This window comes from Antedon mediterranea, chromosome 8 (genome assembly GCF_964355755.1).
Source record: "Antedon mediterranea chromosome 8, ecAntMedi1.1, whole genome shotgun sequence".
Taxonomy (NCBI): Eukaryota; Metazoa; Echinodermata; class Crinoidea; order Comatulida; family Antedonidae; genus Antedon; species Antedon mediterranea.
Genome location: NC_092677.1, coordinates 11113009 through 11227298, shown reverse-complemented (window position 1 = coordinate 11227298; position 114290 = coordinate 11113009). Strand labels below are relative to the sequence as shown.

Genomic DNA, 114290 nt, shown 5'->3' with positions numbered 1-114290 from the left:
ATATGGAAGTCCTAGCCAAATGGTACTACCTCTGGCCAGTATATTAAGCAGTGCAGATTTTCTCTTCCAGTCAGTGTTTTACATGTAGTTTTTCTACATTATTGGATTACATGGTGTGTTTTCAGAGATTCCAACATGTAAATTTCTTCTTAAAAAGGCGTATTAACTTGAACAACGCAGCATGATGTAAAAGAGATTTACTTACGCGTTGCTGCTTGACGTCTTTTGGTGAAATTTTCGTTAGGACCATTTAATGATGACCATACATCGGTTCTAGAGAATATTAATTATAGAGAAAATTACTGTTTTATCACAGTGTCTTTCAGTGGGTCAAACCTCAGCATGTTATGTGTAGCCTACACATCACATATTAGTATAGTTAGTATAAGTAAGGCAATCTAAAAACAGGACACTGAGCTCGCCTTGCCAAGATAGGGACTCGTAACAGTCGTTTGATCTTATGTCTGGCTGCGACAAATACCAACAGTACTGCTATGCACATCCTCCGCGGCTCGCGGTTTCTGATCGTGGAACGGATTGTCGCAGCCACAGATAAATCCTCCGGAGCTGAGAATCCTGTTGTTAGATTGTCTGTTTTACGCGTATCACGCACATTTTAACTTATGAACAACACATATTTAGCAAATGTTTGACCTTATTCTGGGCATCTGAATTCTTTAAAAAAAAACCATGAAGGACCAAGAAACTATACATCAAAGTTATGATATCAAAGAGTTGAGTACAACGACAATGGATGTATATCCTCAAAAGGAGACTTATTATATAAAATATAGTTTCAGACCATAGGCCTACCCATGGTAACTGCCTCTTCCTCTTGTGGTTCGAGTATGTTTAAAATTTTCTCTCCCTCTTCTATTTCGTGTAGGCCTATACGGTCTTCTAAAGTCTTTTCGGTGTTTGAGCCAACGTTGTCGAGAATCATCTTGCGTCCTATGTATTCTTCGGGATATGTTGTAGGGGACAGAATGTCGTCGTGGATCTTTAGGACGAGCACCACTCATTATATATCAATCTGTAATATACAAACTTAGCATAACATGTAATGGAAATAGACAAATCATAAAATAACCTAGTGATAAAAAAAATAATAAGAAAAAAAACCCCGCCCTTCAAGATCGGAATAAACTACAGTAACACAGTGATTTTGAATGGCAGGCCTTCGTATGCCTATAATATTATATAATACTGAAGGCTATGTGTATAATAAAATATCAAGTCCATTATACATATCCTATATTAATCTAATATTATTATTTGGTTTTATCATTTAATCACAATACAATCATAACTATATACTATATGCCTAGTATATGTACGACATATAGGCCTACAATAGCTCGTCGATTCATTACTTACGCCCACACGTCACACACATACACACATCGCCATATGGCATTATTCTTTGTAGGCATTCATTACTGTAGGTGTCCTAGTAGTATAGGCTTATATCTCTGTAAATGTACCTTGAAAGACAATACTTACCATGTGAAATACTGTAAAATTACATTTTATTTTTTTATTCAGTATTGTCTGGGCCTAGTTATCGTCTAATGGCGTTTTTGTGAATTCTACTACTTTGGGAATTTCCGAGGATCACGTGACTTTGTCATATTATGAACATTACGTCTCATGTACACGTCTTTTGATTGGATGGATTCCAGGAAGGAATATCATGAAATATTGAAAATAATGTTTAATTTAATGGAGGATCGATAATTGACTATAGAGTTCTGCGGTGCTGACGTCACGACGGTAGGTGGCGCTGCGTGGACGGTAGCGTTGAACGCATTTTTTGGTTGGCCCAACCACGCAGCCGCTGCTTATTTATGCGAGTCGGCTATGGTATTAACACTAAGCGTATCGTATTCCGTTTTTGTTCTTGATGTTTTCTTCTTTTTCATCCAGCAGCAAAACAGTGCAGATTAGGAAAATATATTAGTCAAAACAGTGTGTTATAAACAATTAAAAAAGAACAAGAAGTCACTTTTTAAAATCACTACTTCGACTATTTTATTACAGTAATTTTTCGGAATATATTTATAAACAATCATAGGCTTAAGCCTACAGTCATGACATGAAACAGATTATGATAGTCAATTCTGAGATAATTCATACTAGGCCTACTGTATTATGTACCCATCATTCGCCATGACATTCATTTATTATTATAATTTATTTAAAACCTGAGATAACAATTAGTTATTTTATAGTAGTCTCAGTTTAAAATTAACTCAATAACTATTGTGAAATGATGCACGGGCCACCGAGAGGAAATATAAAAAATGTAGAAACATTGAAATAAAATCATCATATTTACAATTATTCATCATACCAGACCGTCGTAATGATCATCATTTCTAGCCGATAATGCACAGACCGGGGGGCGCGTACAGACCTCCTACAACTTTACCATACCTCCCTCCACTTTTTCTCTTTTAATTCATTGTTTGTTAACCATACAAACTTTGGCGCGAATACTCAATCCCTAAAGAATACTGCGATCGTCACGCAAAAGTTCGTTACTTGTTTAAACGAGGGGGCGCACTATAATTTGACGCTTCTAAAGTGTAAACGCGGGTAGTGTCACATCTTTAGTATATAAGATCTTTGCACTACAGTATATACTTCAGGGGTGGCGCCAGGATCTTTCCGACGCGGGGGCTACATTCCCCGACGAGGGGGCTATGCGAGCGAAGCGAGCATCACTAGGCTGGGGGCCAGGGGCCCGCCAAGGGCCCCCGGTGAATGGCCCGGAAGCAACGCGTTCTAGCGTCATTTGAGGTCATTTTAATCAGATTTAGGGTAGCCATTTTTTCCATTTTTTATAATGCATAAATAAAATACTGCGTGCAAAAAAATTTTAAAAATAAAAGTTCAAAGAAAATTTGGAAAAATAGAGTTGGAGGTCCCGGAAATTGGACTTATTATACTTCAAAACATGAAACAAAATATATAAGTCCCTATCATGGTTGTGACTGAGCTAAGAAATGTTTGAAAAATAGAGATGTTAGGTCCCGGAAAATGCACTTCTTGTACTTCGAAATATGACCAGCTTTATTGTTGGGGCTGAGCTAAGAAAATGTTTAAAACTAGACCTGCAGGTCTTCAAAAAATTGCATTTATACTTTGGAAACATCAGGCCTAGAGGCTTAAAAAACGCAAGCGTAGACCTTTTTCAGTCGGGGAAATAAGTTTATTCCTCCCAAGTGTATGCGTGCGTACCATCTGGACTTCCGAGTGGTGAGAAATTCATGACATACAGGACATTGAAAATGTAATAACTTAGCTATAATAAGATGTTGGCTAAGCGAAAATGGCATGTTTTTTTGTTTAGTAATGGTTGAAAAATGTATTACCCCACGGTACAGAAGGTTACTTGTAAATTAAAAAATTGGTGAACATACGAACAATTAACATAATTCGTTTTTGCTGTAGTGTAGCGTACGTCGACGCAGTACACGACGTAACCGTCAGTAAACTTCGCCTGGAAAATAACTACAGTACACATTTTGGTCCCTGGATGGAACATGATATCACGCATCTCGACCCAACGTTGAACGATTCGTACAAAGGGATACCGCCAGACAAGTGCGAACCTAGCTATTGTTTAGAAGTAAGTTAGATCGCTGGCAATAATGAATGCATATAAAGTACATAATATCACTCTGACGTACTCTCACGGTCAATGGAACGTCGCGGTTTTCTAGGCGCTGAAGCTAGCTACGAAGTGAACGCGAACGCTTTTTACTGTATATTATATTCCCCGACAAAAATTACCCGTGTTCCCTTCGGTAACCGTCGGTAAACTTCGCCTGGAAAATAACTACATTACACATTTTGGTCCCTGGATGGAACTTGATATCACGCGTCTCGACCCAATGTTGAACGATTCGTACAAAGGGATACCGTCAGACAAGTGCGTACCAAGCTAATGTTTAGTAGTAAGTTAGATCGCTGGCAATAAATGAATGCATAACACTTTTATGCATTCATTTATTGCCAGCGATAAAAGTGCATAATAGCCCTCTGACGTACTCTCACGGTCAATGGAACGTCGTGGTTTTCAAGGCGCTGAAGCTATATGAAGTGAACGCGAACGTTTTTTACTGTATATTATATTCCCCGACAAAAAGTACCCGTGTTCCCCGACGGGGGGGGGGGGGCGGCTAGGCTCCCCGACGAGGGGGGCTAGAGCCCCCGTAGCCCCCTCCCCCCGCTGGCGCCACCACTGATATTCTTGCACTACAGTATATACTTGCCCCGATACTTGCACTACAGTATATACTTGCACTATAGTTAAGTAATTTTCTTTGAAGTACTATTGTACATAATATAAGTCATTATTTTATTTACATTATTAAAATCCGAGCAGGTGCTGTGCCAAGATTGAGATACCTCCATTACTGAATATCCTGTGCCAACTTTCCACAGTTGTACAACCAGTTTGCTTTAACTCCGTCCATCCATCTTGTCTTATCGTGCGCTGCTCCTATTAAAATGTCTTGTTCGATGTCTAGCGATATGTCCGAAATATTGTTAATTTGTTTTTTTTAAAGAATTCCAAAAGCCTCCAGTTTGTCATACCATCGGGAGATGAAGACGATTTACATCTTTTAGGTTTACAGTGACAGACTGCAATCTGTGAACAAATTCGTGTAATGTGTGCCCACATGTTAGTGAATCTTCAACATGTTAGAAATTTAATTTCTGGCTTCCTTCTTAACAGTCAAGTCCTTCCTCAATCAGTCTGTATTACGTGTTACTCTTTCACAATATACATAATAACATGGAAAATCTTTATCACTGCCACAAATTAGTGTCTTTTAAACCTTTTTAGTAATAATAATAATAATAATAATATAATAATTTTTCGCAACACTTTCGTTGACACTGATGTTTACAAGTTAATGTTTTTTGACATGGTGCTATACAAATCACATGTTTGCCATCTCCATGATGGTGGTTGAAACCGTTTTTGCAGTTATAGTTTTCGCAGAGATCACCGCAAACATTTGGACATTCATGACCACATGATAACGCTTTTTCACAAGGTGACTGGCAGGAATTTATATAGCATTGAACATTGAGACTGTGACCACACGGGAAAAACTCTCTTTTGGTAATTTCTAAACATTTTGATGTACATTTTTCAAAGCATAGGTTCTTGCATTTATGGCCACACTTCAATGACCTCTGACACGGCTTTTTACAATCCACCTGGCTTCCAGGTGTACCACACTGTATCTTAGCCTTATGTTGACATTCTAGTGTCTTCCTAATCATGACTTCACACGGTGGACAATCTTCAAAACACTTTAGGGGACATGCATGTCCGCGTTTACATACTTTAAGACAATCTTCCCTACATTTATATCTTTTCAAATCTCTTTGATCCAGCCATAGAGAGATATGTCCACAATCTAGACTAGCTCTTGACTCATTACCTCCTCTTAACGTAGACCTACGTTCCTTATTGTTTTTAGTAGTAGTCACTTTACATTTGACTTTCGGATGGGTATTGGTATAATCTCTACCTCTTTTGTTTTCAACAGACGAATAAACGACCGTTCTTTGTCGTTTAGCAGGAGGGTCTGGTTGCGTCAAATTTAGGGTCCATTTTCTTTTTTCTGATTGCCGTTGTTTCTCCCTACTGAAACCCTGCCGTTGGTAACATTTTCCATGGGCTTCCTTTTCCAGAGCCGCACATTTTTTACATTCCTCAATTATTTCGTTAACTTGAAGTACATGACCATAACGACACGTCGACCAGCGTTCGTGGGAGAAGCTTAAGCACTGGTCAACAGTTCGTTTTGCTATCTTTACTAGTGATTCTTCTGAATTCATTTTTAGTCGATTACTCTTTTCAAGTAGACTGAGTTTCTCTTCCATAACTGATATTAACTGATCACATATGGTTAACCGCTGTAGTTCTGAGGATATATCAACAACAACTTGTTCAGAAGCAATGTTTTTCGATTTCCAAATTTGTTCCTGAATGTTTTGATTAACAATAATACTGTACGTTGTGGCATTATCACTCTGGTTTAAATCACGAATCATGTTCACTCTTCTTAGCATTACAATCATAATGTCTAACACAAGCAGTCGTTCATATTTAACTCCATAGCGTGAATCCATTTCTTGATGAATCCGTCTTTGGTCTTCTTTGTCAAGATATGGTAATTGCGAAAGAATCTTCTGCCTCATATCCTGCACTCGATCTACTGATCTTTCAATATGCATCTTTTGCTTAATTTCAGCTATTCTTGTGTTTATGGTTTTAAGAACATTCCCATATCTTGGGCTGAATCGTATGGTCTTACGACATTTAAGACATTGTTTTAATCGAATTCCTTCATCCTGATCCATATATTCATCCATTTCAGTCATTTCGAGTGAATGATCACAATCATACAAAAACACATAAATAATTCCAGTTTCTTCAGCTGGGAAATATGTAGCCTCATGATACGAAGCTGGATCACATACTAAACATTCACTTTGACACGGTTCACCACACAGGCCATAACATCTATGTCCACAGTCAAGAATCTCTCGGCACGGTTGGTTGCACCTCTTACGATTACAAAATTCACTGCACAAATTCGTACATTTTAAGTGAATGCATTGCCATTTACATGGAGCTTCACATGGTTCGCAAATATCGGAACAGTAACGCTGACAACGTTTGTGCCAACAAGCAGATTTACAATGCTTTTTGCAGGGTTGACAAGGAATAATTGAACATGATTGTTGACAATTATGACCACAGATAAGTTTCTTGTTACAACACTTTGTACATTCCTTATGTAAGTTGTCTTTACAATCTATACATTTTCCTTGGCATACGTGTCCACAAATTAAAGTTGTTTTGCATTGTTGTTGACAACTATCATTGCAACATTTTGCTGCACAAATGTTTGTGCACGAATGGCCACATGTTAGTGTTCTTAAACATCGCTTTGTACAATATTTTGTATGTATACGTTCTACTACCCGACCAAAAAATATCGGTTTAAATGCAAATGCTGCCTCCCCACTAGTTACTATCTCTGACACATCTAAAGAGCATGGAACAGACTTTATATGTCCACACTTCAGTTTCTTTTCTACTCCCACATTACACTGTTCCGTACATGGCTGGGAACAAAGTTCTTTACAATAATGTCCGCATGGCAAAAATCTTGAGCACTTTGTGTTGCAAAATTTGCTCTCTGAACAAATTCGTCTGATTTTGTGTCCACATTCTAATGTTTCCTCAACATTTTCAGGACAGTCAGTTTTATAGAGCCCCGAAGATTTCCAACAATGTATTGTTTGTTCATGTCCACATTGAAAAAATTTAGTAACTTCCACATTGCATCTTAGATCAAACTCCAAATACGTAATGTATTTAGGATCTACATAACATGGTAGCTCTTTCTGATGTCCACATTGAAGAGTTTTAGTAACATTCTCATCACACTTTCGAAACATTTGTTCAGGATCTTCATAACAAAGTAGCTCTTTCTCATGTCCACATCTAAGTTTCTTTATTACTACTTGCGTGCAATTATCTTTGGAACACATCTCGTAACATTTTTGTTTACACTTGTGGCCACAATGCAACAATTTTGAACATTTCTCTTTACAAATAATATGTTTTCCATCATCATGATGGTGGTTGGATGTTTTTTTGCATTTTACTTTTAAATTAGTTTGTTTCGACCAGGGGCCAAATGCAGGTGGTACGTCTCTCTGTAGGTACTTACGTCTTATTGATTTTAGCGCCATCTGGTAAATACTTTTTTCGCATAAATCACCGCAAACTTTGGGACACGTATGACCACATGCTGTCCTTCGTGCGCATGGCAATGGACAGGTCGGTGTAAAACAGGGAACTCTGACTATATGTCCACAATCAAATTCTTTTTCTATACACTCAGTGCAATTTAATGTACAGGCATCACTACATCTTTCTTTACATTCATGCCCACAGGCCAGCATTTTTTCACAAGGTAAACGGCAGAAATCCATGTAGCACTGAACTTTAGTTTTGTGACCACATGGAGAAAATTCTTTTCTGACAACTTCAAAACATGTTGATGTACATTTTTCAATGCACATGTTTTTACATTTATGGCCACACTTTAGAAACAGTTTACATGGTTTATTACAATCTATCGGAAATGTTACCGCAAATTCATACAGGAAACACCTGGTCTGAACCTCATGTTCACATTCTAGTATGTGATTAACCATGACTTCACAAAAAAGACATTGTTGAAAACACTTTCGATGGCAAGCATGACCATTTGCACATAATCTTGCACAATTCTCTTTACATTCATATCTCTCATGAGTTGAATCTGGATGACACAGCCACTGGCAGACATGACCACATTCTAAACGAGTTTCACACTTGCGTTTGCATCCACCCATTGGACATTGTTTAAAATCTTCAGCGGAAGATGCTTTAACCTTTGTATCACGATGGTTATGGCAGTACAACTCCAGATATTCTCCTATACAATTTAATGACTGTATGTCTTGAACTATCTTCATCCAGAGATCACTCTTTTCAGCTAGAAGTTTAAAGTTTCCAATACAGAACAAACCCTTTTTTGCTCTTGATAATGCCACACACATTCTGTTTGAAACTTTTAAAAACCCAATATTCCCAGCCTCATTGCTTCGTACTAATGACAGCAATATTATTTCGTTTTCTTCACCTTGATAATTATCTATGGAACTTACATAAATATCACGAAGACAATACGATTCCCATATGAGTAGTCGTTTGAGGTCGAGTACCTGACCAGTGTACGTCGTCAAAATGGTGATACTAGATGCATCGTAACCTTGATGAAATAAATACTTAGCAAGTGCCACACAATACTCAGCTTCGTGAATATTTGACTTGCTTAATATATCTTCCATAGACTCCTCTTGGATATCATGGTTGATGAAGAACATATTATGAGACACACCTCGAATGTTATCAAAATGTTTAACTGACTCGTCGTCGAGCAGATGACTGTAGAAGTGTTTCCTCATGATTTGTGATATTTCTGGTCGCATTCGGTGTTGTGACGACAGTTTCTTACAGGGAACACCATTAGTAAGCATTCGTTCAAACAGCGATATGTCAAGGTTGAATTGGGTGGCAAGTTTGTATACTGTAGGATTTGGCTTTAATTGCTGATGGTCTCCAATTAGAATAAGCTGTTCGCATTGTTTCGTTAAGCTTGTCACAACATGTGCTTCTAAAATTTCCGCAGCCTCTTCAACAACAACTATTCTTGGTCGTATTTCATTTAGTAACTCTTTATTCCTAGCAGCACCAGTTGTTGTTATTCCTATTACATTCATACGTTGCAGAATGTTAAGTTTACTTTCATTTTTTTGCATAACACTACTGCGCAACATCTCATCATATGAGTGCTGTTGGTCAAACAAGTTTTGTCGTAATTGGCATTTATATTTTCCTATCCAATATCGGTATAGACGCCATCTGTCATGTACGGATAACTTGCGAATATTTACTCTGCTTGCTTCATGTTCTGACATTTCGTCATCAACAATAGACAATTGTTTTCGTACTGTCGCTCGATGCGTTTCTAAAGGAGAGTCTTTACATTGCATTTTTGGATCATATGCAAGCTTTGTACACGAAAGTTCATCAATTATCTTATTTTTTTTAGATTTGTAATCTTCTTTTGTTTTGACGTCATCATACATCTTGATATTAGCATTACCCCTGTGGTTTTCATCATCATTCCTTTTGTCGTCATCAATAATTACATCATCTTTGACGTAATTTTCAGATACAGAAAGCAAACCTAACCACATAGGCAAAGCCGAGCGATTTCCATCCACTCCATATTCCTCTCTAGAATCTCTCAAACATTCCAGATGTCGAACATCTATGGTATCTTCTAAAGTAAATTCACTCACAATGTATTTGTCGCAAAGTTTAATCATTTCTTCATCTTTTATCATCTGTCTGCTAACAAAATCTGCAAGTTCGTTTATTCTTCGGAAGTTTCTTCTAGTCTTTTTGATCCCGGTCTTTACTAATTCCTTCAAATTAAATTGTTCAAGTTTTTTGCTTTTCGACCTTCCGCCAATTCTCACTAAACTATCACAAAATGGCAGTATACCTTCAAGAAACTGGTCTAATGCATGATTTGTATAACATATCACCATTATAGAATTAGTACCACTACCACTGTCTTTGGCCAGCCCATTCATGGCCCATTTGTTTTTGTTAATAAGCAAAGTTTCAACAACCTTCAAACCAATATAGGTTTTCCCAGTTCCTGGTGGTCCTTGAATAACTGCTAGTTCGTCCGTTAAGGCAGATTTTACAGCACTAATCTGTGATTCATCAAGTACAAGTTTGTCAATTCCTGGCCAAGCATTTTCATCTAGAATATCAATCGAGTTTTTCTGAACGTCAGCCTTTACCAAAGGACTAATGTCGTACTTCATTGTTGTTTTATTAAGAAGATACTTCGGTCGTCTTATGTCATGCGATGCTTGTATGATATACCTATCCATTGGTATACAGTTGACGTCATCAAACTGTTGGAGAACTTGCAAGACAGCTCTATAATTCTCAAAAAATGCTGTAGACTCTACCATAGTATAGATGCGTGCTATCTCCATATTAGGCAGTGCATAGAATTTAATGTCAACACGACCTTTGTAACAATCTTCTCTAGTGCAAACGGTACCAAATAAAAGCGTTTGGAAATTGTCATGAGATAAACAGACAAGTGAACCAAAAATCAACCGTTTTGTGTTTTCCCAACTTACGTTTTTTAGATTATTAAGACTAAAGTGTACGCGATGAAGAACTCCTTCCTCTCTCTGAGAAAACACTGGATTGATAATCTTAACATTATAGTATAAGCGAACATCCGTGTTTCTCTTCCTTTGGTTGCGTGGAAGTGGATTTGCTAGATTATCGAGATGTGTTTGAATTCCTTCACGCAATGGACAAATGAAGTCTTCACGTAACAATCGGAATTGTACATCAAGATAATGGTACTGGCTTGCGTAGCTTCCTTTGCTTATGTTTGGACGAAGGAATGGAGGCTCTGTAGAATGAACATCATATGTGGTTGGCAATATCGGAATATCCCGATAGTCATTAGGCGGTGGGCAATCAGATATTCCTTCTCGTTTAGCAGATTCGCGTTGCCTATTTTTCTTCTTTGCTTCCTTAACATCCGATATGTATTTGTCTGCTTCTTTTTTAAAACGCGCTACATCAATGAGAGCATTTTGAGTCAACTTCTGTTTCTCAAACAATTCTTTACTTTGGATGTCAAGTATGGTTGTAATTAGTGCTAAATCATTTATGTCTTCATATCCAGAATGCATCATCCCTTGTAGGAAACTCCATACAAGTTTAATACACATTTCATTTTCCTTTGGATTACTTTTCTCAAATATATCTCCTATATTTGTGGCATATGAAATTAGAACTTTCTTTGAGAAATTACTAGATTTTATGATATCTATCATTTTCTTTCGGCTGTCAGATAATCCACACTGGAATATTTTAACGTAAATTTGAACCAAGACCTCAACAACATCATCACCCAGTTTCTTTGCGTTTACCAAGTCTGTGATGTCTTCAGCAGCATGGGGGGACTCGGATAAAATCATCACAATATCATTGTTTGATTTCACTTCTAATATACTTGTCAGATACTCCTCTATAAAAAGAATTACAATATTTTAATCAATGTATACTATCATCTAATTTCACATTAACTAATATAATACCCGTAGTCGGATTTGAACAATTATTCAGTTGGATTTGACCATGATGGAAGTCCTTGAATGGTAGGGCCTTGTATATCAAGCAGAGCAGATTTTCTCATCCAGTCACTGTTTTACCAGGGAAGGTAATTTCACTCTTCCCTGGTTTTACATGTACTTTTTCAGCATTATTGTGGGGACTATTACTATAAGTGTGTTGTCAGAGATTCCAACATTCTATTGGATTTGAGCAACGCAGCTTGCTTTAAAAGAGGTTTACTTACGTGCTGCTGCTTGACTTCTTTTGGTGATGACTTTTTTATTAAAACCATTTGACCATACATGAGTCCTATAATATAAGACGTAACACGCACGTGTTAAATTAAACACTATTTTGTTTGGAATGTTGTAGTGACGTCACACCACCATCTTTAATTGCCGTGGAAAAATAAGGAAAGTGTGATATCCCCTCCCCAACAATCGGCTCTCAGCAACGTGTCAGAAAAAAATTTAATTATTTTGTCAAAATTCTTAACTGAATAAAAGACGTAATATTTATTATTAAATTAGGCCTAGATAATTTCATGTCGGCAACTCAAATATCAATGTATGGTACAGTACGGAAATGGGCCCAAACACACAGAACAAACACCGAATGTGCGGGTCTCTAAATTATTTTAACTAATTAACCTACATTAAGGTATGGCATTTTCACTGAAAGTGAGAGTATGCCTATCGCCAACGAAGTAGACCTAGTTAGTATAATGCATAGGCCTATATCCCGCGACGAGGTGAATATAATTATAAGATTTGACATCCCCGAGCAGGCCCGTATGCAGCATTTATAATGGGGGGGTGCGAGCGAAGCGAGCAACAATGGCTGGGGGCCAGGGGGCCGCCAAGGGCCCCCGGCCAGGGTCCAGAGGCCGAAGGCCCTGAAAAAATTTGCGTTATTTGACGTTCTAAAGACTGATGTAAGACTCTCTGTTGTGGCTTGGGCTAGTTGAACGATGGACACCAGAACTTAACGCTTTCATGATGAGGCCAACTCAGCAGGGGTGGCGCCAGGATCTTCCCGACGCGGGGGCTACATTCCCCGACGAGGGGGCTATGCGAGCGAAGCGAGCATCACTAGGCTGAGGGCCAGGGGCCGCCAAGGGCCCCCGGTGGGCGGCGAAGCCCCCGGAAGCAACGCGTTCTAGCGTCATTTGAGGCCTTTTTAATCAGATTTAGGGTAGCCATTTTTTCCATTTTTTATAATGCACAAATAAAATACTGCGTGCAAAAAAACGATGCGCGATGACTGTTTCAATCCATATTTTTCAATTTAAAAAATAAAAGTTCAAAGAAAATTTTGAAAAATAGAGTTGGAGGTCCCGGAAATTGGACTTATTATACTTCAAAACATGAAAAAAAATATATAAGTCCCTATCATGGGTTGTGACTGAGCTAAGAAATGTTTGAAAAATAGAGATGTTAGGTCCCGGAAAATGTACTTCTTGTTCTTCGAAATATGACCAGCTTTATTGTTGGGGCTGAGCTAAGCAAATGTTTAAAACTAGAGCTGCAGGTCTTCAAAAAATTGCATTTTATACTTTGGAAACATCAGGCCTAGAGGCTTAAAAAACGCAAGCGTAGACCTTTTTCAGTCGGTGAAAAAAGTTTATTCCTCCCAGGTGTATGCATGCGTACCATCTGGACTTCCGAGTGGTGAGAAATTCATGACATACAGGATATTGAAAATGTAATAACTATAGCTATAATGTTGGCTAAGCGAAAATGGCATGTTTTTTTGTTTAGTAATGGATGAAAAATTTATTTTAGGTGCCCCACGGTACAGAAGGTTACTTGTAAATTAAAAAATTGGTGAACAAACGAACAATTAACATAATTCGTTTTTGCTGTAGTGTAGCGTACGTCGACGCAGTACACGACGTAACCGTCGGTAAACTTCGCCTGGAAAATAACACATTACACATTTTGGTCCCTGGATGAAACTTGATATCACGCGTCTCGACCCAACGTTGAACGATTCGTACAAAGGGATACCGCCAGACAAGTGCGTACCTAGCTATTGTTTAGTAGTAAGTTAGATCGCTGGCAATAATGAATGCATATAAAGTGCATAATTATCACTCTGACGTACTCTCACGGTCAATGAAACGTCGCGGTTTTCTAGGCGCTGAAGCTAGCTACGAAGTGAACGCGAACGCTTTTTACTGTAGGCCTATATTATGTTCCCCGACAAAAAGTACACGTGTTCCCTGACGTTAAGTTGTATTTCTCCAGCAAACACTTTACCGCGTACCGCGTACATGAAGCGCTAAGCTATTGCTTGTCGTCACATGATCGACTGTGCATGTTTTACATCGAGTTTGTAGTCAGTTCAGATTCCGTAATTTAATTACCGGTATTTTTTCATTTTATATTAGCATATTTTTGTTTGTATACCATTGATAATGTAAATTTTGTATATATATAATGATATTGTCTTTAGTTAAACAAGACAAGAAAAAATACCAACCGAGGAAATAGTGGACCTTTTGGGACTTGGGGGGGGGGGGTGCGTCTGCACCCAACGCACCCCCCCTGGATACGGGCCTGCCGAGGGAATGATATTTTGCCCGAGGGAATACAGTTTACCAGAATCGCAAATATTTCACCGATATTTATAACTTTTTAAAGTGGACGACAACCAGCATTTCACGCATCAGCGCGCACTGGTAATCTGTCGTCGTCCCTCTCCGTCGTGTTTCGTAAACTCTCTATTGCCAGCTGGGTCGGCTAGGCCTACCTAGCTAGCATACTGGCCTACCCATGGCGTGTAGGATTGATATGTAAATAAGACTGCCTAGGCGAAGAATTCAGGCAAATCATTACTAAATAATGATTCCTTTGCAATAAAATTCACTTAGGCTAGGCCTTGTACATTAACAGAAGAATAATTCGATACTTTATATTAATAAATATATTAATAATAGGCCTACTCCGTCTTCTTCTTCTAGTCAGGTACTGGCTTAGCGACTAAAACGTTACACGACGGTGGACAAAAGCGGGTGTCACGAAACCTAAGACCACGAAAGCGAAGACCCCCTAAGACCTAAGATCACGAAAGCTAAGACCCAAGACCTAAGATTACAAATATTTATCTTTCGCACCTGCCTTGTATTTTAACTCCCAACATTTATTCTGAATACCACACCTTAGAATTGGCACTTTCATGAAAAAGAATCACATAAAAAGTAACAAATACATTTTTAAATTGATGATTTTACAGACGTTTTTCTCGCACACAAAATGACTACCTACAGTACAGTAGGCCTACCCCAATGGGCCATGTTCAATGTTTTTGTTTCTATGGAACGTCAAAGGAGCAAAAATTATATAGAGGGCTGAAAACTCTGTGGAGTCCATCTACAGTGTGGATGGAACAATGTAAAATTAAAATTGTAATGATAATAGTATAATCATGCAAGTACGAAGAAATAAATACTGGCAAATAAATTTTAATTTAAAAATCATGATAAGTTTTTTTGTTTCGTTTTCTTTCTGTTTTTATACTTGTACTATTATTGTTGCTCTTTTGGCGCTCCATAGAAACAAAAACATTGAGCATGGGGAGCTCGAGGAGTTACATTACAGTATACAAAGAAACACATCTGTAAAATCATCAATTTAAAGGATTTATTTATTTGTTATTATGTGTTTCTCCTTCTGAAAGTACTTATAAGTCCTAATTTTAAAGTGTGGTGTTCAGGATAAAGTTAGTCAACAAATTTGGAGTCAAAATACAAGAAAGGCAGGTGCGTAAGAAAAACATCCTCTGAACCAACACAATGGAGTAAATATATACCAACAAACAACCCGTCAAGTTTGTTTGTTGTAAAGAAAAAATATACATTTACTCAACGGGCGAAAATAATGTGAGTTTATCTATGTTTTGCGGTAGTATTAAATTATATTTATGGTAATAAATGAAACCTACTGTGTTTAAAATTATGTATGGATAAACAAGTATTGTTTTTAAGCTGTAGTACATCTTAGTATTTGTAATCTTAGGTGTTGGGTCTTAGCTTTCGTGATCTTAGGTCTTAGGGGGTCTGAGCTTTCGTGGTCTTAGGTTTCGTGACACCCGGAGCTGCAGATTTGGCATGAGGCTTCTTTTAGACGTACTAATTGATTTTTGCCATATCATATATCTCTGGCTGTACAAGTTACAAATAGACAAATAATGTACTGAATCAAGAATTTCTGAGGTCAGTAAAACCGATTCAGGAAATATTATATAAAGTGAGTTCCAAAATGGCGCCCAAAAATAAAAATGGTAGCCATTGATATTGAAATACATGTAATCGTATACAAAGTCACAAATAGTCCATTCCTAATGTAATTTAGTCTGCAAATCAGAAGGAAAGTGCAAGCATTGCATTTTATGAATTGTTTAACCATGCTAGAATATAAAAACCCATGTTATCAAATTTCTAAAGTTTTTCCTTGACCTTTGACCTCAATTTGAATATTTTAATCCAATTGAAAACAAAATAACCATATCTCCGCAAAGCTTACATTAAATTAAATAATTTTAGTGTCAAATTCTTTGGAAGATGCATATTAATATTCGTCCTAATGGAAACATTTGTCAACAAATGGCCGGAAGTATGATTTTTGGTATTTTTGACCTTTGACCTACATGTCATATAACTTGGTAACTAAAAGTTGGACAAACTTTAAATAGGTCTCAAATTAATCAGAAGATGGATGTTTCTATTCAGTCTAATACAAACTTTTCCAAGAAAATGACCCAGATTCTTGTTATTGACCTTTGACCTGTACTGGTAGTACACATTTCAATATCTCGAAAACTAGTGGTCGTAAAAGTTTTTTTATGAGAAATTGTTAGAAAAATATATATTTATATGTTTTATAATAAAACAGTTTCTATAAAAATGTAAAAGAATCCTAATTATGATAACTAAATTTGTAATTTCTTAATATCCAATAGTATTTGTTATGTATTAAAATGTGTTATATTTGCTGATTTTAGGCACTTAACGTAAATTTATCTGAACTATGGATATTTAATGTAAATTTTTTTTTTTTTAATATAAAGAAAATGTAATTATGTATCAAATAAGACCATTTAAAAAATATTCTGACAAAAACTTAGTTAGTTACAGGTAAAAAAGTGTACTTTTACTTATGTGAACAGCGCCCTCAATCTTTATTTTCCAAAAATACCACATTTTATGTGGTTTCAGAAACTGAACTGGTTATAACTTTTTTTTATCGATTTTTTTTACAGTTACTTGTAATTTACATAGCACCTCTACCATTAACTACAGTTACTTCATTTACATTTACTTCTGCCGTCCACAGATACTGTATGTGATTTCCTAGTTTACTGGCAGCCATTTTGGATTTTTCCCACCATCTTTGCAACGAGTGACCTATATTATGTACCATGTCTAAAATATGTTTCAATGACCATGATTAGGCCTACTCCATGTTTTCCAACTTCGTTTGATACCTATATGCGATTTCTGCAACCTGAATGATATTCCAGTTTAGGCTACTGGCAGCCATGTTGGATTTTGGCCACTATCTTAACAACGAATGACCCATGTCATGCAAAATGTCTAAAATATGTTTCAATGACCATGAATACTTATGTTTTGATAGTTCATTTGCCTATATGCGACTTCTGCAACAAATGAAATGTGATTTTCCAATTTATTGGCGGCCATTTTGAATTTTGGCCGCCATCTTGAAAAATAAATTACGACCAGAGTGGCTCCTAGGCAAAAATCAATTGGTAGGTCCCAACGAAGCTCCATGCCAAATTTGGCGCTTTTGTCCACTGTGTAACGATTTCCTCATCTTTTGTTGTTAAGCCGCCTGCTGACTATTCGAGCCGAATCACCAACCGGATGTTCAGCGCGCCGCGCGTACCAGCGAACTACATGACAGTGTATTATGAGCTGAGCATTGACCAATCACAAGCGGTCTTTTGTCACATATATTATAGAGGGTGAATAACACAATGAGGGCGCTATCTATGCATAGTTTACAGCGCCTGATATGGGCTCCGATATTACGTAGCGCGCGGCGTGTAAAACGTTGTCACGTGATGATGTGGGTTAGATCTTGAGTAGATGACTTTTATTTATTTGACGGTAGACGCGAGTTCTCACTCGAAAATTACACAGTCAATATCAAACTCCTCCGTATTTGCTGGATTTTATATGTTTAATGACAGGGACACAAAAATCACGCGAAATAAACACATCAATAATACGGATTACGATCCCCGGAGCGCCGAGTCATGTGATCCAGTTTCAACCAATCACGTTCACGTATTTAATTTAAGCTATGTAATATAGAATATAGTCAGATCATACCCATGCATATGTTTCAAATTTCCTCTGCCTCTTCCTCTTATGTTTCGAGTATGTTTCAAATTTCCTTTTCTTCTCCTATATTCATCCCGGTGGTTGGGTCTTTCTATTTGTTGACCGACATTCAAATACGGTAATTGTTGAGTATCATCTTTAGATGTGTCATATCTTCCAAAGCAATGATCCTGGCGCCTATGTGTATGTAGGCCTATTCGTCGAGTTCTGGCACTGTTGTAGTGAAGAGGATGTCTTCCTGGATCTTTAGGACGGGCACCACTCATTATAATATATTAATCTGCAATTAAATAACTTAACGTATAATTTGAATAAACAGAAATAGAGAAACACTTCAAGCACCCGTGATAATGTTGAAAAATATACCGTAATAATATTATTAATAACAAGGCCATATAGATGGCTGCAGTCGTGTGATCAAGTTAGTGTTTACCGACCGACCAACCGACCGACCGACAACCGACCAGCATAGTGAGCTGTAGAGTCGCGTTGCACGCGACTAAAAAGAAACAGTAGGCCAAAGATGAGACGATGTTTGAGACTGTAAACGCGTATGGAGTAGTCCTATAGTTTTGAAAAAAAAAGTTTCTTGTCTATACAAGATTTTTGTTTCACAAGGAAGGCGCAGGGAAGAGAGTTATATTGCAATTGTAATTTAACTCTTCCCTGTGGAAGGCGGGATTTAACAATTGCCTTGGAATCGGAATCCTTAGATAACATTCTGTTGCACATGCTACTTTCTTGCTGAGTTGTGCTTATAGCCGGCCTAAGTCTAGAGGCCTTCATTTATTCATTTATTCCTTTTCCTTTATTACGGATAGTACATCTTCTACATACAAAACATACAAAGCAAAAAGAAAACAAAATTTCACCACAAAAACAAGTTAATTCAAATTATTAAATAATGTTTTCGCGCCGCGCATTTAGGCAATTATATTCAAGAGGACGGAAGCATTAGGAAACCGTATCACGCGAAAGCTTACAGTGTACTACGGCTGAAAAAAAAAAGAGTATTTAGAAACTCGGACTGGGCATGCGCAATCCCCAAAGCACGTATGGGAGAAGAGAGTCTATGATGTACAGTATGCAGACAGTCGTAAGACCTCTTCAATAAACAATGTTTTCGTGTTGGCTGTAAATTTATCTTTGTCAAAACAAACAAAAGGTCTAGTGGCGTTTTTTTAAGGAAATATTTTTTTTATTATAATTATAATATAAATTATGTTCTAATGTAAAATATGATAAACACACCGGAATTGTATATATACCCACAGGTATATGCCACATTCTCATTAAAATATCTTATATCAATAGTTGTATTGTCTCTTCGATACCCGGTCGCATGTAGGCTGAATAGACCATTAACACTATTCACGGAATTTTGTAGTCTATTTCATCATCATATTTTTTCGTAGAGCTATACTTTTTTCCTATCAATTAAAATCATACTATACTATGCGATATTATTATTATTATTATCATATTCATTTTGTGTGGAAAATCAATAAAAACAAATATGCTATAATAGTTAATAGGCCTAAAAGTAGACAATTCAATTATCTTACGCACTGTTGGAAAAAAGCAAAGCCATATTCTTTTTAAGGCCTAGGCCTACTTCATCAGTGGCCTGTAGTTATTGAAAGATATTCCTTAAAAAATGATTTTTTTCTTTTGTGGGTTCCACTTTCATTCATTATTTCGAATTTGTTGCGGACGTCCTTAATTGTGCTTAGCTCTTCTTTAATTGCGCGTTTCTTCTTTATTTGTGCATTTCGTTTTATATTTTCATGCTTTCTTTTGTTTATATGCGATTTCTTCTTTAATTGTGTGATTTCTTCTTTAATTGTGTGATTCCTTCTTTATTTGTGTGAATATGATTTATATAGTGTGCGTGACAGTTGTGGGCCACCGTAAATTTTAGTATAGGCCTATTGTTTTATATCTTTATCTCGGTTTTTTTTTTGTACCTTTTGTAAACTCATAAGATTTTCAACTTTTGTTGCATTTTGAGTGTTATACCTAATAAATAAAAAAAAAATAAAAAAAAAAAAAAAAATAAAAATAAAAATAAAAATAATAAACAGGAATTTATACAGTATTTAAAAGTAAGTTGCATTGTCATAGAAACATGTCCACATACAAAATATTATATATAGGCACAGAACAAAGTCTAATTTACCTCCGCCAAGGGTTTGTTAGCAGGATTACTCAAAAAGTAATTACAGATAGATATTGGTCAAGGACCATTCCATTAAATTTTGGGACCATTTCGGACCACGGTCCCAATTCTTGACCACTTTTTAGTATACTTTTCAGACCTGCTAGTGTTAAAAAGATAGAACAGAATTTTTCAAAAGCCGGCGAGCAGTCTTAAAGTAACAAGTAAACTCAAATTGAATTTTCTCGAGAACTACTTGTCCAAAAAACTTCATTTTTGTACAAGAGGCAAGAGTTATAATTTGTGATTTGTAATTTTAAAACATAATTTGATTTAATGTGCACGTTTTTTGATGCGAGTAGTTTACAAAACCTATTTCTTTTCAAATTCACTCGTTTGATTTTCGCGTTGCTGTTCTATTGTTAGTCAACTGAAGCTATTGTTAATTGAAAGGCTTGTTACATAACCATTACACCAAACTCGCATACACATGCTTGTAGTGAAATTAGCATAAATCACAAACAGCATTAAGACACACACACATATATATATATTTTTTTTACCGGAGAAATCTTATGTAGGAGAATTCTACAGTAGGCGGAGGTATGCACTCTCGGAGTGGCTTTCTATAGTTATATGAGTATCACAAACATAGGTATAGACACCATTTTTAACTTGCTATGTCAGATCACATAAAAGTCAAGTTATAAGCCAAAATACGTTTAAAATGGCGGCCATCTTGGATTTCAACATGGCGGCTGAAATAGAATATTTACAACTTTAATAACAATTTATTTGGAATCTTCAGTATCACAAACATAGGTATAGATACCATTTTTAACTTGTTATGTCATTTTAAACAAGTTATAAGCCAAAATAAGTTTGAAATGGCGGCCAATTTGTTGTTCACATTTTAAGGGTGAAGATCTAAAAATTGGGCCGGGTAAACAGCAGATTTGAATTCAGCACCCCAAATTACCCTAAACACATGTTTATTCGCTTTTAACACAAAATGCCTACAGCATTTCATTCTCAAATCTGGACTAGTCTACACACACACAATCTAGCATGATCATTAAAAAGTAAAAATGTTGCATGATGTTGAGTAATTAGAGCTGAGTAATTGAGTTTACATAATGTACAAATAAAATACAGGTGTATACAAACACACACGAAATATAAGTATCGACATACATACATAGACATACTTTTTTGGCAGTTTTTCTGTGTTCTTTTGAGGACAAGCCACAAATATACATAATGTAAAGTAAAAAAGTTATACGACATTTTAACATTTTTATATTCATAAAAAATTGAGGAAACAAAAAATCTAACAGTTTTTTTGTTATTAGTGAAGCATAACCATTCTTTATGAAATTAGGAAGTTCTATTTTGTAAAGTTTCTATATTGTTTTGGGTACATTTTCTTTTTTAGTCGTGTGGACGCGACTCTATAGTTCACTATGTCGGTCGGTCGGTCGGTCGGTCTGTCTGTCGGTCCGGTATCACTATGCGTTTTATCGCTTTCTGACCTTATCTTGATATCAGTTTAATCTAGCTAAGTCAATTTTTCACAGTATATTCCTTATGGCCAGGAATCGATGTGGTTATGTTTTCACGGTGCACAATAAAAAATTACGCGGTCTACGCACGATTTAACGAAATCACGTTTGTAATCATGTAACGCATGCGTACGCGCGCTTAAAATTGTCAATATTTATTTTCGATGAAATAAGAGTACGTTTCAGGCAATTTTAAGCGTTTCCAAAATTGCCATGAGTGCGCAGATTGTTGCGCGCGCACTGCGCGTTAAATGTTATTGCGCACTCTTTTTGCCCGATTTCTGTTTTCTTGACTTACTTTTCAACTCGAAATTACGTTATACGAGCACGTCAAAAATATAAATGTTTTTAAACATTTCAACATTTTTAAACATGTTCAGTAGTTTCGGTCAGTTGGTAGGTTGGTCGGTCGGTCGATAAACACTAATGAGCACGCGACTGCAGCCATCTATATGGCCTTGTTTAACAATATTTTATATGAAAAAAGAATTAGCTCATTTATTAGTTTGCTATAATTTTTATTTCCTGTTACAATATTGCTCTAACTTAAAATATGTTTATTAGCAGAAAAACACAATCATTCAGTTAAATTGTTTCCATGCAGGTTCTATTTCAACATTACATAGTTTAAGTCTTGTTCTATATGCTAAAATTTGATGAAGTAATTTAAAATTGAATTGGGAAACTGCTTACACCATTATTGCTCCGTATTTCGTGCCAATTCAATTCTATTCCTAATTCTGTTTCCTATTTTGTTTGTTAAATTGGGATAGAGGCTTTATAGTGAATAAGATGCCTATAAAATATACAGAAAAATAGTAGTATACTTACCATATGAAATACAATAAAATGACTTTATTTAACATTCTGAACTAGTCATGGGCTAATATAGATGTATGGTGTTCTTGTGAATTCTACTACTATAGGTGGGGAATTTCCAACAATCACGTGATTTAGTAATAAGAAAATAACATTTCTGTAGACGTCTTTTGATTGGATGTCATATAATCATGAATATTTAAGTACTGTGTTGTTTTTAAAAATTGACGTTTCAACGGAAACTGCAAGAATATTAGAGACAGCAGGGAAGAGCTAACTCTTCCCTGGAGACAGGAAATGAGATAGAAATGAGATCACGTGTCAGTACACTTTTATAATAGCACACTTAACTTGGATATAATAAAATGATACATGCAGCATGCAGGTATCAACTTGTACTAAATTACAAAATGTAAATTTACAGAGGCCTTATATGGTCGTATTAGCCTACAATTAGGTTACGAAAACCACAAATAACTATATAAAATACAGTTAAATGAACATAGGCTATATATGATGATAAACTGAGACGAAATACATATGCTTTTACCAAGAAATAAGTTTTAAACTTAATGTCAGAAATTATATATTTTTTTTACACATTACAGTATATAATTTGCTAGATTTGTTGGATTCGACCAGGCGGCATATCGACCGCCATCCATTTCACCAGCAAATGTGTTGAATGCAGTGGTTTTTGCCTCCAATATTGGATCCGCATTCAGGACATTTTGCTTCCTCTATAGCACCACCGCACTCACCAATTGCATATATTGCACGTGTCCGTTTGGGCACTTAAACCAAGATCCCCTTTTTAGATCCATTGCCTTACAATGTTCACCCGATTTTCTTCGGATATTCCAGGAATACTGCCACACTTATCTCGTATTTTTTCCAAGAAAGATTGTATGGTATTTATTTAATTTCATCTTCTTTCAAAACGCCTACTTTGGTGAAAATTGTGTCAACCGTACTAATAGATTCCGTTACAGACTCTTTCTTAATTTCAAACGTTTGCCATTTACATTTAAGCACGTTTAGTTCCATAAAAAAACCGTTTAGTTCAGACAATATATCTTCTAAATGTTGCTCACTAAACCTACTTTGAGGTTTGAGGATACATTTTGAGGTTTGAGGTCTTCTTTTATCTTTCTTGTTATTGTCTCGTATTGAGTATTGCTTGGCAAATAAGTTCTAATCTCATAAGACATTGTATTCTGTTCTTCATATTACCAACCTGCTCTAGTGTCTTTAACTTTTGAAGTTCAGTGATTTCTGTGTCTAAATATCAGAAAAACCTTCAATTCTTATTCTTTAAAAAATGTTTTATTGCTCTTTTTATTTCTCCATGTTAAACGATATTGTCTAATATATAATTTTCCATATTCGCTTGTTCTGACCAGGAAGCATATTGAGCGTCATCCATTTCACTGGCAAGTTTATTATCATCTCGAAGGTGATGCTTTTTCCCTCCAATTTTAGATTTGCATTCTGGACATACACTTTCTACCGTAGCACCACCACATTCACCAATCGCGTATATGTGTCCTTTTGGGCATTTAAACCAATGACCTTTCGATAATCCTATAGCCTTTACAATTTGTAGCCGTTCTTCTTCTGATATTCCAGGAACTCTGCCGCAATTATCTCGTATATTTTTCAAGCATGCCTGTATTTTGTTTATATCATCTTCTTTTAAAGGGCCTACATCAGTGAAACATTTTTCGACTGTAGTAAAGGAATCTGTTAAATTGTTCTTGCTAATTTGCGATGCTTGCAGTTTACTTTTATGCACATGCAATTCCACTAAGAATGAAATACGTTGAAGCTCAGACAAAATATCTTCTAAAAGTTGCTCACTAAATCGACTTCTTGGTTTGAGAATGTAGTTTTTTAAGGTTTCTATGTCTGTCTTAATCTTTCTTTCAATTGTCTTGTATTGAATATTGTCGATATCAGAACACGCTCCTCTAATTTTTTCTAATTTCTCCAGAAACTGTATTTTGTTATGCATATCAGCAACATGCTTCGGCGTCTTTATTAGTTTGTGTTCATGGCGTAGAGACTTGCGTATCTCTCTGTCAGATAAATCTTCAATTTCACTTCTCAATTTTTTTTTATCGTCAAAGCTAATTTGTCCATTTACTTTGTCTTTAACACGTTCTATGTCTATTTGAATTTGTTTAATGATGTTTCCGTACCGCAGATTCCTTCTGATGGGAGTTTTGCACACTGGGCAAGCTTTTGATTGCACACTTTTGTCTTCTAGATCTATCCATCTATCTAGTCCTTTTGATTCTATAACATGTCCACAGTCTTCTAACTCAATAAATCTGGCATCAGGTTCATCTTCGTTACCAAACAGTATAGTAGTTAACTCTTCTTTATCACAAATCAGACACTTGTTGGGACAAGGCTCGCCGCAAAGGCCAGCACAAACATGACCACATCGTTTAAGGGACTTCTTACATGGTTTATTGCATCTTTTTCGGTTGCAGAGTTCTCCACATTGCTTAGTACATTCATGATGTTTGCATTGCCATTCACACCGCATTCGACAAGGTGTACACTTTTCTCCACATTTTTTGGGACACTTGCTATGAACACATCGATTCTGACATGGTTTCCTACAAGGTGGACAATTACGAGTGCATGGTTCTATACATTCATGACCACATACCAATTTCCTGCCACATTTAGAACCACACAGTTTATGCAGACGGCCATTTTTACAACCTCCACAAGTTCCTTCACAGAGATGACCGCATTTCAAGGAGAATGCACATCGCGAAGAGCAGTCTAATGGATCAGTCACGTAACATTTGTATTCGCCATTATGTCCACAAGGTAATGATTTATTTACAACCTTACAACACACAGCTGTGCATGGTTGGCTACATTTTTCTTTACATGCATGGTGGCATCGCAAAATCTTTTGACAATCAGACACACATACGACTGTACCCTTATTTTTAAAGCATGGTAGTGTTAGTTTATGTTCACATGGTAAATGTCTCTCTATTTGAACATCACAGTTGTCTTTACATTTCTGATAACAATAAAGTGTACATGGATGTCCGAAAGTACATGTCATTCTGGAACAAGGCTCTAAACACTTGATATTCTTATGTTCGGGATCGTATGAGTGACATAGCTTCTTACAGACGTGTCCGCATTGCATTTTGTAACTACAAGGCTTTTTACAACCTCCCTCTGGACAATTATCAAAATCTTTAGGTTCACATATGTCGAGGCTTGCTTCTGGGTGGTTTTGGCAACACAATCGAATGGTATCTCCAATCAGTTTCTTTTGTTTAAGGCCTTTGACAATCTTGCCCCAATTTTTGTCTTTGGCTGCTAGAAGCTTCATATTACCAATGCAGAAAAAACCTTTCTTCGCTCTCGATAAAGCAACACACATCCTATTTTTCTCTTTAAGAAATCCAATTTTACCTTCTTCATTGCTTCGAACAAGTGAAAGGAGAACGATTTCATTTTCTTCACCTTGATAATTATCAACAGTACAAACATGAATACCGTTGAACAACTTAGACGTCATTAGTTTCTTAAACTGAAATAGCTGACCTGTATAGGTTGTGAGGATTGTAATCTCTGTTGGTTTGTAGCCTTGCTGAATCAAGTACTTAGAAAGGTTTACCAAGAACTCCGCTTCATAGATGTTTGATTGGCTAAAAGTATCACTGAGAGCTGTTTCCTGATGATTATGTTCAATGAAAAACATGTTGTTTGATATTCCTTTAACATTTTCATACAACTTTACATTTTTGGCATCTTGAAGTCCATTGTAAAAATAGTTCTTCATAAGTGAAGATATCTCTGGTCGCATTCTATGTTGAATATCCAACCTGTGACAACTCATGCCGTTTTTTACCATCCTCTCAAAAAGAGAAATCTCCAAATTAAACTTTTTGGCAAGATCATATACTGTTGGATTTGGTCTGAGTTGTTGGTGATCTCCTATAAGTATCAGATGTTCACACCCTTGAGTTACACTTGATACTATGTGAGCTTCTAGTACCTCAGCAGCTTCTTCTACAATAACAATCTTGGGTTGGATTCTTTGAATCATATTTCGGCATTTTGCAGCTCCAGTGGTCGTCATACCAATCACCTTAGCATCTTTCATCAGAAAAAGATTTTCCTCTAATGTGATTTCTTGAAGTTGTTTTCCTAACTCATTGTATTTATAATTATTCGCAAATAGTGTCTGACGTTCCTGGTTACAGTACTTTGATATCCATAATCGATATAGACGCCAACGATCATCCAGTCCAAGATTCCATATGTTATCCACTTTGGCAGCTTCGATATCTGTCATTTTGTCATAACTTTGTAATTGCCTTTTAAGATATCGAGCTTCCTTCTTATTTTCAGTCAACTGGAAACCATACACAAATGTCTGTCTTAAAGTATCGATTTCTTTTAAATTGAGAGTTTCATCATTAGCAACATCAGTATCAATTAATCTCTGTTCTATTAGTAAATCTTCTTCTTCAGCAAAATCCATTTCTCTGTCGTCGTCGTCGTCGTCTTCTTCTTTTACAGGCTCTTCATTAAGTTTGTTTGCAATATTTTGACAAGAATCAACAACTGTGTCGGTAACTATAGTCTCACCCAATCCTAACCAAGTCACCACTATGTTTTCATTGTTTATTCTATTCTGTGTCAATGATTTGTAATGATCACATGACATCCATGTTTCTATGTACATTTCACAAAGAACACCTCTTGTTGTTAATTTGATTCTTTCCTCTGCTAGATCCATAACACCTCGTAATTCACGCATTTCATATTCAATGTCCCTTTTTCTATCAAATATATATCTGGGTACTTCTTTTACCTCCCTTAACTTTTTTCGAAGCTGAGAGAGATTGTAGCTGTTTAAAATTTCACTTTTACTTCTGCCGCCAACTCGTACAATACCTGTTTGTACAAATGAGTGTATGCCTTCAAGAAATTGATCAAGCGCATGATTTGTGAAGCAGACTACAAATATAGGGCTATGTTTTACCCTATGATGAACAGCGTCAATTGTCCAGCATTCACTGTTGTAAAGTAGTGCTTGTACAATCTTCAACCCTATGTAGGTTTTGCCAGTTCCAGGTGGTCCTTGGATGACTACAAACTCTTTCGTCAACGCATTTCTGAAGGCAGTAAATTGCGATTCATCGAGTTGAAGAGATTTAGCAGTTGGCCATGAATTACCGGCTAACCTTACAAGACATTTGGTAGTGTCATTTACCAATGGTGTAAGGTCATACGTCATAGTCATGTTGTGACGAAGGTATGATGGAGCTTCAACTTTGTGGTGGCCTTTGATGATGTAGCTTTTCATTGGCATGCTCGTTTCTGTAATTTCCTGCAAACTCTTCAGGACGTGCCGGTAAGCCTCAAAGAAGGACGATGTTTCAACCATGGTATAGCGACATTCGTTTAATTTCTCAAACTCTTCTTCGTTTTCTAATTTTAAATCTACAAAACCATTCTCAAGATCCTTTACATCTCTATTTGCAACAGTAGCAAAGTAAACTGATTTGAAATCGTCCGGAGACAGGCAGACAAGTGACCCATAGATCAGGCGTTTTGTGGATTGCCAGCGAACTCCCTTCAATCGCGACACATCAAAGTGTACTCGGTATAATACACAATCATGGGAACATACTGGATACTCGATGGTTACATCGTAATATATACGTATGCTAGTTATGCGCTTATTTGAGTCATCTTTGGTATGCAGATACTCCTTAATGCCTTCTCGAAGTGGTCTCACCAAGTCCTCACGAATTAAACGGAAGTGGACATCTAGATAATGGTCTACGTCATCATAACTACCACCAAGTCTATTCTTCCGTAAGTAAGGTTTGTAGTCTGCAGTAAGATCGTTTATTGTAGGAAATATTGATATCTCCCGAAAGTTGTCTGGTGGTGGAGTTTCTCCATCGACATTGAACTTCTTTTTCCGTACAGCACCTTGAGTATTCTTAGACAGCTTTTTGAGTTCTTTGAAACTTTCCATGACATACTCATTAATTAACCCTTCTGCAAGTAAATCGTCAGTAGTCGCAGTAAGAAGCAGTATAGATGGTTTAACATCATCTATAGTGTCTGGGAGCCGGTGGATCATTGTCCGAATTACAGTAATGATATCTTGTATTTCGACTTCATATTGTATCTTGTCATTTCCATCATCTTTTAATGACATTATATGATGCTGCACATGATAGAAAAACTCGGAATTCTGAAGTTTGCCTAAAAATGAATTCAACGAAGCTTGGGCAGTAGTACACTCGCACGCACAAACAATGGCGCGTAAAATTAAGGCGCGAAGATCTCTACGAATTTCTTCTTTTTGATTTAGAAGTTCCTGAAAACCAAAATTAGTTGATGAAAGCTGAATAAGTATTTCTTCTTTTTCTTTACTCAGAAGTTCTTGTAGACGTTTATAGCCTAAATGGAAACAAGAATGAATTGGTTAGTTTATCAATAAATAAAAAACAAATAATATGAAATATAAAAATTACATTAAATATTGGAAATAGTTCTGTAGCTTGATGATTAACATGCTTGCCTGACTATTTTTTCCATTTTCTAAGCCTTATAGACAATTAGTTTATAAGTATGATCATGATAGTATATCCATTCTGTAATTGGCGAGTTACTTGCTGATATGTGCTGACATTTTTTATTAAAAAATATAGTTAATGCCCATGTCAACAGTGCTTCCATGGTTAAATATTTTTTTACTGACATCCATATTATAAAAAAAAAATTTAGATACTGTACTTCAAATGGATAAGTTCCCAAAATAACTAAAACAAATAACAATTTGTAAAAATGAGGAAATCTACCAAGTAATCAATGACGTCTCAAATGACGACAAAAATTAACTTGGCAACTAACTCATCTTGATTTTAATTTATAAAGAATACAGTATAATGCACCTGTTGGTCTAAGTTCTTTTTTAGGCCAATGACCTCTCTTTTTCGGAGGTTGTCCCTCTTTGAGATTATTTCCCTCTTGACTATGTGGTCTTTTCAGACTACCACTGCAACTGGAGCTTCGTCTAGGGTCTATCTGGTTACCAATATCTCTATTACGGTCGTCATTTCTTCTCTCTGCATCACAATGTTTGCTAAAAAAAATAATGAGCAAATACAGTACTACTGAAATTCATTATTATAACCATACTAAATAATTAAGCATTATTTATGTTAACATTTACAAACATTTTTTTTGTATTTGTAGCCTATTATCACAGCACTGTGAAGCTAAAGCAGACTAGCTTTGACAAAAAAAGTTTGATCTACCCAAATATGGTACTGACATAACACATTTTTTTTTGTCATATAAAGTTTGATAGTGTAGACAGGGCTTAAGACATATTGCAATTTTATTCAGTAGGTAAATGACTGAAAGTTTACCTTTCTGTTGATCTGTAGCTAGATTGTCTATCACTCTGTAACGAACTTCTGTGTTCACTTCGGCCACTGCGGTGCCAATTGTTGCTGTGAGGAATTGCATGTCGGTCTACAACAACGTGTCTATAAAAACATGGTGCATCAAATAGATAGTTCTTATTTTTAAATTAAAACTGATATATGCAATGTGGATCATTGGTGGGTCTATCAAAGATTGGTTTACTAATGTAACCTCTCAAAAAATTCTGAATGTAGTAGCTTATCATAAACATAGAACTTTAGGTGTTTCATGTGTTCCATTTCTCGACCCCATGTCAATTATTGGCTACACTGGCTGAATCTCTAGAAGCTAAATATACTACATTTTTTTCTCAGTAGATTTTCTTATTTAATATATTTACCTTTCTGTTGTTGGTCTATATGCATTGCACCTTGGTCTTTCCTGTGACGTGGTTCTATGTCCACCACGGTCATCGTTACGTTGGACACTGCGGTGTCGATGGTGGTAGCGTCTTTTACTTTCAGACATTTGGTAGATTCGAACACATGCCTGTGTAAAAACATAATTGAGGATTATCAAAATTGATTACAATCATTATGTGAAATAGGCCTACTATCCAGTAAGTGAGTGCATGAACAAAATAGTTTGCCATTTTGTCTAGGATGAGTGTTGAGTTGACAAAAAAAGTTACAATAAAATATATAAAAATGGTGACTTAATTAAATGAATTCTATTTATTTCCTTCATCTGGATTTCACGTTATAGCTCTCGGCCCTGACTACATACACAAAAAAGATAGGTCTGCTTACCTACTATACTGTGTTGTTTTTTAGGCCTCTATCTGACTATCTATATAATTATAGGCTACTCACTACATCAGTACAATACCAGACACTGTACTCATGTTTCTAGCCTTTTAACAAGAAATACATAACCCGATCCTTTTTTAGATTAATTATCTAGACATTAAAGTGTGCCCGATATTAAATGTACTGTACCTGATATATTTTACGTTTAAAACAGTTTCCGTTTCATAGAAATGGAAATTCCCAAATAATCACGCATGCGTAAACATAATAATTGATACGGTTCAGTGAAAACAAGACCTCTGACGCAGTTATTACGTCATATATTATGGGGCGCCATAAGCAGCAAATGTGTATGTGTGTCAAACACAAGTTTTTGGCTGTAAAATGAATGAGAAATGTGTACATTTAAAATTAAATATTGTAAATATACACATACATTTTATAGCCACGCATATACATTTTCTGCTTATGGCGCCCCATAACAGAGACTGAGATCATATTATATAATCCTAACGGCATCGTATCATACACATCATTCTCAGATGGTTGATTTTAATGGTGTGCAAGCTAAAATAGATCATTTCAAGTTGTTTAAAAAATCACAAGAAACTGCTAAAGCCTTGTTTTATTTTGTTTTATTAAGAGTGTGAAAAACTAAATTAACTTAATCATATACTGTGCAGAGACTAGAGTATTCCCCAATTAGGAATTATATAAAATAAATACAGACATTAAGTTACAATTACAGAATGTATTGCAAAAGTACTTCAAGAACAAACAGTTCCAAAAAGCATCTAAAATAATAGTGGAATGTAAAGCTCTGTCTACATTATCACACTTTATGTGAAAAAAAGGAATGTGATGTGCCCATATATGGACATACTGTCAAAGCACTACATATTATATTTAGGCATATCACTACCATATTTGGGCAAATCACAATTAATTCTTAATGTTTATAAAAAACATACATGAAATTAGCATGTATTATTTCCTTGTGTGTTTGCCTTTATAAATATTACCTGGTTGAGTACATTTCAATTATGGTGCATCATCATTACATATAATATAACAAAAATATATAAATTCATTTTTTAATTGTTGAAAGTGTTAAAACATACAGCAATTCATAACTTATCTTAACATAATGGAGTACTTATGTGATGAAAATTGCAGCTCTGCTATTAAAATAATAATTATAATTATTAATAGATTGATTAAACTGAACAAATCTGTATATTGTGTTAATATTTATGGATATTGCATCACAACTTAAACATTTTATTAATTGTTTAATCAATTATTAAAATATAGACAAATTAAGCTCATCACATTCAGGATCAAAAACAGTATGGTGAAATTTACCTATGCACCACTCACACTGGTAGTATGGGCCAAATGGCATTATAATGCACCCCTGCTATTAGACACAGATACATTATAACTCATGCACCCCTTCCAATGGTAGTATGGGCCAATGGCATTATAATGCACCCCTGCTATCAGACACAGATACATTATAACCCATGCACCCCTTCCAATGGTAGTATGGGCCAATGGCATTATAATGCACCCCTGCTATTAGACACAGATACATTATAACTCATGCACCCCTTCCAATGGTAGTATGGGCCAATGGCATTATAATGCACCCCTGCTATCAGACACAGATACATTATAACCCATGCACCCCTTCCAATGGTAGTATGGGCCAATGGCATTATAATGCACCCCTGCTATTAGACACAGATACATTATAACTCATGCACCCCTTCCAATGGTAGTATGGGCCAATGGCATTATAATGCACCCCTGCTATCCGACACAGATACATTATAACCCATGCACCCCTTCCAATGGTAGTATGGCCCAAATAGTATTAATATACATTAAAAATGATATTATACATATGTTTCTTAAACAATATTATCTAAACTACTATTTTAAAAGCAAACTAACTTACATTACATTGCTGTTATGACTAAACTATGTGTTAAACACATTCTACATAAAAAAAAACTGACATATTACATACATTGTGCTTTTTAGCCTTCCCATCCCGACAGCACCCAATATAATGTTACTTAAAACTTACAAAAACTATTAATTTGTCTGAAAGTAAAACAACTTGCATTGCTACAATAACATTGCCTATTAAGCTTGTTTAACACTAAGATGCAAAGCAAGTATGTAATCACAGTGCAAATAAATTGACCAATTACAAGCAATGTGTTATTCGAACTATCGCTTATGATTGGTCAACTCGCTTACATAGTGGGTACCATGCTTTAACACAACTAAAGTATGTGTTAAACACTCTACGAAAAACTAAAAAATAAATAAAGCACACCAATTAAAAAGTGCATTTTCAGGTAGACATATTTCATAAATTTATGGAGCAGCAGAGGCTTGATTGTCTTGTTTAAAGTCTAAAAGTAATACATACTTTAAACAATAAAATACATGTCAATATTTTAATTTATACTGGGTGGTCGCTTCACTCAGAGGGCCCAGTACAACATTAAGTATTATGACATTAATTAGTCATCATATCTTTCAGGAATCACAAGTACTTTCAAAGTATTGAATTCTGGCATGACGATGTGTATTTCATTGTTTGGAGTACATATTATACTTTTCTACTAAAGTCAATGGACGTGTTTGTATTTAATCTACAATTTCATTAAAAAGATAAAAGTGAAAAATGTCCTTAAATTATTATATACCCACAAAAATTGTTCATTAATTAATCCTTTTGAATAAATTCATACATCAACAATATTTGTTTTTATCATCATTAAAAATTATCACAAAAATATAACAACTCTCTTTATTTATCGATCACTACATATTTACAATGATTAAGAAAGTCTAGTCAAGGCAACATTTCATTTTTAAAGCATTTCTTATTATTTAAAACTACAAAGAACAAGTTTTCAAGTAATGTAATTACAATTAGATTATATAACAGAATGGGGAAAACAAGATCCATCTGAGATAGGAGTGAATTATTTTGTAAAATCTGATAATTGTTTTTTAATGGTCTTCAATTAATTTGTCTTTGTTGGTCAATTTGTTCTATTCATTTCAACCTAATACTTGCCTAGCCGTAAATGGTTGTAGCATAACAACCGAGACATAGGAACATACCCAACTTGATTTTACTTCCTATTTTGTACTATGATGTATCTAAAGATCTGTCTACACTATCAAACTTAATATGACAAAAAAATTAATATGATGTGCGAGAGGTTAAAAACAAACAAGGCAAAGTATACACAATTTGACGGTCTGTGCTTGGAAATGGGGTGGGTGATAAAAATTCAAAATCTCATTCTGGCTTCGGCCCTGGACACAATGACATCAAATCACTACCATATTTGGGCACCTAACACATTTTTTTTTGCCAAACTAGTTTGATAGTACAGAGAGATTGAGTTTATACAGTACTAGAAAATAATTTCATTTAAAAAAAAACTTTTGAGTTGTAAAATGTTCTTCCCGAAAAAAAGAGAGAGAATATATGGAAGCCATAAAAAGGAACACAGAATGAAGGCAAGTTATTATTACAACTACTTTACAAATTGTATTTAAAATTGTTCTGTTAAAAAAATACTGTAATTTATTTCTAGTATTAAAAAAAGTTACAATTATGATTAAAATATGTCTAGACATAAATCTAAACTTAATAAATTAATTGAGTCAGTTGCAATACTATTAATGCAGCTTATTTAGAACTAAATTAATAAATGTCAACAAGAGAGGAAAGTTATCTTAAACTTTAAGATAAGTATGTTTACAGTACTTGACTGTATTTTTAAATTGTTTTTTAAATGTGAACTAGCTAAAGATTTTTCTTTGTACATACTAAGAACATTATTCTATGAATAAACAATTTTTATAGCAAATTTCAATATATGCAGAAATTGGATAAATCTGAAATTAAGTTCACAATTGCAATCCGACATTTGTTTATAAGTAGCACATTTCATTTCTATAATAAAAATTTGATAAACAATTATAACAATTTTCTACGACAACAAGGAAACAATAGCTACAATAAGTGAGAGTGGCTTAAGGCTTTTTCTAAAGTGATGCAATATTAAGCATCATGGCATGTATAAAAACGTTTGAATGAATGCAGTGTTGTAGCCATGAGAATTAGTGAGTGGTCGATAAAAGAGGGAACAATCCCCAGTCCAGGACACAGAGTTGTCAAATGATTCAGTTAGAAAGTGGTCATGTTGAACCCTTACCAAATGGCCCTGGAATACATAAGCTCTGTCTACACTATCAAACTTTATGTGACAATAAAAATATGATGTGACACATATCACTACCATATTTGGTCATATCACTACCATTTTTGGGAACATCAAATTTTGGTCAAACTAGTTTGATAGTGTAGACAGAGCTTTATGCATGCTCACATGGGTAATGGTACTATATTGCATTAATAAATGGGGGCTTATCTATTAACCAGTCATAGACTTTTATATTGCTATGTAGAACTAAATGCGTTCATTCTACAATCTCTTACGCAACACAATTAAGAATGTTCACCACAAGAACTGGAATGTATTCATCTTCCTATTCCAACATTTTGCATTTATAACTGTTGCATCTCAACGCCTCAATATTTAGTACTGCTACCGGCTATCATCATTTGTGCCCAGTAATATCTACTAGTTTGCTTCATGCAGTAATTGCGTCATGTCTGTACTGCAGAAATCACATCAACACTATCAAACTTTATTTGACAAAAAAATGTGATGTGCCAATATATAGACATGATGATGTCACATCACTACCATATTTAAACACATCACTACCATATTTGGGCACACCACACTTTTTTCAAACTAGTTCGATAGTAGTAGACAGAGCCGTAATAAGACCGTCAACACAGCTTTTCACATTTCTTCTCATGCTCTATAGATTCTGATGCATTTTTAAATTGTTTATGCATAGAGGAATTGTTTGAGCTATAAACAGGAATTTCGTTTGGTTTTGTTTGGCATTCTTTGTTGTTGAACTCTATTACTTTGTCCCAGCTCCCATCACTTTCTATACTTGGTGTTTTTGGTCCACTAAAATTATATTTAAAAACACAAACAAGAAAACATTTACTTAAACAGTAGTATATACATATATATATATACAGTTCTACATATTTATGTCAATCAAAAGATATCTTTTTAAAGAACAGACCATTATTAAAAAAATAAAAATCCATGCAAACTTTTAACAACTCTAAATAGCAGTTATTGTTGATGGAAGCAGTGATATAAATAAAAAGAAAAAATTACTAATGGCAAGTATTGGCAAAGAAAAAAATCATGCATCACCACGATGTTTACCACATTCAGTCAACTGTACCAATCTCATGAATCTTTTTACCTCATTATGTCTGGTTTTGCAGACAGTCAGGTCTTTCATTCATGCATTTTATAAAATATTAGAATTTAAGAATTTAGGATAATTATGACTTTGATGAAGCATAAAAATTGGAATAATTTTTTATTTTTAAGGAGTCTGGTTTTGTTTCTCATCATGCAACCATTTTCATTTTATCCAAAACGTTCATGCATTAAAATTGTTTCTGTGACCAATATTAGCAATAGAGAAAAACTCCACCTTTGACATTCCTATTAAAGGGACACTTTCTTGTTATATGAACGAGGTGCAATACATTTTTACGGACAACCTCTATTCCGGGGACACCACTATTATGAGAATAATTATTAATATAGGTTTTACTTTAAATTTATACAAGTCAATTAAAGTAGCTAACAATTTACAAACATAAGCACCACCTCATACTAATAGGTTTGACGTTTACCTTGGGTCTGTGGAAATAGATGCTACAGTTTTCTCATTTTTTTCATTAGCATCATGTGTCGTTTCAGGGTCAGAGGTTGGCTCATGTGAACTTTGACCATTTGGGTAATGCTCACATTCATCAGGTTCATTCTCAGTTAGTGAGCAATGACCTTGTGAATTTTCAACTAATGATGAATGATCTTGAACTGAACTTTGACCCAATGAACTCTGATCCGCCTCGACACATGAGTGATAGTCGCCCTCTACCAAGCTCTCTTCGCTCGTCTGTGAAGAAGAGCGAGACGCGGATGCGTGCACACCACCATTCCTACACCAATGAAATTAGCCGTTAATAATACATGCATATTATTGGTTAGATGATTGGCAACAGAAAAATAAAATGTATTGAAATGAAGTGTACAATAACAACAATGATCTAAAAATTGTGTTGAATAAAATTTTAAATTTAATTAATTATCCTGGATTTATATAGCGCCTAATGTTGTGAAACCTCTAAGCGCTGAACATTATTACCCCAGTCATTTTTTGTAACAAACACCTATGGAAACATACTCCCATAATGCAGCTATTAATCAGCGCAAATTTGTGTCTTGATCTAACCGGGTTCCCATTTATGCACCTGGGAGGAGAGAGGCAAACGTAAGTAAAGTATCTTGCCTAAGGATACAAGCATTGCAGCAAGAGTTGGATTCGAACGTCCAACACACTGCACGACAAGTCCTTACTTAAATGGTATCAATTACTACTGCAAACCCATCAAAATTAGTTTTTTAATAAAAAAATAATAATAATTTTATATTAAATCCAAATTGTATGGTCTTTGTTAGGCTCAAATGTATTAGTCATCTTTTGCTCTAAACTAACCAATCAATAAACCCAAATGAAAAAAAAAAACCTGCAGTAGCACTAATGGCTTAGTCAATAATACAGGTACAAGTATATTAATAATGTCTGTATCATCAATGCAAAGTGCCAATCTATTTTAAATAATTAAATGTTAAGAAATGTTAACAGAAAACCCGTCAGAATACATACAACAACTGCGTTGAGAGTTCTTCCTCCCTAGTCTTGCTTTTGCGCAGTTCTTGTTTCAGTTTTATAACTTCTTTCTCCTTCTGTACTAGGTCTTGTCGTAGGTTATATATAGTGTCTTCAAGGGAGTCACAAAGTGCCTAGAAAATTAAAAACATCAATTGTATAAATCTCTAAACATCAATAGTGATGTTGTATAGTGATGTTGTACACTGAACTCTGCAAAAATCTGTTCATTCTAGTACTGTATATTTGGTCATACTGTAATGAATAATCCATTGCATGAATCTATTCTAAATTCAAGGTGGGCTTATCCCTCAGGAGATGGGCTTATAACCAAATCACTAAGATGTTTCTTACCCTGCTTTCTTCTAAACTATCATGTGCTCCAGGTTGGTCATCTAAGCAGAAAAATTCTCTTGTAAATTTGCTGGAAAAAAAATTTGGTTAATGAGATTAGATTAATGTGTTATAAGATCTTCTTTGCTATTTGTGCTATTATCCCATTTTGTGGTTAATTCTGAAGGACATTGAACTTTAACCCCTGCTATTTTACCTTCCTGTAAAAGTGGATTTTAATCCTTTTGAACTTCAGACAGTGTGAAGCTGTTATAGAGATTATTGATGAAGTTTAAAACGGTTTAATATCCTTAAGTCCTTTAATCATTTATTCTTCTGTTAGGGATCATATAAGGTACAATTGTCCATGTCTATGTGTGTAGAATTACCATATGGTTGCTCTTTCTTTGCATCTTCAACAATTGTAAACATAGCCAAGAATAAAATAAGTTAGGTAGTTATGCTCAAGCATGAATATACATATGAAACTCCAAGTGTGTCAAAATATCTTTAAATTTAATAGTTTATCCAATATAATATTACAAGTGAATTGTTGTCTAGAACCTAGTTGTGTTGTAGGTGGATATGCCCAGTTTATTTGTCAATAAAGTAGTCTGAAATTGTGTGTGAAATATGACCAAATTATGATACCAAATTTTGATAATTTTCAGTCAGTAATTTAAATTTCTATATCAGCACAATATAAAAACAATGACCATATTTTTAAGTTTTTATAATATTCATTTACAGTATGGTGTCAAATTTCTTGTATTTTTTTAAACAAAACTTTGATTCAATTTAATATTTTTTTTTTCTATTGCCATTGTAAAACTAAATAAAAATCGTAATGTAATATTATTATTATAATAATAAAGTTTGCAGTATGTTAGACACAATGAGTTTGCAGCTGGACTTTGAATATTACCCTGAAAATGTGGGTCTGTGACAATGCAAGAACAAATCACATTATCACTCACATGATGCCTTAAGTTTACTTTTCCAAAAAGTAAACAATTAGACAGGATAATGACAATATTATTTTATTTAACAAAGCTTTTTACAATAAGCATTGGAGTAACGCAAAATAAAATCAGCAGATTGTATGATGCAACAATCCTTACGTGAATGTATTGTTGGGGGGGGGGGCGGTCAGTGGGAAGGTGGATAACCTGTGATTTTGTGCACAGGTGTGGATGGCACAAACATACTGTACAAATGCACATTGTTTTAAAAAATATAACAATCGATCATTATGATATAAAATAATACAAAAAACAAACCATTGAAGGATATCTTTATGACTGGTAACATTGTTAATAAATGCTTGTAGGCCTAGCTGTCGGTCCTCAAGAAAATTAGCATCGTAATTGTCACCGAACCACCTCTTGGGAGGTAACGCCAACCGGAAGGTTGGAAAAAACCTCTTCAACTGAAAATAAAAAAACATAATTCTTAAATATTATTTTTATTTATTTATGTATTGTTGCACATGTGGCCAAGGATTACCAATGGTTAAATAAATCACTGTCCTATTTTGAGAACCAGTTCACCAAGGTAACTCGTCTCGAATAATGAACTGGGTTCTTTAAAGTGCACACTGACTTGACTAACTGTGTACATAGAGAAGTACTGTAGGGGTGGATGTCAAGAAGATACTGTAAGGACTACACTGTACTTAAACAAAACACCAACATACAGTACTCAGGCCTTGTCTTTTGAAAATGATAGGTGTGCTACAAATTGCACTCCTCATTACATTCAGGGATGCTGTACTGTATGTGTGCTGTTTGTAGAAGTTTACCAAATTTAAGCATGTTGTAAATCGCACTCCTCAAGGGCAGTTTAGGAGTGTGTTAGGTGAGTGATCGCACTCGCTCACCTTAAAAGACAAGGCCTGAGTACTGTAACATCATGAGTTCATCATATGCTACAATAAACTCACTCACTACCAATGTAATACTGTAACTGAACTTTACCCTTTGAGAAAACCAAATAGCCATCTTACCAGACAGAAAGCTATTAATGAATACAGTATTAATGATTTATCTAAGATACAGCATCAATATGTCAATATGCAAATTTCTACTATAGAGATAATTATTTTTAGTTTATATCAGAAAATGTCACCATGTGTTAGTGCCATACAGTGTTCAGACTGTGTTGTTCTATCAGAATATTCAGTATTTTGACCAAGTACAGTATTTTATATACCATAGACCAGGCTATACAATTCCGTAAGGTTAAATACCATGGTATAAAGCAATTGTGTTAGATTAGATACAAAATTAATTTTACAATTCTAACCTAAAAATCATACAATTTTATTTAATTTAATCAATTTGAATATCATAAATTTAAAATAAAATTTACTGTACCTTTGTGTTTAATCGCACAAAATCTGTGTATCTTCGGAAGACAAACCAATTTTCAGTTGGAGATTTTCTTACATGGATTTTAAATACCTGAAAATATGAAAATTCATAAATATACAGTTAGTAATAGTAGTAAAATTAAGAAATAATAGTACAGTTGATGAATTATATTATATGATGACTACTACTGTATTGTACAGTACTGTCATTTGGCCCACGCACACCCTCTTATTTTTTTTGTCAAATAAAGTTGTGATTGTGTAGACAGAGCTTAAAGGTAAAGAATAGCAAGAAAGACAAAATGACAGACAAAGTCATCCAACCATGGACCTATAGGTCCATGATCCAACCATCAAAAAGTTACAATATAATTCATTTGGTTTAGTACGAATTTTAAATTAATTTTTTCTCAATTCTATTTATTTTAATTTAATTTTTAATTTTTGTCCCTGGTTACACTGTATTTTCATATGCTTATACTGTATGTATAAGAATGAACTATTATTACTTTCTTGTATTGTATTTGCCCTGAGTGTCCCTAATGATCAGCTTCGGCTGGGTGGACTCACCCTAGTTAAATATCATTGAAGTGAAATAAAATTCCATTTCAGCTATAGTAAGATTCTATATAATTTGAGTCACATACATTTTGCACTTACTAGCATTCCATGATTTGTGCTGTGAAATTGGTAATTTACGCAACTCACTTTAAACTATCACTACACATTCTTTTCTATTTTTACTAAACGATGTATTGTTGTACCATAACCTCACTATCAACCTCCTACCTATTCAAATATGCCTTGAACTTGAACACAAAATAACATTTTCTAAACAAAATGTAAGTTACTCAAGACTGTCAATTGGGCCAAGGTTACTAATAGATAATGGTTATTGTGATGACATGGAATCCTGCTTTAACGTCACAAAAGAGAGATTATTGATGAAGTACCAACTTTACTAATTCCCTTCAATAAATAATGAAAGTCTGTTGTCAAGCTGTTTATTTCAAGCCTGTACAAAATCAATACAGTATGTACAGTACAGTAATAATACTAACAGTAATACAGTTTTTTTATCCCAATAAATTTAGCCCATAAATTTATAATTACTAGATACAGTGTACAGTAATTAACAATATTATTATTATCAATATTTTCATGAATCTTACCATTTACAGTATTACTATAATGAGCACTACAGTATGGTTTTTTTATCCTCAAAGAAGGATACTTTTATAGAGCTGAAGGAAGGTTGAGTATGTTTTATAAATTAAATATAATTATTATGTTTATAAAAGAGGTACTTTTAGGGCTGAAGGTGGGGTTGTACTTTATGATGAAATTCTAAATTGGTTGCGATTTGTATCATGTTGACAAATCTAATCAAAGTCTCAAAGCCACTGAGTAAATGGTATGTCATCAATAAATACTATTTGTTATTGTCAATTGAATGGGACACTCGTTTAATTAATTAGTTTTTGAACAAGTAACCACAAACAAAGTACCTGCAACAAAATGAGTTCCGGTCAACAATGTTTACAGAATCTCAGAATATAAAAGAATGGTTTATTCAAAAATACAAAGTGCAGGTACTATATTTTATCTACACATTATTGGTATTACTATAAAACATTCTATTAAGTCAATTACCCACGTTTCTTATAAAATGTTCTTTGTATTTCTGCCCAAGGAAATACTATGTAAAGTAGTACTGTATGAATGACAAACACTGTATTATTATTACTTACTTGTATTTCAGTATTAAGTTCTGTCTAGTTTGACAAAAAAAGTATGATGCGCCCAAATATGGTAGTGATATACCCAAATGTGGTAGTGATATGACATCATCATGTCCATACAGTACGTATGGGCACATAACATTTTTGTCACATAAGCTTTGATAGTGTAGACAGAGCTTTATAGAAACCATGGAATTGTTACTGTACATAAACAGTTAAAGCAAGTTTTTGAAATTCTATGAAAACTTACATTACCGCATCTTAGTTATACATAGCCAATGTTGTTTATGACATTTATAAATTAAGGAAGTTAATAATATCAAATTCAAGAGGAAATTTACTAATATTACAGCTTTGAGAAAGCCATACAACTAAAGAAGGAAGTTTAAATTCTAAACATTAGCTTACCGTAGACCAGGGAGTTGCTTATTTTACAACTCCCTGCTTAGACTGTAATTATGTGGCTTAACATTTTACTATAGTAACTACTGAAGTAATTTAAATAATTTCTCTACTCTAACGGGTAAATACAGTGATTGCCCTCTAAAGCTCTGTCTACACTATCAAACTAGTGTAGTGATGTGCCCAAATATGGTAGAGATATGCCCAAATATGGTAATGATATGACATCATCATGTCCATATATGGGCACATCACATAACGTTTGATAGTGTAGACAGAGCTTTATAAGTTGAAAAACTTGTGAATCAATGAATCACATGTAGAGTAGGTAATACAAAAGGCAATTAAGCATGGCATCATATTCATTGACCTGTGAGATGTCTGTGACTTTGAGAAATGGAGTACTAAAAAGTTCTTGTACTTTAAGAAACAATACTTCGATCAAACTTTAATAATTCCAATGTTCAAAATAACAAAAAAATGTGTTTAATCCCATTAACTTCAAAATGTGATAGTTCTATAGAATAGAACTATAGTATTGAAAGCAATTCAGTAAGGAGGACACTGAACTGTATAGTTTGAACAAACACAATAAACTTGTTTGAGTCCAAGTACAGTATTTGTTTACAACTTGTTGATTATTAACCTTCAGTAGTTCATAAAATTACACCTGGGTTACTTTCAAACAACATTATATGTGTTTACTCAACCATTTTAAAACATTTTTCCGTCTTTTAAACAAAGTTAAAAGTGTTTATTCAACCATGTTTCTATCTTTTATAACGTACTACTGTATGTACAGCATAAACTGTACAAATTTCAAATCTATTTGAAATTCTATTTTATTGATTCTGAAAAGGAATTCGTCATGGTTGAATGCTTACCGTGAATCTTGCTCTTTGCTCCATCACTTCATACCCCACGATGGGTACATAAAGATCTTCGATTGAAAGTGATGACACATCTGTTTGTGAACCACATGAATTTGCACGCTCTCTTTCAATTTTGATATCATCATCTGACAAGGTATCTTCCTCACCATTGAGCAAGGAGCTGCTTCGCACCGGCTCCGTGTAAAACTCCTCCGAGTAAGACTCCTTATCTAAATCTATATCCATGAGAGAAGCGGGCGACATCGAGCGCGGTACTAAATGCGATGAATCGAAACTACCCACCACAGTGTCTACAACCGATTCCATTGTCTTCTGATAATTGCTTCTTACTTCATTTAAATATCTGAACAGGAAGAAATTGATGAAATTTATGTTGAAATATACAAAGTTAGACAATAGGTACTTTCTGAATTTATTTTATTTCAACAATATTTTACGAGTGTGGTCCATCCAGCCGTCATTAGGGACCCTTACAAAAATACAACATGACGAGACATGCAACAATTAAAAATTAAATAAATAGAATTAACAAAAGATTAACAAAACCTATACAGTAAAAGTTTATAACCATATTAAATCAATAAAACACATTACTACTGCTATTACAATTATTTATGGGTACTCACAGTTCAAATGTACAAGCAAACTCAGCCATTTTAAGGTATCGACAGTGGAATAATGAGTTCAGTTATAAACCGTTACATTAAATTGTAGATATTTATAGTATTTGTATTGGACCAGGATTGGATGGATTTAAAACAAAAACATCTGAATGCCCTAATGATTTTTAACACTTGTTCATTATGGGTCACTTGCTTATGATTGTTTTTTGTTTGATCCACCTTGACCTTAGAGTCTGTACACACAGTCCAGTTTAAAATAAACCATGGATTAATAAACATACAAAACTGTAAACAAGATTTTTTATTTATTAAATGGCTTTCTTTGTGTGTATAAATAAATGCTTTTTTTTAGCTTTCTTTGATTAATGTCAACAAGATGACAAAAAAGAGTAGACAAAGCGAAAACCTTTTATAGATAGATTGAAAATGTCTATGTACGACATTCTTTTTAACCAAGCCTGGCCCTTGATAGGCCCTGGCCGCCTAACTAATATTAATAATTACCTAGGCTAGGCCTAGTTACTACTTTAGTAGGCTACAGAGCCGGCTAGCATAAGACTAAGCCTAGCGACGACTGGTGCTAGTACGGATATTATAATGCTATATAGGCCTAGGCCTAGTACTAGTCTACCTGGTTAGTAAATTCTCGGCCCGAGGATGAGTCGAGTGAGGCCTACTTAATAATTATTAATTGTTCAAGAAGAAGGCCTAGACTAACCTAGGCCTAGCATACTACTACTAATTCATAGTAACAATCATAATAAACTTTTATATAAAAGCGATCGTCTTACTTATAGTGTGTCCTTTTAGTTGTTTAGAGTTAATAGGCCTCTTGCTATCATATTTAGGCTAGTTCTTTTGAAAAAAACGTAACATACGAACGAAGCATACAGTCAGTCTTTTGTTTATGTTGCCGCAACAAAAAATTCCGCGTGAGAGAAAAAATCATTAATGTTTTTGGCGATCTATAGATGGCGGTATGATTAATTTGTATAAGTAATTGATTAATAAACTAAATGTTTTTAAACAATTGATAATGTATTAGAAATATGAATTTGAACAAAAAACTTTATACTCTATACTGAAATATACGTATTGAATTTAAAGTTTTTAAAGAATTCGTATTTAAATACAGTATACAAACAATAAAACAATTTTCAATTAGTACCATTTAAATTTTTTTTTTATTATAACTGTTGTAATCAATATAATATTCATTAATTTAAAAAAACTATAAATGTCGATTTTGCATGCAAACAGTGGTATTACATTAAATTTATTAGACTATAAAATTCTAGGAGAAAAATAGATCATGAATGAGTATGATCAGGGAAGGGAATACTCTTTCCTGGGCATGATCAATCTTTTTTCAGTGGTCCTTTTCGGTCTCTCCTTCTGACAAGATAACGAAGATACCAACCAGCGCAATATTCAAGATGAGCCCCTGATTACTTGCTTGGGCCTGAAAGACTTTTATCCATGAAACGTCTCTTAATAAAGCACAACCACCATTTGCTAGGCTTGTCTGTTGCAGGATCTATCACTTTCTCGACGAGGCGAAGACCAGTCTCTTGACGGATTTGTGTCAAATACTGTCGCAGTGTATCTATAATAAAAATTAAAAACACAAAATAAACTTTATATATACATATATATTATGTATATATATGGACAAAAAATAACCGTATATATATATATATATATATATATATATATATATTTTCTAACAACCCTACCTTGATCACTTCTAGCCGGTTTTTGATAAAGGGCATTCAGCGGAAATCTAGCATCTCCAGGTAAGTCAAAATTCTCAATTGCAAGTGTCTGCATTTCTTTTAATGCATTGTTTTTTGAAGAAATCTAAAAATAAAACGCAAATTATATAAAAAAATATGCGGACATTCACAAATATATAGGCCATTGTTGTGTTTTGTTTAATTAATAAACCAGTTACCGAAAGTTGTAGCGAGAGGTTAAAAACAGACGAGAGGCAAAGATGCTTTAAATATAATTATTAATATAAAATATGGCGATCTCGTCTGCCTCGTCACTGGCTACGGCCCTGATCTGATCACCAGTAAAGCGTGGTTCCCACTCTAGAACACAACGCAGCGACATATCGACGCAAAGTGATGTATTGCGTAATCACAAGTGGGAACCGACAACGCAACAGTGCTGCAAAAATCGCAGGTTTGATTTCACGCAGGCGGGGGCAAACACAATTATTGGAAGGGCATTTTCTTACGTTGCGTAGGTTGCGTTACGTTGGGTCGCTAGTGGGAACCAAGCTTAAGCGTTTATAGTGAGTTACATCGTGTTGGCTTAAGGTGACCCTTCCATCTAATTCGAAAAGTACACTGCAAAATAATATAATTATGATACAACTTGCAAACCCTATTTCAAATTGATGGATGGATGGACTACTGTACCATTCATAGGATATAGCAGCTTGTCTAGGAGGAGACTTATTTCTATCAAAATGATCAACTTGAAATCGTTGAGATTGTAATTACTCACTCTTTGTAATCTTTTCAAACACTCAGTAATGTACAGCGTGATGTAGATGAGGACTCTGTCTGCTGAACTCTGTGAAGAAAACAATAAACGGTTCGGTAACACAATCACTGTGCAAAGACACTTTGACTGTACATAATAGTTCAAATAACTGACAAAATATAGAAGCCCCTCCTTTAACACATGAATATAATCTAGCGGCGCAATGTGTAACAAAACAACAGCCCTCCCTCTTTTTAAGGGCATGAAGGTGAGGTGTTCCCTACCATTTTAGGCAAAAATTAAAGTAAAACAAGTATTTGTATTTGCATTGCACCATAATATACCGATCAAGACATGAGCTATGCGATTGTTAAAATGTATTGTCTCATGAAAATGATAGGTTGATAAAATTAGACTCTGAATAGTCCATTTCGCAGTTTTAAGTAAATAACTATTATGTGACAATAAAATGGCATATTCGACAAAAACATTTAAAAAACCATTGTTTTAGGGGGTCAATCTTTAATATAACTGTGGGGAAAAACACCGATGCCAAATAAAGAAAGGTTATTTTACTTGCCTTAATTTCATATTGCTTAAAGAAAACATTCGACTTAAAATATTGCAAAGTTTCGTCTATGATATCGAGTGATCCATCTATATAAAAAAAAGAGTTCATCATATAAAAATATCATGTCATTCCAAATTTGTATAAATACCTATGCATTATTCAAGAGGAAACATAAGTTAAAGCTCTGTCTACACTATTAAAATAGTTTGCCAAAAAAAGTGGGATGTGCCCAAAGATGGTAGTGATGATGACATCATCATGTCCATATATCGGTACATCACATCATTTTTTTTTCACATAAAGTTTGATAGTGCAGACAGAGCTTAGTGTTGCAAAATTGTCAACTTACCGCCTGGTGGAGCCGGACCTTTGAATTTAGTGTTTAATGGCAGCAGAGCCATTTTGGCAATGTCCCTTTGAGACGTTAACGACGAATGATAAGCCTGTAAGTTAGATCGTTTTAAAAAGCCTTTAAATTGGTTATTTGAAGGGTTACCAAAATTATCTTCTATCGTGAGGTTTAAAACTAACGCTCTGTCTAAACTATCGTATATTGACACGGTAAAGAAGCTGTGTCTACACTATCAAACTTTATTATGTGACCAAAACATGTAATGTGAACAACCATGGAAAACGATGATGTCATATCACTACCATATTTGGGCACATTATACTTTTTTTTGGTCAAACTAGTTTGATAGTGTAGACAGAGCTTAAGAACAAGAACAATATTTTTTTGTGAATTAGCAACCGAAACCGAAACTGCCATGAACAAAGATATATATCATAACTGCCATGAACAAAGATATATATCATAACTGTAAATTAAAATTTATTAATATTTTTCAAAATAAATTACTACTATACCCTATTAGTAGAAATGTTTATAATAAGATAATTTGAAACTCCAAAATGTTGAGCATGTTTGTAGGCCTACTGTATATCAAAACTGTTATTTGAGCGCCCTCTCACTGCTGCCAGTTCTGAGTTGACTTTAAAGATTTCCGATTTGGCGTATGAACACGGAAGAACGAGATCAAAACAAAATTGTAGTTTCAATTTGATTTAGCAATATTTAAAGTTAAACCATATAAATATTATCATTCAAAATGATGATGTAGAGACCATTAAATGTGGTATTGAAGGTCCGAGCGAAATGAGGCATAAATGGGAATACAGGTGGTGATAATAATGCAAATTTGTAGGGGCTAATGTCAGTCTACTATAATTATAAAGCCACCTGGGAATATGTATGTCGCTATTTGAATGGTGATGTTTAGTAGTAGGAAAATATCCATTCATGTAGTATACAAAATAATAATAATACGTTATTATTTGTTATTATGGTTTCCTACCAAGGCCTTTTACTATAGGCCATAGCTATAATACATAGGCCTATATAAGAAATAATCTGAAAAAACAGGGCTTTAGTTAAAAGAACTTTCCTAATAATAGTAATAAACTTACCGGCATTGTAACTAGGTCTTTTATAAACGTCAAAAACGACGAATATTATAAAAGCAAAAACAGCAAAACTCATACACCGTGACTTCCGCAATCTGCAAAACAGCTTCCAACAACTGCGCATGACTAGGAAATACTGTACATCCTTATATGCTAATAATTTGAATGACATTGTTCTTTTACTTATTATTTGTTTAGTTTAGGGCCTGCTGGTGTAGCTGCTGTAATAAATAATACCGATATTCCTTCGTTTTCTTTGAGTGTTTCCTATTAGTATTATAAATTCGTTCCCTTGTTTCTTGTTTTGGCTATTTCAGCCCAATTGTTTTTATAATGGATTTATTCTTATTTTATTATCTTTATAAAAGGCAAACGCAAAAAGTTTGTCCTCTATGCACGCCGCGGTACAACCTCTGATTGGTATGAAGTTTGCACTGAACATCAATCTTGCAACGGGATAATCATTGTCTATATAAAAAGTTCGTAAACCAAATATTTATTTGCGCAAAAAAAAAAAAAAAAAAATCCGGAGAATTGGAACCGTACCTCAAGGAGAGCCGAGAGTACTCCTATCTATCCTACGTGCCTATTATGACGTAATTAATCGTTACCTCATAAATAGGCATATTCATAACCGACATCTTGAGAGAACAAAACTAGTATTCATTTTACCTGGTTATAAATCAGAGGACCGGATAGCTCAGTCGGTAGAGCGTCGTGGAACACGATTATCGTGGGTTCAAACCCCATGCCGGTCTCGATGGAATAGAGTTAAAGCGAGCTTCTGTGTTTGGGGTTCACAGATTTAAACGTCCCCCTTTCCACCACAGATCATGAGGAGGTAACATGAGAGGGCCCTACCGTGCTAGGGGCAAGGGAGCACACCACTTTTCTTTTTCTGGCTTACGCGACCTTTTATGATCTCGTAAATTTTATGTCTAGTGCCCTTAATTTAAGAAAATCCGTTTTATAATGTCAGAAAATTACGAACAATACACTAATCTATCTATATATTTATATAAAAAGCAAACACACAATGTTCGTTCTCTATGCATGCACGCATGATATAAGACAGAATCCAAAGGTTTTATTTTGTATTTATTTTGTATTATTTAATAATCTGCCTAGTGTTATGGAAATGTACGATAATCGAATGGAACAGAAACGAATTGCAATTATGAATGATGATACTCATCCATCCTTCGTGTAGACTAAGACTATGTACCATCAAGGTTACGGACAGCACGGTACCGACTGTCGTTTGTCCTACAATGCATATTTAAATATAATGATTGTCGACAAAAACACAAATAATAATAATAAACTGGGAACACCTAATCGCATTTATCCCCTTAATGTTATTAATTGTTATATTTTGTAAATCCTGTATAATTATGCCTTTTAATCTGTATATTTTACTGTACTGTGTATTTTACTTTGTGTTCTAAACATTTTACTGATTTTATTCTATTTTTATATTAAGTTTCCATGAGAAAAACCAATTTCAAATCTTTCGTTGGATTAATTGACAATAAAGTTATCTTGTACTGTATAGAGAAAACCCAAAAGTTTAAAAACCGAGACAACAAGAGGGGGTAAACAATGATGACGTAATAGGAGATAAAAAAAAAGAATAATGGTGGCCGCCGCCTCGCCTAGCTAGGCCTAGCTAGCTTTTAAAAGAAAATACTTTTATACCTCTTCAAGTAATTTTAGTGGTCAAAGGACAAAATCAGGAAAAAGTAAATATTAATGCACTAATTTATTTATTTTTTCTCATTTGTCATTTTTTCCTACTGATTCGGTGGTTAGAGCTAGGCTTACCTGAAAACACTCAACAGGTACTAAGTATAATATCATTTTAGGGCCCAGCGTTCCGGTAAGCATTGTGGCTCGGTCGTTTCGACCCAGTTACTAAAATAAACGGATAACTTGCGGCATTGATTTATCGCCTATCTATTGTTTTTAATGCCTACTATCTTCACTCTATCCTATTTATAATAAGACATTTAATATGATGATCAAATAATAGTTAATACTGTAATAATCAATTAATATTAGTTTAGATAGGCATATGTGACATGTCATCATTGATGCTGCACATCAGAGCCTGACCTGCATGCAACGACAACCTAGGAAGGTGTTTGTACGAGTCGCATACAGATAGAGATACATTGAATACATAACATACAACTTATATAATTCCAGTGCAGTTTGAGTAACTTCTTTCTTTTAAATTTTTCAGGGACATATGTGAATAATTCAACATGTCTGTACTGTGCGAAGATACAGAAGGGTCAGACTCCACAGTTAAATTGGAATTTCCAGAAGAAGTCGCTAAGCTTGAGAAGGCACATCAGTGTGCAGAGTGCGATAGAAAGTTCACGAGGCGAAGTCACATGATTAGACATCAGTTAGTACACACTGGTCGAAAACCATTCAAATGTGGTCATTGTGGGAAAGGGTTTACGCGACGAGAACACATGACACGCCACACGGAGAAGAATCATGAAGGAATTTCCTTATACGAGTGTGATGAGTGCAACTTGAAATTCAGCACCGAACAAGAAATGAAAGGACATGCAAAATCATCACATGCTGGTGATGAAGTGTACCATCATCACTGTGGACAATGTAGTGAAAAGTTTAAGGAGATGAGCGATTTAAAAGTACACACACAGGTTCACGCTGCAGATAAGCCTTTTAAATGCGGAGAATGCGGTAAAGGCTTTAAGCGGCGTAGCCATATGCTACGTCATGAATTTGGTCACTCTGGTTTAAAATCAGCGTTTTGTGAACAATGCGGAAAAGGGTTCAGTCGACAAGAACATCTTATTCGACACGAGAAAACACACAGTGGTGGAAGTTTCCTGAAATGTGAACAATGTGATAAGAGCTTCCCTGGTCCTGGAAGTCTCAAAGCTCATGTCAAAGTTCATACTGGTGAGCGATCGCATGTTTGTGGAGAATGTGGAATGGGTTTTCTCGGTCGAAGCCATCTTGTTCGTCATGAAAGGATACACACAGGACAAAAACCATACCAATGTGAATTATGCGGCCAGAAATTTAGTCGAAAAGACAAATTGAAGCTACATCAAAAGAAACATAAAGGAGAAATGGCTGCAGTCACTGATGATGTTGGTAAAGTGGGTGTGATATCTGCTGATGAAGGGGGTGTGATATCCGTTGAAAAGATTGTGTCAGATGTCAAACAAGAATCTGATTTAACCACAAACTCTGAATCGGTGTCCGATGAAAAACCCCAACAACTTGAGTTGAGCACCAACTCTGAATGTGTGTTAGATGGTAATTTCGAATCTGAGTTACCCACCAGCTCGGAATTTGTGTCAGATAAGAAAATCCAACCTGATTTGGCCTCCTCTGAATCTGTACCACTACCAGATAGTAGTAACTACCAGTCTGTTTAATGTCAGTTCCCATTATACTGCGCTAAGTAGTCATTCTCAATGTTTGTGAAAGCCTGAAGCTGTGTCTACACTATCAAACTTTATTATGTGACCAAAACATGTGATGTAAACAACCATGGAAAACGATGATGTCATATCACTACCACATTTGGGCACATTTTTTTAGTTCAGTTCAGTTCAGTTTTATTCGGTTCACTCAAAAATACAAGACAAACATAAAATAGAAAAAGCACAAGATAACAATATTAATAGAATGAACCCAGGAATAACCCAAGAAAGTTTAAAAGAAAACTTATTTCCATTGGGGTCCTCAGACATAAAAATAACACTGATTATCGCCCTATGACTACTAAAAGGTTAACAAATTGTACAGAAAACATAATATGTAAGATTACACAGGTATTTTGATAAAATGTGATTTTACATTATTTAAAATTTAGTTAAAATATTGCAATGTTTAAACGTGTAGACAGAGCTTAAGCCAGATATATTTCTCTCTTAAATATTCTTGTTCTCAGAATGTTATGTTGAACATTGACTCTACTTAGAGTATAATTGTTCAAGTGCAAAAATTGTGAAAATAAAAATCTATAAATGACGTATGATTTTTATTCTTAACAATTTTGAATCTATGATTTTATCTTTACAAAAGAAAAGATACTGTATAATATAATAACAACGTTTTAATAAATTGTATACGTATATTTTTAGGTAAAATTATAATAAAAATAAACTAATTGATTTTTTTTTATTGTAAATCCAAAAAAGTATTTTAATCTAAAATGGATTATACTTGTCTGGTGGCTATGGTATCTAGGCTATAGAACTCCACACACCACCAAGGGGTAACTTGTACATTTTTATATTCGTGATCATTTTAATGCCGCTTGACTACTGAGAGAAAATTCAGAATTTTATGAGCATTCGTGGGCGTTCAGTCCATCATGAAAGCAGGTCTTGTTAACCCACACAACAAACTATGTGGTTAAAGTATGAAGCACCCAATTTCCATAGGACTATTGTGTACATTTTATTACCGTATTACTATACCCTGAATAGAAACTTATATTACTGTACTAAAACAATGTATTCATGTACACAGTTTAGATAGAACTATTTCATTCGCTAGTTGTACAGTAACTCACAAAAAGTTTGAAACTGAATAAAAGTTTAGAAAAAGATAAGGTGCTGTGGATATGTTTTTAGAAAATCTTTTTTTTTTAAAACATTTTCAATAATATCTGTGGAATGATATATAATAATATAACAAGTCAGTATTATAAGATGTAGATTTGGTGTTAAAATCAATAAACAAAAGTCAATCAATGAAATCTTACTTTAGATTATTTAACTTTTTTTATGACAATAGGAATTACGTTGGCCTATAATATAGTGTAATAAATTTGAATTTATTAAAATTAAATTGAACAAAAAAGATGTACAGTTATTATGTATTTATTAGAAGTACATTCAGAGCGTCATTCTGATGATGGAGCATTCTCTACCATTTATGCCTTTATTTACTTCCGAAATAGAAATAGTAACGGGTCCAGTGGACCAAATTTGGCACCGGTGGAGCACAGTGATATAAAATAGAAATAAAGTCACTAAATTGTGATATCTTTTCATATGTTACTGTGCTCAAGTGGACCCAATTTGGTGCCAGTGGAGCACAGTGATACTAAAATAGAAATAAGTCACTGAATTAGTTTTTCTTAGTTTACAAAAGTAATCTCTAACTCTAAAAGAACTCCAAGTGGAAAAGAAGCCCACCCAAGAGTACTAAAAATGAAGGAGCACATGGGCTTCTTTTCAAGGTTTTATGGCAGTTTATTCAATGGAAAATAATGCCATGCAACTTTGTTTCCTATTTAAAAAAAAAAGTCCACTTGTTTAGGCCTGACATTTACAACCCTCAAAATATCTCTCTTTCAAAATAAAAGAAAAAAAATCATTATTTTCCATTTAAAAAAACATATCCGTAGAGGTTCGAACCCAATCTACTAGAGCTGAGAGTACCCAAACCTGAGCATTAACCGTTACGCCACTAAGTAGTACATGACGGCACAGCTGATATAAGTCTATTTATACATGTATTACGTAATGCATCATAATACGTCATGGAAAATAATGCCATGCAAATTTGTTTTTCTGATTTAAAAAAAAATCCACTTCTTTAGGCCTGACATTCTCTCTTTCAAAATAAAAGAAAAAAAAATCATTATTTTCCATTAGAAAAAAAACATATCCGTAGAGGTTCGAACCCAAACTACTAGAACTGAGAGTACCCAAACCTGTGCATTAACCGTTACGCCATAAAGTAGTACATGACTGAACAGCTGATAATAGTCTATTTATACGTGTATTACATAATTCATCATTACGTCATAAATATCCAATTAACCTTGTTAAAACCAAAATGATCAGTTAGCTCAGTCCCCTGAGCGTCGTGTTGACAACACGAATGTCGTGGGTTCGATTCCCACGCTGGTCGGTGGAATAGAGTTAAGGCTATGCGAGCCACTGTGTTTGGGGTTCACAGATCATACGTCCCCCTTTCCACCACACATCATGAGGCGACAACATCAATGCATCTGGTGATGTGCTGGAAACGACCCCAAAAGGCTGTGGCAGGCCTTAGTGCTGAGGCAGGGAGAGCACATTTAACATCTTTTTTTTAATTTAATTTTTTTTTTCAACCTGTATTCGATCTCGTAAATTATGCTTGCCGCCCTCAATTTAAAAGAAATTAAATTTATTATTTTAATCGCAGGTGTACGAAACAGTTTGGTATGCCGTGCGTTGTTATGCAATAGTTGTGCAGATGTGTAGAAGTGGGGAAGACGGCATTGTTAGTCATTCGCGGTCAACACGCCATACTGTTTTGTTAATCAATGTTGCTACATTGGTAGCGAAATGTCCGATTCATGCAAGATATTGTATTGTAATGTTATGAATACACGTTTATGGTAGTTGATGTGTATGGCCGCACCGTCCCAGAATAAAAATGTTTTAAACAGATAGTTTGTCTCCGATGGTTTTTGTATGGGCTTTTAATGGAGAATGAAATACGATAAAATATACAACATTTGCAAAGATGCCGATTTCTAGACTAATTCCGCCGCCGGCTTATAGCCTTAGGCATATACGAAGTCAAGTTTTAAGTAGAAAATCCCCACCTAAAATTTTGAACTCGCGTCTGGATAGTTGAAATTTTAACATTATCATACTATTATTATCATAGGTGATTATGTATAGTATTAAGTATATGTGCAATTCTGGGCTCTATTTTCATTATTAGCTTTGTCCCAACCGCGGTGGGCTAGTTTTGGAGACTTCATAATATTTAATTTCATATTTCAATGAATAGGTGCACTTTCCGGAGACAAGCTCTATTATCCTGGTGTGAGTCTTGTATAGTTTGTTTCATATAATTTCAAATCATGCAGTGCAATTTTTTTTTCGGGCGGAAACCTATCCAGCTCTATTTTTCAAAATTGTCTTTGCTCAGCCCCAACCATGGTGGGGTACTGAACATTTTTATATCATGTTGTTTGAAAAAAAAAATAGATGTCATTTCCGGGGACCTTGCAGCTCTATTTTAAACATTTTGGTATGCCAATGAGTTTGTGCAGGTGTACGTATATTGAGAAAATTGGTATGCGGTATGTTATGCAACTTTTGTTTTTTCACGCTGCTGCTCTAGCCCGCTACGTCACACGAGATGACTCATTTATTAGACGAAATCAAGCAGCAGTTATAGTACTACACTTTGACATTTTTGCTAAAATGGAAACTCGACTATAATTTATAGGTACCAGCTGCATTTCTGGTATTTATGAGTCCCATGACAATACTGTATTTCACTGTCAGATAATCATTGAATTATTATCAAAACAGTCCATGAAAGTTTTTGTTTGTAATATGATACTTCACACTTGAAGTATCTAAGGTGTGATGAAGTGACCTCCAGACTTGACCTTAGCAATAAAATAAACTAAATTGAGTCTGTTTCCTATCAAAGTTATTCACTTTTGTAACAAAATTCACATTATAAAAAGAGAAAAGAAACGTTTAATTATTATAACTCAAAAACCACATTGTCTGACAGACAATTGAAGTATTTTTTGCTTTTAATACATTTTTCAGGTAAAATAACTATTATGTGACAATAAAATGACACATTCAAAAACAAATTTGAAATAAAAAATATTTTTCAGAGGGACAATATATCTTTAAAACTGTTACGTCATTAAGCGAGCAGCGTTTTTTGTAAGAAATATTTCTTGTTTTATATGGGCCGCATGGGGGCGCCAAAGCATGACATGACACGCCGCCGGATAAAAAAAAACAGACGATCGTCGACGAAAAGAAAACAAATGATTCGTAAAGTATAAAATCTACTTTTTTGTGTGTGGAAACATGACAGAAATAGATAAATGTCACATCGATCTACAGGTATGTTGGATCATAAGATTGTAATCCAAGTATAATGAGTTTAGTCGTACAAAACTAGAAGAATATTAATAAGCTAGCCTACTAGTAGGGCCATCCGCCTAGGCTACCTAGGCGGATTCCCACCTAGGCTAGTAGGTCCTATTTAGGCCTAGGCCTAGGCCCTAGCTAGCCTAGCTAAAAAGTAGGCCTAGCTAGGCCTAGTAGGCCCTACCTAGGCCTAGTACTAGTACTAGTAGTAGGCTAGAGCCTAGGCCCAGGCTATAATAGTATAGGCTATAGGCCCTAGCCTTAAAGTAGAGAGGCTAGGCCTAGCTAGCCTTCTGGCTGGGTGGTGTAACACTGTCTGTGAAAGAGCATGCAATAGAGGCTAGTATATAGATAGGCTAGGCCTAGGCCATTTACGAATAGAGAATAATAATAATAATAATAATAACAGGATTTTTATAGCGCACATACCACTCAAGAGTGCTCAAGGCGCATTCAAAAAAATAAAAACAAATCATACAAATGCCTGACAAATAAAATGCAATTTCTTTGGAGGGTCCGCATCCGTTCTCGTTCTGTCGCGGTCCTGGACCCCTACCTAGGTGACCAAACAAAACAGGCCCTACTAAGGTTGGCCTAGCCTAGCCCTAGGGCTACCCAGGCAGGCTAGTAAGTACATTTTCTCACTGTTGCATATAATTAATGCAAGTTTGATTTTCTTCTTTTTTTTGCGTTTGTGGCTAATTTAACCGCCTACTAGGCCTAGGCCTACTTATAATTTATAATTACATTTTATTATGTCCTACACACTGACTTTTTATTTCACTTGAAGGCCTCTGCCATGGGTCTTGATTGCACTGGCAAGCTTGCCGTTTTAGCAGGGTAAGTATCATTTTATTTTTTGGTAAGATTTATGCTCTTGGTTGTCAATTGTAAATTAATAATTAATAAATAAATTTGACCTAAAATTTGTTTTAATACTTTCCATAAACTGTAATTTAACAAAGGAAAAAGGATTTTACAACTGTTTAATTTCGTCTGTTTTATAAAGTGAATTTTTTTTTTCTGTTAAAGGTGAATTAAAAACTACAAAATAATGAACCTATTTAAAATTGTTCATGCTTTGGAGTGCAATATATCTTTAATATTTATCAATACATACACAGACATACTTACAATTGAAATTGTTTTTTTCTCCTTCAGTCGGAGGTTCATGCGTATTATTGACTTGGACCAGAAGTCTGTGGTTAATTTAAAACGCGAGAGTAACTTCAAATGGGATGTGAGCGTTGTACAATGGAATAATCACTTACCAAACCAATTTGCAATTGCTGTAAGTGAGAGTAAAGTTGGAGACTAGACTTAATCAATTTTATTCAAATGGTGGCAGTCGTAATATAATATTATACTTGTAATTTACTAATTCCAATTCATAATTTCTCTTGATTTTTATTTATGCATAAAACATCGAGGCTGTTGTGTTGCAACAGCAACAGTATAAATATTAGTTTTGAGCACTATAATTTGTGTTTGACAGATGCAGGCAAAACATTTCTATTTATCATACATTTCTAATATTTATCGATATATAATTTCGCTTATGTTTCATAACTTTTGTGATTCTTGATTGTGCCACACAACTTATCAGTTGGGGAATAGTTCAAAATACACAGTAAAATCCTTATTCTTTTTTGTATACCCACCAACTTTTTTCACTTTCTAAGAAGTCACCGTTTACGGTATTACATTGGTTAAACTACCTCTGAAACATCTGCCTGGCTTTTATAGCAGAATTTTGCCAAATTTGAAAGGAAATTCATGTTTTTTGTCATAATTTTTGTTACACATATTTGATTTATGTACTTTAACCAGATATTATATTAAAATCCATGCCTGTACCTGAGCTTTAAATAGAACTGTAGGACTACTTTGACAATGATTTATAATTTCCTCAGGCAAATGAAACTGGTGATATATATACGATACAAGAAGGAGATTGGAGACTAAGCAGTTCTTTAAGGGGTCATAACAGAGCAATAAGGTAAGAAAATAAATTCCCAAAACACTGTCCTAAATTTGATTTTAACAAGTGTGATATTAAACGAAATATTTTATATATATATAAATATTGTTCAGAAATTCCGAACATCATTCTAGATACATATGTTGTGGTACCTACAAATATTTATAAATTAACTATAAAAACACTTCATCTTATACCCTTTCACAACCTCTAACAAGCTGTAAACAGGTTTGCATAGTGTGAAGATACTTTTGTGGAAAATCTCTGGAGAAAAACACACAGCAGGCCTGTTTTTTTGTTCCAAGATGTTACTGCACATGCATGTATTGCCCTGGTATTAAAGTGACCAATCATAGGAATCAATTAGTGAGCAATTACTGTGTTTTCTCCCAAGATTTCTCATGGTTTGCGTATACATGTATGAAAACGTGTAATAAATCGGGAGATCAAATCTGGTTACAACTTGTAAACATTTTTATACAAATGTGAAAAGGGTACTATTATTAAACTCAAAATTAAAATTGAAGTCAGTTCAAAATCACAAAAATCTGGGGATCAATTTATAGTTGTATTTACAATGACTGTCCAGAGGCGTATCCAATAATTATATTATATGTCAAAATTATTATCAAAAAGTAGTTCATAAATTAATTTTAGCTGTCAAAATGAGGGAGCACGTTTCTCCTGCTCTCTTATTAAGGATGCTCTCCTACAATGAATAAAATCAAACCATTTACTAAATAAATATTTTGGCTTTTGATAAGAATTGAAAATAATTTGTCCTACTTTGATTGAAAAGATACCATAACTGATGACCTCTATGATGTACTAAGGGCAATAGTTCAAGTACGGTTATCTGGAAATAAATAATTTCTAAAACATAGTGGGCTTCAGCAACGATAAGGCTGTGTGTTCAATATACTTCAGTTGCTTATGTTTGAAACTAGTAGCCTACAATTTGTTAAAGCCTATGACAGAAATATGATGAATGAGGTATTACATGAGAAAGCTTACATGGCCATTAAATATTCATTTAGAGTTCTAAAAGTGGTTTTTAATAGCTATGTTGTTTTCTATGAAACTTTGTATGTTGTTTGTTCAGTGTGCTGTGTAGTTGAGTTATCTCATTATCAAGTTTGTAGTACTACTGTAGGCATGTTCAAATTTACTTAAAAATGCGTTATCAGTTTAATGGTCATCGTTTGGCCACCGTACAAGATATCATATGCATTCCAGCCTTGCCAGTTAGGGGGCATAATGTGAATTTGTAAGGTGGTTGCTGTTTTTTAGCTAAATGTCAATTTCAACATCTTCATATAAAATGTCTGCATCCTGGAAAGATACTTTCATCTAGTTGAAGTTATTTTTGAACATTTTTCCGAATTAATCCATGTTAGATTGCAGGTACTTTGTATTGACCAATGACGATCTTCGATCATAAACTTCGGTAACTATTTATTGGTTTTGACTATTGTTTTAACCAATTTTATAATAGTCTCTGAGTATTTATGATCTATCCAGCAGGAAACTGGAGTTAGAACTTTAGAAGTTTTTTGTAGAACGAAAATTTCAACAACATGTTTCACGATACTTCGAATCTGCGTCATTTGAACGATAAGGAATCTAAACTACTTGAAATGAAACTCAAAGCTCTAAAGCAGCAAGAAAGTCGAAAATTGCACGAATGTAATAGAAAGATCAAGAGTTTAAAACAGGAAACTGAGCGTGTGGAATCACCACATTTAAAAAATGCAGAGGCTAAAAAATCACAGTTTAAAAACCATCAAAGGTCAGTGAAAGAATTCTACTTAAAATGCACTGATTGGTTAGATGATCTTCAAAAGGATTTGGAAATGACCAATGAAAAAAAGCAGGGTGACCGTACAAGAATGTTGAAAATGAATCCAACTTGTTTTGGAAGAGATTGGAAAGTAGTTTCTGATTTGGAGGAGTTCACATCAGCAGATCATCAATCCACATCAGAGAATTCCAAGGATATATCTGGTGATAATAAGGTTGGCTCGTATTATGCTGTCAGCACTAGTTTTATCTGGCTGTGCCGTTTGAAGAAAGAATCTGACAGAAGGAATCAGAAACAGAAAGAAGAAAGCAAGAGGAAGATCAAACTTCTTGACAAAAGAAGTCTTTCAGATAATTTTAACTCGCTGGTGCCATTCTCTGGAGCCAGAAAGAAACCAAATTTACAATTTAAAAGCCATGCTTTGATGATGTCAGTTGAAGAACGAAATAAGGGTCTGGACAGGGATACAACAATTGAAAATCCACCACATGATCTTTCAACTTCAGATATTAACCCAGAAAATGTGTTGTATACCACCAGTATTAATTCTTTATCGGACAAAGGACAATATATTGATGTTAAACCAGCTCTGACTTCTTACACCAGTGATAGAAACTCTGACAATGATGCATCACTACCTCTTTCCTCTCATAAACGTAGACTACCACATTTACTGAAGGCGGATGTACACCAATCAAACACTTTACCATCTATTGTATCTAAGGTTGATTCACTAAGACTTGGTGAGCAGGACACTGAAGACATTCTTCTTAATAATATGCAAAGAACAAATACAAAGGAGAAGACTGATGAAGAACCATTGGACAGTCGTGATTCCAGTACTGCTTTTGAAGATATTCCACCACAGAATATTCGTTCCACTGATAGTGATGTCAAAAGTGATATTGGAAATGAGGGTAAAGAGGTTGAAGTTGGTTATGACGTCGACAGGCATAGTTCCACTTATGGTGAAAGTGATCCTGATGAACGGCCTTTTTCAAGGAATGGCAGCAAAAAGCCACAAAGTATTCCATACCAGTTGAAAGCCTACAGCAGGGATCTAGATAGAAGGATGGGAGCAAGCTTTTATTCACTTAAACATGGCTCAGATAAAGGAAATGCTAATAGTCAGAAGAATGTCATACATCAATTTACATATGGACGCCATTTTAAAAAAAGAATGTCTTTGGCTAAATAAATATTTTACAGATTCTATGGATATTGAGCCTAACACAATTGATCTAGCAAAAGTGTTCAACACAACAGTAGAACAGACTAAAAATAAAACAAAGAGACTGGTTAGGTGTCCAAATGAACCATTTTAAAGTACCAATGGATGGTTTCGTGAAGGTAATGATAATGAACAATAGTACATTTTTTTATTTGTTTATAATAATTAATATTAGTGTTTTTAAATAAATTGTAAAAAACAAATCTGACAATAGATTTTTGCATAATAAATAATCATTGAAGTATTGGTTCAAGAAAATTATTGATGTCATAAAATTTGGCTACTACTACTATCATTATAATTGAATTGATCATTAGACTGTTTTTGAATACTGCCCTCTATAATTCATTTGTTTAGTTTTTTTAAGGAGCTGTTGACAAGGCGCTTAAGCACAGCGAAATTCACATTTAGAAGTGTTATCTTTCAAACTTAACATTCAAATGTGTATGTCAATCAATTGACAGTTGAATCTACACAATAGTATGTTTACTCGGAACATGCATTGTAATAGTGTTTTGATAAACTAAAGATTTGGATAGTTCCTATAATACACACAACACATAATAAATGTCACACGTTCCGTACATTGTGTATATACACAGAGTAAAATTAAATACACTTGAAATGTTAACATAACCGTGACTTGAAATGAAAAAAAAAGATGTAACAGACTATATTTTCAATCAGTTTGAGCACCGACTGTAGATGTTAGTGAAGTCGTTCTTTGTAGTATGATGTTTTGTTTTTTTATTTAGTGTCACATGCTAGCAATAGCATTGCTAAGGTACATCTTTGAATGGTTTGTGTCATTTATTCATTCCCCGATTCATTTATTCAATTTTGTTGCTCAAAATAATTGTCAAAAATATGTATACAAGACAACAAGAAAAGATAACAAGCCATACACATAGAATGGACTTAATATGGTATAAAACAACGAAAAAAAAACAGAAATGCATGAGTCCACACCTTGTGACACTGTATAAATAAAAGCCAGTAACAATATTAATAATCTGTCTCAGTTGGTCCGGAGAGGGCGTTGTACATCCTGGCATCAAACTGATTAGATTTTCAATATAATTAATACCGAAAATTTATTTAATATTCGTAATCCACAACGTGTTACTCGTAGCTCTTCTTCTGTTGGTACTCTTTTTGATATTCGTCGCTGCAGAACTGAATCTTCTTTTCAATCATACATCCCACGTGTTACCAGAATTTGAAATAACTTACCCAGTGAAATCCGCAACTTAAATATTTCTGTTAGTTCTTTTAAAACCAAATTACTTAATTATCTCAATATTTATTTTTTAAATAATTTTGATATTGAAAATGTGTGTAGTTGGTCGCTTTCTTGTCTATGCTTTTATTGTAGAACGTAATTTATTTATTTTTCTCTGTTCTGGGTTGACCAACTAGCATAGGTGTTTAGCACCTGTTTGGTCTTTCTGTGCCTCCTTTTATAATTGTTTTGTCTTCTTTGTTATGTATATGGCAGAAATTGAATAAATAAAAAAAAATTTAAAAAAAATTAGTACACTACAGTACAGTACTTTGACGCAGATTCTGAATTTAGTTTAATCAACCTTTAAAGGACACTGCACACTGTAATTGTAACACATTTTATATTTGATCTTTTATATAACTAAATTTATAGTACACCACACCATACCATACCTCTCTAATAGCTGTTTATTCACCCCAATTATAAGTCGTAAATCTCACATTATGCAGTGATTTAGTTTGTTTATTCTGTGCCCATTGCCCTATATTAATCCAAAGTTGAAATATTTAGCAGTATGTAGCATTCTAGAAAATAATAAAGGATAAAGACTCTAGTTATAAATATTTCCATTCTAAGAACTATATTTTTATACATCTCTACAAGAGCAGTCGTAGTTTAATTAAACTTTGCTAAAAATGTATCAATACTGTCCAGTAGTAGTAGCTATTTTAACTAAAGCTCTGTCTACACTATCAAACTTTATATGACAAAAAAAATGTGCCCATATATGGACATAATGATGTCATATCACTAGCATATTTAAGAATCACTACCATATTTGCACATCTAATTTTTTATTTGTCAAACTATAGTTTGAAAGTGTAGATAGAGCTTTAGACTAATTCATTTTAAATGAAGAAGTTGTTAATCAATGGTTATAATTACAAGAAACAAAACACGATTTTAACTCTGAACAGAAAACTCCTAAACAACTTACTAATAGGAAGATTTCAGAATACTACTCCAAAATTATCAGCAGAACAAAAAAAACGAATATTAAAAGCTTTATTGTAAAAACTTCAAATCTAAGCAAAATCTTATCAAAATACAATATTGATTGTATACAGTGATTATTCATTGTTGACATAGTATATCTTAGGTCTTGGTGAATAATACTATGTAAACACTATCAATAAAAGTAAACACTATCAAATGGTTTACCATACTAGACTCAGGAGAGCGGTTTCAGTTTCTCTGTTTGTACAGTCCTAACACTGTAGATCTCCAAGTTAGAAAACTTCTACGAGATACTTTTACATACTTCCACTTGAATTTGGAGATTGCTGATTATTAGTAGAATTGGTTTGAAATATTATTTATTTATATAAACTGTTTACTTGCTGGAAATATAAAAAGTTGAAACTAATTTCATGGAGAATTTGCCAGTATCTTATTTAACAGTACACACAAGTATTTTAATTTGGAGATTACTGATTTAGTAGAATTTGTTTGAATAATTTATTCAATTTGTTTCTAAAAATTGGAAGAAGATTTGTTTACTTGTTGGATATGTTGCTGCTGATTTTATGGAGAATTAATCTGCATTTTTGTGTTTTCTTTCTAAGAATTTGAAGGAGATTGTTTTATTGGTTGTTTGATGATTAATGTTAACTTCTGAGAGGTCGTTTTCTTGGGGGGAAAAACTCATTATGGTTACTCTTTTGGAATGCCTTTCTTGATTATTAGTTAACAAGATATGAATGCTTAGGACAAGATATGATTCAAACTTAAAAGCCATCCTTGCTGACAATGGTATTTATTCAAATTAGTTGCAGGAGCATTAGAAAAATTATTTTCATATGGAGCTAGGAGCAAGTCCTGTGAACATTTTGGAATTAGTTCCTACATTGACAAATGACAGATTCTTATAATAAAACTGATGTTTAATGAGTACCTTTGTTGCAAATGATTTTACCTTAGAGATTTCTTCAAGCACACCACAACGCCAAGACATTTATGACATTTTAATATGTCTGAAATGGTATGAAAGGCCAACTATGTATTGCTAAGTTGTTGAACAAAAATGTTATATCAGTTATAATTGGAATGTGTTGTGTTCTGATATCAACTATATATAGAAACAAACATGAGGATTTATTACACAATCGTAACACTTAAACTTGACTGCAGCCAATTTTTCTCACTAGATATTGTATAAAGTTCACAAGTTTCAAATCTGCACCCAAAAAAAATAACACTTGATTGATTCAACAGTATTACATTTGTTTTTGAAAATATTCCATTTATAAAATTGTAATATTCTGGAAAAAAAAGACGTAATCATTTTAAAGGAAGTATGGATTATTGTTTTTCATTGTATGTTTTCCTCGGCAGATGGCTCATATATTTCGCGTCAATATGAAAAATAGTTAAATTGCAATCAGAATTATTGATGATAGACTAAGATGATTTCAATGAAATATTGCAGAACAAATTTCTGGTAGGATGTGAGTTGCTTTACTGCTCAAGTAAATAAAGGGAAATGTGATGAATATTGTTTTCGTGAAGATTATAGTCATCACCTGTAGTTGCTGAAAATGCGTTTGACAAGTTATCTACTAATTAATCACATGTGTATTATTTAAGAATTATTTTTTGTCTGTAGCTGTCTTATGTTGATTTTGATCAAGAATTTTAAATAGAATTTTTACAAAACGCACTGTATTACTTTGATTTTTATTGGATGTTGACTGTTAATTTTATACACAAGCTACAAACAGTTGCATTGAGTTGTTACAATTTTTCTCTCGGACTTGATGAACAACTGTACTTACATTTGAAATAATGTTTTGATATTTCCCAGCTTATTTTTATACTAAAAAAAAAGAAGTAATAATGGTGCTACTTTTTATTCAACTATAATATTCTGTATGCATTGAGTGTCGTAATCAAGATTATTACTTTAAACAAATTCAAGGCTTTTGTTTCTATATACAAAGTTCACAGAAGTGGTTCTTGACAAAATTTCCCATTAGCAGTGTAAAGGTAAAGAAGCAGATTGATAGACTGAGTGAGGACTTTCGTAAAAGGAATCCATTTCAAATTAGCATTATATAAGCCACAAGCTCAATATTTGTTCTATATTAATCAGCACTACTCAACAGATATAACAAGATATCTTGGTCATATGTTGTACTGAATCAAACATCATTAATCTGCAATTGATAGAATAATTGAAGTTTGAGGACTGGTTCTGTAGATCTATCATCAGAATAATTATCTTGCCAGCACAGTCTGTTTTGATGTCACCACTGGATAATCCAAGCCAATTTACAGCATTTTTATGATGTCAAAAAAGGGTGCCTTTAAATCGCAACGTCTCCAAAAAGCATCACGCATAAATTTTATTGAAGGAAATCGGTTAGATGCGCAAATGAAACTATTTGGTCGAGCTGAGCGTCACATGATCCACGTTGCCAACAACGAGCTTCGATTGCTGGGTGAAGAAATTAGTCGTATTAAGCTATCAAGTGGAAATATATCATCAGAATTGCAGAACTGTGAAAATACCAAAATGCCATGCTTTCTCTATGGTGAAAGGGTAAGCAGTAGAAAATACGCAAGAAATATTACAATGTTGGATAAACAGTCTGATTTTGGACAACATAAAGTAAACGCTACGTCTGAACAATCAAAATCTATTGACATTAAAGACAATTTTGATAATTTATTCTCAAATGATGTTGATGATCATGATTCATCTTCTTCATCTGTTGATGGAACGACTTCTTCTGACAACTCTGTATTTTCCCAAACTTCTTTCTTGCCGTCATCTAGATTCCGTAGTCTCTCAGATCCAGGATTGACTAAACCGCGATCTTTCAGATCTACTGTGCTAAATCTACCCCAGCAAGGTGATCGCTTCCGTAAGCCAAAAAAATCGTACACTGAGCGATTACATTTAACTAATGGAGCAAAAAACAAATCATTAGTTAATAAAGGTACTGAATTGTTTGCACACAGAGCAAAAACTCCATGGGAGATGAGTCTGTCAAAATTTGATAGTCGTTTCAGTTCAAAACATATTGTGCAAAGGCCGAAGACCGCAATCGATTTCGCAAATACACCAAAACAATCGGTAGATTCATTTGTAAGTACAAATAACACAAGATTTATTCGCTCAAGAAGCTGTGAGGAAAGTGCTGGTAAAGTAACTACACCAAGTTTAAAATGGACTAGGCCATCAGTTTATGCACAAACAATAGCCAGCAGGCGGCGAACTATGAATTCACTTATAGTTAGAGGCAATAATAAAAAGACATTTGTTACTTCTGTAAAGTGACTGTCATTGTAACTAATATATATACAAGCGTACAGTTTTGTGTTGCATTTCAAAATTTTTCAACTCTGGACATTTTGTAATTGAACTAATGGTTATGTCAATGAAATTGATAGACTTTTGCTATTGCATATCTAAAGCTTGGTTCCCACTAGAACGTAACGCAAGGACGTAAACACAACGCAAGCGTTTTTAACCAATGACAAGCGAAGTTATAGATAGTTAGCAATCACAAGCGAATAAGCCATCGCTTGTGATTGGTCAATTCACTTGCGTTGCGTTACGTCCTTGTGTTGCGTCGCTAGTGGGAACCACGCTTTAAAGACAATATTGTTTAACTGAAACTACTTTATTAATATTCGTAGAACTATGAAAAAAGTTACGATATTTTTATGTGATAAGTGAGCAAATGCAATTTCCAGTTTATTTGGACAATAAAAGTTATCTGTATCTGTATCTGTTTAAATAAAAACTAAAGCTCTATCTACACTATCAAACTTTACGTGACAAAAAATGTGATGTGCATGATGATGTCATATCACTACCGTATTTGAGCATATCACATTTGAACTAGTTTGATAGAGTATAGACAGAGCTTAACTTTAGAGTTGTGTGGCACACCTACAAACACAGACAAAATGCTTTGCCTCTTTTGCCACTCCTTGGCACAATAAAGCTATTTGTTATTTTTTTGGCCAAATTGATAAATAAAATGTAATTATGCACTTGATAATTAAGATTGTGTAATATTGTAAATATATGAAGAATATATAAAATATATAATAATAATATTATAAATTATATTAATAAAAAATATATTATCATAACAAAAGTATTTGTTTTTAATGTGTTGCATGGCATATTTTAATTATTTTCTTCCTGATAAAGGTACTTTAAAGCTCTGTCTATTATCAATTTTGCCCAGCTGCTTAGCATACAGTAGGTACAGCAGTGAGAGGGCTATTATGAAACCACAAGACATGTATCTGAAATGCAGTTAACGTCTGAAAAATTGTTTTTCTATACCTATTTACATGTATACAAATGTCTGCCTTGTTTCAGTGATCTGGATTGGTCTCACTTTGAAAGTAACCTGTTAGCAACATGCTCGGTTGATACCTACATTTTTCTCTGGGATACAAGGTAAAGATATTTTCATTATAATATACAGTATTTATTTTTGCTTTATAATCCCATAATATATAGGATTATTATGACTCTGCAAAATAAAATGAAAAGGTTTCCCATTGAGACAGGAATGTTATAATTTTCTCAGAGTCTCTGAACTGTTGGTACATCATGTCAGAGTTCAAGTGCTCAGACCCGCCACATCAACAAATTGTTCATCATTATATTTAAATTAATGTTAATCTTCGTTTGATTGCCTTTAGGGAAGACACAAGAAAGCCGTGCGGTTCATTCTCAACTGTTTGTAAGTAGGACACTCGATTACTGATGTCATTGAACATCAATATACTGTACTTATCCTGTAGGCTGTGGATATTGAGTTTCCTTTGAGCTCTGTCTACACTATCAAACTAGTTTGACCAAAAAAAAGGTGTGATGTGCCCAAATATGGTAGTGATATGCCCAAATTCATTCATTCAATCAAGCCTTGTTTATTTGAAAATAATAATAAATAAAAAAACACAATATGTTGAAGTTAACAAAAAAATAGCATATAATTATTCTAAACATTTTTGTCGTTAAAATATTAAGAGGTTGGTAGCCATTTATTTTTAATTTATTTTTATCTCCCTCATTTGTGTTAAATGTTTAGGCCTAACATTTCCTTTTCCATTGCAGTTGGTGCCGCACAAGTGAAATGGAACAAGTTAAACTCTAATTTACTAGCTACAGTTCATGAGGGAAATCTTAGACTGTGGGATAAACGGGTAGGTAGCTAGCTGACAAATCAGAAATCAATAAACCAAGAACAGAAACTTTAAAGTAACACATTTTGACGAGGCTTTTTTTAAATATGACCTATATTTCTTTACAGAATACAAGTCAAGCAGCAGTACAATATATAACAGCTCACACACAAAAGATACATGGGCTAGATTGGAACCCAACAGATGAATTCAGCCTGGCAACTTCTAGTCAAGATGGACTTGTTAAAGTAATATTTTTTTTTTTTTGAAAAAAAAACATTACTATTGTCTATACTATAAAACTTTATGTGACACAAAAATGTGGTGTGGCCATATATGGACATGATGATATATCACTACCATATTTGAGCATATCACTTCCATATTTGGGCACATCACACTTTTGTTGTCAAACTAGTTTGATAGTGAAGACAGAGCTTAAAAATAAATAGTAATAAACAAAAGACTTTTTTTCTGAAGTTTGCACATGTCTAGATTATTTTTTAAACTTTTAACTGTCTCTTTTGTTTTTAGTTTTGGGATGTGAGAGATAATCACAAAGCAGACAAGGAATTGCGTACCAAAGGTCCTGCCTGGAGAGCTTGTTATGCGGTAAGGAAACTCAAATCTTAAGCCTTGTCTACACTATCAAACTTTGTGTGACAAAAAAGTGTGATGAGCTTAAATATGGTAGTGATATGTCATCATTGTGTCCACATATGATCACGTTACATTTTTTTGTCAGATAAAGTTTGATAGTGTAGACATGCATAACAGACTGATTGTCTGCCTGTATTCTTAGTTATTAAAATGTGTCCATGTTCACGTCGAACAATTCGCTTTATGCAGTTATTCTGTTGGTCTGGTTGAAGAACATACACTCTTCATCAATTTAATAGAGTCTCTCATGCTGTAGTCTACTAGGCTTTTAGTGTGCAATGCCAAATAATTTTACCTATTTTTCTATCCTGATATAGCCCTTTGGCGATGGTATAATAACAGCAACTGTACCTCAGCTTCGAGATGAGAATACTGTAGTACTCTGGAGTCGTAGCACACCACACCAACCAGTGCATGTCTTCCAAGGCCATAGGGATGTTGTTCTTGATTTTCAATGGCGACATAAACAAGATGGTTAGTTTGTATTCATGCACCCTTCTCTTCATGAGTAGTGGTTTTATTTTTTCTTCTACATCTGCGACCTAACTCATATTCACTTACTCACTCGTAGTGAATAATACCTTGTTGTACGAATCTATTCACCCTCATTAACCCATAGTTTTACATTTTGACATTATTAGATTTAGTGACATATGTCTTGTAGTGGACCTTTCTTTCCAATCCCAAGGTCCAGGGTTCAATCTGCACCTAGTTCCAGGGTTTTAACTCACGACTCAACTTGACTCCCTAAGCCCCAAATGAGACTTATATATGATATTTATAAGAATGATAAATAAAAAAATAGTTTATCCATCCTTTAATTGCCGAGTTACTCACTGTTAGATGAAATAAAAAAAAATAAATAAATAAATTTTCATTAATAGATTCATCTGACCATCAGCTTGTTACTTGGTCACGTGATCAACACCTGATTATCTGGAAGATCGACACAAATATACAGAGGGTATGTAATAATTGTACTGATTTTTTTATGTTGCTGTGTTGGAAATGCCATCATAACCCATATTAACATTAATGTCTTTATACACCTACTGTAATCATATTTGTTTTGTGCCTAAAACAAACATGGTCCATTTCACAGAGCATTTTCTGCTGCGGCACCTTTCCTTGGAATCCAATACCTCATTGTATACGTAATTCTTCTACATTGAAACAGTTAAAATCTGTTCTTAAAACCCATCTTCAAGAACTTTTGATAAAGAGCGCCTCAATATATTCATATTATTACAGTATTAACATATTTTTTATTTCAAACATACAACAAAAAAGTAGACACAAATTGGTTAAAACAGAAATATATTTTTTATAAATACAGTATGATTACTAAAATATTTTTTGATTTCAAATATACAAAAATAAATTATATATAATTGGTAAAAAAAGAAATATATTTTGTATAAATATTTTGAATTGAACGTGAATGTTTTATTTAGTACTGCGGTGTTGATGTTGACACTCTGGTTCATAACACCCTATCAGAATCCGTGCCACTTTCAACCAATGGCACAGAGGAAGACACAAGTGTGCATGGCACTCCAACAAGATCAGACGAGACACCATCAGAGCATAGTTCATCTATCGACACTGAGATCTCCACACATTCCATGTCGCTGCAACAGGAATTCATTAAAATAACAAATTCACAGATATCGAGTAACACTAAGATGCCACATGTGGAGAAAGTAAGTGAGATAATTTTGGTCATAAATTTAAATTGTATTTACTGAAAATCAGGACGAAAAGGCCCCCATGTTTAGAACTCTTAAGGGGGCTGTACAAGGCTGAGTAGTTGCATTGAGGCTACTCATGGACTGGGGCCCATTTCAGCTCTCAGGTTTAGCCAGTGAGCAATCATATCCATTACGCCACTGCTGATACTGATGCTTCTTTTAGGCATTGTCATGTGTTTGTTTTCATGGAAATACAGTGGAGAGAGATTGTTGATTGATTGAAATCTCTGACTATTTAAAGTTAATCTTCCCATGCCCAGTGTCATTGAAAGTGTCTTTAGCCGTGCTTGCCAAAGAAAAATATCAATCAAAAAAGTTGGACATTTTATAAAACTTTTCTTTCAGATGGATATAGGAAACCGAAGTTGTACACTTGTTTCGCACAATGCAGCTGTAAAAATATTGGTTACATTCCCGTCCATGTATCCCAATAATACACCTCCTATCTTTGTGTATCATGAATCATCGGTAGTTGATTTAGAGCAAAAGACTAGAATCTTAAAGGTAAGACCATTCCTCCATGGTAAGACATACAGAACACTATATACAGTCCACTCTTCCAATACTGGAAACTCTCTCAAAACCAGACTTTTCTCAAGTTCCAAAATGTCCCAAATTAATTTTTACCATTTTAATTTTAAAGCCAGATTTTCTGGAAACCAGCCCAAAGGTGTACAGTACTGGGAGAGTTGACTAGTGGGGGATACCCCTTTGTGCTGGTAAAGTATATCTTTTTCCGGTCAAATGATGACTAAAGGAGCAACGAACTCTGATCAATTGCAGCCAACAAGAAGACTATGAGATTATGATACAATATAAATTATGTTTAAGTGTTTAATATCAATATTTAATTACTAATGTTTGCAGACACTGAAGGATACTTGTCGCCAGTGTGTCCAGCAATCTCGTCCATGTCTGGAAGCTTGTTTACAACAGTTATCAATTCCATTACAGAGCATGCAAAGTCCAGTAAGTTGTTTTTTTATATTTCATACGCATCCAACAGCGAGCAACTCGCCAATTATGAATAAACTATTTTATAATTTATCGTGCTTTATGTCTCATTTGAGGCTTAGAAAAAGAGTTGTGAGTTACAACCGTGGCACTGGTCAGGATTAAACCCTAGGATTGGAAGGCGTGTTAACCACCAAACTACAGCTCCACTAAAGTAGTTGTTTTATGTAGAAAATATTATGCCCTAAAATCTATTAATTCCCCTTGTGATTGTGATATGATTAGTAACGTTAATTATATAAAAATAAATTTTTAATGATTGCATTCTTATTTTTGTTCATTCATTCATTTATTTATTATTATACTATATATATACATGCATCAACAAATATAATTTATTCATAATGATGTCATTTTGATAAATTATTTAATTTATCCTTGTAGTCTAACTCACAAACCATTGTAGGAAGCCCAAGTATGTATAGACACCAGTACAGTCCAACACAGGCTAATTACAAGTACAACAGCTTTTCAGATAAATGCATTCCGTTTCCAAGAACATGTGGTGCCAGATTCTGTGGAGTAGGTTAGTACTGTATTAATTAAAGACTTAATTAAAGCTCTGTCTACACTATCAATCTAGATTGTGCCTGAATATGGTTGTGATATATTCCCAAATATGGTAGTGATATGACATCATCATGTCCATATTATGGGCACATCTCATTTTTTTGTAACATAAAGTTTGATAGTGTAGTCAGAGCTGTAGTTCTTTGTTAGTTATTCGCAAAGCCTCTTGTTTATATGGCACTGTGTTAAGAATTAAGCTAAGTATTAAAATCTTGTTCTGATTTCAGATAAACTTGTTGTTTTTCATCGACCTGGTACGTTTAGAAAAAACAGCAGTCAACAAGTACCAACTCCAAAGTAAGCATTATGTTATTGAGTAATTTAGAGACACATTCCCCTGAAACAAACAAATGGAAATATATGTTAAGGGTTCTACTTTAGAAGCTAGAAAGCACTGATGACACATTTAAAGATGTATTGTCCCTTTGACTAATTCAACCGAAATACAGACGTTTTTTTGTTAAAAAAATAACTTTGACTTCCAGTCAAAGTTTTCGATCAAAACATATCTCATAATGCAACGCGCTTGTTTGGCTACTCTGTATGCATAATCATAAAACTTCTTCGCGATCTGTGTGAAAACACCTTCCCAACCGCGACGAGTTGCAAACAATCCTAATTAGCATCATGCATAATGCATACTAATGGTTTGAAATCTTTGTTTACTTTTGCTTGTGACGATTTTCCAGACGAAATGTAATCAAATTAATTTACCTGTTAATTACATAAACTTGTTGTTTTTGCCTCGAATTTTCGAATTAAAGTGAATAACTTTAATATTACTTTGATATGGCCAATTTATATTTAGAATATTTTTTTTTTATTTTTTGTGTTTCAAGGGACAATACATCTTTAATCATTCTTGTGACAAAAAAAACAGTATAATTAATACTTTTTATTAAAACATTTTTAATCACAATATAATTAATAATATAATGTGTACACTTCTTAATTTAATTCTCGCTACTATATCTAAAATGTCTACAGTATCATAGGCAAATTCTAGGATACAGTGTTACATCACATCACACATCATGTGATGCCTGTATTAGCAAAGCTCTAACAATAATTGCTTTAGGATGTATAGTATTATTTCATCAACAGAGCATTATCAGCATTGGGCTCACTTCCATTGAAGAAGAAACCTGTTAATCAAGACAGTGTATCATTGAGTAGCTATTACAATCTCAGAGAAAATGTAAGGACACCGTATTTTACTACGATATACATATTGATTTACTACTGCTACTTTAAAGCTCTGTCTACACTATCAAACTTTATTTGACAAAAAGTGTGATGTGCCCAAATATGGTAGTGATATGACAGCATCATGTCTATATATGGGCATCACATTTTTTGTCACATAAAGTTTGATAGTGTAGACAAGGCTTTACATTGCAAAACATTGGTATCTACCATACTTATATATATAAGGGCTAGTGTTGCCCGAAAGCTCTGCTAACTTTTCTGGCTGTTTACTTTATCGTTTTGATTTAGCTTTTCGCTTTTTATTTTTGTATCTCCATTGAGATCCAGCCACTGATACCCACAGCATTGTCATTTTTTTCAGTAATTTGCCTTTAGATATATATATATATATATATATATATATATGATATAAATCAAAGAGCTGCATAGGCAGGATATAGAAAAAAATCAAGATCAAATAAGTTAAAACTGCCTCAATATAGATTTATTTTAACGACATGTTTCGGGCATAGCCCATCATCAGGTGAAAAGAATTGTAACAAAGGATAACATATATAAGTCACAAAATTACATAATAAAACAAATCAACCAATCAAAGATGTTAACAAACAAAAGGCATAGTTATAAAGGCATTTTTTTTTATATATATGATATATGTAATTAAGCCAATTATTATTTTTTTCAGAAACGACCGAAAGGTTTCAAATCCAAAAGAAAAGGCTCAGATTCAAGTTCCAAGCAATTCCGACACGGATCTGTTGTTTTACACAATGTGTCTGGGCTTCTTCCTATTCATCGCAAATTAGCTGAAACATATATGTAAGTGTTAACACTGTTACTACTCAATTTATTAGGTATTCAATCTATGATACTTGCTTTGGGGAAGACATCAATCAATTCAATTCAATTCAAAATTCTTTACTCATCCCACATGGGGCAATTCAAATAAAAAGGTCTGGATTAAAATGATCTTACAAAATATACAAAATATCACAATACACAGTACAATATAACAAGAGTCAAAGTTCAAGAATTTAAGAGTCGGATGGCCACTTGCCAAAAACAAATTTCTTTTTCGGTTTGTTCTACATGCCGGGCATCGAAAGCGACGCCTATGAGACTTATATATCGCCGGTATCCATAAAAATAATGTTCGAAGGCACTTTACAAAGTTAAACAGGAAATGCTTCTGTGTACAAGGTGTTCTGCGGTGGTGGAATGGGTGTGAACAGCAGGCTAATGTTCAGGAGGTATTTTTTTTTTTTTTTTTTTTTTTTTTTTTTACCATATTTAATGAGGGTGATCCATCCAGCTATTGCTGATCATTAGGGACCCTCAGAGGTTCACAAGACAAACACTATATACAAGATGCTTTACATAAACAAAGTCTTATTACAAGTCTTTGGGAGTGGAGTTGTAATTTAGTCCTTTGAAAAAATCCTGACGGGATTTGAACCCAGGACCCTTGGAGTGGTAGCCAAGCATCATAACCACCAAGCCACAACTCCACTCTACAATAGTTAATACAATAGTTAATATACTGGGTTGTATTTGCAGTGGTTCTAGCGCACCAATATACGTTTTTATTACCTTCATGTTTGATAAATATTTTATTTTAGACTACAGACCATCGACATTCCACGAATGTGCAGTATGAACGCCCAAGCTGCAAAGGAAGTAGGAAGAGATGATCTAGTACAGGTAGATATTGTTTTACATTATTGCTTGCAAAATATAGTAATACTCTCATTATACCAACTTGCTACTAGGTCTGGTATAAGGACTATAAACCGTAGGTCCAGTGTACACAGTTCACCCGTGTTCACTTTAAATAACCCAGTTCATCATTCAAGATGAGTAGGGTGTTACCCTGGTCAAATGCTTTACAAAATAGCCCCTGTACCATGTGGGTTAGGGCAGTGATTCATTTACTGTTGGTAATCCTTGGCCACATGTGCCTAAAGACATCAAATAAAAATAAGTTATGTGTGTCTGTTTGTTATTTATTTTTGTTAATTATTTATTTATACTGGATGACCTCTTCAGTCAAAGACTGGTCTTCCAGAGGGCCCAGTTATTATCAGTGGCTGTGATGTACTAGTACACCGGGGTGATCTCCTACTTGATGTACTAGGTTTTTTAAAGTGCACATGAGCTAGATGTGTACACTGGACCTACGCTTTATAGTCCTTATCCAAGAAGACTTGTTCTACAACAAGAACCATGGAGCGCTTGCACCTCGAACCCTTGCCGATGTTATGGCCATTCACTGTATATGTGAGCATATCACTTAGTTGGCAAGAAAGTTGATCTGTGTTGAATGTATTCACATGTTTTAATTCATCTTTCAGGTTTGGTCTTTGGCATCATTATCAACAGATTCCACGCTGATACCTGATGAAAACGTTGATGTTGGAATACCATGGGGAGCTCATCCCTTTGGCCGTAAATTGCTTTCTTCTTTGTGAGTAAAATGTATTTGTAATTCATCAATCGATTCTTAATCTAAGCATAAAATAAATCTTACAAATTTGAATATATCTGTTGTCTGACTTATATCTCTGTTTTGATCATTCAGGATTGAATATTATAGTTCAATACATGATGTACAAACATTAGCTATGATTTGCTGTACATTTGGGTCAAGAGCTACTCCGACCAATCAGGTGGCGCAACACAGAAATAAAAGGCGTGACTTTAAAAGGTCAACATCAAGTGATGACTTCATCTTATTGGTAATTAAGCACACATATGTAAAGCTTTTGTCTACACTATCAAACTTTATGTGACAAAAAAATGTGATGTGTCCATATATGGACATGATGATGTCATATCACTACCATATTTGGAAACATTTTTTCTCAAACTAGTTTGATAGTGTAGACAGAGCTGTAGAAGTGTCCAAAAATTCTCAACTTCACTCTACATCCTTTTTGGAAACATATTGTGTACCACAAACCCTGAGGTCAATCCTAACCTCAAACTAGTTTAAAAAAGGTGTGATGTTCCCAAATATGGTAGTGATATGACATAATCATGTTCACATAATAATGGGCACATAAAGTTGATGGTGTAGTTTTACTTTACTTCATTATTTTTATGATCAGTTTGAAATGTATTTCTCTTCTTTTTAGTCAGCTGGCAAGTACATGGTGCAAAGTAGCTATGATCCAATCTTCACTTCTGATTGGCAACCAGATGGCGACTACGGCTCAGGTTGGCTCCCTGAGTCACCAGACGACTACAAATTCAATTATAAGAACTTTTATGAGATTGAGACAAGGGAACATAATGAAAAATCAAAGTAATTAACTGTATAATCAATTTTATTTAATTAAATAAAAAAAATAAAAAATACAAATAAAATAGGAAATAAATCAAAATTCAAAACCAACTGTGAAAGACTGCTAAGACACTGACTACTGTACTTATGTGATAATCAACATGATGATTGTGAGAACTTATAACAATGAAGATATTAAAATCACAGAAAGGATAATTTTTAAGTACTGAAAATACTGTAATATATTTACAAGAAATATTCTTAAGCTCTGTCTACACTATCAAAAAGTGTTATGTGGCCAAATATGGTAGTGATATCCCCAAATATAGTAGTGATATGACATCATCATATCCATATATAGGTACATCACATTTTGTTGTCAAAGTGTATACAGAGCTAAAGATAAAACTATGTGTGTATTTTACGTAGGTTATTAGATGAGAACAAGCTGCGGCAATATGATGAGTTCAAGAGTGTTTATGCTGAGATTCTTTACCGATGGAACATAATGGAAGCTAGAGCTGATGTATTGAACTACCTCACACATCCTCCACCCGCATCCTCAGGACTAGGTAAGCATTTTAAGAGCTAGATACATCCTCAAAATTAGATCAGCACCCCAGGGCTAAATAAGCAACCCCAGGTCGAGATCAGCATCCCCTGGCCTAGATAAGCATCCCCAGGGCGAGATCAGCATCCCCTGGCCTAGATAAGCATCCCCAGGGCGAGATCAGCATCTCCGGGGCGAGATAAGCATCTTCAGGGCTAGATCAGCATCCTATGGGCTAGATCAACATCTTCAGAGCCAGATAAGCATTCCCATGGCCAGATAAGCATCCCTAGGGCGAGATCAGCATCCCCAGGGCTATAAGCATCCTATGGGCTAGATCAGCATCCCCTTATAGCCAGATAAAATAATCGCACCTAATCCAATATGTTGCCGCATTTAAATTAATTGTACTTGTATATACAGAGTTTGTGAATTTTGGTATTACTTGCCAGCATTGTCAGAAAAGAGTGTTTTCTATACAGTGTGATGACTGTCGCTGGTTTTCATTTAGTTGTGCAATATGCCATGTGGCTGTCAAAGGTAAGTACCCATACTTTAATCCAGAAACATACTTGTACAGTAAAAAACCCTCTTTTGGGACTCTCCTCAGTGGACATCCATATTCAGAGGACACGTCTATTAAGGGAATTCTTTCCTGAGAAGTGAACAAGGGGTAATAATGTACGTTTAACAATACGGCAAACTGCTATTCAAGGAATACCCCTAACAGGTGTTAATTATTATATACAAAATGCCATTGTCAACAAGTAAACTGAAATTTGTATTTTTTATATAATATTATACAAAACCTTACCAAGTAGAACTCTTGGGTTGTGATCTACTTGTTGACAACATTCATCTATAGCGAGCGATTAAAGTAAAAGACACTGTTTTTTAAATCTATTGGTACATACTTTGCATAGACAGTTTTACTCTTCACAAATGTTCAGTCTGTGACAAAATATACCCGATTAATTTTAGCAATATTAAAATCATAGTACTTTAATTTATCAATGGCATGTTCAGGATAAGATTAACTCTTCTAATCTAATTCTGGCTCTTATAAAGCAACTTATCTATCTATTCTCAGTCTCAGTAGCCAATTCTAATGTTGTTTGTATTTTCATTTTCTGTTGTAATTAGGTTCTTCCAATTTTTGCCTTACTTGTGGGCATGGTGGTCACACCTCACACATGCTGGAGTGGTTTAAAGAGGAGGCTGTATGTCCTACAGGGTGTGGTTGCAAATGTGCTTATCAGAACTGCTAATTGTTAAAACTTGTTGCCACAAATGGTCTTGCTAACTGGTTTGGTTGTCTGTCTTATCAAACTAGAGGTGCCTGCTACCATGGCCTTCAATAGACCTTTTGGTTGCTGGATTAGTACTTCAAACAGAGGCTGTCCTGCCATCAGTGGTCTTGCTAAAGTTTCGGTTGTCATTCTGCTTATCGGTATCAAACAAGATGTGTCCGCTACCTTCAACAGACCTTTTGGGGTGCTGGAGTGTTTTAAAGATAAGGATGTCTGTCAAACCGCTGATAGTGTCTGCTACCATCACTTAACAGATCTTTTCTGGTGTGGATCAAAAATGAGGATATCTGCCAATATCTGTAATCGTTGCTGCCATCGTTGGTCTTGCATCTGTGGCTGAAATTTTGGTTATTGATATCAAACAAAAAGTGTGTGCTCAGCGGCCCTCAACAGATCTTTTGTGGTGTGGATCAAAGATGAGGATGTCTCAATCTCTGTGATTGGTGCTGCCGTCCTTTTTCTTGCTATTGGATGTGGTATTCTGCTTTATCAAGAAATGTCTGCTACCAGGCTTTATTCTTTGATTGTTGTTAAAGTATTTGTTTGCCATACTGTTTGTCAGAGCTGATCATTGTGCCTATTAATACACACTATCTTCTTGAACTATGTGTAACATGTTGGCAAATACGAACCAATGAGGCTGTGGCGGTGGCCAGAGCTCTTGTTCTTCGCCGGAAACAAGAGAGGATGTCATTACTTTACTTCTGGCCAATAAAAGGGTAGTTTAAAGAGAGGTTCAATCAGGGTGATCAACCATTAAACCAGAACAAGCTGTATTTCTAATTGTACCATGTATCATAAATCCAGAACCATAATGCAAATAAATTCCAAAGATGTCAAAGTCAATGCAAATCATCATGTTTATCAATCTTCAGTAACTACCAAAGTTATTTTGAATAAAAGTAATATTTGAAAATAATGCTTTATAAGGTCTTATAGTATTTTATTCCATTTTAAGTCCATATTCATGTATGCATGCATATCCAAAAACCGCATATGTTATACAATTAAATGCTAAATGATAAAACATTGAAAAACTAATTACATGTTGAATATAAATTGTTTTAACATTTCAAGAGGTTCACCTTTAATGTCAAAGTTCACCTCTAATGTCAAAGTTTACATACATTACATATGTGTACAAAACAACAAATCTATTTTTTGTCAACAATTTCATATAGCATAATAACAATGAATTGAATACTAGAAAAAAATATATACATAATTATGTTTTAGAAAAAGTGTTTAATAAGTTTCTCTGGCTTTGGCCATAAATGCTTCAATTTCATTTATTGTTCTTGGCACACATGTTAGTAGCTCCATTCCATCTGAGGTTACGACAATATCATCTTCAATTCGGACCTATAACAAAGAAGTTTGTATTTGTGAAAGCCTCTGTGGCACAAAAAAACAGTACCTTATGGTACAAGTTTTGTCAATATGCTTTTATATGTTACACAAGAATATTATCTAAAATAACCCCAAAATTTGGTCCACATTTATAAACTCCTCCATGACACCTCACTCCTCCATGACACCTCACTCCCCCTTCCTTTCCCACACTTACACTTACCCCTCCAAAGTTCATGAATCTCCTGATTTGTTCTTGACACAAGAATGGAGCCTGGATCTCATTGCTAAATGCCTTTTGCAAAACCTGTAACAAAATTTATAATATTATCAGCTCTGCAAAAATATGTTTCACTACAATTTTTGAGTACCTTATCATTTCTGATTTTGTGAGAATTTCTGGTTTAAAAAAAGTTACATACCTCCTGAATAAAGTAGCAGCCAGGTTCAATTGTGAATACCATGCCTGCCTGTAGAGGGCGTACCGTGCGCAAACTCTTAAGACCTGGTTTCTTCATTCGTTCGGTACCCTGTAATGATACAACTAGTTGATAAACTAATACAATATATTAGAATATAATAGAAATAGGGCACAGATTTCAGAATATTATTTATTCTTTATACTGGGTAGCCTCTTGTATCAAAGACTGTTCTCCCATGGGGCCCAGTGTATATATGTATATGATGAGTTTGTGACAGTGGCTGTGTGTGAACTAGTACACCGTGATAACTCCCTACTCATCTCGAAAGATGTACTAGGTTCTTTAAAGTGCACATGAGCCGGATGTGTACACTAGACCTATGGTTTATAGTCCTTATCCAAGAAGAATTGTTCTACAACAAGAACCATGGAGCGAGTGAGCCTCGAACCCATGCCGATGTTGCGGCTACATATTACGGTTCCACTGTTTAACCGCTCGGCTACTCACTCAGATTGCCTATATTTTATCTTACCTCAGGGTAGCCACCAACGTCGTGCACATCTAAGCCCATGAAGTGTCCAAGACCGTGAGGCATGAATAAGGCACCTATGTTGGCCTCTACCATGCCATCTATGTCTCCCTGTACTAGACCGTGTTGTTTTAGTGCCTCTAGAATTGTGTGCTCAGCTAGACGATGCATATCTACCCAGCATACTCCTAAAATTGTAATTATGTACAAGAAGTTGACATAATTTGTTTAAAGAAATAAAGAGAGGGGGGCACTCTGAGGACCTCAAACATTTCAGTTATGTGAACAGTTTATGTACAGTAGGCGTACTTCCTGATAATCGCACAAGTTTTTTGTTTATCTCCTGCCAAAGGTGCTATTTCTACTGATTGTTTAGAATATACCAAAAAACATCCCTATAGTGCATAACAATTTAGGCTCTACTACTAGGCTCTGTGAAAAATAGCACCTTCTATGTTTTGGTGTAATTTAAAAAGCAACTATAGCACCCCCTATGGTTTGGTCTCCTGATATTAAATTTGTAATTTACTCTTTGTTCTGTAAATTTTAGAATACATTATTCTGAATCTGAATTCATCCATATTCCTACTGTATTCATTGATTTTCCATCCATTCGTCTTAAGATAATTATAATTATATATTATAGTACTGTAGTTTTTTTTAATTAGCTGACCTGGTTTGACCTCTTTCATGACAGCTCTGCTAGCATCATATACTGCTTGGTAAATAATCTTTTGATCATCAGTAAACTTGCCATTGACAGGGAATGAGCATGTGATGTCGGATGCATAGCAGTAATATTCACCACCAAGATCAAATAAGCTAATAAAAAAAACCATCTGTTAAGCTCTGTCTCCACTATCAAACTAGTTTGACAAAAAAAGTGTTATGTGCCCAAATGTGGTAGTGGTATGACACTATCATATCTATATATGAGCACATTATATTTTTTGTCACATAACGTTTGGTAGCGTGGACAGAACTTAAAAGTTTGTCTGCCCACTTGATTCTCTGTACCGTATCTCCACCCATATGATACTACTGTACATCATCTCAGTATCCTATATGTAGTACAAAAGGGTTTGAGGGCTTTGGCTGATTTCAATTTGATTGTAAAATAAATGTTTATTACCACATATCTCCGTCATTGATAACTTTGTCATTCGGTGCCCCTGCATGACCATAGTGAAGAACAGCACCATTTTTTCCACTAAAAAACAGACATAATTTATGGTAATATTTCAAATATTAATTCAAAATATATATGTAAAATACATAACAAAATAATGACATCGAAACATACAACTCAAAAACAAATAAAAATTTACATCATAAATAAGTAATTAAAATTACAGTAAATAACCCTTGAAAATACAGTTCATTTCATAATTATATAATACTGTACCTATTTGTTACATATAGATGCAGATGTCATTAAAGGTTTGTGAAATATAATATTACTATATTTTTATTAAAATATTTGATTTCCACTGACAATCATAAGTTATCAAGTAAGTATACATACATTCCTAATGATTTTGACAATAGTGTACAATTACATATATAAAAACAGTGTAGACCAACAATGGCTGTATTTCCTCGTTTCCTTGGATATGTTTTAACATCAAAATCAATAGCATTGATTAAACCATCAAGACTCATTATGCGGCAATCTATTCAATTTAGTTTTACCTTCCGCAAATACAGGTGTACGATGTGTGTCTACAACCTCCTTTGCTGTAACAATAATGCTGGAACAAACTGAGAAAAAAAAACAGAATTTGTTAGCTGTTCCACAAGATACAAATATCTAATGGTTGATTTGTTTTGGTTGAACTTAATTTGATTTGAATTTATTAGGAAAATCATCATAAAAATACATACAAAGTACTGTATACATAAATTACTGACATTACAAATAAATACATTTATAAAAGATTTTCCAGGATAACCCAAAAAGATTATTAGCTAATATTTCCATTGGGATCCTTTTATAATCTAAAATAAATAATCTAAAAACTACAATTAAAGTATTGCATTAAACACATAAATATAAGAAAAAATATTTATATAAACAATTTAATTTAAAAAGACTAGGATTGACTATTCTAGTACACACAGTACATTCCTAATTGAGAGACACTCTATTAAAGCTTTGTCTAGACTATCAACTTTAGGTAAAACAAAAGGCGTGACTTTAAAAGGTCAACATCAAGTGATGACTTCATCTTACTGGTAAGTAAGCACACATATGTAAAGCTCTGTCTACACTATCAAACTTTATGTGATGTGCCCATATGGTCACGATGATCTCATATCACTACTGTTTTTGGGCACATCACACTTGTTTGTCTCACATATAGTGTAGACAGAGCATAAAACTACAATATTCTATTCTTTTCTACATTTTAACTGCTGTACGTACCTTTCCATCTCGTATTCCTTCATGCCTGGACGGATCTTTCTCATTATTTCCTTGTGTGCTTCACTGCTAACTTGGTTTGTATATCTTAATACTTCCAGTTCCTGTGGTGTTTTAATAACTCGACTAAAAATAATGAAATCACATTTGGTTTACTCATTTTTAATGTTTTTGAAAAAATGTGTATTGAAAATAAGAATATACAAACTTACCATTCCATTATTTCTGGGTGCAGTAAAATATTGTTGACTTTAAACCTAAAATATTAAGAAATAAATCAATTATATCCTTAAGGTATCATCTATCTTACTATGGTAAAAAAGTGTCCCGTTAAATAGGGATGTCCTCAAAATAGGGTGTCTGTCTCCTGATTCGAGTGTCTGTCTCCTGAATAGGATGTCTGTCTCCTGAATAGGGGTGTCTGTCTCCTGAATAGGGGTGTTTGTCTCCTGAATAGCGGTGTCCCCTGAATAGCAGTGTCCCCTGAATAGCAGTGTCTCCTGACTAGGGGTGTCTCCTGACTAGGGGTGTCTTTTTTCTGAATAGGGGTGTCCCCTGAATAGGAGCGTCAGTGACTGTCTCCTGGATAGGGGTGTCCCCTGAATAGGAGTGTCTCTTGAATAGGGGTGTCTGTCTCCTAAATAGGGGTGTGCCAGTGGAGTGGTTCTACTTATTTAAAAGCAGTATTTATTGAATACTTACTTGTGAACCCCTTCAAAGACAGCCTCTTGACATGTGCTACCACTATCGGTGTTCACACCTCTCTGTAATCAACATTTTAAATAATACTACAAAGTAAAACTCTGATATTATATATGTGTATTATATATGGACCTATTAAATTATACGTCCATGGTATGTATGAGCATAGACAATAATATGAGACAATTAAAAGTCATTATTTTTAATGTCTGTTTTGCTACTTACCAAAGTTAATAGCATTGCGGGTTTCATTGCCTCCAAAACATCTGAAATCTAAAAAAATGTATTGGATACATTGTTGTAGGATATTTCACTCATTCATTCATTATATATTATGAAAATAATCAAGTTTAAGTTATCTTTATTGTGTTTTCACAAACAAGTATAAAAGCAAAATTGGTTGCTTGTTATAAAACAGAATATCAATAAAAAATATTTTAAAAGTTTAACTTACAATATATAAAAATAGAAATATAAAAAATCAAGTCAAAAAAATTCATATTGTATAAAAATATACTGTTCAATATGTATAGTATAAAAACTGCTTTAGCATAAATATGATAATTATGAATGTTTTTGAGTGTAATGGTACAAATAATTTCATGAGATGAATAGAAAACAAATACTCACTTCATCTACATAGCAAACTTCATCTACTGCATACTTCTCTTTGAAATGACTTTTGGGTAAAATGCTATAAAATATAAATTATAAAAACAACTTTAAATAAAGTCATAGAAAAGATGAGAGAATAACATAACATTAATATGGCATTAGGAATTCTGGTCCTGCCAGGTTAAACGTAAAACATATGAAGAGAGTCTATCTATGTCAACAATATTCAAATTAGATAGCAAGCATGTTTATCAATGTTATACTTCTTTAAAGACCCCTTCCCTGCAATTTTGGACGTTTTTTGGAAAATAATACATATATATCACTTTAAAAACATTAAACCATGTCATTCCTTGTCTTAAATGTACGTTTTATGGTAAATTATGATAAAAAGTGAGAAACAATGCACTACCTAAGTAGCTCGCGGCGATCAACCTCTCGTGGACGGTCTTAGGCCTAGCCTAGCTAGGCTTAGTTTTGTAGGCCTAGCTGGTAAACATCGGTAACGTACGAACATCGTACGCAAGCTATATACCTAGCCTGACGTTGTATAGTTGCTGCATTAATTGTCTTTCTATTTTTGCCAGACTCCGTTGATACAAATTGGGGAAAACCCGGTATTTTCGCTGAAAAGTTAGGAGTCTTCCATTTGTTTTGGCCTCACGATCGATCGAAAAGTGGGCGAATTACAGGTGAAAAACAAAAATATCAATCCGCGCGCAATGCATTTTGTGATTTATAGCGGGCCGCTATAATTATTAGAATCGGCTTATTTTTCACATTTTTAACCGTTTAAAGACGAAAAAAGTTATCGCAATAGGACCATATAGTATTATTTTTACATTAAATATAGTTTGTGATCTTAAATTAGATCTAAAAAACGTAGGGAATGGGGCTTTAAATGAAATAAATAGTAACTTTATCTTACGTTCCCATCCATACTGTATATGCCTCAGGAAGCCTTGGACAAAACAGTATAGTCTTACCACTATCAACATCAATCGCTCCATAAAAACCAGGTTCTAGTACTCCAAAGCACCAATGAAAATAAGACTCCTAAAAATTAAAACAGACATTAAAATATTATTGTATTGTGTGACAGGATGCCACAATTATATGTTTATTGTGTCGACATAGAGTGGCAGCTTCCATAATAAACAGAAGGTAACTACTCCTTTTGAATAACATGGCTGTACATAGAAACCAAGTCCCATCTGAAGGACGAGGCACATAAGAAAGAGTGAAAGAATATAAACAATACTGCACTAGCAGGATTTCAACTAGGGCATTCTCAGACACTAGTCAAAAATGTTTTACCATTTTTATCTTATAACACACTCATACTGGGCCTAATTTTGAAAGGATGGGCTTATATCTGAGTCTGTGTAGTATACCTGTCTAAAAACAAGAGCTGTGTCCGTGCAGTATCTGTTTGTTTCTTCTCCACCCTGAAGGACAACGATTGCCCCGGCACCTACAGCAGCATTCTCTTTCAAACGTCTGTACAGTCGCTTGCGATTTGTGTCGTGCAAAGAAATTGGCACTTTCAATGCTCCAAGACAAAACGCAGGTCTGAAAATTGATTGATTGAAATATATATTTATAGTTATAATTGTGGAAAATTCAATTTCTCAAGCTAATTTCATATATTAGTGTCACATGCCAATCATTGAATACATTTTGTGTATTATTTTACATTAATATAAACAAAAGACGAAAACAAGGGTGAGATTAAAACAATAAAATTTAAAACCTCACTCAATGTTGCACAAACCAATAATCAACTGCCAAAAATGAGCTAACGCTAGGCTAGGAAAATACAGACTGGCCTAGACCTCTAGTAATAGTATAAGGAGGCCTAACTAAGCTACGTCAACTACACACTGACTGTGCCGAGTACACCCTGTCACAGACCGTCTATGTATGCCTACAATTGTGTACAGTGTGGGTGAGTGTAGCTAGATTATTAGAAGAGTAGGCCTAGCCTAGGCCTAACTATTAAAGTACCATATTTATCTGTCTACTAATTATATTTTTTAAAACTTTATCTAAATATACTTACTCTGGTTTTAAGGCCATCATGTGATAATTAAAGTAATGTTTTTTTCGGTATTTATGTCTTTATAAATCCGAAAATAATAGGCAAGACTCGACAGAAGTCTGAAAAGACAAGACTGTCCAATGTCACCTGATCACACTCAACCTGTTGTTCCATGTGACAACATTGAGACGTAACGATTTCATATACAGGGAAATTTCATAATTATTGTTTAAATATATATAAGTTGTTTTCAATTTTTGTACACATAAAGCATTATATATACAAATAAATCTTATTTATTATGTCTTTTGTGTATAGGTAATAATATATTATATTTTTACAACGTAAATATCAAACAATTATATACCTCAGTTGTTCTATTTCATAATGGACGATTCCAAAACGTAAACAAAATAGGATTTTCCCAAGATCTCTATAAAGACAAATCGAAACCTGTTTGTTGTAGGCCTAAATGTTCGTTTGTTTAGTAAATATTAAATAACAATCATAGTATCAATCTTAATATAAACGTTTTATTCGTACTTCAATGAATGTGCCTTAGCTAAATAACAGTTATGTTTGTATTTACATTCCGTAGTTATGTTGACATTAGTTTTGCGATGCTGTTTGCTACATCATTTGAATAAAGGTCAAAGTACCTGGGAAAAGGGTCATATAGATAATAATCTATGTTGATTTTCAAACAAACCACTCCTGATATCGTCTTCTGTCGTGATAAGAGAACCGTATTCATTTGTTGTGTTTAATTGAATGTAGCTGTAAAAGTAAGTATGTTTTATAAATAGCATTTTGACTAGAAAGAAATTACTGCATGCTTCTGGCTGGTTTGACTAATAAAACTGTAGTGCGTAGTGTAACAAGTAGACGAAGTAGTTCCATCATACGCTGATAAGTTGAAAGTGGATTAGCCTCAGGGCATTATCACATTCATCATGTGCTACGACGGACGGATAGATAGATTTTGCCATTATGCCTAATACTAATACGGGGCTGAATAAAGTAATAGGTTTAATATTTTGTCTGTTTTCAGAGATTTGAGATTGCAGATTTGGGTAATCAGGTTTTTGTATTTTATTATAACTTTATTTTAAAGCTCAGCAGGCATGAATTTTAAATATAATATCTGGTTAATTGTACATAAATAAATCAAATAGTTGTAACAGAAATTAAGACGAAAAAATATGAATTTCCCTTAATATGGTCAAATCCAAAATTTGGCAAAATTCAGCTATAAGAACCAGGAAGACTTTTTTTCAGTAGTTAGTAGTTTAACCTAATGTAATAACATTTCAGGTGACTCCCTAGGAGGTGAAAAAAGATGGTGGATATACGGTGGATAATTGTTGCTATACCATGAAAATTGAAACTGAAGTTGAATAAAAATACCAGAAATGTAAAATTCAAGTTATATAACCTATATTTATATATCATCTGACAACATTTTTTACCAAACCGTCATTTTATAAGTGAAAACATTATTTTTTCATTTTTTTTTCTACAGAAGTGATTAACTTTATTAAAACTACAAAAATACCATATTCAAAGTCTAATTTAATTAATATTTATTTTTCATGTTTTTTGGGGGACAATACATCTTTAACCAATCCTGCAAGCTACTTTAACATACATACAATACAGTTCAACAAGCAAACAAATTAAGTTGTATTTCTGCAATAATGTGACAGCTACACTGCATGTTTGATTTCAATTTAGATATTTAATCAAGCCTTATTATGATCTAGACAAAATGGAAAAAAGAAAAATCAATATTTTACTATTAAGTCAACAGTTAGAGCAATTTACTGATTTTCAAGATTTTTCCAATTACTAGACCTACTGGAGATTTCAGACTTCTAAATTAGAAAATTATAATTTACATTACATTATATAAAATAATGTCTAATAAATTCTAATTTGTAAACAAATCACACATTTTGACTATCTTAGAGTCTCGCCAATTAGTAACACTATTATACAATAAAATCATGACTCTTAAAATTAATCTTTAGGGAGACTTGTGTGATTTTTGTATCAGCTTTGTAATTGACTGTAATGACTATTTACATTTATAGATATTTCATACTGATGTCTAACTTGAAAAAAAAATGGACTATTTAATAAAGAGTCCCACCAATTAGTAACATAATTAGTGATTTTAACAAATTAAATGTCCCAGAATTGGTCTTTAGGGGTAGACCTGTATGCAGTCTTTTGTGTATCACTCATCTAGTCTATCTAAGCCTTTCATTGTTCAGTGTCAAATGTGACTGCATTGACATTACAAATGTGGCACATGCAAGCGAAATCGGACATAAGTCGCATGTGTAGATTTGTAGAGACAACAAAAAACAATAAAAGACTAAAAAAATTACATTTTTTAATTTTTTACTGAATATGATAGCTGAAACAGTAATTATTTACATTACCTTGGTGTTTTTATATTTTGGGAAAAATAAATAAATACATTTTAACATTTTGTGTGCTATGTTGGTTAAAAAGATGGTGTAAATTATGTATGATTTTCATACTTAACTTTAAAAGCAATTTTCTCAAAACACTGAAACTTTAGACTGAGATATCTCTGGAAGTTGACATGGTATCAAGATATTTTTTTCAGCATTTTAAATCTTGGTTTATGTAGTTTTAGTATTTGTGAAAATCTCAATTTTGAAAATTCCGACTTATGTCTGGTTCCCTTGCATGTGCCACAAATAAGAAGGTAGTGTTTGCTTAGTAGAGTATGTACACTGTGTTATTATAATTATTATTATTTATTCAGGCAAAAGATTTTATTGCTAAAATATAAACAAATCAACAAATTTAACAAACAAAATGCAAGGAGACAATACAAAATTATAGTCACTAGCTGCCAGGAAAGCACAAAAGCAGCCTAAGCCACTGTCACCAATTAGGTGTGTAACTCCAACCAATGACTACTATATAAATAATACAAATATAAATAATACAACAATAATTAATCATAAAAAAATGATTAGAATAATCAGTAGGAATTTATTTGAAAGAGAAATTTGTTGCTAATTACTATTGATTTTTTTCTTTTTCTTTTTCAAAAGATCTCAGCAGGTAAAAACCGGGTAACCACAGGTAACAGTGAAATATGTCGAACAGTGGAAAGCATGATGTTATTGTTATTGGAGCTGGCATAAGTGGTTAGTAATTTTAACAATTAATGATATATTATTTACAGATTCTGCACTTACTCCATATTAAAGTAAACAAACAGTGACAAATTAAAAAAATATATAACTATCCTTATCATGAAATATAATAAGAAGAAAAAGAAAATTGCTTTTACAGTTCTAAACAAAAATCTACTTTAACATCTGTCACTTTAATTTTAACAGAGTTTGTACAGGTTTTTGAAAGTTATGACAATTAAATTCGGCATTTTCAAAGCCACTAAGCTCCTAGAAGAAGACTTTGGTTTTGGAAATATAATGTTTTGTATATTTGGTACAAAAATAGAATTTATATATTGGACAAATACATTCTTTGAGAGCAGTGCATTCATTCAATCATTCATTGAAAAGTTTATGACTGTCGACTGTCTGTTACCAGTCTATGTCTATTCAAACTACGGTACTGTAGCATCTACAATATAAAACTTTATGGCAATGTTTCCGTAGCCAAAACAAAATTATAACTTTTTAACCAATAAAGTGCACATGATCAGTCATTTCGAAACACCCAGATGCCCATTCACAACGCAACAATTAGCCCTTCAGGTCAAAGGTTAAAAATTATTGCATTTATCCGATAAATGAGATAACTATCGGTTAATTTTTCGTGAGTGGAATCTGTTACCACAGGCAGTTTATTGGTTAATTATCGATTAATTTTTATTGGTTAATTTTTGGCTGAGGAAACGCAACCTATGTCTAATAAAATGTAATGTGCCTTTATATGGACATGACAATGTCATATCACTTCCATATTTGGGCACAATCACACTTTTTAGTAAAAAGTTTGATAGTGTAGACAGAGCTTAACATACATTTCTCTACATCAAAGCTCTGTGTGTAACAACATGTCACTACTACACATTATAATTGATTAATTCTTAATTAATTTTCCTTCATGATATTCATGGCTACCCTGGACAAGTCATTAAGCTTTCAAATGCACCTGCATTGCTTCTCAATTTCCTGTTACCTTTACGCAAAACGATTTACCGATCTGTAATTGTAGATGTTAATGTACATTAATGGCAGCTTAACTTTGACACCATTCTACAAAAATGATGTTTTACAGCGTACAACATGAAATAAACAGTTTCAGTGACTTAATAATGAAGTTTTTAACATACATGTACAAGACCAATTTACAATAATGCTGTTCCCTTACCTTGATTAAATCCACAAATCCTACCTTTTAATTTGCACTTTTAACATTAATTAATTTTGTGCTTTTTACATTTTCTGTTGATTGTTCAGCACTTAGACCATGTCTGGTCAAATTTATACTTATAGGACTAGACTAGACTTTTGTCTGCATTTGATGATGAAAAAATGTCAACACAAAAAAAACATTGTAATAAATATAAAACTGTGCGTATTGGTTTTTCATTGATACTTAGGCTTAGCTGCTGCCAAATTTCTTCATGAGCAAGGGTTAGATGTTCTGGTATTAGAAGCAAGAGATCGAGTCGGAGGTCGTACATACACCCTGAAGGTATACAGGCCTATCATTTTAGTTAATTTATATATGACAACACAAAATCTTATTAAAATCTTGAGTTATCTTTATCTTCAATGTGTAAATGTATATGTGGGAGGAATAAACCTGTGTTTTACAGCCTAACTGAGCTGAACTGAACACAGATGTGGACAACACATACCATAACTTTCTTCTCTCCTATGTTGAGTGCTGCCACCAAACGGCGTTTATATGTCTGTCCACAATAATATGGGTCGAAATATTAAATATCGTACCTCTGTTGCTCTCTGCATTTTTCAAAATATTTCACTTAGTTTTTGGTTTATTTAATTTGTTTAGATTATTGCTTTAAAAAAATAGCAACAGCTGAAATGATACCTTATTTGATACCTTGTTTATCTGTAACAGGAATCCAAAACGAAGTATGTTGATGTAGGTGGGTCCTACATTGGCCCGACACAGAACAGAATCATACGTCTCGGAAAAGAACTTGGGGTTGGTAACTACAAGGTTAACGAAGAAGAAAAAAGTATATTGCTGCTGAAGGTACAATTTTATACAAATCTGCTTTTTAATTTCTAATTTAGAAAAAAAATGTACTGTATTTATAAGCATTCTGTAATCCCATGTGCTCAGACAATCCTAAACAGAATATATGCTTGATCTGATGAATATAGCTGACCTGTGTTAACTTTGATCAGCCAAATCCATGTATATATTAAGTATGGTACCAAGCTTTATTGTGGACTCATGCTGATCTCTGTTGCTCTTTCTTACAATTAAGAACTATGATGTTCCACTTCACAAAAAGTGAAAACCAAATTGAACATATCGTACCAACCATAGTTGATTCCTAAGCTGTTGGCATATATTTTTTACAATTTTGTTTTGCTTAAAGCCCTGTCTACCCTATCACACTTTATGTGACAACAACATATGATGTGCCCATATTTGGACAAGATGATGAAATATTATTACCATGTTTGGCCATTTCACTACCATATTTGGGCACATATTTTATCAAACTAGTTTTATAGTGTAGACAGAGCTTTATGAAATTGTATACTCCAGTTCCAATTTATTCTTAACAATTAATGAAATGAAATTCACTTTGTTCTCATTTTTGTATTACAGGACAAAGTACGGACGTTCCGAGGGTCTTTGCCAAGTATCCACAACCCATTTTTGGTCATGGACTACATCAGTAACTGGAGGTTATTTGATGAACTTGCAAAAGAGGTTAGTAAATGTATGAGGATAACCTGTGACTCATAGTCTTTTGGGCTGACTTACTGACAATATGGTGTAGACAACAAGTTTTCTCTCCCCTAAGGGTACTCGCTTTGTGTCAAACATCTGCCACCAACTAGCACCAGACGTCAGTCCATAATGACCACCCTGATCAGCTTCGAAGGCTAGATGGACCACCCTTGTAAAATATTGTTGAAATAAAACTAAAATAAAAACAGTGGCTGAGATGAACCAGAACACCAGTGTAACGCCTTACTCTTCCGAAAGATAAACTGGATTCTTTAGTCCACACAACACAGAAGAGTATACTGTACCTCTAGTTCTGAGAAGACTTGTTTTACAATCACTTGAAAATATATATATATTGATCAGGTCACAAAAGCTTATTATTCAAATTCAAATTGATTCACTTTCCTTAGGAGAAACATATAAAAACTGTACAGCAAAAATAAACACATCAGAATGAAGATTCACACGAATCAAAATGGTTTTAACAAGTTATAAGGTGTCAAAATCATTGTGAAAAAGGGCAGACTTAACGCTATCACAGATACCATGATTGACACAATCCACAGATTTACACATTTTTGAAAGATTAGAAAGACTTTATTAAAATCTTACCTACCTGTATCTTTCTATAAGAAATAACACACCCTCTGTATTCTTTTAACATGGATCGAAATATTAAGCAGTGAGCCCTCTCTCGCCGAATATAGTTTTGCCATACATTTTGCCAAGTAATTCACTCAGCTTCTGAGTGCTTTCATTTATATATTTTTTCAGATTCCATTGGAGGCACCATGGAAGTGTGCACATGCATTGGAATATGATAATCTGAGTGTAGAGAATTGGATGGATAAAAACTGTTGGTGTAGCTTTACTAAGGAAGTGACGACGATGTTTGTACGATTGGCCTTTGCAACAGAGCCTAGGGACCTGTCATTTCTGTACTTTCTGTGGTATATTAAATGTGGTGGAGGTGTGTCTTAACAATCAATCAAAACAAATTTTATTCCATGAAAATTAGATAATGTACAATTTCATCAATAAGTTATGGAAAAAGAATTAACAAATAAAAGTGTTTACACAAAGACCTCTTATTATACCAAATCAGATAATAAAAGTTTTTAACTGATCAGAAAGGCTTCCTTGGGTGAATCCAGAGGAGTAGGAGCATGGTCTTTCCTTTTAACAGCTAAAATAAAATTATGAATTACTTTTTGATCTATTTTTAAGAGATTATTAATATTGGGCTCTTAACTAATTTTACTAATATTTTTTTTTACATAATAACATTCATATATTGTAAATACTAAACAATCTAACAATCTTTTTGTACGCAAATAACTATAAGAAAATGAAGTGCATTTTCCTAGGTTATATGATGAAAGGAAAATTTAATGTATTTGTATTGCTTACAGGTCTTCTTCGCTTCATCAGTACTTCCAACGGCGGACAAGAAAGGAAAATGATTGGAGGATCACAACTAATTAGTCAAAAGATTGCTGAAAGATTAGGCAGTATGTATTTGAACTTTAACCTTAAAACACTCAATAAATGGATAATTAAGATTTTGCACAGCATCATTTTTAGCATAACATAATTTTAAAACATCTTAAAAATCTAAAATTATTGCTTAAAAATTTCAAAAACATTTCAATTTACAATTCTTTTATTGAAAAATAAGTCAAATATTTTTAATGTTACAACTAATTCTTATATTTTTTATTTCAGATCGTGTTCTTTTATCAAATCCTGTAAATAAGATTGACCAATCAAAAGATGATATTATTATGGTTACTGTTAAATCTGGAGAAATATATCAGGTTTATAAATGTTATAAATACCCAATCGAATTAAGAAAATGTTAAAGTATATAAATATGGACTTTTTTTCATTCCCACAGATTTTCTCATCTTTATCGTTTCAAATTAACTAATTAAATTTTAGTATATCACCGGGCGGTTTAGAATTCATGTTCTGTGCCTGTTGTGTTTATATATATCATTTTTGTAAATCCAAAGGCAAATTACTGAAAAAAATGACAATGCTGTGGGTATCAGTGGCTGGATCTCAATGGAGATACAAAAATAAAAAGCAAAAAGCTAAATCAAAACGATAAAGTAAACAGCCAGAAAAGTTAGTAGAGCTTTCGGGCAACACTAGCCCTTCATCAGTGCATTTTTGTAAATATAGATAATTATATTAGGCCTACATGTACCTACAATTTTGAGATTTGAAATTGATCTTTGACCTTGATGACCTAATAAACACAATTTCAAACATTCTTATACCAAGCTGTACCCACCTACCAAGTTTAAAATTGGGGACCCCAAGTTTCTGAATAAAGTCGGACAGACACGCAGAGATTTGGTGAATTTTACTAAGAGTAAGATAGTTAATAACATCATCTTTTGTTTTGTAGGCATCATATGTAATCAGTGCTGTACCCCAAGCAATAATTGGAAGGATCTCATTTAACCCACCATTACCAGCACTTAGAAACCAGGTGAGATTTACTAACTGTATTACCATTAAAAAAGCAAGGCAGAATATCTGAAAAGGACAGTGGAGATTTACTGTTACCATTAACAAAGGCAAGGCGCAATATCTGAAAATCTCAAAAAGAAAATTGGTGACTTATTTTCCACAATGCGTGTGGGCATATGCCGCGCTTCAAAAGCACCTGGCGTACCCATTGCTGAAGCTAATGCCGAAATGGTTATAAAAGTGCCCTATATCATTTGACCACTCTTTATAAAGTCTCCCGATATTTATTTTATTTTTCAAGTTTGGACCTCTGTAACCTTTAAACTAACAACCCCTGTGGGTGATCACAAAAGTTGTGCAAAGACCATACTATAATGATTACCATAAATCTGTATCACATTTTTTTCACCTTGTACATTCTTCTATTTTGCAGCTAATTCAAAGAATGCCAATGGGTTCATGTATCAAGACAATAATGTACTATGACACAACATGGTGGAGAAATCTTGGTAAGTTGATATCCATGTTCAAAATTGTAGGCACTCCTCGACCATAGTTCAAGCTTTTTGGTTTAAAACCATGTTTATTCTTGTTCTAGTCCATTTCAGCCACTTAATTGTGGACAAATGAATGAACCCCATTTGATGGCAGCTTTTCGACACAGGAATCTTTAGAGATGAAAACTGGAGATGGACCTTGGACTACTGATTGTGAGAGTGTGGGTTTGAATTCAACGTTTGCCTCTTGCTTGCTGCCTGGTAGCGATTTTTTTTTCGAACATAAATTGGAGGCTTCTTATGTGAAAATATAACTTATAACCCTCTAAATAATATCACTATAAAGTTAAAAAAAAGTTGGGATTCGAACCTCATACATTGACATGCATATTCTATTGTCTAAACCATTACACACAGACGGCTCGATGGAAAGAGTTTTCGTTAGCGAATTGTAGTTAGCTCAATTCTTACATCACACCTTTATGGATATGACTAATGAATATTCATGTTTATTTTGTGACGTTTCCACAACTCACGAAAACAAATATCCGTGCCTGGTAAGGTCAAGACACAACTTTACGCTGGCTAGCATGGAAGTATGTTTCTGTACCAGGGTAATAATATGTACAGCGCTTAGCAGTTTCACACATTACTGTAAGTGCTTTATAAATCTAGGATATTGTTATTACAATTGCAGATTATTGTGGTATTGCTCTATCTGATGACATTGTTGGTGGCACACAAGATGATACAAAACCAGATGGGTCATACCCAGCTATTATGGGGTAAGTGACCCCAGTTCATGCAAACATGTTAAGTAACATCGACATCAGAACTTTAAAACAAAATGTTAAAAAAATTACAATACCATTAGTGACAAATACAGATAATAAATCGATTCCTCTATAGCAAAACATACATATTATATAAAGCTATACAGGTATTTGATTAAAGAATTTCATATGTTATTTGTATTCCTCCTACATACAGATTTATTAATGGTCAACGGGCCAGAGAAGTTTGTCATTTAACTAAAGAAGAAAGGTATGTAATTCATATATTTAACCTATGATGTTTTTAGTCGCGTGGAAGCGACTCTATAGTTCACTATGTCGGTCGGTCTGTCGGTCTGTCGGTCCGGTATCACTATGCGTTTTATCGCTTTCTGACCTTATCTTGATATCAGTTTAATCTAGCTAGGTCAATTTTTCACAGTATATTCCTTATGGCCAGGAATCAATGTGGTTATGTTTTCACGGTGCGCAATACAAAATTACGCGGTCTACGCACGATTTAACAAAATCACGTTTGTAATCATATCTTCACAACCATGAATCACAATTAAATAAAATTTGGTACTCATAAATTTCAGGGCATAAATCATCATATGGCAATACAATTACGTGCGTAGCGCATGCAACGCATGCGTACGCGCGCTTAAAATTTTCAAAATTTATTTTCGATGAAATAAGAGTACGTTTCAGGCAATTTTAAGCGTTTACAAAATTGCCATGAATGCGCATATTTTTGCGCGCGCACTGCGCGTTAAATATTATTGCGCACTCTTTGCTTTTAGTTCACTATGTCGGTCGGTCTGTCGGTCCGGTATCACTATGCATTGTAGCACGCGAATGGCTGTTGGCCTTGTTTATATCCAGTGATATTGTTAAAATTGAATACATACATGAAATATACATACATACATGTATGAAATATGTTGATTTGGAACTATATATCTTTGACTATTTTTTTTGTTTGCTATTATAGAAAAGAAAGAGTTGTTCAGTATTACTGTAAAGCGTTCAATTCAGAGAAAGCCTTACACGTAAGTATATTGACTATTACCCTTTCACACCTGAAAAATATAACTTGTAACAGGTTTGCATAGTGTAATGACAATTTTGTGAAAAATCTCCCGAGATTTCCCGGGGTCCCTTGTAAAACACACTGATAAAAGGCCTGTTTTTGTCCCGAGATGTCCCGAGTTACTGCATATGCGTGTATTGCCCTGATACTGACCAATCATAGCAATCAAATTGTGTGCAACTATTTCTCCTGAGATTTCTAATGGTTCGCGTATGCATGTGTGAAAGCGTGTAGATCAAACCTGGTTACAACTTGTTACACGTTGTAACAATTTATGTAGATGTGAAAAGGGTATATGAATGGACTAAACGCTATAAAGTGAATAACATTCTTCAGATTGTAGGTTTGCACTATCTATCAGACCAACTTTCCAAAATTATGGTTGAACCACCTCAGGTTTTTTTAGTCAGTGTCAGATTGGTTGAGACAATATACTTTACACAAGACCACCACCTCACACTCTTTCAATCCACTCCTGTGTGTAACTACAGAAGCACTATTTAAGAAAACCCTAAAATTACACTTGTTTACAACTGCATATCCAATAATTGATTAATTACAAGTAATAATTAATAGTGCATAGTGCATAAGAACATTCTTACATTATTTAGTTTAAAATATGCATATATAGTAGAACCCCTATTAAGGGGACACCGTCAGGACAAGTTTCCCCTTGATAGAGGTGTCCCCTTAAGGGTTGGTAGGGACACCGTCAGGACAAGTTCTCCCTTGATAGAGGTGTCCCCTTAAGGGTTGGTAGGGACACAGTCAGGACAAGTTTCCCCTTGATAGAGGTGTCCCCTTAAGGGTTGGTAGGGACACAGTCAGGACAAGTTTCCCCTTGATAGAGGTGTCCCCAAAGGGTTGGTTATAGAGAACATATATTTCTCCTCGTTCATGTCATGGGAAAGTTTCCCTATAATATTCCAATGAATGGTTCTACTGTAGTTAGTATAACAACCCTCCCACACTCCTTCAACAAATACAGTAGGACTCCTCCTTTGGGATATACCTCTATTCAAGGGAGACTAATACAATATAATGGTAAGAACTTAATTAATTATATTTTAAACTTTTGAAATCTTGTACAGATTTGTATTAGAGTTTATGATTTGAAATGTTTTTTTGTAGCCTGTTGATTACATTGAACATAACTGGATGGAGGAGGAGTTTTCAGGAGGCTGTTACATGGGTGCCACGCCACCAGGGGTTCTAACTTCATACGGAAAGTAAGAATAACTTTAAATTGTCTTGTTTTTGTGTTGTTAAAATGTTAGATAAATAAAACTTTTTGCCTAGACTTTTACAGACAAGAGCATCACCAGCCATGACACAGATTCTGTTTCGAAATGTCTTCACAAAACACGAAACTTTTAAAAAAAAAAATTTTTTTTTTCTTTTTAAAGAATTTTCTTTTTTTTAAATACCACATCCAACAACAAGATAACTCACAAATTACAGGATGGATGAACTATTTTTAACATTTATTTATTTTGCTCTCATATGAGGCTTAGGGAGAGGAGTTGTGAGTTACAACTAGGTCAAGATTAAACCCTGGACCTTTAGAATGGAAAGGCAAGCATGTTAACCACCAATCTACAGCCCCACTACGCTTGCTGATAATTTCTTTTTTAATTTAAACTAATCCAATGTACACACTTGCTTTAAAATATCTAAACCAAACTGACTATGTATTATATATATATTATATATAAATCCAAAAGCAAAATACTGAAAAAAATGACAATACTGTGGGTATCAGTGGCTGGATTTCAATGGAGATACAAAAAAAAGCGAGAAGCTAAATCAAAACGATAAAGTAAAACATCCAGAAAAGTTAGCAGAGCTTCCGGGCAACAATAGCCCTTATTATATAATATATATTTTAAGTAGGCTATAAGAAAACAAAAAATACAAATTTTTAAATTTGTATTTTTTGTTTTCTTAAAACACCTTTTCCAAAAGATGTCTTCTGCCCTCTAGTGTTAAGAAGAGTGGGAGGAGCTGACCATAAAATGTGTTTACCAAGTTATTAAAACAATGACATGAGACACAACACTTAGTACAATTAAATCATATTGTTATGATTGGCTAAACAAACATAACTCCTGCCAATCAGTTTTTATCTGAAAAAGCTTCTTAAAGAAAAGCGGGTCGCCCTTTTTTATCTTAATTTAATTTTCAATCAGGGTCATTGTATTGAAGTTTTTTAGTTGATATTAAGCATGTGTTTATGATATTAATATCTATCCCTGACCTTGGCTTTTATTTTTCTTTGTTTTCTTTAGTTATTATTCTCACACTGTTACAAAGGCAGAATACATCCTACTTATTACTAAATCTTCGCTTTTTGAATGCAATTTTTATTAATACTCAATTGTTACTATTTGTTATATTATTACTGTATTTTAAAATCAACAATACATTTACTGATACTATTTTAACAACATTAGTACATTGAATTTGTATTTAGATTACACATTATTCAATTTGGTCATCATTTCATTGCAAAGCCAAACTATGTTGAAATTTTATAATTTTAGGGTCATAATATTTTTTTTTTCTTTTTCTCAATTAATTCATAAAACATTAATATTGTAGGACCTGTGACAAGCAGGTTTTCATTTGTCGTTTAATTCCCAGAGAAGGATAGAGGAGGAGCTGTTATGTAACGATATATTTTGACACATAAAACAATTCATTATCTAGTTTAAACAAAATTGAAATTCACAGGAATTACAGTAATGTATAAAACAATATAATACAATTTTTAAGAAATGTATTTCTCTTTTTAATTTTATTAGGTGAGGGTTGTATCTATTTTCTCTATATTTTTTAGTTTCATTGGTATATATATATATCATATATATCTTTTCCTCGCTGTTAAAAAATGTGAAGCTTTATTTTAGATTCATTCAAGGCTGTAGCGAGGTAAAAACAGACAAGGCAAAGATGCTTTAAATATAATGAATAACATAAAATATGATAAGCTGTGCTGGGGATTTGGGGTAGGTGGTGAAAACTGAAAATTTCAGACGAGATGAGCACCTTGTCTGCCTCATGATGGCTGCGGCCCTGCATTTTACTCACACCGTCTGGTTTTATTGTTTCCTTAACTAAACTATTCGAGTTAATTAAACGTTATATTTTATAGTTTTCCTGTTACCTTATCTTAATCATTCTGTTTTCCATGTTTTCTATTCATTAGTTCCTGATGACATTGAGTTCTTATCTTCTGTTTATATTTTAGTTTCCTTACGTTTATGGTGGCCCAAGTATATATGTTGATTTTTACTTTTTCTATTGAGCAGGGAAATACAGTTTTAAAAGTGTTATTTTCTTGTCTGCAAAAATGGGTTCACGCACACACACGAAAATAATAATCGCCAAAAATGATCGTAAGTTTCAAACACCACAATTTTTTCCGGCCTTGATTTTTAGCTGTAACGCAATCACGGTTTCAGATTGATTTTACCTCAGAAGGTGCTGACTCTATGTGGATAATGGTCATCATTACATAACCAACCAGAAACATTAATGAGAAACCGGTTTATTCAAAGGGTGTTCCCTTAATAGATGTGTTCCACTGTGGTGTCCCCAAAGATGAATTACTGTAGTTTTTTACCGACATCACTTTTCAGGCGCAGATTTAGGCGGGGCTAAACAGGCTTTAGCCTCCCCCCCCCCCCACCTAAACCTAAAATTAACTTTTACAAATAAAATAATGACTATTATTATTTTTCTGCAACCTGACGGATCATTTTTATCATTTATGAAATATTTAGTCCCCCCTAATCTATAATGCTGGATCCGCCCCTGCTTTTCTTCAGCTGCGAAAGTGCTATAAACAAATTTGTTTTGCAAACATCATCGGCCTAATAGTACTGTAGTGTTGGTGGCATGTTTGTCACTAGTGCCATCACCTGTATGTTTACATGTTGTTTGTGTTCACCTGTCTAATTGTTAGTTATCATTGTTGTAAATCTTAAGTACCTGTTTGATAGACAGTGATCTATTTCTTGTCAACACTATTTGATTTACATTTATTTGTGTGACCTGCCAGTCGATGATATAGGCTACTAGGACAGCAGCAAACTGTCTCACTATTTTTTGATCATCCATACAGAAGGTGGTGTTGAAATGTGTGCATTGGAAATGATTAGAAAAAAAATACAAAGAAGAGTAGGGGTTATTTCCACTAGACATATGCTAATAATGAACATTCAACTATCTCAAAATCAGACTCCATGAAAACCAGAAACTCTCCCAAATTTACAATATTCTTCAGATCGAAAAGGAAAATTGTTTGTTGGTGAAAGTTTCCTATAAAATGTAGGTTAAGGGTTACAAATAGAAAGCCTAGTAGTTAAGTGAGATATAGACCAGATTTAGAAAAGATTTAGGTATAATGATAATCAGACATTTTTTCACATAGAATACCACCTCCGTAAGTAATTAAGCCTCACACCAATTGTAACAGCCTTATCTTCTTCACCCCAATCCAAGTCATTACCATGCTCTACATAAACATGTCACCCTCCGCTATCAGTACCTTTTAACAAGTGTCTCTCCTAATGGCGTCAATGACGTTGTTTACCTCTCATTATCAGAATCAATTTTAGTGTTTAAGATAATACACGTAGGTCGTTAGAGAAATGCTTCTGTTTTATTACAACTATCTATCTATAATTTTTAGGTCAATCACATTAGCAAGTGAAAAATCTGAATTCTCGTGATGCATTTTAAGTTCAGTGTTGTATATTCAACTCAGGAAGATCAATTATCACTGTTCATATTAGTTATTTGTCTTATTCATTCATTCAAGACGATATGCATATTATAATGCTCTGTCTACACTATCAAACTAGTTTGACAAAAAAAAGTGATGTGCTAATATGGTAGTGTTATGACATCATCGTGTCCATATATGGGCACATCACATTCATTCATTTCTCTTTATTTAAGACTTCATATCCATAGAATAAACAGTATAATAAGAAAAAAAAGGTACTGTAAAAACAGTTTACATTTAGGTGGAAAAAAAAATCATTGTCATTGTCCTTATCATCATTTTTAAATTTTTCTAACTAAAAATTAGAACCTCTATAAATACGAGGTGACCTTTGCGACCAATAAAGTGTCTCCCTTGATATGGGTGTCCCCTAAATAGAGGTTGGCCATAGTGTGTTAGAACATATTTACCCTCATTGGTTTCATAGGAATGTGTCCCCTTAATAAAGATGTCCCCTGAATGAATAGGGGTGTCCAAAAGTAAAGGTTTCTACTATACTGACAATTATGAGGAATACATTTTTCATTTGTGAGAATAAATGAAATATATTTTGACATTGACATTCATAATAAGTGAGGCAAAAAAGAAATAGATTTACACACAAGAAGATTCAGGATGCAATAACCATAACCAAAATTAAAAGAGGACCCTGGAATTAATTAACTTAGCTGTTCTTCTCTCAATTTTTTTATTTAATTTGCCTTTCTGGGTTCACTAGTACAATAAAATAATAACATTTATAAAAAAATGAAAAAATATAATTACCATAAATTTTAAAGTATGTTTTTTTTAACTGTTATAATGCTCACTACATGCAGGTACATTACATCTTTACGCACACAAAGAGATTCCATAGTGGGCACGAGAATTTAATTTATGTGTTGCTAAATTAACTTATTGATTTTAAAATTGGTTTTCTTGCATCATTTATGAATTGCAAAGCATGTAGTTGTTTAATGTACTGATTAGCCCCTTGACAGATGGTGTAAATTAAAGATTTATTACTTAAAGTAAATATACAACCGAAAAAACACCTATGATGCGGGTCGATGTTGAACTACAGACAAAAGGTCAAGGCTTGTACATTCTTAAATTCGTCCCCATCTACTAAATGGACTGCGATTTTGGCCATTGTTATCACATTCATAATTTATAGATGTTTTTCAGGTGGCAAAGGTCGGGTCATTTTAACCTATGCCATCAAAATAAACCATCTATCGCATTGTATCACATCACCATGGAAACCGATTTTTAGCTCATTGCTGATTGGTAGTCTCATGGGGTGGATCGCCACCTTTATTATCATCATCGTTTAATCAGGAGAAACTTGTTTATGTGGTGCTTTGAAGCTAAAAGGGATTTTCATGTTACCCTTATATGGTCATGTTCAGATCAAGTAGTGTTAGCTACATAAGCTGCCACGACTCAATATGTTGTGATTTGTTTATGATGAAGTGTTGAAAGATTCTAATATAATATCTCTGCATAATAGTAATAGTGGCACTGTAATAAATCATATAATATAATTAAATAATAATAATTTTTATCTAATTTTAACAATTTTTAGCCTCTTAACTTTTTGTGTGTGTTTTTGTAAATTGTATTTTATATTTTTGTATTTTGCCAGTTTTCAAATCACATTTCTGTTTTTTAAATGGACAATAAAGTATATATGACTATGACTATGACTATATGACTATGACTGTAGCTTGGTGCTTTATATGTGAACTTACCAATCCCAGGGTCCAGGTTCAGATCTTCTCCACAAGAATATTCTCATAGCTGAAACTTCACTGCAGCTTCAATTTTTAAGTTTGAAAGTGATTAATGTATATTGTTTTAATATTTGTATATTTTGTAATAAAACTATTTATCTGTTTATTTATCTTTTTTTTACAAAATTAGTTATGATAATAATAATCTATGGAAGAATAAGAAAATGTCCTACTTCACTAACATATGATTAAGGACAGTATTCCCAACAAATATCAAAGTCCAGTTGTTTACCAGTTTAAATGCCCTGGTTGTAACCATGACTATAGTAATAATGTATTAGATGTATTAAAACACTTTAAATCACACATACTCCAAACTAAGCATATGTAAATTTTCTTTTTTTATTTATTTTTTTCTTACACAGATCACACAAGTCAGTTTTCCTTTTTTATAGATTAAAAAAAAAAATAGATCACACAAAATACAAGCCAAGCGATAATAACAAAAAACATTAAGACTATAATAAAACTGCAGTGACGTCAATGAACTGGCTAACCAATGTCATAACCTCACAATGTATATTTTTTTTTAAGAATATGGTTTTATTGTTGCAATTATATTGCCTGTTTTTACGGGTAAAAATTAAATATCATTTTATATAGATTTATTATTTATGTGTAATAGAAATGGGGCAGTGTTTAAACACCAATTGTACAGTTATAAAGGGGGGGGGGGGGTGGGGTGGGAGAAGGAATTTAGAGAGAAGTCTAATAATTGGAATTATTATAAAACAGTACTATTATATACCTAGAGGTTTCTTTGATGGGTGCTGTGTTAAAAAATAGGCTAGATGGAAAGCTTTATAATAAAGCTCTGTCGACAGTATCAAACAAATGTGATGTGCCCATATATGGACATGATGATGTCATATCACTACCATATTTAGACATATCACAACCATATTTGGGCACATCACACTTTTTTTGTCCAACTAGTTTATAGTTTGATAGTTTGTCACAAGGAAGCATCAAAACCATTAAGAACCCAGATAAATTGACCTATTAATTTCCAGTATTTATATCGACAATGTGTTACCAATATTGTATTAGCAATGTTAACCAAATCATGCACAGAAAACCTAAATATAATAATTTAATAAAAGCTTGAGCAATAAACAGGTCCCTATGTAGAAGTAGGTCATTTTATGGGGTCAAGTAATTGACAGGACAGTATTGGAAAAATATATAGGCATTGTTAAATAATGATTATATCAATGATGATACCCTAGGGGGTGATGCTACACTATAATATCCTGTCCTTACTCCCCAGGGGTAACCAAATTTACCCCCAGATGCAAGATAGCCTAGATTAGATGCTTTTGTTCAGGTCGTAGTGGCGTATGAAGATGTATACAATAATTAAGCTATAGCTTTATTAATAAAAGGTGATTTCTTAGATAAAAATATTTATTGTGCTGTTTTGAGTTGATGTATAATTAAAAGTTATATCAGCAATTACAAAAGAACTTCAAAGGGACACCACAGGTGCATATACGCTCTTAACATTTGTATTTAGTTTTGTCAGTATAGAGACTTACCAATGTTTTCTGATAAATTCCTTCACCAGCCCTGATAATATAAAGTATTTTTATATAAATATTAATGTATTTGATAATAATTAAAAATATGATAGTCATGTTTAATCATGACCATGTTCATGTCACCTTTTTTCTGTTTTTTTTTTCACAAAAGTAATATTAATATTTCAAATACATTTATTTTAATTGATACAACAATACTTTATAGTACTTTTTTACTGGTGGTGTGAATTGAAAATGAATTAATTTTTTGTGTCAATTTTTCCAAATAAAGTCTAGTTCACTTGGTACACTATTCGCAAGGAGTAGGGGATCGTCTCCCGGTGTGCTGATCTGGTAGGCGCTGCACTGCTGCTTGTCGTGGGTCCGTGGAGGACCTAATCCAAATTTCCTTAGTTTGATGACACATATAAATACCAAATACCAAACATCTTAGAAACTAGTATCTCATACACAAAATAATGCAAATTATTTCTTTAATAAAAAATTGTACATATGAAACCCACATTACTTTTTTTTTTATGTTTGTGTATTTTGTCATTTTTAAGTTCTCAAGATCCATGCTAAATAAATATGGACTTGAATTGAATAATTTATTTCATTTTATTCCTCAGGGTTATACACAAGCCTGTTGATAGGGTATATTTTGCTGGAACAGAAACAGCCACTGCATGGTCAGGCTACATGGAGGGCGCTGTTCAAGCAGGTGAACGTGCAGCTCGTGAGGTACATTTTTTAATTAAAAATATTTTTGCTACTTCAATTTGTTTTCCCTGAAAAGGGTGGAAAGCCGGTTTATTTAAATTTATAGATTAACAAAAAAACCACAAATCAGTTTTTGTTTTTCACATGGGAGGGACACTAAAACTGTTTATTTGTTTAGACGGTAGGAAATGCATAATCCAAAGGCAGCGTGCTTGATACGAATCAAGGAAGTTATCATGATTCGTTGGTAAAAAAAAATCCATTTGTATTGTGTAATTGAGCAAAAGTATATAAGGATTTAACCAGGGATCAATCATGTCTCAAAAGTGTGGCAAAGATTAAACAAAGTTTCAACGAGTCTGACCGTCACCGCCAAGTACACACACGGCCTACTGTGGATGTCATAAACTTTAACATCTTTCGGATTCCCTGACATAGATATCCCGTGAGGCTTGAGTGTGCGTACTGCACGCGAACATCGTCTTCATAAGGCTTTCGTAAGCCTCATGTGTGTATATTATTTCCTTAAGTTGTGTCGAATGGCTTTTAATATCAAGTGTGGTTTTGATTGTACGCCCCAAATGCTGAAAAGTAATTAAGATTAAAAAAAGCATTGTTATTCTTTGTGTATTATGTTATTGTTTTTTTTTTGTTTACTTAATTATTCATATTGTATATTCATCATATTTCTTGATAAATTAGAAAATATATATTATATATTGCAAATTCTCTATTTTCCAAATTCTCAGTTTTTCCAAATTCTCCATTTTCCAAATTCTCCATTTTCCAAATTCTCTATTTTCCAAATTCTCTATTTTCCAAATTCTTTTTTTTTCCAAATTAAGTATTTTACAAGTCTATGTATCAATAGCTTATTTTTTAAATATAAAAACGTGTTTTTTTTTCAATAACTCTAATATTTTTATTCTTTGATTCTTGTACAGTAATGATAATTATTAATATAATTTATATTAATTATCTGTGAATAGGCTTGTCTCACAATTCAGTATAATGCAGTATACTATGAAAGGTAACCGCCACAGAGTCCTACTAGCCATCTTATAAAAATTAAAAGAAAACAATACATACCCAATCAATGTACATAAGCTTAACAATATTTTTTTTACAAATAATTTGCCTATAAATATTTAGTTAAAACATTTAAGAAAAGACATTTCTGCATGTCCGAAAATGAATAATATTGAATGAATATTGTAAAATGGGCAGGAGGCCTCTCTTTATTGAATAAACAAATGATGGTAAATGAAATAAAAGAAATATTTTAATAAAAATTACTCATTAAGCATAGTCAACAATTAGGTATTATTGAAAATAGACACTTTCATTATTCTGATAGTAATAAGTAAATTAATATACAAGCCTGGGTTCTTATAAACATTATATTTGTGTGCCAACTCCATAAGTTTCTTAATTGATGTGTTGGTAATCTCTAGTTAATCAGTAATTGGTTATCAGTCTTGTAAGCTTATGACATGTGCGTTGTTGCGTGAAACTCCTCCTTTTTACAAATCCAGCTGTTTAAGATGGCGCCATCTGTTTTACTAATGAATCCAGTTTTGTATCGTCCTTTTCTCAGCTGCTTCTTTGTACTTTTAACAGTCTGATGCTACTCTAGTGTTTTTATTAATTACTTTTCGCAGACACATAAAAAAAAAATCTTGAAATTCGAAGAAAACATTCAACGTTTCATTTCAGTAAAACTTTATAAAAATGTTTCAAAAAGGTTTTTATAATTTTTTCATGTCATACTTTAGCATTTACAATAAATGAATTATGTCTTATAAAGGTTATATTTTTTACTGGAATTTGTTATGTTTACCTCATTTTCTTGAAGGAAGAAATAAATGTTAAGTTGAATTGAATTGAATTGAAATCGTTTTCCAACTAAGTATTCCACATTTTCAATTTTATCTAAGGTACATTATATTTTAAGAAAAAAATTAGAACAAGTTAAAAATCAAAAGACTTTATTTCAGGTAGAAACTAAACCAAAATTAACTCTCCCAATACCAAACTACCTGACAACTGAAAATGCTACGAAAACCACTTTCCTGGAGATAAAAAAAAAATCCCAATTTCTTTTTAGCATCAAAAAGACATTAATAATTTCAGAATTTCTAAATTTCTAAAAAACTAGACATATTTTGCCAGCCCATAAGTGGTTCCGATTCACACAGCAGCATGTTTAATATTTTTTCTATTTTGTCTATTTGACATTCTATTGAGGTTGTTATGAGTTTCCCTATTGCATCTAAAAATAATCAAGGTATTGCCACATACTTAGAAAACAAAGGTGCTTACAAAACCACAGGGAGCACCTGAATGTTTTATGTTTTTGTGGGCATCTTATGAACAAAATGCTTTCTAAAAGTTCTAGTTTTAAGGATTATATTTTAAAAAATAATAAGAGGACACTTTGCTATGATACAAATGAGGGTCAATACACTATGGCCAACCTCTATTTAGGAAATACCACTTTTAAGGTGACACTTTTTTTGGGTCTTGAAGGTGTCCCCTTAATAGGGGCTCTACAGTACCAAATATGGAAGTGGTATGCCCAAATATGGTAATATTGGGCATATCACATTTTTTTCACATATAGTTTGATAGTGTAGACAGAGCTTTAGTATTTTATTCATTTATGTCAAACAAAACATTTGCTTAGTAAAAACACCGGCAGCCATATAAACTTAATTGGTGTCAATCAGAGGTTGGCGTCTTTCCTAAATGTAAGACACTCTATTTCACATACACTCATTAACAGGTGGAGGTAGGGAGGTGGTTATGAAACTTTAATAACCATTAATTGAATTTAAATTTCTCCTTTGTGTCTTCATTGTATTGTTGAAATGCTTTATGATCATGACAATACAAAGACTGTTGTTATTGTAGTGTAAATCCTGACACAAGTGTGTGCATTTTAATAGCTTACTATAGTATACTGTGAAGGATTTTATTTGTTCATATAATAGGTTGTTATTTTTCATATGATAGATTGAATGTGGCAACAGATACTCACTCATCCTGGCCCACCTCTTCCTACTCTCATCTCTACCTCCTCCTACTCCTACTCTCCTTGGCTCTACATCCCACACTCCTGAGCTATAACTCCTCCCACTCTCATCTCTACCTCCTCCTACTCACCTTGGCTCTACATCCCACACTCCTCAGCTATAACTCCTCCCACTCTCATCTCTATCCCTCTTACTCTCCTTGGCTCCACCTCCCACACTCTGCTAAACCTCTTTCCACTCTCATCTCTACCTTCTCTGACTCTCCTCCTCTTACTCTCCTCAGCTCCACCTCCCACACTCCGCTCTACCTCCTCCCACTCTCGATCATCGGCTCCCCTCCCACACTCCGCTATACATGCTCCCATACTCCTTGCCTCTATCTGCCACATTCCCTTGCTATAACTACTCACATGTTCCTTGGCCCTGACTCATTACACCGTCTGCTCTAACTCCCCAACTCTCTGCTCTAACTCCTTCCATTTTCCTTGACTCACCTCTCACACACCTCTGTTATAACTCCTCCCATTCTTCTCTGCTTTCAATAACCCCACTATTCTCTAATCTGCTCTAATCCTCCCCGCTCTGGTCCCTCTCCTTGGTTCCACATATCTCACTCATCACACTCTCCTCAACTTTATCCCACTCTTCTTGTTCAGTCTTCCCTTTGCTCTGACTACCACCCAACCCAACACCCCCACTCCTCGTATAATTTAAACATTTTTAATAATTTTTATTTTATAGATCTTACATGCTGTTGGTAAGATAAAAGCTGACAAAATATGGGTAGATGAACCAGAGTCAAAGGTCAGATTTTATTTTTTATTTGTTAATGTAAAACATGAATTATTAAATATCATACAATTGGGAAGGGGGAATATGCAAATTACGTCAATTCAAGTTGGTTCAAAATTAGATCACAAATTTCAAAATAAACAAGATTTTATTGAGGACAGTGCAGTTCCTTAGGGAATGAATGACATTATTTTTAGTTGTTAATTATCATCAAACAGCTGTTAAGATGCTATTAGCAGCAGTTCATGGCACCTTCTTCCCTCATAGTGGAGGGAGCATAAACGGCACAAAGATGTGTGAGCTATGACACGGCAAAGGAGAGGTAACGCTGATTAATACTAAGCTGTGCCATACCCACATAGAGGGGGTAATTGAAATAAATACAGATTTTTTTTTATTAAAAACACTTTTGAGAGATTCACTCACCTATTTTATTTCCATTCATTATTATGATACAAACATAATCATCATAATCTTTAATATATTTATTATCATTGTTGTATATATAATTCCAATAAATATATTTCTTTTAAAATAGAAATTATTGTTTCTGCTTCTGTTTTTGCATTTTTTTTTTTGTTTTTTTTTATATTTTCATTTCACCTTGTAGATCAATCTATCTATCTATAGATTTATCATTTTTCAATTTATAATTTTAAAAAAATGCAATACATTCAAATTGAGATACATAGGATTTTTTAGAATGTATTAAAAAAAATAGGTATTTAAACTAAATGTATATGTGCACATTGAGAAATAGAAGTCCATAGGGAAGAGGTGAGCCTTAGTAAAACAGGTGGGTATGGTACGGTAAAGTGGATAGGGAAGAGGTGAGCCCTTAGTGAAACTGTTCGGTATGCTACGGTAAACAGGTGGGTATGGTACGATAAAGTGGATTTATTTTTTTCAGGAGATTCCAGCTTTACCTTTTGAAACAAGTGTCGTAGAGAACATGATTCCATCTATTCCGGGTTTTCTGAAGTTCTGTACTGCGACAACTTCCGTGGCTACAGCTGGTATACTTGTGTATATTTACCGAGACAAGATAATTGATGCTCTTAAATAAAGCATAGAGATAATTTCTCTTTGAGTGAAATAAGAAATAGAAATAGATAGAAATTGATTAGAAATCGAACTTGGTATATTAGGTATGTGATAATACAGTAATTTTAACATATGCCTATTGTATATGTCGTATGATTGATATTATCTATACAAGTAGTTATAGATCATAGAATCATTATACCATGGAGCAATTAGATTCCTGCATGATTATATTACATTTATCTGGTTTAGATGCAAAACTTACCGTTAGATGCCTTGTACTGTGTACTAGATTTCTTGTAGTTAGATCATAGAGTCATTATACCATGGAGCAATTCAGATTCCTGCATGATTATATTATATTTATCTGGTTTAGATGCAAAACTTACCGTTAGATGCCTTGTACTGTGTACTAGATTTCTTGTAGTTAGATCATAGAGTCATTATACCATGGAGCAATTCAGATTCCTGCATGATTATATTATATTTATCTGGTTTAGATGCAAAACTTACCGTTAGATGCCTTGTACTGTGTGCTCGATTTCTTGTAGTTAGATCATAGATACATTATACCATGGAGCAATTAGATTCCTGCATGATTATATTATATTTATCTGGTTTAGATGCAAAACTTACCGTTAGATGCCTTGTACTTTGTACTAGATTTCTTGTAGTTAGATCATAGATACATTATACCATGGAGCAATTAGATTCCTGCATGATTATATTATATTTATCTGGTTTAGATGCAAAACTTACCGTTAGATGCCTTGTACTGTGTACTAGATTTCTTGTAGTTAGATCATAGATACATTATACCATGGAGCAATTCAGATTCCTGCATGATTATATTACATTTATCTGGTTTAGATGCAAAACTTACCGTTAGATGCCTTGTACTGTGTACTAGATTTCTTGTAGTTAGATCATAGAGTCATTATACCATGGAGCAATTCAGATTCCTGCATGATTATATTATATTTATCTGGTTTAGATGCAAAACTTACCGTTAGATGCCTTGTACTTTGTACTAGATTTCTTGTAGTTAGATCATAGAGTCATTATACCATGGAGCAATTCAGATTCCTGCATGATTATATTATATTTATCTGGTTTAGATGCAAAACTTACCGTTAGATGCCTTGTACTACTGTTGATTTGGTAGTATCTAAATGCTAAAAAATGTCCAAACCATAAATCGTGTGTTCAAGATAGACCAAAGTAATCTAGACTGCTTTGGATAGACATAGTTCCCGGGATAGTTCCACAGGTGGAAGAAGCCATTGCAATTTGTACCGAATATTGAATTGCGCTATTTTGTCTGTAATATTATTTGTTTATTGCTGTGATATAGAATAATCCCCATAGTGGGTGAGTCGAAACGTCATTCCGATTTTAACCTTAATATTTTTGTGAACATTCCTGTGAATTACAAATACAATTTTGTGATATTTTTATTGGCTAGCTATCGTTTGGGTAAACCCTTTTTAAAAATGTAATTGCTCAATGTCGTGTGTTTTAAAGTATTTTTTAATGAGCCTATGTATAACTTGTCGTTTGTGTGACGTTGAATGTATAACAGTAGGCCTATTAAATGTAGTTATTTGTTAGGCATATTAAATATACTTTTATGTTACTAAATATGAACTGTTGTTATTACTGTGTTCACTTGTTGGTTGTTTTTAACAGTTGCCTGATGGTTGCCTTATCCAGTAACATTTCACCACCTGGTTCACAAGGTTTAACCAGGGAGTTAACGCCCCTGGTTGAACACTCACAACACCACCTCTTTCAACTTGGAATTAAAACGAAAAAAAAAATCGTGAGAATGCGTGATTGTAATTGATTGCTTTTCGGAACCTTAGGATTTTTCCAGACAAAGTCATAATAAATGTCGTTGTGACGGAAATTTGAAAAATAACACGCATAAAAAAATCGGAGCAGTTTAGTACTCTTTAGGCCTATCGTTTATTATTAATTAAATCGGCACGCTCCCGTATGCAATTTATCGTCACGCTTATGTAATTAACGGTTAATTTAGTTGAATTATTGATTCATTACCTGCCTTGTAACATCAAATATTGACATGACTAATTGAATTGAAAATATAACAAGCATAAATATTAGTTATTAGGTCATCCGGCCTATCTATGCTTCAGCTTATTCCTGGCTCCATGCTCTATAGAAGAGCTACAGGAAATATAATAGAATGGCGAAGCTAAAAATGATAGGGATATCCGGTAGAAATAAATGACCGTATAGACT

The 114290-nt window shown here is 33.9% G+C and overlaps 7 protein-coding genes across 9 annotated transcripts; 3 read left to right on the top strand and 4 right to left on the bottom strand.

Annotated features, from left to right (window-relative positions):
- Positions 1-22414: 22414 nt before the first annotated feature.
- LOC140057429 (NFX1-type zinc finger-containing protein 1-like) lies at positions 22415-31220 on the bottom strand. The gene is made up of 5 exons (XM_072103084.1): positions 30974-31220; positions 30565-30713; positions 30167-30286; positions 29687-29877; positions 22415-29192 (listed from the first exon to the last, which is right to left on the bottom strand). Exons 2-5 carry the CDS (start codon positions 30690-30692, stop codon positions 24076-24078), a joined length of 5556 nt encoding a protein of 1851 aa, XP_071959185.1. The 5' UTR covers positions 30693-30713; positions 30974-31220; the 3' UTR covers positions 22415-24075.
- Positions 31221-34951: 3731 nt separating this feature from the next.
- Positions 34952-45294, bottom strand: LOC140057442 (uncharacterized). Its single transcript, XM_072103106.1, has 8 exons — positions 45011-45294; positions 43588-43939; positions 40564-40650; positions 39469-39617; positions 38210-38279; positions 37853-37989; positions 36816-37124; positions 34952-36063 (listed from the first exon to the last, which is right to left on the bottom strand). Exons 2-8 carry the CDS (start codon positions 43900-43902, stop codon positions 35874-35876), a joined length of 1257 nt encoding a protein of 418 aa, XP_071959207.1. The 5' UTR covers positions 43903-43939; positions 45011-45294; the 3' UTR covers positions 34952-35873.
- Positions 45295-45384: 90 nt separating this feature from the next.
- On the bottom strand, positions 45385-48855 carry LOC140057455 (actin-related protein 2/3 complex subunit 3-like). Of its 2 annotated transcripts, XM_072103121.1 has the most exons (6): positions 48754-48844; positions 47636-47729; positions 47296-47372; positions 46737-46805; positions 45956-46079; positions 45385-45825 (listed from the first exon to the last, which is right to left on the bottom strand). In XM_072103121.1, the coding sequence occupies exons 1-6, from the start codon at positions 48757-48759 to the stop codon at positions 45668-45670; spliced, it is 528 nt and encodes a 175-aa protein (XP_071959222.1). In that variant the 5' UTR covers positions 48760-48844; the 3' UTR covers positions 45385-45667. The 2 variants fall into 2 exon arrangements, with proteins under 2 accessions (XP_071959222.1, XP_071959223.1); XM_072103122.1 differs by lacking the exon at positions 47636-47729 and having other exon boundaries at positions 48754-48855.
- Positions 48856-50387: 1532 nt separating this feature from the next.
- LOC140057444 (uncharacterized) lies at positions 50388-53501 on the top strand. 2 transcript variants are annotated; one of them, XM_072103108.1, is made up of 2 exons: positions 50388-50492; positions 50996-53501. In XM_072103108.1, the coding sequence occupies exon 2, from the start codon at positions 51018-51020 to the stop codon at positions 52176-52178; it is 1161 nt and encodes a 386-aa protein (XP_071959209.1). In that variant the 5' UTR covers positions 50388-50492; positions 50996-51017; the 3' UTR covers positions 52179-53501. The 2 variants fall into 2 exon arrangements, with proteins under 2 accessions (XP_071959209.1, XP_071959210.1); XM_072103109.1 differs by having other exon boundaries at positions 50396-50591.
- A 3019-nt stretch (positions 53502-56520) lies between these two features.
- LOC140057435 (GATOR2 complex protein WDR59-like) lies at positions 56521-80344 on the top strand. Its single transcript, XM_072103094.1, has 25 exons — positions 56521-56636; positions 57454-57503; positions 57825-57954; positions 58577-58662; positions 68303-68383; positions 68632-68672; positions 69047-69135; positions 69243-69362; positions 69649-69726; positions 70092-70248; positions 70659-70738; positions 71229-71477; positions 71871-72029; positions 72393-72494; positions 72924-73065; positions 73337-73406; positions 74214-74307; positions 75004-75137; positions 75938-76019; positions 76670-76782; positions 76897-77053; positions 77453-77622; positions 78031-78173; positions 78575-78691; positions 79295-80344. Exons 1-25 carry the CDS (start codon positions 56601-56603, stop codon positions 79417-79419), a joined length of 2805 nt encoding a protein of 934 aa, XP_071959195.1. The 5' UTR covers positions 56521-56600; the 3' UTR covers positions 79420-80344.
- Positions 80345-80482: 138 nt separating this feature from the next.
- Positions 80483-87683, bottom strand: LOC140057440 (xaa-Pro dipeptidase-like). Its single transcript, XM_072103102.1, has 15 exons — positions 87564-87683; positions 86896-87073; positions 86430-86557; positions 85517-85580; positions 85112-85159; positions 84887-84948; positions 84397-84441; positions 84188-84310; positions 83455-83523; positions 82895-82972; positions 82436-82584; positions 81766-81950; positions 81234-81341; positions 81035-81118; positions 80483-80823 (listed from the first exon to the last, which is right to left on the bottom strand). Exons 1-15 carry the CDS (start codon positions 87581-87583, stop codon positions 80707-80709), a joined length of 1458 nt encoding a protein of 485 aa, XP_071959203.1. The 5' UTR covers positions 87584-87683; the 3' UTR covers positions 80483-80706.
- A 467-nt stretch (positions 87684-88150) lies between these two features.
- LOC140056389 (amine oxidase [flavin-containing] B-like) lies at positions 88151-113624 on the top strand. Its single transcript, XM_072101750.1, has 17 exons — positions 88151-88327; positions 90638-90733; positions 92161-92255; positions 92649-92786; positions 93375-93479; positions 94275-94470; positions 94913-95011; positions 95226-95317; positions 95917-96000; positions 96415-96490; positions 97176-97263; positions 97469-97522; positions 98246-98303; positions 99476-99573; positions 107064-107175; positions 110931-110993; positions 111892-113624. Exons 2-17 carry the CDS (start codon positions 90682-90684, stop codon positions 112045-112047), a joined length of 1566 nt encoding a protein of 521 aa, XP_071957851.1. The 5' UTR covers positions 88151-88327; positions 90638-90681; the 3' UTR covers positions 112048-113624.
- Positions 113625-114290: the final 666 nt, after the last annotated feature.

What these genes read in the sequence shown, in the direction of transcription:
- LOC140057455 (XM_072103121.1), bottom strand. An exon ending in TTAAGCAATATGAAATTAAG is followed by an intron (nt 46,806 to 47,295) that starts GCAAGTAAAATA and finishes TTTTCTTCACAG; the next exon opens with AGTTCAGCAGACAGAGTCCT. An exon ending in GTTTGAAAAGATTACAAAGA is followed by an intron (nt 46,080 to 46,736) that starts GTGAGTAATTAC and finishes TTTTATTTTTAG; the next exon opens with ATTTCTTCAAAAAACAATGC.
- LOC140057429 (XM_072103084.1), bottom strand. Translation starts at nt 30,692, where the DNA reads ATGTCTGAAAGTAAAAGACGCTACCACCATCGACACCGCAGTGTCCAA. An exon ending in TATAGACCAACAACAGAAAG is followed by an intron (nt 30,287 to 30,564) that starts GTAAATATATTA and finishes ATGTTTTTATAG; the next exon opens with ACACGTTGTTGTAGACCGAC. An exon ending in AAAAGAACTTAGACCAACAG is followed by an intron (nt 29,193 to 29,686) that starts GTGCATTATACT and finishes GTTTCCATTTAG; the next exon opens with GCTATAAACGTCTACAAGAA.
- LOC140057440 (XM_072103102.1), bottom strand. Translation starts at nt 87,583, where the DNA reads ATGATGGCCTTAAAACCAGA. An exon ending in AAGTTTGCTATGTAGATGAA is followed by an intron (nt 85,160 to 85,516) that starts GTGAGTATTTGT and finishes ACATTTTTTTAG; the next exon opens with ATTTCAGATGTTTTGGAGGC. An exon ending in AAGGAATACGAGATGGAAAG is followed by an intron (nt 83,524 to 84,187) that starts GTACGTACAGCA and finishes TTTTTTTCTCAG; the next exon opens with TTTGTTCCAGCATTATTGTT.
- LOC140056389 (XM_072101750.1), top strand. Translation starts at nt 90,682, where the DNA reads ATGTCGAACAGTGGAAAGCATGATGTTATTGTTATTGGAGCTGGCATA. An exon ending in AATCTGGAGAAATATATCAG is followed by an intron (nt 95,318 to 95,916) that starts GTTTATAAATGT and finishes TTTGTTTTGTAG; the next exon opens with GCATCATATGTAATCAGTGC. An exon ending in ATTCAGAGAAAGCCTTACAC is followed by an intron (nt 98,304 to 99,475) that starts GTAAGTATATTG and finishes GTTTTTTTGTAG; the next exon opens with CCTGTTGATTACATTGAACA.
- LOC140057435 (XM_072103094.1), top strand. Translation starts at nt 56,601, where the DNA reads ATGACAGAAATAGATAAATGTCACATCGATCTACAG. An exon ending in ATGGCGACATAAACAAGATG is followed by an intron (nt 70,249 to 70,658) that starts GTTAGTTTGTAT and finishes TTTCATTAATAG; the next exon opens with ATTCATCTGACCATCAGCTT. An exon ending in TCGACACAAATATACAGAGG is followed by an intron (nt 70,739 to 71,228) that starts GTATGTAATAAT and finishes TGTTTTATTTAG; the next exon opens with TACTGCGGTGTTGATGTTGA.
- LOC140057444 (XM_072103108.1), top strand. Translation starts at nt 51,018, where the DNA reads ATGTCTGTACTGTGCGAAGATACAGAAGGGTCAGACTCCACAGTTAAA.
- LOC140057442 (XM_072103106.1), bottom strand. Translation starts at nt 43,902, where the DNA reads ATGGAATCGGTTGTAGACACTGTGGTGGGTAGTTTCGATTCATCGCAT. An exon ending in TTGTGCGATTAAACACAAAG is followed by an intron (nt 39,618 to 40,563) that starts GTACAGTAAATT and finishes TTTTATTTTCAG; the next exon opens with TTGAAGAGGTTTTTTCCAAC. An exon ending in CATAAAGATATCCTTCAATG is followed by an intron (nt 38,280 to 39,468) that starts GTTTGTTTTTTG and finishes TTTTTTTTCCAG; the next exon opens with CAAATTTACAAGAGAATTTT.